This window comes from Ochotona curzoniae, unplaced genomic scaffold (assembly GCF_017591425.1).
Source record: "Ochotona curzoniae isolate NIBS_2020 unplaced genomic scaffold, NIBS_Ocur_1.0 contig_64, whole genome shotgun sequence".
Lineage (NCBI taxonomy): Eukaryota > Metazoa > Chordata > Mammalia > Lagomorpha > Ochotonidae > Ochotona > Ochotona curzoniae.
The window spans coordinates 42,305,990-42,449,514 of record NW_024466502.1 but is presented as its reverse complement, the minus strand read 5'-3'; the positions used below and the strand labels follow the sequence as shown (position 1 = coordinate 42,449,514).

At 44.5% G+C, this 143,525-nt stretch overlaps 2 protein-coding genes and 1 non-coding gene across 5 annotated transcripts; 2 read left to right on the top strand and 1 right to left on the bottom strand.

Annotated features, from left to right (window-relative positions):
* Nucleotides 1–29,906: 29,906 nt before the first annotated feature.
* GPALPP1 (GPALPP motifs containing 1) lies at nt 29,907–52,877 on the bottom strand. 3 transcript variants are annotated; one of them, XM_040991371.1, is made up of 9 exons: nt 52,718–52,877; nt 47,103–47,235; nt 45,718–45,816; nt 41,570–41,678; nt 34,874–35,005; nt 34,018–34,182; nt 32,437–32,538; nt 30,881–31,099; nt 29,907–30,264 (listed from the first exon to the last, which is right to left on the bottom strand). In XM_040991371.1, exons 1-8 carry the CDS (start codon nt 52,803–52,805, stop codon nt 30,881–30,883), a joined length of 1,047 nt encoding a protein of 348 aa, XP_040847305.1. In that variant the 5' UTR covers nt 52,806–52,877; the 3' UTR covers nt 29,907–30,264. The 3 variants fall into 3 exon arrangements, with proteins under 3 accessions (XP_040847305.1, XP_040847306.1, XP_040847307.1); XM_040991372.1 differs by having other exon boundaries at nt 29,907–31,099; nt 41,594–41,678; XM_040991373.1 differs by having other exon boundaries at nt 29,907–31,099; nt 41,594–41,678; nt 47,103–47,229.
* Nucleotides 52,878–53,008: 131 nt separating this feature from the next.
* Nucleotides 53,009–92,328, top strand: NUFIP1 (nuclear FMR1 interacting protein 1). The gene is made up of 10 exons (XM_040991370.1): nt 53,009–53,414; nt 57,397–57,479; nt 58,577–58,675; nt 59,508–59,570; nt 60,448–60,524; nt 69,465–69,557; nt 72,293–72,483; nt 79,472–79,588; nt 90,673–90,902; nt 92,027–92,328. The coding sequence occupies exons 1-10, from the start codon at nt 53,024–53,026 to the stop codon at nt 92,141–92,143; spliced, it is 1,461 nt and encodes a 486-aa protein (XP_040847304.1). The 5' UTR covers nt 53,009–53,023; the 3' UTR covers nt 92,144–92,328.
* A 19,519-nt stretch (nt 92,329–111,847) lies between these two features.
* TRNAE-UUC lies at nt 111,848–111,919 on the top strand. Its single transcript has one exon. It is a non-coding gene; the product is annotated as a tRNA-Glu (tRNA).
* Nucleotides 111,920–143,525: the final 31,606 nt, after the last annotated feature.

The window sequence follows — 143,525 nt, the reverse complement described above, 5'->3', positions numbered from 1 at the left end:
AGTGGGGTGAGAGAAACAGAAACGGAGACTTACGGGTGGGTGTTGTGGCACAGTCGATTAAGTTGCCGCTAGGAACATCTGCACACAGCATCAGAGTGCAGGTTCCAGTCCTGGCTTCTCAAATTTCAATCCAGTTTCTCTTTATGTATTCTGGGAGGGAAGAAACGATGCCCAAGTTCTTGTGCCCCTGGCATCCACGTGGAGGACCCAGTGGAGTTCATGGCCCAGATCTCACTATTGTTGGCATTTGGGGAGTGAACCACTGATTTTAGTTCTCTTCCTGTTTCGCTCTCCCTCCTTCTCTCTCTCTGCCTTTCAAATGGCAAAATAAGGAAATATTTTAAAAAGAAATAGTAGGGTTTCTTTCTTTCTTTCTTTCTTTCTCTTACATTGTTGATAAGTGGGTATGACCATTATTTCCACTCTAATATCATTTTTCCCCCTGTATCTGGGGTAAAGGGGAGAAACAAAGGGAGAAGCCCCGCTCAACCTCCCACCGTTCCCAGGTCCCCAATGTGGGGCATGCTCTGAGGGTCCTGCTCAAGTGGTTTTGATAGTTCAGCAGTTCTGAATTGCTGCCAATCTCGCCGTTCCAAGCACGATGAAATCTATTCAGAATCCACTGGCTGACATAGTCTCTTCATGGTTGCCAGCTAATGCTGCGGCACAGCCCAACCAACCCTCACCCACCCTAATTTTAGCTTGCACCAGTTGGAACAGTCAGCACAACCTGGCTTTTCTCTGAGCTAGCTCACGTGAGGTCCACAAGTGTTGTAGCCCTGCTTGGTCTGGTCGGCCCCCATCCCAACTCACTCTCTCCAGGGGGGTGGTTGTCCAACAGGGGAGCCCACATTCCCCCTGCTGATTTTGCGCCCTCCCTCCTGGTTCTCATGTGTGCCTTTTGGGCTCTGTGGCCACATCTGGTACAGCTCACCTCACCTTGGCATTCTGTAATGAGCACTGGTTTGTGTCGCAACCAAACCTGGCCTGACCCACACTATTCTGGTGCTCGGATTCGCCAGTGGGTGATGTGAATGGTATAGCCTGGTCTGCCCCCAACCTATGCCAAATATATGCCAGTGGGTATCATTCTCTGGCCTGGTCTGGGTTGCTCCCTATTGTGGTTCTTGCACTCACCTGCAGGGACTGTGTCCCAACAGAGGAGTTTCCCAAGCTCCTCCATCAAAACCTCTCCCTGTGCAAGAGCTTGGGCATACTGATGGGTCCATGGGCCAGCCCTCCTTGCTGGCCTTCAATCCATTCTGGTTCTTACTGTTGGATATTTCAGCCCAGCCAAGGCTTGTCCATACCCAGACACTGCTCACACATGGCTCAGTAGGGGCAGAGACCTAGTCTAGTCTGTCCTACATCTACCCAGGTCCTCCAGAGCACCAGATGGTGCTGGCATCTAGCCCGGCTAGGTGTACCCAGCCCCAGTTCACACTTGTGCCAGTGGAGATTGCAGCCATATCCAGACTAGAATACAGCACACCCTGCCCCCTTAGACCCCGCACTCTCCCGTGGGAACCCCAACCCAGCAAGGGTGTACTCTCTTACAGCTCCCCAGCCGAGTCTATTCCCAGCCCTAGAATGCGTGTGCGCCAGTGGTTGTTGCTCTGACCCAGTTGGATTAGCTCCTCACCTGTCTTAGCCTTTGCCTTTGATGCTGTGTATCCCTGGCTCATGCAGACCAGTGGGTGTAAGAGCCTAGTTCAGCAGCACCTGTGTTCCATCCTGATTTCTGTTTTTCCTTGTGAGTTGAGGTTTGCTTGGTCCTGTCTGGTCTGACCCCTTCCAGTTGCAGTTTGGCTCACCCCACATCCTATTTTAGGATGCACTTTTGGGTGTTGCTGCTTTGACCTGCCCAGACTTTTATCAGTTCCTTTACCCGTAAGTGATGGCAGGTTTCATGGTCACACCTAGCTCAGCCCATCACCACCCCAGCTCACAAGCTAACCAGCAGGACTTGTATTTCCACAGGGTTTGGCCCATACTTCCCCTGCAGAATCTACCCTGGACCTGGTTCTCTCTCATGCTAGTTAGTGTCTTGACCCTATCATGTGTGACCCATCCACTGTTCTACCACTCAGTCAGGTACTGGTACCTAGCCCTGTCAGGCTGCCATTCATAGCTTTCGTGTAGACTGGTGTGTGGCAGTAAGTGATGCTCTATGCTAACAGCCCATCTCAGGATTCCCATGTGGGCTAGTGAGTCAGTCTGGCCCAAATAGGTGTTATGGACTCTCCCCTCCAAACCACCAGGTCTCAGTCCCCATGCTTGCCAGAAAGTTCCGTGACCCCATTGCTGGGAATCACCCAGAATTCATCCCTCACCTACACTCACACTGGCCTTATCCATGGGCATCCCTAGGCAGCAATTACATATCCTAAAAACCCCAGAGCTCGCCGCTGGGAGGCCAGCAGGCAGCCCAAAGCCACAACTCAGTCACTGCCCTTCAGCAATGACTTTGGCCTGAGTCCCCAGCATTGGGTCCAGCCTGGCTGGGGCAACCCCCACCAAGTTATTGTTTCAATGAGTGTGGAGGTAGAGAGAGGGACTGGTTGTAATACAATGTAACTAAGCTATATGCCCCCTGAATTACGCACTTTAAATGATTATGATAACATATTGGTGTTATGCATATTTTATCACACTAAAAAAGTCATATCTAGTCAGTTGTTTAACATTTTTCTCTTCAGCTTCTCAATTAGGTGTGTGAGAGTGGAACTTTGTCATTCTAACTTGCTACTACACATCTACCACCTAGTGTATAATGACTGGCATCTGGTTGTTTCTCTGTAGATATTCGTCAAGTGAATGATTAGTCCTTGGAGTGGGAGCTGGGGGCAGAGCGCGCCCCAGGAAAGCAGTATCTCTTGTAATGAATTACCTAGGAAACATTGGCAGACGATTACAAATCTGCTGCTGAAGATGTCAGTTGCCATGGTGCTAGAGAGTTTGAGAACATATATCTTGATTAAACACAGACAGGAGAGAATAGGTGTCATGCTCCACACCCATAGTCACCTTCTGAATTTGGTCCCTTGCAGAAGGGGACTTCTTCTGGTTGTTTTACAACAATGTACATTCTTGCATTTATATGGATGAGCACAACTAAGACCAAATCTACCTATACAGGTTTATAACATAACATTTCGGCCTTTTAATTATGTAAAACAAAGTAGGGGAAAGAGGGAACAGGAGAGTGGGGGAAAAGAGAAGGATAGCAGGGAGCTAGGAGGAAAAGAAGGCATGGCTCTAGGGAAGCAACTGACAATCCATTTATTACAATGAAAATTTAATGAGTCTTTTGCCCCAGCAGGTGCAAGCCTGGGAGTGTATCCCACAGAGATAAAACCAATAGCATATAGACACACATATACGCATGCTAAGGCAGATTCACTCGTGGTGACAAGAAGTGAATGAATGAATCATTTATGATGTAGCAACATTGGGAGCTGTTATTCAGCCATTTAAAAGAATTAATTAAATCTAAGCCAACAGACTGGGAGAGATTTCTGCAAATCTGTACACATGATTTTTGTGAACCCAGAAAGAAACAAGGGTGAATGCGTATTTGACTGGTGGTCCGGGTGGTGTGCGCTAGTGAAGTAGTTAGTGGCTGGTGTCAAGTGTGGAGGAAGATGAGGAAGAAAGGGAGAGGGAGACGCATCAAAAATTAATTATCTTCAAGTAACAAAGTATTTGTGATATGCATAAAAGCATACTGTGACAGAAAAAAAATAAGTTTAAAAACATAAAAAATGTTAACTACTTGCAAGAGGGCTGGTTATTAGCTTTGACCCCATCACCTTTGAAACTCAGAATTTAATAATGGCAAAGGGATGGAACTATCTTAAGTAGCATTGATCTCCAAGAGAGATCAAGAGTGGGATCACGGTCAGCTTCCCTTTTAACTGGCTGTGACAGCGGGTAAGGGTTGGGTGGGGAGCTGCTGACTAGTGTGTCAGAAACCAAATGATTTATTTATAAAATCAGAAATCAATGTGGTCCTCGGGACCTTAAGAGATTCTTGGAGTTAAAAACATTCGTGAAAGCTGAGAAGGATAAAGTATGGGGAAACGTCCTTGGAGGATGGCATATTTTATTCTTGCTGGGGTATACATGTGCAGTCAGCCCCACCTCCACAGCAATGCGTCCAGCTGACTGTGACCTGGGATGTAGGGTCACATTGTGGTGCTTCAGGGCTTGGCATCTGGTGTCAAGCTGTTCCTGGTTCCATCTGGCATCACTGGATATAAGGTGTTTTTGCATAACAGACTCACTAGGGCAGCTTCAACAGGGAAGCAGTGTGACTCGATCTCAAACTAGCAATGTGGATAGCAGGTGGAGGGCTGGCCTCGCAGCCTGATGGTGGACACCCAGACTTCTTTTGTTCTGCTTCTTTGTACTTTTCTCGTTCTATCACTGCATCTGCCAGCAGGCAGAAAGATCAAAGGAGAAGGTGTGTTCCTTTCCCTCCAAGGACTATACACAAACTCGACATATGACCACACCAGGCTGCAGGGCAAGCTGGGAAGTGTCATACCCAGCTAACAGATCCATTGTTAGAGAAAACAAGGAGACAGACAGTACCCCCAGTCACAGGACTATGTCTTTGTCAAGCTATGAAAGAATGTCAGGATGAACTCTGAGAGCATACAGAGGAGAGGAGATCCTAGTCCAATCATGGGTGGGACGGGGCTGGAGGTTCAGAAACCTAGCTTTAAAGAAAAAAGGATTGGGGCCTGGCAGGGTGGCCTAGTGGCTAAAGTCCTCACCTTGAACATGCCAGGATGCCATATGCACACTGGTTCTAATCCTGTTTAAGATTTATTTATTTTATTGGAAAGTCAGATGTACAGAGAGGAGGAAAGACAGAGAGGAAGATTATCCGTCCTACAATTCACTCCCTAAGTGACCACAATGGCCGGTGCTGCGCTGATTTAAAGCCAGGATCCAGGAACTTCTTTCTGGGTCTCCCACACAGGTGTAGGGTCCCAATGCTTTGGGCCGTCCTTGACTGCTTTCCCAGGCCACAAGCAGGGAACTGGATGGGAAGTGGAGCTGCTGGGATGAGAACCGGTGCCCATATGGGATTCCAGCGCGTTCAAGGCAAGGACCTTAACTATTATGCTATCGCACCGGGCCCGAAATAAAAAAAAATCTTTAAAAAAAAGAAAGAAAGAAAAAAGGATTGATTTATTTGAAATGCAGAGTTACAGAGAGAGAGAGAGAGAGATTTTCCATCCACTGGTTTACTCTCCAAATGGCTGGGACAGCCAGAGCTGGACTAATCCAAATCCAGGAGCTTCTTCCAGGTCTCCCATGTGCATGCAGGGCCTCAAGCATGTGGGCCATCTTCTGTTGCATTCCCAAACACATTAGCAGGGAGCTGGCTCAGAAGTGGAACAGCTGGCACTCAAACTGGCACCATGTGGGATGGCAGTGCCACTGGTCTTTGGTTTTACCCACTTTACTACAGCTCTGGCCCTCGAAATTGGCTTTTTCTTGAAGAGGTGATTTTGAGCAGAGTTCTGAGGAGGTTAGCCAGATGAAGCAAGCAAGAGACTATTGAAAGAGCAACACACAGGTCCCAAAGTGGGAGGAACAAGATATGCTTGCAGGAATGCAGAAAGGTCTAGAATGAGGGCACTTCTAGCATTGGCTGTCTTCTAAGGACTTGAGGCTGGTTGCTGTAGGACAGTGTATCTCAACATGTGTGCAGGCTCCAAAAGCCACCATTCGGGGCTGGTGAGACAGATGAACTGCCTAATCCTCCATCTTCCAGTGTCAGTATCTCCTATGAGTGCCGGTTTGTGCCCTGGCTATTCCACGTCTGGCCTGGGAAAGCGGTCGAGGATGACCCAAGATCTTGGAACTCTGCATCTGTGTGGAAGATCTGGAAAAACCTCCTGGTTCCTGGCTTTGGATTGGGTCAGCTCTGGCCATTGTGGGGGAGTGAATCAGTGGATGGAATCTCTCTCTTTCTCTCTGTAAATCTGCCATTCCAATAAAAATAAATAAATCTTTTTTTTTTTAATTGGAAAGGCAAATATATACAGAGAGGAGGAGAGACAGAAAGATCTTCTGTTCGTTGATTCACTTCCCAAGCGGCTGCAAAGGTCAGAGCTGAACCAAGTCAAAGCCAGGAGCCAGGAGCCTCTTCTGGGTCTCCCACGCGGGTGCAGGGTCCCAAGGTTTTGGTCCATCCTCAACTGCTTTTCCTGGCTCCTGGCTTCGGATCGGCACAGCACCAGCCGTTGCAGTCACTTGGGGAGTGAATCATCGGACGGAAGATCTTCCACTCCGTCTCTCCTCTTCTATGTATGTCTGACTTTCCAATAAAAATAAATAAATCTTAAAAAAAAAAGAAAGAGTGCCATAATTTTGGCCCACAACACACTGAATTATGGTTGGTCGGTGGTTTGGAAAGAAGCTCATTTACTGTTTTGCATGAAAGGAACAGACCAGCAACTGTGTGACGGCTCCGCCCTAGCAAGTGGGAGGTGAGAGCACCAGGAGCTGTGACTCATCCCGACTCATTTCCATACGACACACATGAAAATTGTCTCATTATGTTGTAGTTTTGCTTCCCATGGAAGTTCTGCTATGTGTGAGTCATGGTGAACTTGAGATCCTAGAATTTGAGAAGGCCTAGTATATAAGAGTCATGCAATCTTTCAGTTATACATGCTCTATTTTTCCTTATTGCAACTGGCTAAGCTTTTTCTCATTTTTACATTTCAATGTGCTTCACTCCTTTGCTTGCCCAAGGACATAAACCTTTACCTTCGTTGGCTCTAGACATGCGTCAGACTGCAGGAAACGACAATTGGCTCTGGGAGAAAAGCAGAGGGAAGGGCTGGGGAGTTGTCAGTCTTTGGAATTCAAACTGGGATCTGACAGCCAGGCCGTTGTCCTGGGCATACAGATTTTGCGCTTGAACATCTTCAGTCCACCTTGGGACAAGTGTGGTGTAGTGTAGAAAATATACCCTTGCAGGGGTGGCAAGATAAGATTCCAGATGTGCAGTTGCATTTGGATTTTAGGTCAACAATGAATAACTTTTTAAATACAACTGTGCTTCAAACATTGCATAGACTAAACTTTGCTTAAAAAAATACATTTTCATCTGAAACTCAAATACAACTGGGCATCTTGTCTTTTTATATTTTTTAAATCTCGCAAACACACCTTTAAGGACTAGGATAGCTGGACACAGACATTTGTAGCTGCAAGTTCTGCTGATTTGAGCAAATGCAGACTGAAAATATTCTGGGAGTGGGCATTTGGCTTAGTGTTTAAGACATTGCCTGCATCTCACACCCAAGTGCCCGAGTTCAATTCCTGGCTCTACTCCTGAGTCTAGCTGTGTGTTGTTGTGCACTCTGGGAGGCAACAGACAATGGATTCCTGTGATTGGGTCCTTACAACCAATAGGAGAGGCGCTGAGTGAGTTTCTGACTCCCAACTTGGACCCAGCTCAGCCCCTGGCTCTTAGGGACACCTGGGAAATGAACCAATGGACGGGTTCTTATTCTCTGAAAATAATAATAATAATAATAATAAAGTGTGTTTGTATTGACCATGTACAGTTTTTCCCTTACTATCCATCCTTTAACAATAAGGCATAACAACTACCTATAAATAATGCAACAGTGATTTGAAGTATATGGAAGTATGTGAAGATGTTACATTCAAATGTTAGTCTTTTATTTCATGGGATTGAGCATTCTCAGGTTTTTGCGTCCCTGGGACACAACACTGGTCTGGAAACCAATCCCCTGCGGGTACAGGACAATTTTAGTAGGAAAATAAGCCAGGAGTGAAGCATGAAGCATGCTGGCCACCCTGACCACCCAGGCTTTGAACCTGCTTCCTTTACAGAATCAGAAACTCGGGTTCTTACCAGCCTCCCCAGAAGGCACAGGTTAGATGAATACATCCACCCCAGCACTGTCTAGAAGGTGGGTGTTGGGAAGAAGTAGGTGTCATATACAGCGCAATCCTGGTTTTGGGTGACAGTGGTGGCTGTGTTGATGGTAGAACCTATGGGGATCTGCCTTTGGCAATAGCAGCGCTTCTGAGGCCCGAATGGATCTTTTGGCCCTGACTACAGAGCCCCGGTACCCAGCTTTGCCCTATCACTATGTCCTGATATGGGTCCTATGTTCTGATATGGGTCCTGATATGGGTCCATGTCCTGATATCGGTCCTATGTTGTGATAGCCAGTTCCGTTTCTAGCACTTAAAGACTGTGCGTGATAAGTGAAAAATGAAAACTCAGATGGGAGGAACTGAAGAGAAAACAAGAGGATCAAAGAGAGGAGAGAGGGTGGTGAATGATAAGTCAGAGCTGGGATGAAGAGAAGGAGGCCCCTTCAGGGGAGGCATCTGTGCCACTTGCCAGTCTGTGCATCACACAGCCATTCTGGGAGGTTACAGCCAGTTCTGAGTGTGTGACTATGTTCACAAGGGCCCGTTTCCACTGCTTGTCTTCTCTCGGCTTTTGAGAATTTTGAAGTCACTCCAGGGTGTGACCATCTTGTCTTGATTGGGTAAGGGAAGTCTTTGAGCTTTCAATACCCAGAGTGTCCCTTGCACCCAGTATAGAGTAGATGAAAGCTAGGGTCTTGCCAAGGAGCTTGATTGACATGGTGGAGGAGTATGGGGAAGAGCATCCATCCATGCCAGGGTTGATGCTGAGTTGGCAGCCTTCACTGGTGCCAGGAGTGCAAGGAGGCCTCATTATCCAGGGAGTGCCACTGGGCTGGGAGAAACTGGCTGAGAGCAGGACACCATGTATGTTTCATCTCTGATGCTGGCCTGCCAGAGAACAGCCTCAAGGGAAAAAATACTGTTCTCAACCCTTCCTGGCTATCAGGAGGTGGTAAGAATCATAGTTCTGAGGCCCAGCACAGTAGCCTAGTAGCTAAATCCTCACCATATGTGTACTGGTTCATGTGCTCAGCAGTCCACTTCCTGTCCAGCTCCCTGCTTGTGGCCTGGGAAAGCAGTAGAGGATGGCCCAAAGCTTTGGGACCCTGCCCCTGTGTGGGAGACCTGAGGAATCCCCTGCCCCTTGGGTTCAGATAGGCTCAGCTCCAGCTGTTACAGCCATTTGGGGAGTGAACCAGTGGACAGATCTTTCTCCCTGTCTCTCCTTCTCTCTGTAAATCTGACTTTTCAATTAAAAAAAATTTTTTTTTAATGAGTCAGTTATCAACACCCCCTCAGGGGGAGAAGTAGAGGATAAGGTGAGCTACCTGTGAGATGCACATGGATACAGGATACCCACAAGGTTGTTCAGAACATCAGATATTCACCTACTTCTACTCTGGGTCAGATATAGGTTGAGGCAAAGAAAAAAGATTAAAGCATGATTTTTCTTTGCTACATCTCTCCACTTCTCCCTCTGCATTTGGTGATTTAGCCCACAAAAGCTGCCCATCCCTGCCCAGATGATACACATGATGGTACAGGTGCAGAGATTCTGCCTGTTGTGTACGGCGCTCCCTGAACCATAGCTCAGCTGCTGCTGTTTGAGACCTGGAGAAAAATCAATGGTTTCCAAGGTGCCACAGCTTCAAACGCAAAGTGCTTTTTGTTCATTCTGTTCCCTTGGCGAGGAACTCTCCTTTCTGCACTTGAAAATACCCGTTAGTCCCTCAAGAGCCAAACTGAATGGAATGTCATGGCCAGGAAAATCGTTGACACCTGTGCCATGGTTCCCCGCCAGGCAGAACTGATCACAGCGCTCTTCCCCTAGTCTTTGCTTGTCTGTCTGCCTCGCCTGGCTCCATGGCTCCCATCGTTACCCTCCAGCTCATAGCATGGGCCTTAACAAGTGTAACTGAATAGATGGAGCTGTCTCCTTTGGTACTTACCCACCCCGGTCTCATTATCTAGATGGTCTTCAACTTTATTCATCTTAGATCTAAAAAACTGGGGAGCATTCATTCCCATCCATTCATTATAGCACTAATGTAATCGTTGGCATGTCAGGCGCTCACACGGGTGGTTAGTTCGACTGGATGTCTGGGTTTAACGCCTCTGTTCACACAGAAGTCACCCAGTGTCTCGAGATGAAGGCTACTGTGACAAATAGTGCAATTTACTTGAAGCATAGACATGTCAGGATGCAGCAGAGCGTCCTGTGCAGCAAGGCAGTGAGTGTGTCTACTGAATGAGAGAATAATGACTCCTGAAGTGTGATGAGGGGGCAGGGAGCAAAAGCTGGGGGGAATCTTACAGACATAGCCTAACAGAGGAAGTCCAGGGACAAGGTGTGCTTCCTAACATGTTACAGTATGGGCAGGCGGTGGGTACTGTAGTACAAGTTAAGCAGCAACGTGAGGTGCTTGTACCCAGCACTGGAGGGTCTGGGTTCAAACCCCAGCTTCTATGTTTCTGATCAAGCTTCCAGTACATGCACACCCTCAGAGGCAGCAGATGATGGCTGGCTGAAGAGGTTGGGTCCCTGCCACCCATGTGATGTGACAAGCTTGGATCCTGTACTGGGTTCCTGTCTTTAGTGTGGCCCAGCTCCAGCTGTCATGGCCATTTGCAGAGTGAACTCTAGATGGAAGATCTCTCCCTCCTGTGTGAGTGTTTCAGCTTTTCAAATAAAATGAAAATAAATAAATAATAGAAGCACTGGCAGTGCTCAGAAATTACTTAAATGTCTGTAATGCACTCACCTAAACAATTGACATCTCTTGACTATCATCAACAGGGCTAAGCATCCTCCCAACAGCCCTAGCCTACCAGATTCTGGGTGCTAACAGCCCAGCTGGTTTAAATGGGTCTCCATGGTTACACTCATGCTCCGGTTTCCATGGCTACATTTCCTGGTTCCTCACAAGAGTGAGACACAAATTTGAAATTTAAAAGGATTTTTTTTCTTTATCGCCTGATTACACAGATATCTAGGGTTCAAAGGTCTGGGGTAAAAGTTCCAGTGACCTCTTGGGAAGGAGAAAGGGAAGGCGAGGTAATAATATTTGTGATGGTTGTAATCTGCCATGGAATGAAGCAAAAACAACTCAACGGAGACGTCTTGTGATGATGGAATGGTAGCCCGGCAGGATGAGCCCAAGGATTGTGCTCAGTTAGGAGAGGAGCAAGTCTGAGGGGCGGGAATAGCATGTCACTGTTTGGATAGATGGCTCCCGGAGACAGGTGGCTTGTCCAGACACCGAGAGGAACTGTCCATCAAGACAACACCAGAGATGCAGTCTCTTGGCATCACACAATCCTCATTCCAAACCTTGCCTTTTGGCTCACTCAGCTCAGTCAGACATCTGTCACAAGGTACCAATCCAGGTCAGGCCTCTTACTGGATCTGCTTATCTTGGCAAAGAGAATCCATGTGGAACGCTAGCGCCTCTTTGTGGTATTATCAATGTTTCCCACTTAAGCCCACCTTCTACAAAAGAACCTGCTTTTGCTGCTCGTATTTAGGGAGCAGAAATAATTGTTCGCCATTTGTTGATCCTTCCTTGCTTCTGTTTTGCTCTCCTTCCTTCATTTTCCCCACAGAGGTTACTGAAAGCCCTTAGTATCTGAACCGGGCCTTGGAAGCAACACTAATAAGAAGAAAGGATATTATCTTTACAGAGTTCGCAATTTCATTAAGGGTAAGATATAAAACAAGCAACATTTCTTGAGTCCCACCCAACAGTTAAGGGAGGCGTGACCATGCAGAAGATCCACTGTCTGGAGAAGCTGTGGGAACCATTGAACCGGGAGCATTTTTTTTTTTTTTTAAGATTTATTTATTGTATTAGAAAGGCAGATGTACAGAGAGGAGGAAAGACAGAGAGGAAGATCTTCCTTCTGATGATTCACTCCCCAAGTGACTGCAGCGGCTGGAGCTGTGCTGATCCGAAGCCAGGATCCAGGAACTTCTTCCGGGTCTCCCACACTGGTGTAGGGTCCCAATGCTTTGGGCCGTCCTTGACTGCTTTCCCAGGCCACAAGCAGGGAGCTGGATGGGAAGTAGAGCAACTGCGACATGAACCAGCACCCATATGCAAGCACATGCAAGGTGAGGACTTTAGCTACTAGGCTTCTGCACCGGGCCTGAGAATGTTTTCTATCCAATGGCTCACTCCTCAAATGCCTGCAACAATCAGGGCGAGGCCAAACCAATGCTGGAAGCCAGGAGCTTCATCTGGGTCTCCCACATGATTAACGGGAGACTTCCTTTAGGGCCCTGACTCATTGTAGTTTTAATTTCCTCTTATATTTTCCAAGTAAGGTTGAATTTCTTTTTACATATTTAAGATATCTCAGGCAGGGGTTGGCGGGGGAGGGAAGTGTCTGGTTTATTGGTTGAGATGCCACATGGGACACTGGCATCCCATATGGACTTCATTCCCACCTCTACTTCCAGTTCTAGCTTCCTGTTAAGCTGCAACCTGGGGTGGAACAGGTTATGGCTATTGCATCCCTACTGCTCTATGGGAGACTTGAACGGAATTCTTAAGTCCCAGTTTGGACTTGTCCCAGCTGTGGCTGTGGAAATCATTTGGGAAGATTTAATCTATCAAGAATTTAATCTGAGACAGAGATCCAATCTGTATTTTTTTCTGTGTGTCTATCCAACAGCCTCAACACCCTTCACTGAGTATTTTTCTTTCACTGGTTTGGAATGCCACCTGTGTACCTGTGTTTATTTCAGAATTCTCTATGCCAGATAAGCTTTAATTCCATACCAACCTTGTCCTTGAAGGAAGACTCATCGTTTTGTTTTCAAATATGGAGGAAACTGGAGCACATCTGAATGTCAAGGCAAAAGGGCAAGTGGCCCACAGGAGACTTGGAGGCAGCAGCGCAGGGACAGTTGGATTACAGCCATTAGTAACAGAACTGAGAGCTGACTGGTGTACTCACCTCAACAAGGTTTTTTTTTCCCTTGCATAATGTGAGGTAGCCTCTTCCATAGCCTATACAATGAGCCTTCAAAAAGTTCATGGATGCAGTTGGTGCAGTGGTGTGTCACATTAATCCTCCATAGGGGCAGCAGTTTGAGTCCCTGCTATTCCATTTCTGATCCAGCTCTCTGCTTGTGACCCGGGAAAGCAGCAGAGGATGGTCCAGGTGCTTGGGACCCTGCATCCACACGGGAGATCTGAAGGGAGCTCCTGGTTCCTGGTTTCAGAACAGCCTAGCTCTGAATGTTGCAGTCATTTGGGGAGTGAATTAGAAGATGTAAGAGATCTGTCTCTCCTTTCTCTGTAAGCCTGCCTTTCCATGAAAAGTAAACAAATCCTTTTATTTCTTTAAATTTTATTTTTGAGTATGTTTACATAATTGACCAGAGTAGGAAGGATGGAGGATCAGAGGAAAGTAGGCAAGACCATTGTTTCTTCTTTCTGTATCTGGAGGAGGGGGTATACTAAAGGAGAAACCACACCCAGCCTCCTAACTGCTTCGGCACACAGGGGTGGGGAACTGTCACCTGATGTCATCCCAGGGTCCTTGATGTTCTGAGGGTTCTGTTTAAGTGATTCTCAAGTTCTGAGATTCTGTTGATATTACTTCTCCAAGAATGAGGAAATCCTTCCAAGGTCAACTGGCAGATCTAGTATACCTTAGAGTCTCCATTTACCCAGAAATCTGCTGTCAAGCTTCACTGGGGTACTTGATCAATTCGTTCTACCTTCCTTCCTCTGCAAACCAATAAGTGCTGTGGCCCAGTCCAGCCCTGCCAACCACACACCCAGCCCTCACATGCACCAGGGGCACCTGCAGCCAAGTCAGAGCACCCCAATCACCCCCACTGGACCTGCCCCCCCAGCTCTGGTTCCTGTGCTTGCCAGCATGTGCAGTGGATTGGTCCTTCATCCCATTTATACACATCCTATTCATACATATCATTGGACATTGAAGCCTAACTCAACCCAACTGACTCTACCCTGCAGCCCACACTCATGCCAGCAGGTGTCCCCGCCTGTCCATCTAGATCTGCCCCAGTTCAGGTTCTATGCTCACCAGTGGGAGCCACAGTCCATCAGAAAAGTGCTCACAGTTTCCCTACTGGGCCCACTCTCAATTACAGATCTTGCACCTCCAAGTGGTTTTGCAGTCTAGCTTGACAGGGCTTTTCCCCATTCCCAGCACTTGCCAGCTGATACTACAGCAAAGCCAAACCAGCCTACACTTATTCAGGCTCATGCCTGAACTAGTGGATACAGTCAGTTAGCCCAGCCTGGCTCTCCCCCTAACCCAGTTCACAAGTAGGCCAGCAGGTGTTGTGCAGCCCTGCCTGGTCTGGTCTGTCTCCAGTCCAATTCTCACACTCACCAGCAGGAGCAATGGTCCAGCAGGTGGGCCCGTGCTGGCCCCTACCAGGTTTGAACTCCCTATCCCCTGATCTCACGTGTGCTGGTAGGTGCTGCAGCCCAGTCTGGCATGGCCTGCCTTACCTCGGTATTGGTTGACTCAGCCTAATTTGCACCCGGTTCCAGCTGATGCTGGTTGGTGCTCCAGCCTAGCCCAACCCAGACAGCACCCAGTTCTGGCCTTGATGTGAACTGGCTGGTGTTGTGGCCTGACTTGGCCCCTCCTGCATTCCATCCTGTTTCTCAGAGACGCCGATGGGTGTTATGAATTGGCACAGCCTGGCTGGCCCCAGACCTGAGCTACACATGTGCAGGCAGGTACTGTAACCTGGCTTGGGCTGCTGCTTGCCTTGGTTCTTGTGCTCACCTGCAGGGACTGTGCCCTGACAGAGGAGTTCCCCAAGCTCTTCTATCAGGTCTCCTCACAGTAGCAGATATCACGTATACCAGTAGATCCTTGGCCCAGACTGGCTTAGTTCTCCTGCCCTGGTGGGAACAGTGGCCTTGCCCAACCAGCCTACTCTGATTCTGGTGGTTATTGTTGGGTACTAAAGCTCAGCCATACCTTGGGTTTGGTGCTGTGGCCTAGAGGATAAAGTCTTCGCCTTGAATGCGCCAGGATCCCATATGGTTCTAATCCCGGCAGCCCTGCTTCCCATCCAGCTCCCTGCTTGCGGCCTGGGAAAGCAGTCGAGGACGGCCCAAAGCCTTGGGACCCTGCATCCATGTGGGAGACCTGGAAGAGCTCCTGGCTCCTGGCTCCTGATCAGCACAGCACTGGCCGTTGTGGTCACTTGGGGAGTGAATCATTAGACAGAAGATCTTCCTCTCTGTCTCGTCTTCTCTCTATATATATCTGATTTTGCAATAAAAATAAATAAATCTTAAAAAAGCTCAGCCACACCTGGTCTGTGCCCAGACCCAGCCCTTGTGTGGTTCTGCAGGTACTGAGACCTAGTCCAGCCCGTCCTACACCGGCCTTGGCTCTCATTAGTACCAGCAAGTGCTAGAGTCTAGCTCAGTCTGGCACACTCCAGAACCATGCCATACCCATGCAAAGGGACACTGCAGTCATGTCCAGCCCAGATTTTCATTCCCATTCTGCCTCTCACCCTAACCAGTAGGAACCATGATCCAGCCAGGTGTCCCCTTAGCTCCCCAACCAGGCCTGCTCCCAGCCACAGATCTTGCACAATGCAGTGGTTGTGCTGACATAGCTCAGCATAGCCCATCTCCTGTCTTGGTCTCTGCCATTGGATGCTGCAGCCTGGTTTGCCTCAGCCTGCCCCCAGCCCTGCTCACTCTGCCCCCAGTTGGCAGAGTACAAACTGATAGGTGTGATAGCGTAGTACAGCATGACCCACACTCCAGCCTGGCTCTTGCCCATGCCAGTGTGGTAAGGTTTGGCCCAGCTCTGCCTGGTCTGCCAACACCCCTGCCACTCCTCCCCACAACCAACCCACACATCTGCGATGGGTGGAGCTGCCTAGTCTGGCCTGACCAACATCCATGCCTGAATCACATGCTCAACAAGAAGAGCTATGACCCACCAACAGAGTTTCCTAAGTTCCCCCACCAGGCCCACTCCCAGACCCAGATCTCACATGGCCAGTGGGTGCTAGGCCCTTATCTGGTTTAGTCTGCCTCCTCTGTCTTGGACTTTGTATGAACTGGTGGATGTTTTGACCTGGCCTACCTCACACTTTTATTCTTGGGTGTGCCTGTAGGTGCTGCAGCACAGATCAGCCCAGCCTGTTCCAAACACCAGTACTCAGAGGGTTCCATGGTCATGCCTAACTTAGCACTTCAGTACCCTCAGCTCTTAAGCAATCCAGTGGAAATTGCAGTTCCACAGGTGTGAGCCCACCTATCCCCCACAGAATCTGCCTCCAGACCTGGTTCGTTTGCATACTTGTTAATGTCATAGCCCAGTCTAACATTATCCATCCCCTGTTCTGAACTCACCAGTGGGTACTGTGATCTAGCCCTGCCAGGCAGGCGCCAGTCCTAGGTTTATTATGTGAGTTAGTGTAGTCAGCAATGTTCCATGCTAACTAGCCCAGCTCAGGTTTCCCATGTGGGTGGGCCCTTCAATCCTACCCATAAAGGTCTCTAGCTTCCCTCCTCCAAACCACTTGGTCTCAGCCCCCTTGCTTACCTGCAAGTACAATGGTCTTATCAATGGAAGTCCCTCAGAAGTCATTCCTTACCTGCAACATACTCCTTCAGCAGTCTTACCTCCCACACATCCCCATACCCACTTTCTTGAGCAATCCACAGTACCTACAGCCAGGAGTACACGGGTTACCCAGCCCAGTCTTCCAAAGTCCAGTCTTTTGGTGGGGTATTGTCCTGGCCAGGAGCTCTGCCTGCCCACTAGGATCCCAAGCTCCTGGCATCTGTGCTGGCCTGGGACCTTACCCCTTCACCCACCCAAGATCCAAGCCCATTCAAAGTTCCCCAAGCCCGGTCACCCAGCACCCCAGACCAGCATGTTAACTTAGGGGTTTTCACTCCCCTCCCCGCAGTTACCACTCAGGACTAAGCATGTGGAGGAAATCCCCAAACTTGCTCTGCCTGCCTGGATGTGAGCCCCCAGGTTCCTGCATGCCCTCACCAGTGCCAACCTCCAGGGCTCTGGCAAGCCCATACCCTCAGGCTGCACTGGGAAAACAAGTTTTGTGTTGTTTCTAAGATTTGTTTATTGTATTTGAAGGCCAGAGTTGTAGAGAGAAAGAAAAGGAAAGACACACACAGAGAGATCCTCCATCTGCTGGTTCACTCCCCAAATGGCCATAATGGCTAGAGCTGGGCTGATCTGAAGTCAGGAGCCAGAAACTTCTTCTGGGTCTCCTTTGTGTGTGTAGGGTCCAAAGGCTTTGAGTCATCCTCAACTGCTTTCCCAGGCCATCAGCAGGGAGTTGAAATAGAAGTAGAGCAGCTGGGACTTGAGCTGGCACCCTTATGGGATGCTGGCACCATAGATGGAGGATTAGTTTCCTAGCCCCCCATTGCTCCTTTCTTTCAACCTGGTATCTCTCATTGCTAAGCATCCAAATAATAACAGAAACAACATCACTCCAAGTCCCTTTGTAGACCTCTTGCTTTTTTTGGTTTTAATCCCACCTTTGCTTTAGGTATCCCTGGTGCCTGACGTCTGTCATCTTGACGGTCCGTGCCTATCTCGGATTTGCTCTTGCTGCATCACACGGCTGCAGTTGGTGCCGTTTATCTGTCCCCTTCAGCAGACTGTGAAGTTGAGAAGCATTTCTCATTTCTTTCTGTATCCTCAGACCACAGTGTCTTGCACCTGGTGGGAGCATGATAAACATTTGTGGACAGGAACTAATCAATTTAGTTGTTCTTTTTTAGACCTTTTTTCCCCTTGAGTTGTAGATACTAGGACAGGAAAAAGTTTTGTAGGTAGACAACCCGTAGGTTTATCTAAGCATAGCATAATGTTCTCCCAATTTCCTTTATTTTATTATAAAACATTCTACTAGTTTTTTTTTCTTTTCTTGTTTTGACTATTATTATACACTGAGTTTTTCTAAATGACTCTTGAAAGTTTGTTCTGAATCCTAAGTGAGAACTCAAAATTGGTAGCCAAACAAGTGTATGTATTATTGATGTCTAAATTAATGTCATTACTGCCCACAGTGAAATTCAACTGCTCGCCAGGTAGTATAAACAAAGTCCATTTAGGAACAGGTACCTTGGTAAAAGAATAAAAAAATTCATCTTTTGTTGGTCTTTAGACTGATACATTTACAAATTATCTGTTATGTGTAGAACAGTGGGACTATGGGAACATACTTAATAGCTAACAATAAACAACTGTTTAGTAAGAACTACCATTACTTGACAATACTTAAAAATATAATCTATTTCCCACTCCTTCGTGTTGGGGTGTTTTTATTATTATTATTGATTGATTACAGGGTTTTCTCAGCTGCCCAGGATCTATTCTCTTCCATTTCCTTCAGAGCAGCAGAATGGTGTACAGAGGCTAGAAATCAGCCGAGGAACTCAGTGTCCTGCCAGTGTCCTGGCCGGGGATGTGGTCAGCTAGGAGCTGCTATGGTTAAGCCCCACCTGGGCTTGGAGTGAGGGTGAAGATACTTCCTGCTTTGGCTTTAGTCTCTCCAACGTCTCCCAGTCACTGGGCTTCTCCTTCCGGGAGACATGATTCAGGGTCAAAGTCAGGTGGGCTTCCTGGAGATTGATGATTACTTGGAGCTGGTGAGCCTTCATTCGAGTACATTGTGTTCCCTTTTATCGTCTCTTTCTATGTGTTGATAGAAAGACTAAACAAATCGTTTTGAATTGCACTGTTGATTTGTAAATGGCAGCAGAATGAGGTAAACAAATATGACAGCCTCCTTTCTCATCTACTTTGTACAAAACATCATTCTTGATGTCAGAGAATCTGATGGGAATATGTTGACTACGGAATATGCTGGTGATTAAGACATGGTACCTTCTCCCTGGGCAGAACCTGCCCTGCTCTGGCCATCCCTAATGCATGTTAGAATGCCCACGCTCCTCCAGGCCCCATCCTTCCAGGCCCCATCCACATGAGAGACATAACCATGAGAACCAAATGCCAACGTATAATGAAAAGGGGATTCAAAATAGCAGCAAGCGAACTGACATGGGGACTGGGGATTTGGTAAGCAGGTAAACGTTTTGGTAATCAAAATATTTTCCTTAGCAACTAAGTGGGAATCTAAGGTAAGATGGGCTATTGGATGTTTATGCCTTTATAGTCAGTGTGGGCTATCCTTGTCCCAGTGATTGCATTTCCTTTCTCTCAGCTAGCCTGCCTATTTCTCAGTCCATGGGGTTTAGACAAAGATGTCACCCACTCTTTGGCTCCCGTGTGGGGATATGGACCAACTGAGTTGTAAGTTGTGTTTCTTCTGACCACGTGATGGGTTCAGGGGTCAACAGGTCACCAAAGCTGATCCTTGAGGCCAGCTAGCATCAGTTCTTGGACTTTGGCTGGAGTTGTGGGAAACAGCAGCTTTCTTTCCCTTAGGTGGCTAGGCTGTGTTAACCACACCGGTGACCAGCTTGGGAGCCCACCATCACTGTGCCGACTAGATGATGCTGGGAGTGTCTGCTCTTTTTCTCCTCTCCTTTTGGAATCTTAATTCGATGTGGGTACTCAAGCTCATGTCCATAGCAGAAAAGTAAACTAAAGCATTTAGAGTTCTGATGACATAGTTTGGGCATCTAGATCCCACAGTACCTAAAGCCAGGACTAACCCATGGAGTTTCCATTATATGAGTGAATACATTCTCCTTTTTTTTTAAATTACGCATTTATTTATTGCAAAGTGAGATATACAGAAAGGAGGAGAGACAGAAAGATCGTCTGTCCGATGATTCACTCCCGAGCGGCTGCAATGGCCGGAGCTGAGCTGAGCCGAAGCCAGGAGCTTCTTCCTGGTCTCCCATGTGGATGCAAGGTCCCAAGGCTTTGGGCCATCCTCAGCTGCTTTTCAACAAGCAGGAAGCTGGATGAAAAGTGGGGCCACCGGGATTAGTACCAGCACCCATAAGGGATGCCAGCGTGTTCAAGGCGAGGACTTTAGCTGCTGGGCTTCCATGCCGGGCCCTACATTCTCCTTTTTTGATTAAGCTAGTTAGAGTTGGATTTCTACTGCTTACTGCTAAGAGGCTTGATACAAGAATTTTCTGAGGTCCTAAGAAATGAGTAAGCCTATGTATAAAAGTTGTCTGAGTGGACTTCGTAACTGAGGAACTACTCATAACTATCACTTATTGCTGGATCTTGAGCAGCTTAAATATGCCACATCATGTATTCCTAATAATACATGGGGAAATACTATTGAGTATTAGTAAGATATTATTAAGATAAAGAAGTCACAGTTGAGACAAGTTAGATAACTTAAATTTACACAGCTAGTTTAACTTCTCCCAAGTTTTTTGCTTTGGGTACAAGTAACTGCCCTACATTAGCCTCTTATTGTAGAGTTAGCATTTTCTGATGAGCTCAGGCAGGTCTGGCAGTTACAGAAGTAGGATCTGTTGTGAAGCTCAGGCCACCCCTTTTCAGCACTCTGATGTGTCACAGATTTCACACGCACAGTGGTGGGTGCCAGTGCTGCTTGGACCTGGGTGCCACAAGCACTTTATTGTTGGTTATCCAGACAACCCCACCACTACGCCTACTGGATGATTTTGGGAATGCCTGTTCTCTCTTCCCTTGGAATCTCCAGCCCACGTGGGTGCTTCTGATTGGTAGTATGTCTGTGCTCCATCAGCAGGGAAGTCTGGGAAAATGACTTGTGCCCCTTTGAGACATGAGGCTCTGTGGTTACAACCTGACAAAAACCTTATCTCTCTGATTCTAGGAACACTAATATATTTGGACAATAAAGCTTGGTCCTCACACTCTAGAGTGCATTAGGATTACCTGGGCACAATGCCAAAAAATACATGTCTGGGTCCAACCTCAAACCCATAGAAACAAAATCCCAAATCTCTGGTGCTAAGCTCTCAACAGCTCTCAAGAATTCCCAAGGGACTGAGGAGATATCAGCGGTCCAAAAACACTGATTTAAAGCTTTTTGTTCGCTTGTTTTTCAAGAATGCTGGCCTATAGTAATCTTGTTCAACTGTCATTTATTCTGGCAAATGCTGAATAAAGGTGTAGACTTACTGCGTATTCTATGTACTTGATATAAAGACAATAAACTTGACATTCATCTTCCCTCACCCCGCATGCAATTTTAAAGACTCTTATGACTTCCAGGTAGAATATTCTGAACCCATCTTTTCATATCATATCCTTTGAGGTAATATAGTATAATAGATTGATTCACATTTTATAAATTGATAGGTTCAGAATTTTAATCTTCTTTCTTGATAAATGTGATTTCACTGAAAACACATTAAACTCTAAGAACCCCAGTTTTCAAATATTACAATTTTATTAACTGTGACAGGCTACTGGGGGAAAAGGAGACCAATTTAGAAAACTATCAAGAACTCCGTTAAAATGAAGAATGGCTACACTGCTAGGTGTATTTGCTGCATAATATCATGCTAATTGCCAGAAGACTACACAGAGTTTGTAGGGAAATGGGATTAGAAGGTAAAAATTTAAATATATAAGCTTTATTTCTCAATTTCAACTACTAAGTGTAAGGTGCTTTCGTAAGTGATGACAGATTGCAGGCACTGGGCCTGTCTCTAAACAACTTGGGGCCCTAGGAGTTTAACCATGTCAATGCATTATAGCTAAAGAAAAATGGTACCATTTCCCTTTTTACTTTCAAAATTTACTTATTTTCATTTAAAAGGCAGATTTTTATAAAGAGAGAAAGAAAGACAGAGAGGTCTTCCGTCCTCTGGTTACTTCCCAGAGCTGAGGTGATCCAAAGCTGGGAGCCAGGATCTTCTCCTGGGATCCCTGAGCGGGTTCAGGGTCCAAAGCCTTGGGCCATCTGCTGCGTTCCCAGGACATAAACAGGGAGCTGGATGGAAAATGGTGCCGTCAGGTCACAAATAGGCCCCCATATGGAGTGTGTTGGCCCCAAATACTGCCCTTTAATTTGTTTTTTTTTAAAGATTCAGAAACAAAAGTAAATCAGAGGGCGATGCACTGAGGACCGTAAGGGAGAAACCTCATGATTTGCCACGGAAAATTTCATGAGACTGATGAGAAGAATGAACTGGAGCTTTGATGAAGCTTTCCCAGGCATTTTTCCCTGCTAAAGCTTTGGCTTTCCCTGTTCTCAAAATAAGCAGATGTCACCATTGTTTTTGTTTGTTTTTCCAGAAGTCAACAAGCAAAATGCATAGAACACTCCATTGCCGAGACCACTGGTCTGCTGACTTGGACCAGACCACCTCTGCCTCTTAGTAGCCATTACTTTGATTCTGCTTTGTCTTCAGGATCAAATATGGTAAATCTGTGTTAGAATTCTTCAAAGAAATGTGCTGGGATTTTTTTTCTTTTATTTTTGACAATAATATTTAATTGGGGCACAAAGGGTCAAGGGCTACAGGAAAGTGGGTAACACTATTGTTTCCACACTAATATCTTTTTTTTTTCTATATCTGGGATAAGGGAGGAGATAAAGGGAGAAGCACCACCCAGCCTTCCACCCATCCCAGAGTTCCCAATGTGGGGCATGCTCTGAGAGTCCTGCTCAAGCGGTTTTGATAGTTCAGCAGTTCTGAATTGCTGCCAATCTCGCCATTTCCAGCATGATGAAATCTCTCCAGAATCCACTGGTTCACACAGTCCACCTTAGAATCTCCATTTGCCTAGATTTTCACTGCTGACACATGGCTGGGGTAGTTGATTAATTTGTTCTGTCCTCTGTCCTCTGTTGTACCAGGTGACCTCTGCAGGTTCCGATGGACTGCCATATCCTCCATGTACACCTGGATATGCTGTCCACTGCTCCGTCTGATCCTCTGAGGAAGCTCAGCTTTGACACTTGTACTCCATGGTAGACCATGGAACCTGCACTTTTCTTCATGGTTGGGGTTCTGAGTTTGGTAGTTCATTTGGGGAGATCCCCAAAGAAATTTTGTCTGAGGTGATCCCAGATCAGATTTTTGTATATGCTTGCCAGTAGAGGACCCGGCACAATCCACCGCCCCAATCAGCTAGTGGTTGCAATTGTTGGCTTGGTTCTGTTTCCAGCTCTGTCTTCCACTGGAACCAATTACAGTTCAGCCCGATTCTGCCCAGCACATACTCGGTCCACACATAAACCAGTGAGCTGCAGCCTAGTCGGAGTGACCCACAATGACCCCCACCAGGCCCGCCCCCTGCCCTGGTTCCTGGGTTCCTGTGCTTGCCCGTATATACTGCAGACTTGTCCGGTCTGTTCCATATCCCATTCAGCTCTTTTACATGTCAATGGGCATTGAAGCCTGGTTCAACCCAACTGGGCCCACTATCCAGCCCATGTATATGCTGGTGGGTGCTGTTCTATCCAGCCAGTTCTGTCCCAGTCCTGGTTTTCATGCTCTCCAGTGGGAGTGATAACCCAAGAGGGAGGTGCCCACTATTTTCCTACTAGGTCACTCCCACTCCCTAGTTATGCCTTCTCCTGGTGATTCTGTAGTTTAACTTGACAGAATTAGTTGCCAGTGTCAATATCTGCCATCTGATGCTGAGGCAAAGCCTAACCAACCCTTACCCATTCTGATTTATGCTTGCACCAGCAGAGACAGTCAACCAAGCCTGGTTTTTCCCTGATTTGGCTCACATGAGGACCACAGGTATGTGCTAGGATTATTCTCACTCATTTAAAAGTTTCCATTGGAAGTTCTAAACAGCTGTGGGTACAGTAGATCTGGTACCCACTGTGCAGACATTTGGCATCACTTAACATTTTTTTTCTTCAAATTTACTCGAAAGGCAGAGTGAGACACAGAGATCCTTCATCTGCTGGTTTATTTCCCAGATGCTCACAGCAGCCTGGCTGAGCCAGCAGCCCACTGTGATCTCACACATGGATGCCAGGGGTCCTAATCCTTGAGCCAGTGTCTGAGCCTCTCAGGATGCATAAGCAGGAAGTCAGATGAGAAGTGGAGTGGGTGGGAGTTGAACTGGCACTCCCACGTGGGATGTAGGCTTAAGGTACTATGCCACAACACCTGCTTCCTAAGCAGCTTGTTCTCACTGCACCAACTGAGATATCTATGGTGTTGCCTACTGTTTCTGCTGTTAATTGTCAGAACTCTTCAACTAGGCATATACAAGATTAATTTTTCCTTTGAAAATTGATGTAGGCGATGTGCCGTTGTGGGCTTCACCTTTGGCATCTTTTTGTCCCTCTTTAAAGTGAGGTACCCTTTTGCAAACAGCCTGTTTCTTTGGGGGCACTGTTTCTATAAATGTTCTGTGAAGCATCAATGATGTTATTTTTCTTCCCTATAAGGTGCTTGCTCTTGTTTAAATTTGAGCAGAATTCATGCTGCTCTAGTAGGGGCTCTTTTCAATTTGATCTTACCCTTCCTAGTTCCTCCAACTAAATCCTTTGCAGACATGCTGCAGAAAGTTATTCTGAGTACATTTGGGTGTAGAAAAAACCTTGAGGGCCTGGCAATGCTAGCCTAGTGGCAAAAGTCCTTGCCTTACACACACTGGAATCCCATGTGGGTGCCAGTTTGTATCCCAGTTGCTCTACTTTCCATCCAGCTTTCTGCTTATAGCTTGAGAAAGCAGTCAAGGATGGCCCAAAGCCTTGGGACCCTGCACCTGTGTGGGAGACCCGGAGGGTGCTTCTGGCTCCTGATCAGTGCAACACCAACCATTGATGCTACTTGGGGAATGAACCAGTGGATGGAAAAATCTTTCTCTGTATTTCTCCTTCTCCCTGTAAAGCTGACTTTCCAATGAAATAAATAAATCTAAAAAAAAAATAAATAAAACTTTAAAAAACCCTTGAAAACCATGTGTTTTTTTTTCTCCATAATACATATTTTCCTTGAACCATTTCATGACCCTTCCTATAACTATGCCTGTTGTAAAAGCAAAAATCTTAAGGACCAGCACAGTCGCTTATGGGGCTAATTCTTAGTTTGCAGTGCTGTCAACCCATATGGGCAACTGGTTATGTCCCAGCTCCTGCACTTCAGACTCGGCTCCCTGCCCCTGGTCTGGGGAAGCAGTGGAGGATGGCCTCAAGCCTTGGGAGCCTGCGTCCATGTGGGAGACCTGGAAGCAGCTCCTGGGTTCAGATCAATTCAGCTCTGGCTGTTGCAGCTACCTAGGGAATGAAACAGTGATGGAAGATCTTTCTCTCTCCTTTCTCTGTAAATCTTCCTCTGAAATAAAAATAAATAAATCGTAAAAAAAAAAAAAAGTAGAAATTTTAGGCTAACAAGTTTCATAAAATACAGTATGAATTAGACATTTTCAACATTCACAACTCCACTTCCTTTTTGGTACTATGTAATAAAAGAGCCAGCTAATCCCCATCTCAGAACTCTGTAAAGATAAACTTTAGGAGTTAAGTACTTTGATGACCTGCTTGACCCATGTTATCCCATATTATATGGAAATCAAAAGGTTCTATTAAAGGATTGGAAGAATGTTAACTAGAGAATTTGAAAATGATCTTCAAAATGTTGCTTTTCAATGTTGTTTTGAAAAATTATGTATTCAGTTTTATTTCAAGGGCAGAGAGACAGATCTTCCATCTGCCAGTTCAGTCCACAAAAATGTTTGTGACAGTTGGCGCTGGCCAGCCAGGCTGCCGTCAGGAGGCAGTAGATGGTAGGGGAGTCAACCACATGAGCCATCACCCGCTCCATCCCAGAGTGCACATCTGCAGGACGCTGGAGCCGGAAGTCACGCCAAGTCTGGAATTCAGGCACTCTGATACAGTATGCAAACATCCCAAGCGGTGTCTTGATCGCTGTGCTAAAGGCCCACCCTTCTTCCCAGTTTTTGGGAACAGATCCTTAAACTATTTCCAGGCCTCAAAGCAACAATGTACCTTTGTTGCTTTTAATATTACTATTTGTTTTGGAGATCCCTCCAACTGAACTGCTCATCTCAGAACCCTAACCATGAAGAGACTATGTCAGCCAGTGTATTTTGAAGAGATTTCATCATGCTTGGAGTGACGAGATTGGCAGCAATTCAGAACTGTTGAACTATCAAAACGGCTTGAGCAGGACCCTCGGAGCATGCCCCACATTGGGAACTCTGGGATGGGTGGGAGGCTGGTTGGGGCTTCTCCCTTTGTTTCTCTCCTGACCTCAGATATAGAAAAAAAAATGATTTTATTGTGGAAACAATAGTCTTACCCTGCTTCCTGTAACCCTTGACCCTTTTTACCCTAATCAATTATGTAAGATTATCAAAATAATATTTGAAAAAATATTATTATTCAATCTACTGCTATCAGTTTTATCAGAAAAGCATAAACTGCTATTTAAAAGGATATTTGCTTGCTTTTGAAGTTCTTCAAAATACGGTACTACCTTGGCTGCCAAGATAAGACCTCCAGTACTTTATTTTTTTAAAAACATTAATTTATTTTTATTGGAAAGGCAGATATATAGAGAGGAAGATCTTCAGTCTGATGGTTCATTTCCCAAGTGGCCACAACGGTTGGAGCTGAGTTGACCTGAAGCCAAGAGTCCAGAGTGTCTTCCAGGTCTCCCAGGAGGGTGCAGGGTCCCAAGGTCTTGGTCCATCCTTAACTGCTTTCCCAGGCCACAAGCAGGGAGCTGAATGGGAAATGGGGCCTCCAGGACACAAACTGGCACCCATATGGGATCCCATCGTGTTCAAGACGAGGACTTCAGCTACTAGGCTATTGTGCTGGGCCCCCTCCAGAACTTTATTAACTGATTAATTACCCTAAGGAACAGCGTCAGAAAGCCAGGGATCACCCATCAGGCTTTAGCCTTACTCTATCATTTCTCCTGCTGCCAAGTTCATGCTCTGTACTTCCTCTGTCTTCAGTGATCTGAGAGGGCCCCACGTCAGCCAGGGGCCTTATAATCTGTTTCTCCTGGGAGTTATTCTATTTTAAAAGGAGTCTGAGAAAAGACAAAAGTTAATGAAACTGAATTAACGCAGACATAATCTTGGGCACTGCAGCAGCTAAATGGTGGATGTCTGATTAAGTGGAATAGCCAGGATTGGAACTGGAGCTCATAAGACTTTGCAGCTTAGTCAGCTGTGCCTTAATACTGGCCCCAAGAAAGGTAACTATTTACAGGAACATAGATAACCTGTAGCAATTCTCAAATCTGCTCCTACAAAGAATGACTGGAGCTAACTGCTGAAATGGAGATTCTGAGGCCGGTCACTGGCCCAGCGGTGAGGAAGCCACCTGGGGTGTTCCATGTCAGAGTTCCTGGTTTTGACTACTGACTCCACTTAGAACTCTGGCTTCCTGATAATGTGTTGCTTAGGAAGCAGCAGGTTGATGGTTCAAGTAGCTGGGCATCTGCCACCCCTGTGGGGGATTTGGGGTTTGTTCCGTTTCCTGGCTTTGGCCTGGTACAGTCCTGGCTGCTGTGGCTTTCTGGGCAATTAGCCAGCAACAGGAGATCTCTATCAGCCTTTCAGACAAAACAAGTAATAATAATACAAGTTTTTGAATGGAAATGCTGGACCCCAGGGGTAGGTTGGGAATAGGCATTTAAACAAGCTCCCAAGTAATTCTTTCTTTGGAAATTTTAAACTTTATTTTAAGGCAGAGGGAGCAAGAGTGAGAGAGGTGGTGTGTATACCCCACCTAGTGGTTTATTTGCTTCCTTCAGAAAAGCTAATACATTTAAAACAAAACAAAAATGAAGACCGCAGCTTCTCAGGTACAGAGGAAGTTTTATTTAGACACTTAAAAAAACCTATACCATTAGGATTCTTTCTAAAAACATTCTTTTACTTGCAAAGCTCAGTAGAAGACTGAAATGGGCAGTGAAGAACTTTGCAGTTCTGTACAGACCACGGTCACAGCTGAACAGTTTCTTAAGCTGTAAAAAAGAGACCTTTTCTAGAACAGTGAGAACTTTGTCCTGAAGACTTAAGTCTCTTGATGGCATCAAAAGCCAAGGAAAACAAATCAATATTCTGAAGCAGACTTTGTTGTGGATGTTACATGGGAGCTATTTCTACTCTTTCCTCTTATGTATAACTCAATAATTGATATTTTTTGTTATTACTATAAAAAAACTGTAAAGAGGAAGTGGTAAGAGCCCTTATGACTAATGTATAAACTCTCCCATGAGCCTGCATTTCAGAATAATACTATCTCCATGACACATGAAACAGAAAGTATCACAGTGTGTTTGGATCACATAGTTTATGTCAGAACTCAACGCACGCAGGAGCATGCAAGCTATAACACTGCACCTCTCAAGCTCGTTTCCACAAACATCATTCAGAGCATGATTAATGTAGATGTGCCGACCTGTCATTTAGCTGCTACACCCAAGCAAGTTAAAAACGACTTGGTTTTTTGTTTTTGCTTTTTTTTTTTTCCGAGCAGAGCTTATTCTGTTATGTATCATACAATGTAAAAATATAATTTATTTGTTGATGGTGGCATAGCCACCACCTAAAAACATCCCAAAATTGGTCTGGGATGACAATGTAGGGGGCTGGAGCTCTGAGGTGGGGCAGGAGAGAAATGAACAACAAATTTCCATTTTGGGCAAACAGCTACTTTGTTCTTTTATTGTCAAGCTTGTTGACAGTGGAATAGTGGCTCTGTGGGGCAAAAGACTTCTGTAAGAGGACTGATGCCTCGTTAAAAGTGCCCTCAGGCTGGCAGCAAGGGGCTCTGGCTTCAACTGCCAGAGGGGTGGGACCCTAGAAGTAACAGGCAGAGACAAGAGGCCTCACCCTTAAACGCCAGGGTGGTGGGCACTCAGGCCTAAGGAAAGAAGCCATGCACACACAACACAGAAATATCTGCCATCTACTTCAGACAAGAAAAATAAGGCAAAATGAAGTATCTAAAGATGATATTTTTACCTTAAAAATGATGAAATTTCACAAAAACATGTAGGAATTTACGTAAGTATAAAGTAGAAAATATTTTTGCTGAAGAGAAAGTAATATCCAAAATTAAGCGAACACACAAAAAAATTAAGTGAATGCAATGGATACTTATGCAAAATTTTGTGCTGAGATGTTACCAGCTAAAATGATATCTTTAATCAAAAGGCAGCTAGCTCTGTTTAATTCTGCTCAGAAAAGAAGCTTTTTTAATTTGCTTATGAGAAAAATTCATCTTGTTAGTAGCAATAGTTCATCTTAGGACACTGTTCACACTGGTAATAGGGGGAAATATAATTGTATTGCTATTTACCAAAGCAAATTTAAAGAGTTTACTCAGTTCTGGCAATCAGAATCTTTTCTTCAACTTCTTCTTCAAACTAAGAACTAGCAGAACAATCAAATGGCTTAATCTGCAAGAAAATGTGCCAGACAGAATTCATTTTCAGGTTTTATTTAACTCTTTACAAGTGTCTGTTTAAATATCTCAAGGGGCAGTGCTTAGCACATTACAAACTTAAGATACTCCCAGAAGGGTGTTCATGATACACATTTCCCATTTCTGTTTTTGTATTCATGGGGTAAGTCTTTCAAGAAAGGCTGCCCATGATTCACTCCAATAAATTAGCTACAAGCTATTGAATATATTGAATATATTGAACATTAGATCTTCCCAAAGCAAAGCTCCAAGATTCTGCGAGCTTTGGTTGAGATCATGCAGGCCACATCGCACAGATTTCATACTACAATACATACCAGAAATACTTAGGATTAATGTTGGAAAAGGCCCAGTGGGTTTCCCTTAGTACATGGAATAATTCAGTGATCCCACTGTCTCACTTAAACACAAACAAGCCGAAAAAAAAAAAAAGAAAAGAAAAGAAAAGAAAAACCACCAGACAACAAATAAAAATGCCCTGAGTGCCAAAGAATTAAACTAGTAACAAAGCAGAAAAAAGACCATTCATTCTATTTCTAGGTCAGTGCATACTCATGGGAAAGACCAGCCAATGCTAACTGTATGGGTTTACTGCTGCCAGGACGGGACACCCGTAACTCCAGGGCAGGCTAGATTCCGCAGGGAGGCCTGATGCAATGGCTGATGCTGACCAGCTCTTGTCAGACACCAGAAACTCAGGAAGGGACTCTTGAACTCTTACAAAGTGAAGCCTATCCTTCCTCAGACACCAATAGCACACAAAACATTCCACCCTACAGAAGAAACACCGGCATTATGTTTTCACCTTAAAGGACTCACAGAACAAGGTAAAGCTGGATTTTTTTTTAAAAAATTAATCTATAATCTTAAAAAGCCCAAAACAAAGGAATTAAGGTGGACAGACTGACAAAACAGATTTCTTCAACTTTTCTTCATTGCACAGGGAAATCCCCCTGAGGTGAGAATAAGAAAATTCAGTAAGTTGGAAGACACGTCTGACTTTAACCATGCTGTCCGCTAAAAGTCACATCTGAATGCTGACATAAGCTTCACACAATTAAAATCACAAAGGTTTTAAGAAGCAAGCTCAGCTCTTGCTCCTTCCTCAACATCAGCAGCCCTGGGCAGAGTGGGCTATGCTGTCTTAAAGGTTTCGAACATTAACTTATGGAAGGCCTTTCAAAGCAATGAACATTTTCTAACTGTGATCCTGTTTAACATAAAAACTACCCAGGAAAACTCCCTTTTTCCTTCTTTACTAAAACATGGACGTTTACTCAAGTTTCATGCTATGCTTTCCTTTGCTGAACTTTTTATTTTGAAAGCATTTTTGACAGCAATACTCTATTAGCTTATTAGAAGGACATGCCCATTTTCCAGTAAACCACATTGTTTCTAATCCATCAAGGCTGACCTTCAAAAATCAGTTCACTTATTAAAAATGGAGATTTGCAATCTACTTTATTTTAGATTATAGACCAGAATTATAGGCCAGAATTATAGACACTAGAGTACTTAGAAAGTTCAAATGGGTCACTATGAAAATACAGTTCACTGAAATGTACTTACTTATAAAAACATACTGCCTTTGCCATGTGAAAATCTGCTGTTTAGTTCTCTAGATTTCTTTATTAGGGCTTTTTTCTGGGCTTCATCAAACCGATTAACCTTGAGATCCTTATCACGGTCAAATGGTGTTCTCTCTTGGGACCTGTTTTTATCTTCAGCAGCCTTATTCTTTAATTTTTTATGATGAATGTCCATAAGAGATTCTGATCTTTTTGATTCCTAGATAGAGCAGAAGAGCAAAAATGAGAACCATGGCTTATACAGACTAACAACACAATCATGAGACAATCACCAGTAGCCAAAATGTAAGAGGGTTATTTACAAAGCCAGCAGCTTTCCCCAAATCTAAGACAGCCTCTGTGAAGTGAATCTGTATCAGAGGCAAATTGAAATCACTAGACTATCATAAATTTATGATGGTAAAAGAAAGGAACTTCAATATCGATTGTTTCAGGTGGACTACTGTCGGTCTGGTTCCATACAGCTTGTATATTGTGATGTACAAGATCATTTTGGTACTGAGTTATTTAAAAATTACAAAAACACCTTGAAGTAACCAATTCATTGAAAATCCTAAACTGAAAGTCAATTCTCGTAGCGAGGAATCTGCTAAATGATCAAGTTGCTGATTTGCCACATTTTCCCATGGACAGCAGGCGCCTCAGTGACTGCGCCAGCTTTTCCTGCCTTCCCAGGAATATGGCCGGAAGCTGTATCAGAATCGCAGCAGCACCTGATTTCAACCTGGCACTCTAACACAGGATACTGACATCCTTAAGTAGCAGCTTGACTTGCTGTGCCACATTGCTGGTCCCTGCCATGTTTACTTATAATTTCTTATACTTGTAAACTAGACTGAGGGATTAGGGGACGTGGAGAGGAAGAGGAGTAGAGGAAGAGAGAGTGAGAAAAACAGATCTTCCCCCTGCTGTTTTACCCCGCAGGTGGCTGCAACAGCTGGAGCTAGGCCAGACCCAAACCAGGAACTAGGAATTATTTTATTTTTAAAGAGATGGGCTCCTAACAGTTCTTCAAAACACATGTTCTTTAGTTGATTGCTTTTTATTTTCTTTTCATGGTAGTATGCTAAGACAGTGTTGAATTTATTAAAAGCTGACAATTTGCCAAAGACTGAACTGTTCATAAATTTAGAGTGAACCATATTTTTAAATCTTTTCATATTTAAATCTTTTCATCAAGTATTCCAAATCTATTTGTAATTTAAAAACTTACGAGCTGAGGATCTATCTCTATGAGTTATTATGGCTCTTATTTTTGATCAAATGCTACCTATATTTAGTAACTGGATTTCTGATATCTGGCTTAAGTAAAATACATGCCTGAAATACTACACGAGATGCACAGAAGGGTATTATATAAATAAACAACAAAGCTGAATATTTTTCAGGTCTGATATATACAAAATACCTGGGGTAGAAAGGCAGATATATGAAAGAAAGAAAAACAAGAAACAGAAAAAAAAATGATTACTCAAACTGTAGAAAAAATACACAGTAGTTACATCTATAAAGTTTTGATTTTATTTCTTTACTCACATTGTATGAGGACACCTGCTCAGCCAATCTCTTATCCCTTCCTGACAACTCAGGTTCTTCATCGTCCTTCTTGCTGAATGACTTCCTTGCTTCCTGTGTCTCCTGAAGAGTAATTACAGGTAACAAATTAATGGACCACATAAATAAGATAAAAAAGAAATGCTGCCATTTTTACTTAAGTGAAGTCATGAAAAAATACATGAAGCCAGCGTTGTTGAATTCCTTCTGGTTAGAAATGCTAACATTCTCGATAAGGGATCAGTTAACACTGAAGTCAAGGAGTTTCCTAAACATAAGAAAACAAAGGGCGCCCTCTGTGTCACGGTGGTTTCAGCTGCTGCTTGCCTGCTTTCCCATCACAGCGCAGGTTCAAGCCCCAGTTCTGCTTCTGACCCAGTTGCCTGCCAGCGTGTTCTGGGAAGCACTGGATGATGGCCCGAGCACCCACCACCCGTATGTGAGGCCCAGGTGGATTTCCTTTAGCCATTTTGGGAGTAAACCAGTAGATGGAATAACTCTTGTCTCTATAACTCTCTCTCTTACTCTGCTGCTCAATCTACCTTCCAAATGAATAAATAAATACATCTAAAAAAAGGTGAGGGGGTGACACCTGACCTTATCAACTAACCAGAAGAAATCATTTATTTAATGGAGAATGAGTTCCAACAGTGTATGTAAATGTAGTAATGAAATATTTTTCAAAGATGCATTTATTTATTTGAAAGACAGAAGTGCTACCCATGTAAGGAGACTTGGATAAAGCTCCCGGTTCCTGGCTTTGACCTGTTTCAGCTCTAGCTAGTGTGGCCATTTGGGGAGTCAACCGGTGGATGGACACTCTCTTTCTGCCTTTCTTTCTAACAATGCTTTTCAAATAAAAATAAATAAATCTTAAAACAAAACAGAACAACAAAAAACATAAACCTTCTCCAAAAGTTTATAGTTAATGCATCCAGGAAGCAGCAGACGATGGCTCAAGTCAAGGTGCATTAGCAGGGATGCTGGTACAGGAAGTGGCACCTTACCCCGCAGAGTCACAACATGGAACTCACTTTAAGCCTATCCTGACAGGAACATGCAACTGAGACACGGTTATTTTAAGAAACAGTCTCCACATATCATTTCATTTGTTAGGTTGTCCAGAGGCTTCCCTCCCCACCAAGATATTTTTAAAAGATAAACTCTTACGAATACAGTGATGTTGTATGGAGTTTATAGAATTTGTTTTAGAAAGGTCTAGCATGGGATTCTTGTTGACTACTTACCAGTACTGTCACCTTAGTGAGAAATTAACTTCCTCCACTCAAGAACAGGGTCAATAAACCTAAGTTTACTTCATGTGTCAGAATTTTCTGAGGTTAAATGTAGCAATTCACTGGGAAACAGCAGGCAAGCAGTGCCACCTGCCTTCTCTATACCTTCCTTCAGGAGAAAATCTATTCATTTTTCCCTTCAGAATTATCATTTCAAAAAGTAGCACATCCTTTAAATAGCTCTTTTTTTTTTCTTTTCTGGTTATTTTTCAAAAAACTTGAGCCAACCAACCAACCAACCAACCAAATAGCCAATGTAACATCTCACCCTTGCTTTCCTTTCTCGATCAGCTGGAGTGTCCGTCCACACTGATCGGTCCCCTGATTTGTCCTCAGCTCTCCTCTTGAAAGTCCGAGGCCCAAGGCCAAAGTCTTTCATTTCTGCAGGAAGCTCAGTCATCCACGACTCTCTCGTAATTGGTTTAGATGAATCCTTTAGGAGAAATGAAAGGGGGGGGAAAGGTAGCATGAAAACATTATATACACAGAAACATGTGTATATTATACTTTGTATGTATATAGAAAACATGTGAATTATATACTATGTACATATATAAAATATTATGTAAATGCTGTCTTTATCAATTGAGGTTTTAGTTGCTTAACAGGGGCCAGTGAGGCTTAGCAAGGTAATCGTCCCATTGCATGCCAGCATTCTGCAAAGGTGATAGCTTTGGTCCTGGCTACTTCTCTTCTCCAGCTCCCTGCTAGCGGACCAACAAAGCAGCAAGCGATGACCTTTTAATGGTTTAATAAAAATAAAATAAATCTTAAAAAAAAAAAAAACCTTACATCATCGGCACAGCCCAGTAGCCTAGCATCTAGCCCAGCCTTGCACGTGCCGGGATCTCGTATGGATATCAGTTCTAATCCCGGCCACCCCACTTTCCATCCAGCTCCCTGCCTGTGGCCTAGGAAGGCAGTTGAGGAGACATAAGGCCTTCAGACCCTGCACCATGTGGGAAACCCAAAGGAAGCTCTGGGTTACTGGCTTCAGACTGGTGCAGCTCCAGCTGTTGCGGCCACTTGGCGAGTGAATCAGCGGAAGGAAGACCTTCCTCTCTGTACAGCTGAATTTGCAATAAAATAAAATAAATCTGAAAAAAAGAAAAAAAAAGACTTACATCATCTCCTCTGGTCAGTTTTTCTTTCATTCTCTGGGCTCTTTTTTCAAACTCTGTTGATACATTGTAGTTAACTGGTCCTTTTGCAGGCATTGGTCCAATAATGTCCTCATTGTCACTGCTATCTGTTTCCTTTTAAAATAATAAGACATTTTGTTAAACCAAGAGTAATGGTATAGGTGATAGAAAACAACTGTAAATTCCTTATATTTAACTGCAATTGTTTACCCATGGACAACAAAAAGAAATCAAAACCAACACAGCCCATCACTGAAAAAACTCGGACCCTGTCTTTGCCTTCCTCAAGTGCACAGTACACAAATCCCAGCTGCACAGCAAGTGGACTCTGCCAGGTACCCTTTTAGGTCCATCACAGATTTCACCAAATCAGTTCCCTTCCTGATGGACATAGATGTGGCTCCAGAGTTCTTATCAGCATAGAACTGCAGGGCTTCAGTATCAGTCAGTGACCATACAGTGCAAATCATTTTCATTCCTAAGACACATTAAGCCCTTTAGAATATAGACGTGTTATATACATTCTTGGAAGCTCTACTGGCTTTCAGGATTCAGTTGAGGCCACTGGAACAAAAATGCTGTATAAAAATGATAAAACAAACAAACAAAACCAAAATACTGGCCTGAAAGTAAGTTCCACAGCTTGCCTGAGGTTCTAAAATCAGTATCTAAGAATCAATTGTTCTAAGGTCAAGACCAGTAATTTTTCTACTTACCTGATAGAAGTCCTCTCTGTTTTTAATTTTCGCCTGTTAGTGATTTAAGTGTTTAGAACTTATTTCTATATTAATAAGCTCTTTGAATCTGTAATTCCCAACACAAACATCTGCTGACATAAAGTAACAGATACAGAAGACATACTGAACCTTTTTACTTTCATCTAATAAGAAAAAGTTTTATGAAAGATAGAATTTCAGTCTTGATAGGATGATATCTGAAACTTCAAAATCAAGATCACTCAAGATGTCAGGACACAAACTAAATGGGACAATGGAAAGGCATACTAACTCAAAACTAGAAAGAAATCAAAATCCTATGCCAAAATTCATTCATAATATTAAACAACGATGGTGTTCTAAGTGAGTTCTTCTTTCCTAATAAGCCTCCTCTTGTCTTTGGAATGGCGAATACGACTCCTGCCAATTGCTACTCTCATGCCATGAGATCCCTGCATTTTGTTCATCTTGGAGTCACTTCCTTTTTAGGAAACTGGAAGCTTCTCTGATTCCTGGGGAAAGTGTTGACAATGTTAAGCCCACACTGGTTTCATTCTTCTTGCTCAACCAGCTGCTTACGTATGAGCCTGGTTTTTGGTCAAGCAAACACGAAGGGAAGTCTACAGGAAACCTTCTGGGAAGATTCCCCTTGTTGTGGGGTGCGAGCGAGATCACACCAGACATGTCTAAGGTTTATTAAGGAGTCTTTATTAACCAAGCCTGGTGGTAATAGAGCACAATAGCAAATCACAAGTCCATATGGCAATCCAACCAATTATAATCCAACCAAACATAATCTCCAAAGGAACAAGTGGTCATTATCCGTAAGTCCACCCATCAAGCTGAAGACCTATGTCCCAGCTTCCCCAACAATGTAAGTTATTCTAAGAGACATGCAACAAATAACATGGACACACTTACAAAGTTGCAGGCATTCATCTTTCCCTGGCTTCTCTGCCCACATTACACCACTGCTAGGCCTCACCTCTCCTGGAACTCCTGACAGCACACAAACCAGAAACATTATTATATCCATTGCCCCATCTAAGCAGTACACAGGGACCATGCTCAGGGGATTACCTGTCCTGGGTCAGCCAAAAGTGGAGTTGTCAGAGTAATGGAAGTACCTGGCCAGAAAGAGAGCGAGAGTCCCTGCTTCTTGGGCCTTTTAAAGGGGCTTGTGAGGGGTATGGTTATACAACAATGCAATACCGTCCCCTCTCAGTTGATCGGTGAGTCACAGGTGGGCAGGAGCAAATACCTAAGTGTTGTGGGCTAAGGAGTTAATTAGTTCTTATTGGGATCTGCAGGAACAGGAACTGGGTTTGTAGCTAAGAACACCTAAACTAATTGCATCCAATATCCTGGCTAAATTAGGACGTGGGAGGCGTGGTTGAGGATGGAATTATATAGAGAGTAGGGGACACAGCCAAATTTCATTTGCCCACTGTCTATCACTGGCTGCACCCCATAACAGCCTCTTGCCCCTGCCTTTTTTTTCCCCAAGAATTACTTTTTAAAAGATTTATTTTATTTTTATTTAAAAGACATGTTTACAGAGAAGAGGCAGACAGAGACAGAGACAGAGAGAGAGAGAGACCTTCCATCTGCTGATTCATTCCCCACATTGCCTTAATAGCTGGAAATGAGCCAATCTGAAGCCAGGAGCCGGAGTCTCCTCTGGGTCTCCCATATGGGTACAGGGACCCATGGATTTGGGCCAGTCTCTGTTGCTTTCCCAGGTCCTAAGCATGGATCTGAAGTGGAGCAGCTGGGGCACGAACTGGTGCCCATAGGGATGCTTAGCACCACAGGTGGAGGCGTAGCCCATGATGCCAGCCCCAGCCCTTCCTCTTTCTAAAAGCGGGACCTGGAAAAGCAACATGGCTCTTTATGTGTCCGGACAATACCATCTGTTTGTGAATCTTAGATTTCTGGTATGCTTCTAGGTATGATGAAGGCAGTCAGTCTGAGTAATCCACATACCACAGAGAGTAGAGCAGAAAGATGAAAAAAGCTTAAGTCCTTGATGGTATCATTAGATTGTTGAATTAGCCAACTCCAGAATGACCTTACTTCCCAACAGGTGCAACACAGTTTCTGAGTGTGAGACTATAGGAGTTACACCACCAGGGAACTTACACCAACAACTCATGTATCCAGCTAAATAGATTAAGACAGAGTTTGCAGTTTCTGATATTTTTAGTTGAGAACATTACACCCGATCCACTACTTCTCAGGACTGCTGCTTGGATTTGTTTAAATTTATGTTGGTGCTACGCACTGCAGTGCCTGTCCTGTGGTGAACACTCAAGAGGTGTTAGTGGTCAGTAGAAGCGTGTATGTCTTAATTTGGAAGTAAGTGTTGTGAATAAGAGACTAATAGAAGCCCCTCTTTGAGAAACAGAATCTGAAAACCGAATGTCTTTAACACTGCGGTGCAATTCCTCTCCTACAGACACCTCATGCGTTAAGGGAAGCTGATGGGTACGTACACAGAATGTGTACCATCTAGGCGACCATATACACCACCCACTTGCTGAGCAGGTAGCTTAGGACAAAACTCCAAGCACGGAGAAAGCTGAATTACAGCAAATCTTAGAAAAAAAAAAAATTCTCCTAACCTTTTATTTTGAAAATTTTAAAATTCAGAACAGTGTCATATGCTGAACAGCCATCCAGCTACACATTTACCCTTTCGTTCTCTGTCGGCCCTACTCCCCCATGAGACAGTCAGACACACTTCTTTTTCCAAGCCTTTGAAGGCAGGTTACAGACAGCGTGACAAGGCCCTAGATGGAAGCAAGCCCTCCTCCCTGTTTCCTGGCAGTGGCTTACAGTTCTCCAGTAAGTCCTCTTTTTTTTCACAGATAGCAGGGCTTTGCGGCTGTGGCTTATGTAAAAGAGAGGCTCAATTTATTCTCTTTTGCCTGAGTGAGCCAGGAGCCAGGTGAAAAATCCCTTAGAGCTTATCACAGGTCCCCTACCGTGTAAGCTTGAGCTCTGGCTCTGAATTCTCTCAATGTTTCCTCCTTCGGGCTCGTTCTAACTATGGCCATTCTGCGGCCCTCCCCCGCTACTCCTGCTAGCAAGCTTATGCGTTTGTGACTGGAACAGCCTCACCTGATGATGTCAGCTCAGCCTGTGTTCTTGTATTTAACATCTTTGTTGGACTTCACCAGATTTTTTAACCCCTACCTTTCTTCCTCTCCATATTCTTTTACCTATAAACAGGCTACATACAACACACCCTCTGGAACAATCAGCCACTCCTTCTTCCTGAATTGTCTCCAACTCATCAATCATAGCTCAGAGGTTCTTTAAGAGAAAAAAAAATCTCTTCTCGTTTCTTCAGATTCGTTTTGGTTCTCCTGCCAGGTTTCTAGTCATACTTCTCATCCTTTGGAATGCTCATACTGTTGGATTTACTGCAGAGGTAAGGAACCTGCTGTCTGCCAAAGGTCATCTGGATAGTCACAGCATCATTCAAAACTACCCACTTAAAAATTAGCCTGCTAGGGGCTGGTGTGGCAGCCCGTGGCACCAGCATCCCATACAGGCACTAGTTTGTGTCCTGGCTGCTCCATTTTTGATCCAGTTTTCTGTTAATGGCCTGGGAACGCAGCAGAGACAGGCCAAGTCCTTAGGCCCCTGCACCCATGTGGGAGTCCCAGACCAGCTAGCTCTTAGTTCTTGACTTCAGGCCAGTCCAGGTCCAGCTGTTTGGGGAGTGAACCAGCAGATGGAAGGTCTGTCTCTTTGTTTCTGAAACTCTGACTTCCAAGTAAAAGTAAATAAATCTGTAAAAGATCAGCCTGCTTTCATATATTGAATTTCTAGGCCTACCTGTGATTGCCAGGGCTAGATACTCCCAGCCTGGCTGTATGGGCATCAGGCACTATTGGCAAAAGGCTGAGTTCCAGTGCCCCCTGCAGACACCAGATGGTGAGTGCTCAATTCCCTCAAACAAAATGGCCTGGGATTTGCATATCACTCAGGCACATCCTCCAGCCGTTTCACACCATCTCTAGATTACTTACTTATACTACTGGCTACAACATAAATTCTGTGTAAATAGTTACTGTATTGTTTAGGGGATAAAGCAGAATAAAAAGCTGAACAGGTTCAGTCCAGACACGATTTTGCTGTATTTTCAGTCTGTAATGGGTAGAATCCAAGGATGCAGAACCAGGGGACTGGAGGGTGAGCAATCTGTATTCCCTACTCTGCAGTAACTGCTGTAGCGACTATTTCTGAATATTTGCTATGTGTCAGGCACTGGGCTCTGGGACACATGTTCCAGTGGAAAGGGAACAATAGAATCAAGCAGTAGTAAAATTAATGTGTTCCTTGGTGGTGGTAAATATTATAGAAAAAGTAGAATTAAAGGAGAAAAAGAAGTAAGAGTAAAGGGAGGAGGATTTAGAAAAATGTAAACAAGGAGCCCAGAGATGACCTTAAGGGGAAGATGATATGTCAGCAAAAATTCTGAAGGTCTGGGTCTGGCGCAGTGGCCAAGCTGCTAAAGTCCTCGCCAAGCATGTGCCGGGATCCCATATGGTCACCGGTTCTAATCCTGGCAGCCCCACTTCCCATCCAGCTCCCTGCTTGTGGCCTGGGAAAGCAGTCAAGGACAGCCCAAAGCCTTGGGACTCTGAACCTGTGTGGAAGACCAGCAAGAAGTTCCTGGCTCTTGGCTTCAGGGTCAGCTCAGCTCCGGCCATTGCAGCCACTAGGGGAGTGAATCATCAGATAGAAGATCTTCCTGTCTGCCTCTCCTCTCTGTATATATGCCATTCCAATAAAAATAAATAAATATTAAAAATATTCTGAAGGTCTAAGAGATACTTAGACACATGGATACTGAGGGCAAGGCCATTTGGAATCGAACTGGGCGGCAGATAGAAACTTTCAAGGGGCAGGCCTCAGGGTCTGACTCCTCTGAGGAGGAACAGCAAAGAGTTCAGTGTGGTCGTGTCAGAGCAAAGCAGAAACTCGCGTGCCAAGGAGGTCAGATGGCAGTGACCTCCGTAAGGACCTCCGTAAGGATCCTAGGCAGGATCTTAAGGATCCTCCTAAGGTTTCTAGACAGACACAAGAGCGGCGATTTGGTGGTTCTGAAGGTTAGTAACAGGACTTCATGTCACTTAGACCACTGTAGCTGCTGTGCTAGGAGGAAGAACGGGGAAAGGACTGCCAGAAACAAGAAGAACCAATCAAAGAGGTGAAATACGGTTACTTGGGCCAAGTCTGAAGTTCGTGATCTTAACTACTGTATTGTACTTCCTTTCAGCAACTTCAATGTAAATGCTGAATTTGCAGTGGAGAGCAGCACTGGTCCCCTGATTTAGATGAATTCACATGCAGGAAGCCACTGAAGGATGAGCAGACAATTAGTTATAAAAACTGGGTCTCCACCAAGGCTTTGCTGAGTGAACATTACCCAGTCCTGGGTAAGTCACCTGACTTTGGTGTTTTGCATCTCTAAGATGCAGATAGCTTGTATTTTATGGGGCTGCAAAGAAGATAAAAATAGATGGGAAAATACGCGAAAAATGATAAAGTTTGGTACAAGTCTTAGCAGCAAAGGAGAAGAGCTTTCACACTTTATCCCCAAATCATTTCATCTTTTCACCAAGTCACTTATCCATCCAGTGCACTTGTTACAATGCAGGTACAGAGCTGGGTACCAGGGCAGAAACCACAGCCTTCTCTCTAGGCTGAAATCCTTAAGCTGTTCATCTTGTTTGGTTTTTCTGACACTTTAAGGCATCCCTTCAAAGATAAATGGCCTTTACAGGTAACACCTACTCAATCTTGTTATTTTTTCTAAAAGATTCCCAGGTGCTTGAACAACTTTTGATCTCATCTGCTTACGTCACCATGGCAAGTTAATCTGTCAAATGATCATCTTTACAAAGTTCTGAGCTTGTTATACTTGATTCTTTAAAACTTTCCAAACCTCAGAATCCAGATGTGACGATACTGGTTTTCTTGGACCATCTCTGCCTCTGTCGCTTTTCTGGGTAGATTTAATGAAGCCAGGTGGTAATGCAGGACCTATGATGGGCCTGAAAAGTAAAATGTATCTTTATCATTCACCCTAGCACAAAAAAGTCATCTCCAGAGTCAAAAAGTGCACGAGATTATAAAGTCAGAAAATAAGAAATGTTGAAAGTGGGAGCTTATTTTTGCTAGTATCACCTATTTTTTTTTTCATGTTAAAGTTGGATCTATTTATTTGAAAGGCAGAGTTACAAAGAGAGAGAGAGAGAAAGAGAGACAGAGATAGGTGCTTCCTCTGCTGGTTTCCTCTCCAGTGGCTCTAACAGCCAGGGCTGGGCCAGGCAGAAGTCAGCAGCCCAGAACCCCGTCTGGGTCTCCCACATAGCTGGAAGAGGCCCAAGTAGTTGGACCATCCTCTGCTGCCTTCCCAGGCACATTAGCAGGGAAGCTCAATATACTGAGCCACAACTCCGGTTCCTGCCTAGTATTTTTCAAAAAAGTCTAATTTTTACATTCTGTCTTTATACTTGTTAATTATTAGATAAGAAACTAAGAATTCTCAATCTATGTGACACGGATGCATGCCCACTTCCAAAAAAAAAAACAAAACTATTTGTATTAGTAAAAATAATCATTAAAGTCCCTATCACATACTAAAATCTGTGAAAGTCTTTTTTTTAATGTGTGCTTTGATGTTCCTTCAGCTTTATATTCACCACCCACTAACAAAACATCTCTTGAGGGTATTATAATTACAGTCACAACTACTAAAGAAGGAAATGAGCTCTTCTAAGGATATGCCTGTAGCATACACCTATAACGGATGCCAGCAATCTATTTACAGCATGGTGATACAAAACGCTGGTGTCTACACTCTAATCCAGCAATGCTGCAGACGTATGCAGGGAGTCACTGAGACCCACGGAAAGAGGAGAAGGTGCTGTGCTAAGCACATTTCTACCCACGTACCTTTCTGTTTCTTTAAAATCACCCCGTGTAACTCATCCCACTTTCAGGTTAGCAAAATAATGCCAAAGGTCAACACAAACAGAAAGTTCCTGAGCTAGAGTTTGAACCCAAGGCACCGATGTTCATGTGAGATGCTCTACTCTGCCACATCCTGAGGGAATTGACACCAGCGCAGAAGAGAGAATTTCCTGAATTCTGAGTCTTGAAAAGGAACAGCCTTACTTTATGTTGGGGTGAGGGGTAAGGAGTGAGGGGCAGGGGAAGCAGAGGAAGAAGAGAAAAGATGCTTTCTTGTCTCTCATTAAGTTTTTTACTTTTTTTTTTTTTTAAGATTTATCTATTTTTTTCATTGGAAAGTCAGATATACAGAGAAGAGGAAAGACAAAGGAAGATCTTCCATCCACTGATTCACGCTCCAAGTGGCTGCAATGATTGGAGCTGAGCCGATCCAAAGCTAGGAGCCAGGAGCCTCATCCAGGTCTCCCATGCGGGTGTAGGGTCCCAAGGCTTTGGGCCATCCTACACTGCTTTCCCACAAACAGGGAGCTAGAAGGCAAATAGAGCAGCCAAGATATGAACTGGCACCCATATGGGATCCCAGCATGTACAAGGCGAGGACTTTAGCCACTAAGCTACTGCGTGGGACCCCACCTTTGTTTTTGTAACAGTTTTTTCCTTGGCCGACACTGTGCCCATGCAGGTGGCACTGAAGTCCTGGGCTGACATTTCTAGGATGCACTGTTGGAGCACTCTATTAGAGCCTGAGAGGCAGCCTTCCTCACAGAGGAGAGGCAGAAGGCCCGGTTTCTTCTTGACTGTTGAATCATCTCATCTCAGCTTCTGAAACCTCGTTCAGCAGAACAATGTTGTTAATGAGAGATGGGGAAGTTTGGCATTGTTAGAAAGATTCAATTACCTATCATCTATGATTTCCAAGAGAGTACCACATTTTTTTTTTTTCTGAGTATAATTTTTAGCAGATCTACAAATGCTCAACTTTCTGGATTCCAGGGATTTCCAAAAATAAAACTACTGGATACTTGGAAACTTAAAACACAGCAAAGGAATACAACCATGGCATGCTGTGGTTGTAGAAAAGGTTTCTAGATCCAATATGCAGCATCAGCTATTTATTTTGTATATATTCATTTTTTTAACTGAAACACAATTCTCAAAAATTCTCAAAAAAAAAAATTTCAACATATCCCTGGGGGTAGTATTGTGGTACAGTGGGTTGAGCTGTTGGCTGCAAAGCCAGCATCCCAAATGGATACTGTTTCATGTCTCAGCTGCTCCACTTTTAATCCAGCGCCTTGCTAAAGTGCCCAGGAAGACAGTGGAAGATGGTTGAAGTACTTGTGTCTACACCCACATGCGAGACCCAAGTGAAGCTTCTGGCTTCAACCTGGCCCAGCCCTGGCTTTGTGGGCATGTGGGGAGTGAGCCAACAGATGGAAGATCATTTTTCTCTGTAACTCAGCCTTTCAAATTAATAAATACAGCTTTAAAAAATATGTTCCTATACATCTAAGCACAGGTACGTATACCTCATCCGGAATCTTTGGAACCATAAGTGCTTCAGATTTTGGGCTATCTGCACACACTATGAGATACTTTGGAGATGATACCAACTTCAAACATGGAATATACATACATATATATATATATTTTGTTGTTGTTTCACATGTATCTTATACACATAGCCTGAGGATCATTTCCTACAACACGTTTAAATAATTTGTGCAGGAAACAGTTTGTGTACATATGAACTGTCGGACGTGCTGCTCTCAAAGCTTCAGGGGGGCAGGTGTTCCGCCCAGCAGTGAAAATACCTGCATCTCCTACTGGAGTACCCATGTTCAACTCCTACCTCATTCCTAACTCCAGCTTCCTGTTAAAATAGACCCTGGATAGCAGCAGTAATTGTTCAAGTGGATGAATTCCTGCTAACTGTGTGGGGACTTGGACTGAGTTCTGCTACTGGGGGAGGCATATGAATCAGTGAGTTCTGTGTGTATATATCTCAAATAAAATGTTCAGTTTATCTATCTTTTTTTTAAAGATTTATTTTCACTGGAAAGTCAGATATACAGAGAGGAGGAGAGACAGAGAGGAAGATCCTCCATCCACTGGTTCACTCCCCAAGTGGCCGCAACAGCCGGAGCTGAACCCGTCTGAAGCCAGGAGCCAGGAGCTTCTTCTGGGTCTCCCATGCAGGTTCAGAATCCCAAGGCTTTGGGCTATCCTCTACTGCCTTCCCAGGGCACAAGCAGGGCACTCGATCAGAAGCGGGGTGGCTGGGACATGAACTGGCACACATATGGGATCCCAGTGCATGCAAGGTGAGAACTTAAGCAGCTAGGTTACTGAGCTGGGCCCGAGCTTATCTATCTTTATTATTTTTTAAAATTCTGGGGTATTTTGAATTTTGGATTAGAAAACTCAATACATAAAATATTTCTAAAAAATTTTTAGAATTCATTTTACTTATTTGAAACAAAGAGAGAGAAAAGGAAATATGTTCCCATCCACTGGTTTACTCCCCTAATGCCAGCGAAGAGCCTGGGCATAGGCCAAAACCAGGAGCTGAGCTAGGAGTGCACTGCGGGCCTTTCCCACAGATGGTGTGCTTGTGAGCCATGAAAAGTGTCATAAACATGAAAATAATTATTTGTATTATAGGGAATAAGTACTTTTCCCTATGAATGTCCCATTGCAGATAATTTAACAAACCAATTTCAGGGCCCGGTGTGGTAGCCTAGAGGCTAAAGTCCTTGCCTTGCATGCTCTGGGATCCCATACAGGTGCTGGTTCTAATCCTGGCAGCCCCGCTTCCCATCCAGCTCTCTGCTTGTGGCCTGGGAAAGCAGTGGAGGACGGCCCAAAGCCTTGGGACCCTGCACCTGTGTGAGAGACCTGGAAGAGGCTCCTGGTTCCTGGCTTCAGATCAGCTCAGTTCTGGTCATTGCGGCTGCTTGGGGAGAGGACAGAAGATCTTCCTCTCTGTCTCTCCTCTCTGTATATCTGACTTTCCAATAAAAATAAAATAAATCTTAAAAAAATTTTTCAGACAACTCTTCATGAAGGGAAAACATTGGAAATATATGAAAACAGCTGGCCTGGAATGTATGTTACCTTGGAGGAGAATCATCCTGCTTTTTAAATCCAGGAGGAAGGGCTGGTCCAAAAAATCCATCATCGTCATCATCATCATCTTCGTATCTCCCCTGTTTTCTAAAAAGATCATAGTACAAAGTTGATCAGTATAGATGCCGAATTATTTTTCCATTTTCTAAAAAGATTTTTTTATTTTTATTACAAACCAGATATACAGATAGAAGAGACAGAGAGGAAGATCTTCCATCCACTGATTCACTCCCCACGTGGCCCCAATGGCTGGAGCCGAGCCGGTCCGAAGTCAGGATCCAGGAGCTTCCTCCAGGTCTCCTGCATGGGTACAAGGTCCCAAGGCTTTGGGCCATCCTCAACTGGTTTCCCAGGCCACAAGCAGGGAGCTGGATGGGAAGTGGAGCTGCTGGGACACGAACTAGCACCCACAGGGGATCACGGAGCATGCATTGTGAAGACTTTAGATACTAGGCTACCGTGCTAGGCCCACCAAATTATTTTTTCATAAAGACAAAATTTAATTCTGAAAGCAGTAGTATTAGTTGTGGAAATCTGGAATTTTATTTTATCCCAAACTGTTAGAGGTTAGTTATTCTTTACAGTAGTAACGTTTTACTCTTCTCTGTCTTCTGCAGTATTAATGTTCAACTCACTGAAGTGCGCATTGTCTGTCAGATGCTTCTCAGGGGAAGTTCCTGACTTTGACTCATAGTCTCCTTTGAGGAAGGGCTTTAAGTTGCTATTTTTCTTAATCTATGAAATGTGTCAGAAAACCCTACCATCTAACTAAAATTCATTTGCCTATTTACATGGCCCTATGCAGGGTAACACTAGTTTACAAGGAAGGTATTATTAACAAGACACATACTGCATATATTATTTTAAAATGAAATTTGATGGTTTATGTAGAATTGATTTCAGTAACAACAGAAAAATAAAGGCACTTTATATAAAAATTTACGGAGGGGCTGGCACAATAGCTAAACTGACCAATCCTCTACTTCTAAGCGTGGCATCTGGGCACTGGTTCCTTTCTGGCTGCTCCACTTCCCATCCAGCTTCTGTTTATACCTTTGAAAGCAGTGGAGATTGACGCAAGTCCTTCATACCCTGTACCTGCCTGGGAGACCTGGAAGAAGCTCCTGGCTCCTGGATTCGGATCAGCTCAGCTCTGGCTATAGTGGCCATTTGGAGAGTGAACCAGCACATGCAAGATCTTTGTCTCTGCTTCTCTCTGTAAGTTTGTCTTTCCAATGCAAATAAATAGATATGCCATATTACATGATTTCTTGCTTTGCTGTACAAATGCAGATGTGACAGCCTCTTACTAGCTCTCCGTTCCAGTCAACTTCACGGGGTCTGAAGCTTGGTTTGTCATTGAAGTGACTGACCTTGCAGTAGGACCAGAGTCTTCATCCTCGGATTCTTGATTTCCTTCTTCAGACAAAGAGCTGCTGTCCTCGTCGCTGTCTGACGAATCTGAACTACTGCTTTTGTAATTTGGGGGCAGAGCTGGTCCTGCAACTAGAGATGGGTGGGTATGTCACGAGTGGCCACCATTGTTTCAGCAAGTCCTCCTGGCTGACATCGTCCATTTTCTTCCCTAACATTCACAGCCCTCCATGTCTATCATTTATTACACACTTCACTCTCATTGCTCCTGTGTTGTAGATGGTGGTTTTGTCTCCAAAGCCAAGAAGGCAGCCCTCATGCCTTTGACATCTAAGAGCACCACAGTATTTTTTGTCAAAACTTAAATTTGCAACAATAGTATTTAAGTTCCCTGATAGCACATTATTTTCCATGTCGGTTAGTATACCTGCTAAAACAGGTTTATGTTTTTTCCTTATACATAGCACTTTGGAGAAAACATTCATATCATGCAACCAACCAAATTTGCAGCTACATACTCTAGTATACTGAAAATCACAATGACCCTTTCTAGTTTCTTAAGATCTATCACTTAGGCTCTGGCATAGTGGGTAAAACTGCTGCCCCTGTGGCTGGCATCCCATATGGGCATTGGTCTTGTTCTACCTGCTCCACTTCCAATCCAGCTCCCTGTTAATGTCCCTGGAAACCACTGGCAGATGACTCAAGTACTCGGGCCTCTGTACCCAGTGAGAGACAATGAAGAAGCTTCTAGCTTCAGACCAGCTCAGCTCTGGTTATTATGGCCATTTGGTGAGTGAAATCAGTGGATGGAAAACTTCTTTCTGTAACTATGCCTTTCAAGTAAAGAAATAAATCGTAAAAGCAGAGCAAAGCAGGCAGGAAGGAAAAAGGAAAGGCAGGAAGGAAATTGGCTGGCGCTGTGATGGAGCAGGTTAAGCCGCTGCCTTTGATGCTGGTTCTAGTTTCAGCTGCTCTGCTTTCCATCCAGCTCTTGTAATGTGCTTGGAAAGCAGCAGATGATGCTCAAGCATGCAGGTCCCTGTGATCCACGTGGTAGATCTGGACAGAGTTCCTGGCTCTTGGCTTTGGCCTGGCCTTGGCATTGGGGGTTTGGGGAGTGAACCCAAATATCTTCCTCTGTCTTCCAAATAAATATATCTCATGAAAAAAAGTATTTGAATTGCAAACCATTAGTTAGCAAAGAGAGCTTATTGATGGCTTGGATATGAAAAGGGCAGATATAAGGAAACAAGGAGGTCTTAGGTTGCTCACTCTAGATTTCTGGTCTTCCTAGTCTTCATTTTAAATTTAAAATGGCCCTTAAAAATTTCAGTAGTGCTGTCAGTGATATTTGGCTATACCAGTCTAAAATTAAAGGAAGAAATAAGGGCCCATTTTTGGAGTGTTCCACTATTTCCTGTATCTTTTGGTGTATTAATATAGAACAAAAGCCCAATACATAAAGATCGACTTCAAAATTTAAAATTCTTTGTTTCAAAAATTTGATTGGGGGCTGGTGTTGTGGTATAGCAGGTAACAGTACTGTCTGTGATAGTCTATGGCACTGGTTTCCCATAAGGACAACAGTTTGAGTCCCAGATGCTCCACTTCCAATCCAACTCCCTGATTATATGACTGGGAAAGCAGCAGATGATCCAACTCCGTGGACCCCTACACCCATGCGGAAACCCAGAAGAAGCTCCAGATTACTGGTTTCAAGACGGCCCAGCCTGTCATTGTGGTGATTCTGGAAGTAAACCAGTAGGTGGAATCTCTGTGTGACTCTGTATTTCAAGCAAATAAATAAATCTTCAAAACTAAAACAAAACAAAAAATAACAAAGTTGATAGGCAGAGGTATTTGGTTAAGCAGTTAAGATGTCACGTGCCTGGGTTTGAGTGCTGGCTGCACTTCAATCAGTTTCCTGCTAATGTGCACCCTGGGTGGGAGAAGTGAAGGCAAGTGTTTCAGTTCTTGCCAACCATGTGGGATCTCTGATGGAATTCTAGCTTTCTGGCTTTGGTCTGGCTCAGTTTGGGTTGTTGCTGGCATTTGGGGAGTGAGCCAGTGGATGCAGGATGTCTGCTAATCTCTGCCTTTCAAACTATACATTTTTATATGCATTTTCTCAAAATTTTTAAAGATTTATTTATTTTCATTGAAAAGGCAGGTTTATAGAGAAGAGAGACAGAAAGAAAGATCTTGCATCTGTTGGTTCACTCTCTAAATCACAGCAATGTCCAGAGCTGTGCTGATCTGAAGTAAAGGAGCCAGGAGCTTCCTCTAGGTTTCCCATGTTGGTACAGGGTCCAAGGCTTCTGGCGGTCCTTGACTGGTTTCCCAGGCCATAAGCAGGGAGCTGGATGGGAAGTGGAGCAGCTGGGACATGAAGAGCCCATATGGGTTGCTGGCACTTGGAGATGGAGGATGAGCCAGTTGAGCCAATGTGCTGGCCCCTTGAATAAAGGACTGTAGATTTAAAAAAAATTGCCAAACTTAGAAAGAAGCAGGTGGCTAGATGGTGGTGGAAAGCAGTATGGTTTGTGTGAACAGCAGTGTGTATATGTGGAACGGGGAATTCCGACCTAACCAGCTGCAGGTCCAACAGGATGCTGTCATCATAGCCTCTCAAATTGCTGCAGAACCCCAAAAGTGCAAGCCTTATTACGTGCCTGAGATGAATGTCACAAAATAATGTGATGCTAAATATGAAGACAATTCCAGAAGAGTTCATAATGTATTTTCCCAGTTACACAAAACAAAAAAGTATGTCAAATTAACGGAGAGGCTGCAAGTCAGGGCAGTGATAGCCCCCTGGTTTGTGGATGGGAAGGTCAGCTAGGAAGACGGTCCATGGGGAGCTTCTCTCATGTGCTATGGGGATTTTGAACACTGTTCGTGCTAATAAGTTTGATAGAGGCCCAGACAAAGAAATAAGGAGACTTTTAAAAAGATGCTATCTGAAAAAAATGTTAGCAATTGTCTTAGGACCAACCATGAAGGGAATGAAATTATAGTGGGATGGGGTGGGCTGGTAACGGGCGTAAGATGACATGGTACTGTGCTTGATGACGAGATGGAGGCATGCCATAAATTACGTATGAAGGCTCTTTCGCTGTCGGCAGGTTGGCATCAAACTCGCTCAATGTAAAACCTGACAGACATACCACACACAGTGTTATGTGCTGGGAGTTTGAGAAACAGAGGGCATACAAAGAAAGAAGCACTTGATGTAAGTGCTTATAGAATGGCAGGAACCAATCACATTGAAACACCCTTCTAGGAAAGCACTTGATCTGTAAATGTTGCCTGAGTTTAAGATCTGAGACTGGGCTCAGCGTGATGGCTCAATTGCCTAATCATTTCCTTACAAGCAGCGGGATCCCATATGGGTGCTAGCTCATGTCCTGCCTGCTCCACTTTCCATCCAGCTCCCTGTTTATAGTCTGGGAAAGCAACAGAGGTAGATTTAAGGCTCTGGGATCCTGCACCCATGCGGGAGACCCAAAGAAGCTCCTGGCTTCTAGCTTCAGATCAACCAGGCTCTGGCCATTGTGGTCATTTGGGGAATAAATCAGCAGATGGAAGATCTTTCTGTCTCTCCTTCTTTCTGTAAATCTACCTTTCTAATGAAAAGAAATGAATTTTTAAAAATAAATAAAATCAGAGACTATGATGAATTGGCACTTGCAAGGGGAGGATATAGTCACTGAGCTATTGCACTGGGACCAAGCCTGGTTTTTTAGTGGTTATAACAAAACTGAGATCTAGAATGGAATTTCTGGCAGCAACAAGGACTCTGGGTACCAAAGAAGGAAAATTAAATTCATAAGTTGGGGCGGGGGGCGAGGGGGAGGTGGTGCAGCTTGTTCTTCCAGCTTTTCTCTATCTATAGGACTTCTGTCAGTCTGTAAATCAGACCATTAAATGAGACAGTTAGGCACAAACGCATCTGAGAAACATGTCCTCGCTGTATGTGAAAAGTCTGTTATGTGTATAGAAGAACACACAGGGACAGATACGCCAGTACGTGATTCACATGTATGATGTGTTAAACATGCAATGTGCGGCGGGCTGCTAGCCTAGTCGTTACGATGTCTTTGTTCTCGCTAACACTCAGGCACAGCACATTAAGCCTCCACTTGTGTCACAGACATCCTTAACAGGCAGCAGTTCCAATCCTGGCTGCTCCACAACCCATCCAATCACCTGCTAATGCCAGGGGAAGTCCTTGGGCGCCTGCAACCTCACGGGAGATCCAGCTGCAGTTCCTGCCTCTTCGCTTCAGCCTGGCTCAGCCCTGCTACTATGGAAGCATCAACCAGTAGGTGGAAAATCTTCCACAGTTACTCTGCTTTTAATAAGGAAATATTTTTTTTTAAACGTCTTTTAACCACACTGTTGTCCTTGCATTCAACAGTTGGCTCTAGATTCCTGTTTCTTCTCATGCATAGCTTAAGCAGATGATGGTTCAAATAGTAGGGTCCCTCGTACCCACAGGCCTGGTCCCGACTGAGTTCCTAGGTCTGACTTCGAGTACAGCCCAATACCACCTGTTCTGGGCATCTGGGAAGTGAATGAGCATACAAGAGACTGCTCCCTCGTTTTCTATATCTTTCCTTCCTCCTTATCCCTCCTTCTTAGATTTATTTTTATTGGAAAGGCAGATTTACAGAAAGGAGAGACAAGGATCTGCCATCCACTGATTGACTCCCTAAATGTCCACAAGGGCTAGAGCTGAGCTGATCTAAAGCTTGGATCCAAGAGTGTCTTCCCATCCTCCCAAGTGGTGCTGTGACCCAAGGCTTTGGGTCATCCTCTATTGTTTTCCCAGGCTTTAAGCAGGAAGCTGGATGGAATGTGGAGCAGCTGGTACAGGAATTGGTGCCCACATGGAATCCCGGCACTTGCAAGGCAAGGATTAACCAATTGAACCATTGCTCCAGATCCTCTCTGTATTTCAAGTAAATACATAGAGAAAAAACAACAGCACTTAAAACATGGATAATCTAACTAAATAGAGGGAAAACAACTCGAAGGTAAAGAGGAGGAGTGACCCACGCCTGGGAGAGTATGGGAAGGTTTCTCTGAGCTGTCATTTAACTCGGGCCTTTAAGGACGAGGAGATCGCCAGGTTTGTACGGAAGTGCAACCAGAGGGATGCCAGAAGCTGGGTGTGTTGAGGAGCTGCGTGAGCACCGGACCCGTGAGTCAGATGCAGTAACACAAGGAAAGTTTAGGAAGGCAGAGCCAAGGCCAGAATCCTGTGCACTGGAAAGTTCAAAGGGCACACGCCTCATTCTAGCTTCACACTGCGATCTGGGCCCCTGTCCGGGCTTGGGGCTCCCGTTTGTAAACTGGGGATAATGATATTTTCCATATACAGCGGTTGGGAAGAGAACATGGCCAAACGCGCCTATCAATGAGCACAGCGCCCCCGGCTCTCGGGCCTGGGTCGTCCTCAGCAGGGTGAGCCACCCAAAGCTCTGACTCTGAGGAGCCGCCCAAGAACCCTGGGAGCTGGGATCGGGACGCGCTCACTCGCCACTCCCTCAACCCTCCAGAAAGGGTCGGTGCGGCCTGGGGGGCACGAGAACGTCGCACCGCTTACCCGGGCTCGGGTCCCGCTCCTCGCCCTCCGCCAGTCCGCTGGCCTTGAAGCCAGGTGGCAGCGCCGGCCCGATCAGGTCCCTGGCCATCCGCGGTCACCGGCGCTCGTCACGCACACCTGTCCAAGCACTTTCAATCAATTCCCAAAAGGCGGTCCCCGACCCGCCGCAAACGTTGCAAGTTTTTCCGTCTCCGATTGATGACGCAGCAGCCTGTGGTTGGTGGAGCCGTGACGTTTGCGGTGAAGGAAGTGACGCCTAAAGCTTGTTGCACAGGCGCATGCTGGAGTTCCCTGGCTGAAAGTGGCATGGCTGAGCTCGCCAGCGGCTGGCCTCCAGCTCCCGGCGGGACTCGCAGGTCGGGACCCCTGAGCGACACGGCCCCGCCGCGGGACGGCAGGACGCCGTGGTCGGTGCTGACACCGCCGCCCCTGCCTTCGTCGTCGCCTCTCGCGCCCGGGTCAGAGGCTCCCTCCGAAGCGCAGCCCATGGTGACCCCATCTCTGTCCGGGGCGCCACCCCCCTTCGACGCGCAGATTCTTCCAGGAGCGCAACCACCCTTCGATGCCCAGTCCCCCTGTGATTCTCAGCCTCAGTTCAACGGCGTGTCACCCTGGAGTTTCCAGGCTGCGACCTCATGGTGTTGGGGACAATCTCCGGAGGGTTTTCCTCGGCACCAAAACCTCCATAACCCTCTGGGTAAGCAGCCGTTCCGCGCGGGGCCACCCTTTACGTATCTTCTCCCTGCTCCTCCTTCCTCCTTCTCCCTCCACTCTGCCCTGCGCTTTTGGAGTCTCATCATTAATGTCTTAAGATGTGTCCGGCCGCAGCGACTCTGGTAGCTTCTAAGTATGCGGCTAGGAGTTGGGAACACAGCAGGGAACAAAATAGCGAACAAACTGATGGAGCCTAGCGTCCCTCCCTTGTGAGTAGGAAGACATAGAAACCAAACGTTATTCGTTGGAGGCTATATGAATGTGGAGCAAGAGAAAGCAAAGGGAAATGGTAGGTAGTCCATTAAATGCCACTGTGAGTTGTAAGGAAAATGACATTTAAGAAAGACTTCAGGGAAGTGAGGGACCATGGTTACAAGTTGTCCAAAGAAGAGAGAGTTGGCGCTTGAATCCGGGTGAGGCTCAGGATGATGAGAGGCGCTTGGATTCTGGATAAATGTTAAAAGGTAGGACAAATAGGATTTGTTGCCATGTGGGATGTGAGATAAAGAGGAGACAGTAGCAGCTTAAAATTTTCTGCCAAACAGCTGGAAGGAGAAAAGCGCTGTTCATTGAAATACGGTATACATTGAATACGAATGGAGATTTGGATGGAAGACCAGGAGTTGCATTGGGACCAGAACTTTTGAATAGACCGTTAACTGTTCATCTACCTTTTGGGGAACTGTGTGGCTGTTGTAATTTTGGATGTCATCTAAGTGTTGTTCATATTTAAAGCATGGGATTGTTGAGTTAAAACCCTAATCAAGTGTGAGTAGATAATATTTATGTTAAATTTAATTCACTCTGTATGGGATTTAGGTTAAATTGAATCCAGACAATGTTTATTGTGTGCCAGATGCTGGGAATATGAGTTTGACCAAGTCAGAGGAGAGGGGTTTTTAAGGATAAATCCTGAAACTGTGATCGGTGAGGGAAGTATACTAAAGGTGATTTCAGAGTGCAAAGTGGGGAAAAGCTTTGGACAAGATGTCTTTCGGGAGAGGTGTGGGATGTGAGAACAGAGAGAGCCAAGGTGCCAGCCCAAGGCAGGTCTTGTGGTGTTGTGGTGTGATTGATATGGAGTCTGTAGAAGGTCCGGGAGTGGGAAAGGGCAGGAAAAGAAACTGGAATCACATCAAAGAACTTTGGGAACTGTTTTCAGTTTTTTAAAAATTGAGTTGACCTGACTGAAGAATGCAGGTCTGTTGGAAGTGAAAGTTTAGGAATGGGAAAACCAAGTGGGAAGCCAGCACAGTAACCCTGTGTGAAAGATGTGATTTTGAGTTGGGTCAGCAGTAAGAATGGAAAGGTTCACTGGGTTTGGAGAGGAGAGGTGTGTCCTAGGTTCTGTTTGCCTGTTGTGAAACTGATGTTCCGAAGAACTGTGTTAGAGACTTTTCTTGTTAACATTTCTGGTATGGGAAATATTTGACAAAATTCCATCAGGTTAGATTGTATATTCCTGCTTAAAGCATGTACGGACGTATGAGCTCATGAGTATGGTTTCATTTAAGAAGTGCCATTTAGGCCCAGTGTGATGATTTCACGCCTAAACCCTTACCCTGCAAGCACCAGGATCCCATATGGACACTGGTTCATGCCCTGGCTGCTCCACTTCCAATTCAGCTCCCTACTTATGACCTGGGAAAGCAGAGGAGGATGACCCAAAGCTCCTGGCTTTTGGCTTCAGATTGTCTCAGCTCCAGCTGTTGTGGCCATTTGTGGGAGTAAACCAGCAGATGGAGATTTTCTATCTCTTCTTCTTTCTGTAAATCTGATCTGCCTTTCCAATGGATATTGTTTCCCAATTCTTTATCTAGATTAGGGAAATTCTCCCTTATTATTACACTAAATACATTTTTAAAACCAGCTTCTCTTTCTGCACCTTCTGGGATTCCCATAACTCTTATATTTGGCCTTTTAATAGTGTCTTGCAATTCTTGAGTACTTTTTTAGCTTGACCCAGCTCTGCTCCCAGCTTTCTGATTGTTTCCCTCTGGTGACAGGAAATATCTTCCAATTCTGAGATTCTTTCTTCTCAGCCTTCTTCATTTTATTTTGGAGACTCACCACTCTACTCTTAATTTGCTCCACTGTATTCTTCATTTCTGATAGATCAGCTTTCATTCGATTCATTTCCAGGGTGACATATTCCTTAAATTTTTGAACTCCTGTATTATGTGCTTCTCATTGTTAAGAAGCTTTAAAACAATTGTTTTGTATTCTGTATCCCGCATTTTCTCTATGTCTTCCTCAGTGAGCTCTGAGGTTGGCAAAAACGTTTGCTGCTTTGCAGGACAGTCTTCAGTGATGTTCATTGTGCCTTTGTCTCATCTTTTGCTCTTGGTCATTGTACTTCTGGTTATCAGATTCTTCTCCTTGCAGCAGGTTTCTAAGCTGTGTCATCCACAGGTCTACAGTTTGATTTGACTTATTGCAGTTGGCACGTGGCTCTTTGTTTGCTCTCTCTTGTGCCATACTCTCTTCAGTGAGTTCCAGGTCTGGGTTCTTAGGTTAGACTTCCACCATTGATTATCTCCATAGCCCCAGCTCCTTGCTCACCAGTCTCCACCTCCTGTGATACCATGCTGAGGCTGCACCATTGCCTGTACAAGCTTTCTCCCACTTCCTGTTAGAGCAGTTCCCAGGATTAGGGAGACACCAGATGTCCTATAGTAGCTAGATTGTTGATGGTGCTGATGTTGCCAGAACCTGTTGGCTGTTAGGTCTGAGAGCCAGATGGACCTATTTTGACTTGTATGATGCCAAAGTTGGTATTATTTTCCTTGTGGGACCAGTGCAATGCATTGATGTTAGTGCGCTTGCTCCCAGGTCAGTGCATGCACAGATCACTGTTGACCCCGCAGTCTTTTTTTTGTTTTTTTAAGATTTATTTTTTGTTATAATTTAAAAGTCAGATATACCGTGATGGGGAAAGACAGAGAGAAAGATCTGCCGTCTGATAATTCTCTTCTCAAGCTGCTGCAACGGCCAGTGCTGTGCCAGTCTGAAGCCAGGAGCCTGAAGCCACTTCCGTGTCTCCTACATGGATGCAGGGTCCCAAGTCTTTGGGTCATCCTTGCCTGCTTTCCCAGGCCACAAAAAAAGAACTGCATGGGAAGCAGGGCTGCTGGGATTAGAACTGGCGCTCATATGGAATCCTGGCGCATGCAAGGCGAGGACTTTAGCGGCTACGCTACCACACCAGGCCTTGTCCCTGCAGTCTTAATGCCTTTGCTGCACTGTACTAAATGGCACCTGGTGTGCCACTACCTGAGTTCTTGATCTGCTGGCTGTCAGGTCTGAGGGCTACCCGGACCTATCTTGGGTGGAACTTGTAGGATGCCTCGTTTTTGCAGTTCACTGAACCAGAAATAAGTTCAATCCCAGCTGAATGCATGCACATTCCTGTGTGTAGTCCTTGCCTCCCTACACAAAATGGCACCGGATTCAGGTCTAGGGGGCAGACTGGGCTGAGAAATCCATCCTGTTCCCACACGGTCCATCTGGGGTCTGCCACTCTGTCTCTGCTCCTGGTCAGATTAAACAGACCAGCAGGACGGGCAGTTATTTGTCTGGGTTCACCTCATGAGCTCCCCATCAGCATCCCTTCCCGCCTTGTTGCTGGTGGAGTTCTGAGTGCCGGTGCAATTCATATTGCCACTTGCTGAGTGCTGCTTGGGTATCAGTCACACCACACCTTTGTGTCTGCTGCTTTCCTGTGTCTGTCAATCTCCAGGTACCCCTCTGCTGTTGTTCTGTCCTCTAATTTCCTGAAATGTGCCCTCTCTGCTTCACACTGGACTAATGTTTCTCCATAGATCTAACGTGTCTTTACCCTATTCCGCCATCTTGGTTCTCCAAAAAATACTTATTGATAGACTAGTTCTTTTTTTTTGTTTATTTGTCTAAATTTCTTCTTGTTTATAGTTGTAAACATGAGTGGATTTTTTGTTTTTTTTTAGGTAAACATTCATATTTTCCACATAAACATGACTCAGAGTTCACTGACTTCAACATGCCTCCCAACAGAAAACAAAAGAAAAAGGTATTTTCATGATTGTCTTGCTTATGATATTCCAGTGCCTGTATCATGATTGTGAATCCTTTGTTTATCTGATAACTGTTTCACTGTGATTATATAGCAGCTATTTATCTATGAAATGCAGTAAAATGAGGCATGCTTGTGTTGCATACATGTGTTGCTCTACTTACATTAAGAAGTTTTTCTTAGGGTCAGCATCATGAGATAGCAAGCTGTTCCACCATCTTGTAGTGTCATCATTCCATGTGGGAGTCGTTTCGTGTCGTGAGTGCCCCACTTCTGATCCAGGTCCCTGCTAATGGCTTGTGAAGACTGTAGAGGTTGGCCCAAGTCCTTGGACACTTGTCCTCATGTTGGAGACCCAGAAGAAGCTCCTGGCTCCCAGCCTCAGAACAGCCCAGCTCTGACCATGATGGCCATTTGGGGAGTGAATTAGTGAATCAGTGACTGGAAGAGCTCTTTGTCTCCTTTTCTCGTTGTAATTCTGCACTTGATCTTAGCCAAAAGGCCAAGAAGCGATCTCTCCTTGTAATTCTGACTTTCAAATGAAAATGGTTTTATTTTGACTTTTTTGAAAAGCAGTTACACAGGAGAGATAAAGAGAAAGATGTTCCATTTGCTGGTTCACTCCTCAAATGGCCACAGTGTTGGGAGCTGAGTCGGTCTAAAGCTAGAAACCACAGGCCTTCTCAGGTCTCCCACATGGGTGCATCCTCTGCTGTTTTTCCCAGGCCACAAGCAGGGAGCTGGATCAGAAACAGAGCAGCCAGGATTTGAATTGGTGCCCCAGGGAGAGGATTAGCCTATTGTGTCACTGTGTTTACTAAAAGGAAGAAAGAAAAGAACAGAATTATCTTTTCGTTATGAATATATCTGTAATAAGTACATCCACATAAGCAGCTCACAAAAGTCAGAGAAAACTTACGTTATCTCTTCTATTGTTCATGAACTTTTTTGAAGTCCCTGTTATATAAGGTTTATGGGAAAAATCAAAGTATATATTACTAGAAGGATAGTTATATATTTTATTACTAATGAAAAATTTTGAAGAAAGAAGTTTTATTTGCCAAATACTTAATAGTACCTGTTTTTCTTTGCAGAAAAGGAAGGAGCCAGTTTTTCACTTTTTTTGTGATACCTGTGATCGTGGTTTTAAAAATCAAGAGAAGTATGACACGCACATGTCTGAACACACAAAAGTAGGTTTTCTTTGTTGTCCTGAATTTTGGGTAACAAAACAGCCTCCTAACTGATAGAAATGCCAAGCTTTTCCTTAAGAGTTCAGTTTTCACATACATATTATTTAATGACGAACCTGGATGGAGTTCAGTTACCTCGCTTCCAGCTGACCCAGAGCTGGGCTGCTGAGGACATCTGGAGAATGATCTAGTGTAGGGAAGATTTCTGTGTCTCCATCTCTCTGCCTTAGATAAACTTAGTGAGTAAAAAGGAAGTTGCCCAGGACCAGTTAACCACTCTGTGTAATTTATTGTGATTCTTAACAACTTCTGAGAATGTCCCAAACTATAAAAAATTTTTTGGTTGGGAAAGAGTTCTCTTATAGGGGGATGGGAAGTATCAGGCCCTTGGGGCGTATAAGGTCTCCAGAATCGTGTGGTCCGGCCCTGCCAAAGCAACTCCAGGTGGGATTCAAAATGCAGTCAATCTATATAGCAGACGGATTTTTAGGTTGATGACTTTGTATGGTCTCTAGACACTATTATAAACATCCAGATGGCCCTTGGCAGAGAAAAAAATTCACCATCCTTGGTTTGGAGGAATACCATTCAACCTCAGGACTTAGGAGCATTTTATTATAGTACTCATGTCGTGCTTTCACTCCAGTGGAGACGTGAATGAGATTTTATTACTGTATGTGTGTTGCAGTCACACTTTGCTGTTGACCGGAGTGTGCAGCAGCAACACCACGTAGATGGGTAGCCAGCTAATCTGAGCGCAGTATGTCTGTGTATGTGTAACTTGGGTGAATTCAACATGGATGTGTGAGTCTTTTGTTTTCAACTTTTGTAGTGTCCAGAAGCGGATTGTTCTTTCAGTGCGCATGAGAAGATTGTCCAGTTCCACTGGAAAAATGTAAGTTTTTAAGTTTGTTTAATACGTGCTTTTTCTTTGCTTGATCACAGTGCTTTGATGTAGCCTAATAAGTAGTAAGTTACATTCCTGAAGTACTTTGTACTTTATCAGAGATCTTAGCATCTTTTATTCAGTTTTGTCCTCCTAAACAGCTGTTTGAAAAAAGTAAATATTGGCCCATTTAATATATGAAAAACATTTAAAAATTTGGCCAAAGCATACAAACAGGTTTTTGCGCTTGAATTTCTTGACTTTGAGTTCTGTGCTGTTTTTATGACATGCTGTTCCAGATTGTGTTGTCTGTTCATTTGTTTAACTCTGCCCTCAATTTGGGTGAAGTTGTTTGTTTAGGTATTTAATGTCAGTGGAGAAAATGGATGACATATCTTCTTTTATCTAAAATTGTGTCATTCCTTTTTTTTTTCTTGGTCCATTTTGTGCTGCTGGAACAAAGTAACTGAGACTGAACAACTTATAAATTACTAGGTTTCTTTCTTACTGTTTTGAAGGCTGGAAGTTTCAGGATGGATGGGGGACTTGTTTTCTGTGTTCCTGTGGTGTAAGGTGGCGGGGGGATGTCTGAACAGGTGAGATGGGCTGGAAGACGGGTCATTATTTTCATCAGGACGCTACTTCCCTGACATGGATTCCAGATGGCCCCACCTCAGCACTGTGCAGTGGGGGAAAGAGGACATATTGACACCATAGCATGAGGAATTGGCTTTCTTTCTTTAAAGAAAGTCCTAAAAGGACGGATGAGATCTGTTTAGTTTTAGAATGGTTTCTCGGAGTGAATTTCCTGTTGGTGACCCGAGTCTCTGGGTTGGTCAGAAGTACGTGGTGTGCCTCTCTGTGTGCAGCAGGTTTTCCCTTGCAGATGCATGCTCCTGGGATGAAGAAGATCAAGCTGGACACCCCTGAGGAGATTGCAAGGTGGAGGGAGGAGAGAAGAAGGTGAGTGGAGGGGTCAGCTAGTGACATGGTTTTGTATTGCCATGTCAGCGCTGTTACAGTCCTGCCTTTCTAACCCTAATGAGTACTTAGAAGAAGCTCAGTCTTGTATTCCTGCAGATACTCAGCTGCAAACTGCCAGTCCTGATTTTGTTGTCCTTCAGAATTGGTAACAATGATTTTGTTGATGTTTGTACTTGATGGCTTAAAGATACAGAATTAACTTTATTTAAGATATTTTTTAAAAGTTTATAAAGATACGGTATTTATTGAGACAATTAAATTCATTGCATTTCCTTATGGTATTGTTACCTGGGAGTAGGACTGGAAGCCTTAATATATGACTATTATTGAAGATAGTTTGGGGAGGTATGTAATAGGAACTCTTCATTAAGGTAACAGATGTCTCCGTGGGACTGTATGCTATTCTGATGGGATTTACTATATGCTGTCTGTTAGATGTTTGGTGGCTGAGATAGCATGCGTGAATCTTCTTACATGAAAAAAACATATGTCGGGGCTGTGGAGTGATGGGTAAAGCCCCTAGCTGCAGTGTTGACATCCCATATGGGCCCCAGTTTAAGTGCTGGCAGCTCCACTTCTGATCCAACTCCCTACTAGTGTACCTGAGAAAGCAATAGAGGATGGCCCAAGTGCTTAGGCCCTTGTACTGATATGGGAAACCAGAGGATGCTTTTGGCTCCTGGCTCTGGCGGATGGGAGATCTGTCTCTGATCCTCCTCCTCCTCTATAAATCTGTTTATCAGCAGAATCCCAGATGATTGCTACGCACTGGATGGGAGTGCAGCACAGAGCAAGATGGACATGGCTTGCTTGTCTTTTATAGCACAAAGATCAGAAATGCCTTCTCTAAAAAATATATTAATAACTATTTTAAGTATAGTCTATTTAAATATATTAATAAACATGTTCTTGAATGGCAGAGTTAGAGGGAGAGGAATGGAGAGACACAGAAAGAGGTCTTCTATCTGCTAGCTTACTCCCTAAATGGCTGCAGCAGTGGAGCGGGGCCAGACTGAAGCTAAGAGCTAGGAGCTTCTTTCTGGTCTCCCGCATGGATGTTATGGTCCAAGGACTTGGGCTGTCCTCTGCTGCTTTCCCAGGCACTTTAGCAGGGCACTGAGTCGGAAGTGGAGCAGCCAGAATATGAACCTGTTCCCAAATGGGATGCCAGTGTTGCACGTTAGTGGCTTTATCCACTGTACCACAATACCAGCCCCAGGCAGAACTATTAAAATGATCAGATGCACTTTGAAAGTCAAGTGGAGTTTTCTTGTCTTTAAAAAGAAAAGCGGGGTAGATCCCTGGGATGGGAAAAAGAAGTAGTATCTTTGTAGGTCAAGGAGAATACTTAAAACTCCTGACCAGCAGGTTGTATCTTTTCGTTGTTCAATGTAAAGTTTCTGTTTTAAATTCACTCACTCAGGCAGTACAGTGCAGATGTTGTACTGTTTTGTGAGAAAAGTAAATTTCTGCCCTTTAAGGCTTCAGAGGTGCTTCTCAGAGAACCAACAGAACCACGAGGGTTCAGGACAAATAGAGTGTTGTGACAGTGTTATACAAATCTCTGGGCTTAATCCTGGGTGCAGAGGGAAGAACTGAATGAAGGTGAAGGAACAATAAAGGAATTTCACTTTTAAACAAATAAGGTCCATTCTGCCTGTATGAACAGGTGCCTATGGTAAAATTTCAAGAGCATCTTCAGCTAACAGATGAAGGAATCTAGGCCAATAGGATGCTCTAGAATGCGTTGGAATATAGCGTGTCATGGATGCGTTTCAAGGAAGATGTGGTTAGCAGGAAAGATTGCAATGGAATGATCAAGTAAAACAAGAACAAAAAGTGACAGATTTTGGGACATATGTAGGGCCTCCTTGAAGGGGGATTCCAGATGCTTAATCCTTGACCCTGCTCCTGTCAGCTTCTGGCCATCTGTCTGTACAGCTGTCTTTAATCCTAACTAACCCTTCCCAGTGATTCTTAAAAGAGGGCTTGCTTTTGCCAACTGCCCTTAGCACACTTAGTTCTGTAGTTCAGGCTTGTATGTGCTAAGTTCATCCAGTACCTTGTAATCCTCAGACTTGGAATATCCTTCATTTCCGTGCAGCTTCAGCTGCTTTCATAGCCACACTGGATTAAAGTTGGGCATCTGTTTGAGCATCTCTTTGTATCCATGCCATTACAGGCACCTCCAACTGGGCTTGGGCTAGTTGAGGCTTCCTAGCCCCTAACTCTTACCTTCTTTTTCTCTCATTCCTTTTGTGCTTTCCCCACTTCACCCCAGCTACTGCTATTGTCAGTGCCTCAGTTCCTTCCCCTCGTTGTCCCTCATGGCTCTCGCTTGGGAGACTCTTGTTCAAGGAAACCACACACTAGAGGGTACTCAGCAGTGCTCTCTGACTTAGGGAACTGACTTGACTACTGAGAATATTAAGGCAGTCTCTTAGTTATTTGTTCTTTTGTGGCATAAACTTAGGTGTTTCTTACGAATATGTTATTAGGTGACTGTGTAGTGTGAAATTTAAGAATTTGTTACACAGCTAAAATGCCCAGTAAAAGCAAAGTTAGATAGAGTTGGTGAGCAGGATTCTCTACAGTGGATTTATCTTTTGTGGTTATTTCCACCTTATTTGCCTGTAAGGAACTTTTGGCCTCAGCTAGACTTGTTATTTATCATATTTCCTGTACATTTTTTCACCTTTTGGTTTTGACTGTGTTCCTGCTTCTAGAAAATCAATCCCTTCCTTCCTTTCGTCCATCTATCCATCCTTCTTGTTTTCTTTCCTTTCCTTCCTTTCAAGATTAATTTATTTTACTTTTATGACTCTTTGACAATAGTTTAGCTTGACATTTTGAGGTAAACATTCTATATCTGCAAGGGGAGAGATGTTGCTATAAAGGGCTAAGGTCATTGACAACAGATAGGAGTAGAGCCTGGTCTTGAAGACTCACTGTCATGCGAGAAATAAGATACATGTACATGAGATGGCTGTAAGACTGTAGGCCACAGAAGCTTTGCTTTTGGCCATGTAGGGATAAATTCTGTCTGCTCAAGGTTTCCTTGCAGTCATTAAAAGACAGGTCCTCGGTTTGTTTTGTAGGGCTTCCTATAAGATATGAAGAAGATAGTCCCTTATTTAAAGTACATTGTGTATATGTGGGGGGGGGGGTACATACATATATATATTCCCTTTTAGGGGATGGTTCTGAAAAATGTATACAGTTGTATAAACATAACCATAACCAAGGGCTCTATTGTCCTGAACCCCCCTGACATGCCCCTTGCATTCATTTGCTCTCCACCCCCAGTAGCCACTGATCTGGTTCTGTTCTGTAGTCATGCCTGTTCCATATTGCTGCCTGTAGACCTGGTCTGTCTTGGGTGCTGAGCGGTAGTCTGCTCCATAGCATAGCATGCATGCGCCAGTTCTGCTTAGCTGCTTTACAATTATGGGTTGCTTCCCATCTTTGGCCTTTACAAAGCCTTCACAAGCATTCGTGTATAGGCTTTTGTTTCGAATATAGGTGTTATTTGAGTTGGGTAAGCACTTGAGATTGGAATTGGTTGGTCGTATGGTAAGCATATGTTCTGAAACTCCCAAACCTTTTAGGAGAAGAGTTTTTAAATCAAGCTATGCCAGTTTGAACAGGGTTCGCATTCAGATGAAAGGGAATGCCGAGGGTGCAGTGGTGCGTGCATGAGTTAGGACCATGCTCCAGTACATGGAGCAGGGCCTTCCTGCTGTGGCTGGGTACAGAGGGATCCCTGTTTCCCAAGGCAAGGAAGCCCACGGCTGCTGTTGCTGCATACCATACGCCATCAGGCACAGACTCTCACTGCTCGTTAGCAGGTAGTTTTCATCTTCACTGCCAGAAGGTTCCTGTAAATCCAATAATAAGCCCGCATTCTCGGCACGAAGAAGAAAAAAAAGTTACAGACACATATGGCCTAGTTTCCCTCTTTTCTTTTGGGAAAACAATAACTTTGTTTTTACTGCAGCTAGGGATTTCCACTGATTAGAAGTAGGTTGTTTGGCCAGCTTCGGTGGCAGTGGAGTTGGTCACAGAAAAGCCCCGTATCTTTTAGAAGAGGAGATTGAGCTGTCTTGGCACTCGGTGGCACATTTTGCCAAATATCAGAACTGTAACGGGGAGTTCTGTATCCTGAGAGCAGAATTGGCCGGAGCAAGCACTTCATATGCTTGGTGGTGCTTCCTTTCACGGGGCAGATGGCGCAGAGAGCCGTGGTTTCCCGGATGCAGGCCCAAGGTGTGCTCTCATAGTGCTCCCAAGTCCCTTAGCCATGGATTGGCTGGCTGAATCTGTTGTTGAGCAAATAAGTGAGGGTGTTTAAAAGAATGAGGAAATTAAACAAAGGTGATAATTAAGATTCTTTGTACCTGAGATGTTGCCTTGTTGATAAGGACTATGAAATTGTCCTTTTTATTTTTTTAAGATCTATTTATTTTATTGGAAAGGCAGATGTACAGAGAGGAGGAGAGACAGAAAGGAAGATCTTCTGTGTAATGATTCATTCCCCAAGTGGATGCAATGGCCATTGCTGTGCTGATCCGAAGCCAGGAGCCAGGAGCCTCTTCTAGGTCTCCCACATGGATGCAGGGTCCCAAGGCTTTGGGCCGTCCTCGACTGCTTTCCCAGGCCACAAGCAGGGAGCTGCATGGGAAGTGGAGTTGGTAGAATTAGAACCAGCGCCCATATGGGATCCTGGTGTGTTCAAGGTGAGGACCTTAACTGCTAGGCCATCGCGCTGGGCCCAAAAAAATAAATCTTTTAAATAATAGTCATTAAGTATTATATTAGAAATCTTTTTAAATGTTTCACAGAGTGAAAATTTTAAAACTGGAATAAAATTGCTCCTTTGTCTTTAAGGAAAGTGCTGCCTTTTTTCAGGTTGGCCACTCACAGATGGTTATTGTGTTCAGTTGAAAACTTTAGGATTTTTCCCTAAAACGTTGGAAAAATCCAAAAAAAATCTGCACACTCCCCATTCAAAAAAAAAAAGGAAATCCTTTCTTTTTTTAGTTCAATGCCTGTGAGGTACAAATGCTGTATGGTTTGGTAAATGATAATTAATTTTTTTTTTGAATTTTTTAATTAATATTTGTTTCCAAAACTGTAGGGACAGTGAGCTTGACAGCACCCTGGGAGTCCACTAGGTGGAGTGCTTCTGTAATATTTTGATGCTTGACTGGCTGTGAGGAATCCCTTTGGCCATTCAGAATTCCCGTGTAGTGTGTTGTCTACGGCCATACCACCCTGAACGCGCCTGATCTCAGAATTCCCGTGTAGGGGTCTGCTCCTCAAGAAAGTTGCATGTGTCTGAAGAACAGAGGCTTTGGGATAAAATTAGAGACATGCAGCTGGCAGTGAAGCACAAGGTGGTCCCTGAGAGTGTAAGGGGGTGCCTTCCAGGCAGTAAGACTCAGCAAATGGGTGGTAACTTGAGAAGAAAGAAAAAGATAGTAATGTGACCAAAATGATTAAATGCTAAGGTGCTGGTTCACACAAGTTTGGCTCTTTTGTTAGTTCTGTGGTGATTAAGGGATATCACTGTGGTTTATGGTATAGACAAAGGAGAGAACAAAAAAGGAGGTAAGATATTAACAGAGGACTGGTGTTGTAGTATTAAGCTGCCACCCGTGACACCAGCACGCCATACCATACAGGCACTGGTTCAAGTCTTGCCTGCTTCACTTCTGACCCAGTTCCCTGCCATTGTGCCTTGGAAGGTGACAGAGGATGGACCAAGTACCGTGTGCTAAGGTGGAAAACCCTCGTGGAAAATCCAGATGAAGTCCCTGGCTCCTGACTTTGACCAGGCCTAGTCGTGGCCATTGAAGTGAACCAGTGAATCAAAGATCCCTCTCTCTGTTCTTTTAACTTCCAAATAAGTAAATTAATTTTAAAAAGTGAAGGAAGGAGTGGCAGAAGAGCGTGTCCCTTGTGGCAGTCTGTAACTTGGTCTCACTGTGCTGCCAGAATCCAGCTCCAGCCGAGTTCGGAGCTTGGGAAAGGTGTGTGGAGTCGGCGATAAAGAAAGACATGGAAAATGTCACTTGGTGTGCCCTCTCGCAACAGCTCAAGAAGCTGTCCTTTTTTATTTACTCAGACACATCAGCAAGCTTCTACACAAACAACTAATTGTTCTATTTTTACCTCAAGACTAAGGGGCATGCACAGACATTTGGTCATTCTGTCTGTACTTCAGGGCTAAGCAGGTGCCCCCAAAGATAATTCCACAAAATACTGTATTCATATTCTTCAAAGCAAGCCATTCTTCATTCTTCAGTAGTAGCTGTGGAGCGACAGCCAGAACTCCAAGGCCACGGCACATGCGATTATCTGCTAATCAGTAATACATTCCTACCACATTTCTATTTCTACGATTTACCCATTTTATTTAATGGGAAAAAATAGGTTAGAAGGAGAAAAAAACGTAAAAATCCAAGACAAAAGTTTCAAATGTTAAATTGAAAGATAGAACTCTGTAACTTAGGAAGGGATGTTGAAAGATCGCTTACCTGTAAGAACCTGATATATTGGGCTCGGCTTGGTAGCCTAAGAGAGGCTAAAGTCCTCGTCTTGCATGCGCCAGGATCCCATATGGGCATCAGTTGTGTCCCGGTTGCTCCACTTTGCATCAAGCCCTCCGCTTGTAGCCTAGGAAAACAGTAGAGGATGACCCTAAGCCCTGGGACCCTGCACCCACATGGGAGACCCAGAAGAAGATCCTGGCTCTTGGCTTCACATCAACTCAGCTCTGGCTGTTGTGGGCACTTGAGGAGTGAACCATCGGATGAAAGATCTTTCTCTCTGTCTCTCCTTTTCTCTGTAAATCTGACTTTCCAATAAAAAAAAATTAATTAATTAAAAGAAAAAAAAGAACCTGATGTATTATTCTTCCAGGAAGGAAAAGTTAGGCTTCCACCAAAGGTGTCTGCACACATGTTAGATGTCTAGTTTAGGGAATTTTTATGCTTTACTTAAATATACCTATGTAACAAATATTTTTTACTCTTAACACTGGAAAGCACTTACTTAGCATTCATTTTCATTTATATGCTGTACATTAAAGTATCAAATCTTGTTTTTTCACGTATGGTCCACCAGGGTGAGGGTCTGCACTACTTAGAACAAACATAGTGAAGAAGCACAGTGTAACAGGAGTATGTGAGCCTGAGCGCCGGGCAGCGAGCGGAGTAGCTGCACTCCTCACTGCTGTTCCTGGACTCCGTGGAGCTGTGAAAGTCATCACTGTTCTGCCCGTCGGTGCCGCCGCTGCTGCCTGTTCCAGCTTAAGTTCTCAGGACAGCTGGCCACCACGCAGTCCTCCCTGAAAGATTATTTTGTTGCCACCTTCATCCTATTTTAGACGCTGCAAATAGTTCCTTTCATTCTTCTGCAGAGGTTTTATTTTTCATCCTATTAATCATGTGAGTCTGAGTCCCTTCCAAATTGTATTTTTTTTCCCCGTGTTTCTTTTCCAGTTAGAAGTACAAAACTGATAGTGCCTCAGAGTAGTGCCCTAACCCTGAGTGTCACGGGAGGATGGTTTCACACTCGTGCTGAGTGTCAGAGTCCGCTAGATCGAACCTTAGTGTGTGTGTTTTCCAAAAGTGTAGTCCTTTGTTGTTCACTGGCTGTCAGATTCTTATCTCCTATGACCTTGATCTTTTCCTCTTACGTTTATTTATAGCTTGTGTGTTCATCATCTTTTATTTATGCAGTTTATTTTTCTTGGCTGGGTGTATTGCTTTGCACTGTCCTCATTGAAATTCATTGCCTTTTTTTCTGATTACTTCATCGCTTACTCTGTGATTTCCATTCCTGTCTTCTAATATAGTCAACCATAGATTTCATATTGACCGTGCCATCCAAGTCAGTAATTCAAATGTTAAAAAACAAGAGGTGTCCTTTAAACAATGACAGATAATAATATGTTGATGTTTCTCAGAATTGATTCCGTTGAAATGACTGTGAAGGTGGAGAGCTGTTGGTGTCCTCACCTTCAGTGTTTTTTCCACTGTCTAGTGTCTGTCCTCCCCATCGGAGTCGGAGCCTGCGTCTCCTCACTGCTGTGCCAAGAAACAAAGCAATCCATCTTGCCTGCTGCCGTCAGATTTAAGCACTGTCTTGTATCTATCTCTCTGTTGGTGACTGTGGCTCCCCTTCACCTGCTGAATTCAGTATAAGCTTTCTGGTCTGGAATTCCATACACATTTAGGCCTGTACCTCCCTTCCAGTCCGCATGACTGTGTTAGGTTCCATGCAGTTACCCCTGGATCCCTCACACTTCGGAAGCTAGAGTTCTTTGATTTTGTGTTTGCCCTACCTCAAGCACTGAAACATTTCCATCTGAATTCACACCACTTAAGGACAATTTCTTTCTGGATTCCTCCAGTTTGGTAAATCACTATCTCTCCGGTTTGTATACGGTTGTGGTATTTGTTTTATTCTGTGGTAGAGCCATTTGTACGGTTTTGGGATCTTTCCTCATGGGCTGCAATTTTAGCTCTTCCGTCTCTTGATAGCTTTGAGTATATCTAATGTGTATTTCCATAACCGGTTGTCTCAACTTGAATATTTTCCTAAAGAATATATGGACACATGCCAAAATATGAATTACATCAGTGTGAGTGCATGGTATGATCTACTTAAATTAGAGTGTAAGTTCCATATTTAGTTGTGGAGTGGTAGCACATTTGTCGACCGGCAGCTGACCTACACTTCAAGTGGCACTGTTACAGTCTGCTTGTTTCCCCTCTTAAAAACGTTTTAGAGCAATTAAAATGTATAATGATTTGCAAGATTGCAAATCGAAATTGCAGAATTGCTAAATGCAGTAGTAGCTTGGTTGCTTGCTTCAAGATATCCTCTCAAAGCTCTTTTACTATTTTTCAGAAACTACCCAACTTTAGCCAATATTGAAAGGAAAAAAAAGCTGAAACTTGAAAAGGAAAAGAGAGGAGCAGTATTGACAACAACACAGTATGGGTAAGTTCCCTCAAATTGCTTTCATTCTCAATGCTAACTCGGTATCATCGTCTTTTGCTAAGACTTTCAAAATGGTGTTAGGTGCAAGTCCTTTCAGTCTGGGTCTGGTCTCCCAGTGGACGAGCATCCTCACCATAAGCAGCCTATGTATAGCACACAGATGATGGGATCAGTTTATTTTCTGATACTGCCCTGAATCTTGCTTTATTTATGTATTGAAAGTTTAATTTTATATGAAAGTTGAGAAGACAGATGCAGAGAGATCTCCCATCCACTAGATCCCACTAGATCCTAATACCCCAGCGAGCCAGGGCTGGACCAGGCTGAAGCAAGGAGCCGAGAACTCAGTCTGAGTCTTCAACATGCATTACAAGAGACCCAGTGCTTGAACCTATGTGTGCCTCCTTTTGGGGAGTCCATAGCAGGAAGCTGGTTATGGAGGCAGAGTGGCCAGAACTTGAAACGGGCATTGTGATAAGGGGCACAGGCTCTGCTGTACCTCCTACATGTCCACCTGCGAACCTTGCTTTGTTATCCAAATGATAGGCTTCAGGGTTGTCTCGTTATAGGTCTATAACAAGCCTCATTCTTCAAGGATTTGTAGGTAACTGAAAACTATCCTATTTATTTTTTTAAAAACCAGTTTCCTGTGGAACCCAGTGTGGTGGCCCAGTGGCTGAATCCTCAACTTGATTGCGCTGCCATATGGGCACTGGTTTGCATCCTAGCTGCTCCACTTCCCATCCTGTCCCTGCTTGTGGTTTGAGAAAGTAGTGGAAAATGGCCCAAAGCCTTGGGACCCTACACCCATGTGGGAGACTTGAAAGAAGCCCTAATCGGCTCAGCTCTGGCTGTTGCAGCCACTTGGGGAGGGACCAGTGGATGGGTGATCTTTCTTTCTGTCTCTCCTTCTCTTTGTAAATCTGACTTTCCAATAAAAATTAGTAAGTTTTTTTTAAAAAAGTCAGTTTTCTGTGGTCGTTCAAGTTCCTAGCAATTTTTATTAAAGATTAATTGTATTATATTGGAAAGGCAGACTTAATAGAGGAGAGGCAGAGACCAAGATCTTCCATCTACTAGTGCACTTCCCAAGTGGCTGCAGAAGCCAGAGCTGAGCCAGTCCGAAGCCAGGAGCAAAAAGCTTCTTCGAAATCCTCCATGTGTATGCAGGGGCCCAAGCAGGGAGACAGTGAGAGTTCTTCCACTGCCCAGTTTTGTGCTCTCTACCCATATCCCCCCAACCACCAGGGCTGTGCCAGACTAAAGACAGGAGCTCAGGATTCAATCCAAGTCTCATATCGGTGGTAGCATCCAGATGCTTAGGTCAGCTTCGTCCCCCATTACAGGACGCTGCATTGGAAGCAGAGAAGCTAGGACTTACACCATACACTCTGAAATGGAATGTGGGTGTCACATGCAGTGATTTAAGTGCTGCACCAAATGCTTGCCCTGCATCTTCCTTTCTGAAAGATACCTTTGATGGATAGGGAACTTTTAAATTGTTTTTAAAAATTGTAGTAATTTAAAGATGGTGCTTCGTTGTGGCTTGCATTGTTTCCAGAAAGCATCTGCTGTCATCAATATCTTCTCATATATAAAACACGTTTTTTCCCTCTGGCCTCTTTTATCACTGGTTTTTAGCAGTTCGGTTAATGTGTCTTGGCTTACTTTTCCTCATATTTGCTTTACTTGGGGTTCACTGAGCTTATTGGATTATGAGTTTATAATTTTTATCAGATTTGGAAAAATTGTGACCATTGTCTCTTCAAATGTTTTATTTGTCTCCTCCCTGGTATTTTATTTTGCTATCATTACTATCAATTCAGGTTCTTTATTTTGGCTACAAGCAGACCTTTCTGGGAGTACCTTTTAATAAATAAAAGTTCTTAACTTTTGTGAGGTCTAAAATACCAAACTTTTAGTTTTATTTCTTAATGTAGACTTTATAAAACTTAATGCTAGTGTATTTGTGGGGCTTAGTGTGATATTGTAAAATAGATATGCATTGTGTAATGAGAAAATCAGGTAATTAGCATTTCTTGTACCTTAAACATTTCTCATTTCTTTGTGTTGGGAATCTTCTAATTCCTACCATTTTGTTTCCTTGTAAAATATAAATTGTAAATTCTAGTCACCCTGCTCTGCTGTTAAAACTTACCCTTCCTGGGGTCAGCATGGTGGCTTGACGGGATAGTCTTCTTTCTTGCAGTGCTAACATCCAATATGAACACCGGTTCTAGTCCCAGGTGCTCCACTTTCTTTCCAGTTCCCTGTTTGTGGCCCTGGAAGTCCGCAGAGGATGGCTCAGGTCCTTGGGTCTGTGTACCCACATGGGAGACTCAGAGGAGGCCCTGGGCTCCTGGTTTGGATTGTCTTTCCTAAGGCCATTGTGTCCAGTTGGGGAGTGAACCAGAGGATGCAAGAGCTTCTTTCTCTGTCTCCTGTTCTCTCTGTAAATCTGCCTTTCAAATTAAAAAAAAAAAGAACTTTTCCTTTGTAAGTGCTTAGTAGCAGATGTCTTGCCCCTTATTCCTATCCTCTGGTAGTTGCATTCTATTCTCTGCTTCTGCTAAGTCAGCTTCTTTAGTTTCCATGTAAGAGTGAGAATATTTGTTGTTTGTCATTTAATTAAGCATTATTTATTTGGCATTCATTTGCCCTGTGCAGAGTTGTTTGTTAGTTTTTTGATTAAATCAGTGCCTGTTTTACTGGGTGCTGCATTTTTCTTACTCCAGCAAGATGAAGGGGATGGCAAGACATTCACAGATGTCAAAGATCAGAAGTCCTGGCAGACATCACAGGTGGAAGAGTGACAATGCCCAGCAGCCAGTGACTGCAGCAGGCGGCCATGCGTGCGACTCGAAGCCTAAAGACCCACTCGAGACAAATATAGATCCTCTTGGTGTCTTGGCCAACAGTGATTCTGGTAAGTGCCACAAGAAGGAAAAGTGATGCTGAAATTGATTATTATTCATAACCTTGTGTCTGGAGAGCTTAATGGCAAATCGTTCAGTTTTATAGTTTTTTAGTAGGAGAATCTTGTCAAAAGCTTGTTTCAGAACATTTTTTTCTGAATGTAATGGGAGTCTGAGGGTGAGCAGGCAGACTGTGGAAGAAGGATTATATTTGTTGGACCATTTCCATAGTCTGATGCAGTCTTGGGAATGTTGATTGTTTTTGAATGTGTTGGTGCTGTAGATTTACAGTTGTCCAGTTATGTGCATGCACTTTCCCACACTATAATGCAAGGATGCTAGGAAGCCAGTATAACATATGGTACTGACATGTTTTCTTGTGTGTGATTCATCGTTTTTGTCTAATTGTTTTTCCTCACAACCTAGAATATATTTATGTACATTTACAGTTTGCAATGTACCCTTGAATTCCCTCTAAAATGTATTGGACAAGTTGGCTCTTACTAATAAGCTAAAACACTAAAGCGTCAACACGTTGCTGTCACATGCAGGTGTCACTGGGTCTAAGGTCCCCTTTCCTCCAACAGCACAGTGAAGCATTAGCGGATTGCTTGTGCCTCCTGTCTCACAAGGGTGCCTGAGCATGGCGAGTGAGTAGACTAAGGTTGTCCTGGGGATTTTACAGGTTTCTTCATCCTGGGTGACAGTAGTGTCCATGATCACGTGACAAGCAGTTAAACATATAGATGTCAAGAAATGGGGGTAACTAATTTGTTAATTGGATCTTAGATATGAGCTAAGTATTAAAATTTAGTAGGAATCATATTACGTTAATAGCATTTGTCATGTAATATACTTACTGTTCTTCCCATGCTTCATATACATTTCTTTTCCTCACAACAGTCTTTTCTGTGTTATTGCACTCTCTCTGTATTATTGTTCTCCTATTTTAGAAAAGAGGAACAAAGAGACTAAGCAATTTGCCTTAGCTTTATTGCTATTAGTGGTAGTTAGAATTTGAAATCAGGGGTCTCACTTCATTAGTACTACAGGTCCTCTAAATGTGAAGTCTGAATTTATTCAGCAAAATATTTTATTGAGAATAGGATAGTTTTGATATGAGGAAGAGTTTTAAAAATGCATCCTACCTTTACAGAGGGCAAGGCAAAGGTAGGTGATGTTTTGAACTAATGTGGAATTGACATGGGCCTTGATTTTTTTTTTTCTTTTTAAAAAAAATTTTAGAGTGGTTCAGCTGCTGGTGAAGACATCCAATCCCGTATTGGAATGCCTAGAAGAATTGTTGGCCCCACACCCGATTCTAGCACCCTCCTGAGGCTGGGAGAAAGCAGCCAATGGCTGCCACTTACATGGGGACCTGGGTTGAGTTTCCAGCTCCTGACTTCAGGTTGACCCACTGCTATTGCAGGAATCTGGGGGTGTGAACCAGTGAAACGGTACTTTGTCACTAGATTTCTTTACTGATGATATGCATTTTTTTATTTTCTCTTATTTCTGTTCTGCAGAACAACCAGATTTTTTACCCCTGTATCTACCTGTTTTCATTCGTCTTATGCTAATTAACCTTTCTGAACTTATCTTATTCTTTTTTTAAAAAAAGAAGAATCTATTTATTTTTATTGGAAAGGTATATTTACAGAGAGAGAGAGATATCTTCCATCTGCTGGTCCATTCCCCAAACGGAAACAATGCCCTAAACTGATCCAAAGCCAGGAGCCAGGAGATTCTTCCAAATCTCCCATGTGGGTGCAGGGTCCCAAGGCCTTGGGCCGTGTTTCACTGCTTTCCTAGCTCATAAGCAGGGTGCTGGATGAGAAGTGGAGCAGCTGGAACATGAACTGGTGCTTGCAGGTGGAGGATGTTTTCATGATGTCGGCCCCTTATTCTTTTTTTTTTTTTTTTTTTTAAGATTTATTTATTTTATTTATTTATTTATTTTTAAGATTTATTTATTTGACAAGGTCAAATATACAGAGAAGAGGAGAGACAGAAAGGAAGATCTTCCATCCAATGATTGACTCCCGAAGTGACCACAACAGCCAGTGCTGCACCAATCCGAAGCTAGGAGCCTGGAACTTCCTCCAGGTCTCCCACGGGGTGCAGGGTCCCAAGGCTTTGGGATATTTTGGCTGCTTTCCCAGGCCACAAGTAGGGAGCTAGATGGGAAGTGGAGCTGCTGGGATTAGAACTGGTGCCCATATGGGATCCTTGCACTTTCAAGGTGAGGACTTTAGCTGGTAGGCCATGCTGCCAGCCCCGCCCCCCCCCGCTTGTCTTATTCTTAAAAACAGTTTTTTTTGAATGTTTGTTGAGCATCCATGTACTGTTACAATCTCTAAGAATACAATATTAGATAGAGGAAAAAGTCTTTCTGTCCTATAGTTTCCATTCTAATTGGGAAGAATAGCAGCAGGCAAATACGCAATATGTTAGGTTGATATAGGTTTCATAAAGATGAATGTAGCTTAGTAAAAAGATAGAGGACTTAGGAGGGGTGTGAACTGTGTCAGTGAGATGTTTTTGATGTGCTGACATGAAGATATCAGAGTAAAGTGAGAGACTAATATCTTGGCAAAGAACAGCAAATGCATGCAGTTAAGGAACAGCCGGATTGGTGTGGAGCCACCCAGTAAAAAAGTAGTTAGGGACCAGTGTTGTGGTATAGCAAGTAAAGATGCTGCCTGTGTCACCAGTATCCTTTATGGATGCTATTTTGTGTCTTGGCTGCTTCACTTCCCTCTTAATGGCCTAGCAGAAGCAGCATAAGATTGCTCCAGATGAAACTCTTGGCTCATGACCTTGACCTGGCCCAGACCAGATCATTGTGGTCATCCGGGGAGTAAACCAGCGCCTGGAAGATCTCTGTCTCTCCTTTCTTACTGTCTAACTCTGACTTTCAAACAAATAACTAAATCTTTAGAAAGTGGTCAGATTTGATATAGACAGAGGACCAGATCGCGTTGACATTGTATCCTGGAGAAGGTTTGGGGGTTTTAATTAACGGTGAACAGAGTGATACCCTGTGATTTCTGTGTTTAGGTGAAGAATGGACCATAAGGAGGGGTAACCAGGGTTGTATCAGGGATGTCTTGTAAAAGCTTTTAGAATTGTCCAGGCAAAAAATGTTCTCTTGTGTTAGGGTTGTAGTAGAAGTACTGAGGAGTATGATTCTGGATCCATTTTCCAAATAGAGCTGACAGCATTTGTGGTTGATTGGATGTGGTATGTAAGTCATGTGCAACTGCTGTGTTTTTGGCCTAACCTTTAAGAGAGAAATGGCATTTTTCAGGATGGAGGGAGTACATATTCCATGTAGAAATCAAGTGTTTGTTTTTGGACATGCTATGTTTGAGATACCCACTTAACATTAAATAAGATGCTGACTGAGTTGTTAAGATTATTTTGGCATTTAGGGTAAATTGAAGATGGGAAATGGAATTTTGTGACTCACCAGTATGTAGTTAGTATTTTTTTGAGATTTGAGATAACATGACATCTTGGGAATGAGAGGCCTAAAGTAAAAGAGGTCTCAGACTATAATCTGAGAGGGATGAACCACTGCTTGCATGGTTCAAATCATAGCCGTTTTGTTTCCAATCTAGTGCTCTCATAATTTGCCTGGGAAGCAGCAGATTATGGCTAAATATTTAAATGCCTGACCCCCATGTGGGAGACCCAAGTGGTATCCCTAGCTTTAACATGACTCAGCTATTGCTGATGCAGGAGTGAACTTGGGAGAGTGAATCAGTTTGGAAAGTCTCTTCCTGCTCATCTTCGCCTCTGCCTCTTTTTCCCTTTCTCTTTCTGTCTCTGTCATTCTTATGGATGGATGGATGGATGGATGGATGGATTATGGATAGCTAGATATATTAAAAACACAAGAGCAACAACCTTGGGGGCACTCTGATTTTGGAACATGGTCAGAGAAGAGTTCAGTTGGGAGACTAGGGAAAGAGAGCCCAGGAAAATCTTCTGGAAGCCAGATGAAGAAGGTGCTTTGCAAAGAAGATAATTCTGTACTGTCAAGTACTGCTGCTGAGTTAAATAAGCAAGAAATTACTTCTAAGTTTAGAAGTACAATAGGTTAACTTGAAAGAAAAAATTTCACTGGCATTGGGCCAAAAGAACTGATAGGAATAGATTCTGGAGTGGGTCAGACAGCTGTAGAAAATTTGAGACCAAGATTAACTCCCCCCATGAATTATATTACCATCTAAGTGGTTGAGGTTTTGAGGGCCGGGTGCAATGGGTCAGTGGCTAATTCCTTGCATTGCGTGCACTAGGATCCCATTTGGGCCCCAGTTCGTATCCCAGATGCTCAGCTTCCCATCGCTCCCTGCTTGTGACCTGGGAAAGCAGCCAAAATATCCCAAAGCCTTGGGACCCTGCACCCCATGGGAGACCTGGAGGAAGCTCCTGGCTCCTGGCTTCAGATTGGCTCAGCTCTGGCCATTGTGGCCACTTGGGGAGTGAGCCAGTGGACAGAAGATCTTCCTCTCTGTCTCTCCTTCTCTGTGTAAACCTCACTTTCCAATAAAAATAAAATAACATTTTTTGAAAAGAGAATAAAAAATGGAACTGCAAGTGGGAGAAGACATTAATGGCATGGATATTCATTGTGAATACATTTTAGGGGTGGGCATTTAGCCTCTCAGTTAAGATGCTGGTTAAGCGGGCCAGTGCCTTGGTATAGGAGGCTGCGCCTCTGCCTGGTATCCTGAATGGGCTCTGGTTCATGTTCCAGCTGCTCCATTTTCCATCCAGCTTCTTGATTATGGCCTGGGAAAGCAGAGGAGGATGGCCCAAAGCTTTGGGATCCTGCACCCAAGTGGGAGACCCAGAAGAAGCTCTGGCTCCTGGCTTCAGATCGGGTTAGCTCTAGCCATTGTGGCCATTTGGGGAGTGAATCAACAAATGGAAGATCTTTCTCTCTTTGCTCCTCTCTCTCTGTCTCTCTTTATGTCTCTAACTCTTGCAAATAAAAAGGAATGAATGCTGAATCTGCCATTGTCCTTGCCTACAATATCAGGATACACTTAAATAGCAGAATGATGGACTTAATCGACTGAAGGACTGTACTATTGTAAAGATTTATTTTTTTTTTTTATTATTTTTTATTGGAAAGGCGGATATACAGAGAGGAGAGACAGAGAGGAAGATCTTCCATCCGATGATTCACTCCCCAAGTGAGCCGCAACGGGCCGATACTATGCCGATCCGAAGCCAGGAGCCTCTTCCGGGTCTCCCACGCGGGTGCAGGGTCCCAAAGCTTTGGGCCGTCCTCAACTGCTTTCCCAGGCCACAGGCAGGGAGCTGGAAGGGAAGCGGGGCTGCCGGGATTAGAACCGGCGCCCATATGGGATCCCGGGCGTGCAAGGCGAGGACTTAACCACTTGCGCCACCGCGCCGGGCCCGGACTGTACTATTGTAATGAATGGGGGAAATCAGGGGTGGTATTTGAAGAGCAGGGAAAGGGAAATTCCAGAGCGTATGGAACTATATCATGAAATAAATAAAATTAATTAATAATTTTAAAATGAATAAATCTTTTTAAAAATTTACAGTGCTGGTTAAGACATCTGTGTTCCAAATGAGAATGCCTGGATTTTATGCATGCCCCTGGCTTCTGGCTCTAGCTTCTTGTCCAGGTAGACCCTGGGAAGGAACAGAGGTGGGTCAAGTCATTGGTGCCTGACTCCTCAGCCTGGCCCAATCCCAGCTGTTGTAGACACTGCGTATCTGTAGGAAGCATTCTGGCTCATCATTTCAGGTTAATTTGATCCAATTTGGCCATGCTTTTAAAGAGCATAACATTCAACAGTTGATTTTTCTGTTTTGTCGCTTTGTTTGTGTGGGTCTTGGAATGAGATGCTATGATTTGGTCTTTGGCCATTCAAACACTGAGTGAGCAGTCTCCACACTGAAATTATGGCAGATTTCTGCTTCCTCCATTGTAAAATGCATATTTTTAATTCCCTCTTTTAATCCAGAAGAAACACTAACCATTTAGCCTAAAATTGAGAAGGAGTGATTTGAGAGGAGAGAGGCCCTAGGTAGTGTGGGCTGGTGGAGGAGGGTTTGACTTCATCGAGCAGAAGGTGCTAATTCAACCTTTGCATAGGCAGGTGCTCCCATTTCCTGTTGGCAGATTCTGGTTTCCCCTAGACTTGGTGAATGTTAACTATTCAGACTTGAAACTTTTCCTACTAGTTGTGGGTTGGTTGAGTTGGTTCACTGAATAGACAAGTTGCTTACTGTCTTCCACCAGGCTTTCTCTTTATTGGTTGTCCAGAATGAAGTTAATACGTGTTCAGAGCTGCCAAAAATAAGTCCAACAGGAGGTGTCCTGGGGCTACAACCAGGCTGGCTACGTTCTAATCAAACACTTTATCCCTGGCAGGCACTTCAGAACTTGTTAAATTCTAATGGTTAGCTTGTTTACTTACATTCTTAAAAGTTCTAAGTAATAAAAATAAGGTGGATTCATTTCAGCATTACCTTTTTGATTAAGCCTATACACTGATTTAAATATGTATGGGTCCTGAAAAGTAGACCCCCAAACAACAAAAGGGGTGCATATTTCTATATTTCATTTATTCCTAGATCTAATTTTTAAATTTAATGATCCTGAGCCAGTAAAGTTACATAAGTGTTTAACCTTCTCACTGCCTGTAATTTAATAACAAAGCTTGTGTAATCAAGTAGTTTAGAGATGGCACAGACTCCACAACCTGTGAAGCAAGGTAAGCATCTGTGTGAGTTACCTGGCTGTCTCCTGTGGATCATGTCTCCTGCTCATGAGGATCTAAATCAAGGGGAAAGTTTTCAGGTCCTCTGGAATTAGTTATTTGAAAAGGTAAAGGGTTGATCAGAAATTAGTTTCTTTTCAATAACAGATGAGCTTTGTCTGCGTTCTTTTCTCTGGTGGTAGATCCTTTAGGATACACTGTTTGAAAGTTCTTTCCCCTTCTCTCTCAGAGTCTGAAAAGGAGGAGAAACCACAGCAAACCGTCATACCCAAGGAAGTCACCCCAGCCTTATGCTCTCTCATGAGCAGCTATGGCAATCTGTCTGGATCGGAAAGTGAGCCAGAAGGTGAGTCCTGCTTTTGGCTGCTGCAGGGGGATATGCTTTGTTCTGTTGCTTTTTGTCTCTGGCATGTGTTATATGTTAATAGCATCCAGTATGCACTTTATTTCATCTCCAGATTGCTTTTTTGTTTGATGCAAAAGTAAACATGACAAAAGAAAGCTGGGGAAAGTGTTGCTACTCTGGGAGGAAAAGGTAGAAATAATTCAACGTAATGAAAGAATTTGAAGAACAGAAAATATATACAGAATTGTAGAAAATTCTAAAGGAAAGAGCACCATAAAAGTTAATTTCTTCTCTGCTTTCAGAAAGCCTTGTCATAACATTTTTTTAAAGATTTTTATTGGAAAGGTAGAATTACAGAAAGAAAAGACAAAGAGAAACATCTATCCTCTGACTCACCCCATAGGTGACTATAGTGGCCAGAACTGAGCCGATCTGAAACCAGGAGCCAGGAGCCTTCAGGTCGGCCACAGGGATACAGGATCCCAAGACTGCTTTCCCAGGCCACTAGCAGGGCGCTAGATGGGAAGTGGAGCAGCTGAGACACAAATTGGCACCCATGTAGGATTTTGGCACATGCAAAGAGAGGATTAACCAATTGAGGTGTTGTGCCAGGCCCATAACATGTTTTTCTAGTGTCTTTGGTAGGTGTAGAAGATCTACTTTATGATAAAGATGTTAAAATACTTAAATGTTTATAGGTCATTGCTCCTTATAAATCCCACCTACTTAGATTTCTCATTGGGAAAACACAGTGGCCCTGTTCTTGTGGTTATGGTGGCCTGCATGCTTCAAGGTGGAAGCATTGAAGTCTTTGCAGTCTTTCTAAGCAGTTAGTGATCCAGACTTTTAGCTTTATTTATTTGTTTATAAAATTATACTTCTTTTATTATTATTATTATCATTTTATGATTCAGTTCCATAGGCCCTGGGATTTCCCTTACTCCCTCCCCAAGTCCCTTACTGTCTCTCCAAGTCCCCTCACACTTCCTCCACTGCATTCCCCTATATCATTACTATAGTATAGTTCCTCATACACAGTCATATGTCCATCATTGTGGGTATGGACAATGGCAGAGAGTCCAGCATCCTATTGTCAAGATATAGTAAACAGTTGCATTGGGAGTCCATCTTTGATCTGGAAGTGGAGAAGCATACTGCATTGTATTTTCGCATCTGGATATGATAGTCTCCATTACAGTTACTATACATCCCCTCAAATGAAAAGTCACAAAGCAAAATAAACAACAGGTAGGAAAAATGAATTTAAAATGCCATGAAGTTAAATAACCTGCTACTGAATGACTAATGTGTCTCTGAAGAAATGAAAAAGAAATCAAGAACCTTCTTGAAGAAAATGATGCTCCTGTATGATCTATGAGTCAGTGAAGAATTTAATCAGAAGAAAGTGTTTTGAAGATATGAAACTAAAAAGAAAAATCAAAATCCATGAGATACAGTTTCTTTTGATCTTTGCTAGTGAAATAGATCTCCTGGAGGCAACAGTTAGATGGGTTTTGTTTTTTAATCCAGTCTAGTAATCTATGACATTGATTGATGAGTTTAAGCCTTTTACATTCAGGGTTAATATGAATGGGTGGTAATTTGGTCCTGTCATTTTAGCAATGGGTTGTTCATTGATTTAGTCTTCTAATGTTATTTTACTGAGATGTTCTTCACATTTGCCTTTGGTTTTGGTGGGTGCTAATCCTCTTTGTCAAGAAAACATCTTTATATTTGCAGGGCAGGTTTGGAAGAGGCATATTACTTTAACTTTACTGTGGAAGAATTTTATTTCATTTTCAAAAACAAAGGAAAGTTTTGCTGGATACATTATCCTGGACTGACAGTTTTTTCTTTTAGAATCTGGAATATATTGCTCCATTCTCTTCAGGCCTGGAGAGTTTCCTATGAGAGGTCTCATGTGAATTTAATTGGCATTCTTTTATATGTCAATTGATGTTTTTTCACGTACACATTTAAGGATCTTTTCCTTATGTTCAATTGAGGAGAGCTTGATGATCATGTGAGGTGGTAAAGATCACTTTTGTTCGACCCAGTTGGGAGTTCTGTGTCCCTTCTGGATATTGTTTCCCAATTCTTTATCTAGATTAGGGAAATTCTCCCTTATTATTACACTAAATACATTTTTAAAACCAGCTTCTCTTTCTGCACCTTCTGGGATTCCCATAACTCTTATATTTGGCCTTTTAATAGTGTCTTGCAATTCTTGAGTACTTTTTTTTAGCTTGACCCAGCTCTGCTTCCAGCTTTCTGATTGTTTCCCTCTGGTGACAGGAAATATCTTCCAATTCTGAGATTCTTTCTTTTCAGCCTTCTTCATTTTATTTTGGAGACTCACCACTCTACTCTTAATTTGCTCCACTGTATTCTTCATTTCTGATAGATCAGCTTTCATTCGATTCATTTCCAGGGTGTTTTCAGCCCCAACTTCCACTGGAACCAATGGGTGTTGCAGTACAACCTGATTCTGCCCAGCACATACTCGGCCCACACATAAACAAGTGGGAGCTGCAGCCTAATTGGAGCGACCCACAGTAATCCCCAACAAGCAAGCCCCTTACCCTGGTTTGCCAGTATGTGTAGCAGTAGTCCAGTCTGTCCCACACCGCATTCGGCTCTCATACATGTCCATGGGTATGAAAGCTTTGTTTCCTCTAACCAGTTCCACTATGCAGCCCACACAGATGCTGTTGGGTGTCTGTCTGGCCAACCCAGCCCCTGTCCTAGTTTTCGTGTCCTCCCGTGGAAGTAGTAACCCAAGAGGGGGGAACCCACTATTTCCCTCCCAGGCCTCTCCCACTCCCAGATTATGCATTCTCTAGGTGGTTCTGTGATCTGACTTGACAGAATTAGACCCCAGTGCCAGTTTCTGCCAGCTGATGCTGTGGCTAAGCCCAAACTACCCTCACCCACTCTAATTTTGTTTAAAATTCCAGTTGGAATAATCAGTCTAGCCTGGCTTTTCCCTGATCTAGTCCACATAAGGCGCACAGGTGTTGTAGCCCTGCTTAGTCTGGTCTGCCCCCATCCCAGATCACACTCTTCAGTGGGAGTAGCTGTCCAGCAAGGGGACCCCCTATATTCCTCCTGCTGGCTCTGCCTCCTTCCTTCCTGGTTCTCACGCATGCTGGTTGGGCACTGCGGTCACATCCAGAACAGGCAACCTCACCTTGGCATTCCGTATTGTGCACTAGTTTTTGTTACGACTGAACCCGACTCAACCCACACTATTCTGGTGCTTGGATTTGCCAGTGGATGACGTAAACCGATTCAGCCTGGTCTTCCCCGGACCCATGCCTAATGTATGCCAGTGGGTAACTTTCCATGGCCTATTCTGGGCTGTTTCCTATTATGTTTCTTGCGCTTACCTGCGGGTCTGTGTCCTGCCAGAGGAGTTGCCCAGGCTCCTCCATCAGATGCTTTTTGTGCATACCAGTGGGTCCATGAGCCAGCCCTACTCAGTTCACCTCCTGTCCTAGCAGGAACAGTGGCTTTTCCCAACTGGCCTTCAACCCAAACTGGTCCTTGCTGTTGGATATTTCAGCCCAGCAATGGCTCATCCATACCCACATATGGCTCACACATGGCTCAGTAGGAGTTGAGACCTTTAGTCCCTCCCACATCTACCCTGGTCCTCCAGGACACCAGAGGGTGTTTGAGTCTGGCTCATTGCATCCAATCCCAGTCTACACTTGTGGCAAAGGAGACTACAACTGTTTCCTGATCATCATGCAGCCCTCATTCCAGCCCATGCGCCCCTTGGTGGGAGCCTCAACCCAGCTAGGGTTGTCCCCTTAGCTCCCCAACTGGGCCTGTTCCCAGCCATAGATCACATGCATGCCAATGGTTGCTCTGACTCAACTTGGCTCAGCCCCTCACCTGTCCCGACCTCTGCCTTAGACACTGTGGGTTAGTGTTCTGCCTCACGCAGACCAGTAGGTCCAAGAGCCTAGCTCGGCATGACCTGTGTTCCATCCTGGTCTCTAGTTTCGCTTGTGGGCTAAGGTTTACTCAATCCTTCCCGGTCCACCCTGTTCCATTACCAACTGACACATTAGCCAGCTGTTGGAGCTACTTTGCCTAGTTTGTCCAACCCTCAGGTCTGGACCACATGTTCACCAGGGGGAGCTATGACTTGCCAAGAGAGTTTCCCAAGTTCCTCCACTTAATCCACTTCCAAACCCAGTTCTCATACATTGAGATTTATTTATTTATTTGAAATAGTAGAGTGGGAGAGAGACCCAAGATCTTCTATGCTGGTTCATCCCCCAGATGGCCACTATGCCTGGTCCTGGGTCAGGCAATGCCAGAACCTAGAGCTTCATATGGTTCTCTCACATGAGTTATAGGACCACAACCACTTAGGTCATATTCTGCATTTTTCAGACTGTTAATCCAGGGAGGTGGACCACAAGTGGAGCAGACAGTGGCTTAACCATGAGAGAATTCCTGTGCATCTCTCTTGGGAAATGCATCAAAGTGTCCTTGTATCTAAAAGCATATAAAATGAGGTTCCAGCACAGCGTCTAGTGGCCAGAGTCCTTGCTTTGCATATGCCGGAATCCCATAAGGGCGCCAGTTCTAATCCTGGTCTTACTCCCCACATCCAGCTCCATGCTTGTGCCTGGGAAAGCAGTCAAGGAAGGCACAAAGCCTTGGGACCCTGCACCCATATGGGAGATCCAGAATAGGCTCTGGGCTCCTGACTTTGGTTGGCACAGCTCCAGCTGTTGTGGCTGCTTGGGGAATGAATCATCAGACAGAAGATCTTTCTGTCTCTCCCTCTTCGCTGTATATCTGACTTTACAATAAAAATTAAATAAATTTTTTTTTAATATATAAAATGAAGAGGCAGTGTGAGTTTGATTGGATGAAGGTGGTGGCACTCCTGCTCATGACTGCAGTAGGAAGATGTAAAGAAGAGTGTGGCTTAATGGGAAAGATGATGTTTTTAACATGGGAGTTTTTGCTCTGGTCGCTCATTAGAAGTTACTGGCATTTTGAAATCTAGACTTTTTGGACTTTATCAAAGTACCACTTAACCACAAATCGTCTCATTTTTTTCTTTTTTTTAATTTTAAGAAAAACAGTATTTATTTCTTACTCATGTTTCTAGTGCCTTGATATAAAGATGAAGTTATTCTTTAAACACAGATTATGTTTCTCGCTTACTGGTTTGTTTACGATAATTGATAACAAAACTAGTAACAGATTACTGAATTCCATAAAAACAAGGTAGACTAATGCTTTCTTCTCCCTTTCTGAAGATAAAATATTTAATTCTTTGATCTTCATGTCTTCATTTTGAGACTGTCACCGTTTCCAATGGCAAGGAAGAAAGGAAACTTGGCAAGGAACTTTGAGACCTTAAACCTGTATTTCAAAGAACTTTGAGGTAGAGAAAATAACTTTACCAGGCTAGAAATGACAGAGCTGATGGCAAATATGTGATGGGAATTCAAGGGGAAAAGAAGCAGCTCTGATGACTTTCACATCATGGTCTTCCTTGGTGTGGCATTAGCTCTCTCCCTAGGCAGTAAGGCGTAACCTTTCCCTTTAAAGGCAACACAAGAGAAACTTGTTTGATAAAATATGTGTTCAGTTTTATACATATGTTTAAAATGCCCTGCAGTGGGCAAGATTGAGAATAAGATAAAGAAAATTGAGGCAGTGATTTGATCTAGTGGTTAAGCCTCATTAGAACACCCACACACTACACTGAATTAACAGGGTTCAACTTCTGGCTCTGGAATTTATAACATTTCCTTTTATTAATGTAATTAAATTCAAATGAAATTTAAGCAAATAGGTCTTCACAATTCAGTTCCATTTCAAGAAGTAATGTAGAAGTATATAGAGGATCATGAAACATAAATTCTGTTTTTCTGGAAAGAGTTTTAACCTAGGAAAGAGTCCCTCAAGCAAAACTGAAGCAAAGGAAGAGAATATTCTCAGATCTGGGGTTGTCAGAATCACATTAAATAGAGATAAGAGAAAAATTTAGGGCGCCATTTGGTGCCAGGCTTTGCTTGCTGGCCACCCGGCAGGGGAGCTCTGGGATTTTGGTGGTTTGAATTGCTGCTTATGTGGCTCCACGTTGAACCCGATGTGTTTCTGTGAGGTGAATACATCCTACAGTTTCCTAATGACAGTTCCTCTTCCTTTAAAGAATGCGTTACCACTTAGCAATGCTGACCACCAAATACCAGTTCCTGCTAAAGCTTTGGCACGGGTCTTGTCCAGTAGACACACTAACTGGATTAAGGCTACTGCTAAGGAGCACGTGGGCTGCAATGGGGGCTGCGTTCTGATCAGGTAACAGTGAAATGTCCACACTTGGCACAAGTGTGGACAGGGACTGGACGCACCAGGCTGGACCAGACCCCAGCACTGTCTGTTGCTCCTGGAGGACCAGGATAGAAGTGGGATGGATTAGGCTAGGTCGCAACCCCTACTGAACCATGTGTAAGCCGTATGTGGGAATGGACTAGACGAGCCATGGCTGGGCTGAAATATCCAACAACAAGAACCAGCTTGGGTCAAAAACTAGCCAGGAACTGGGCTAGGGCTGGCTCATGGACCCACTGGCATGCGCAAAATCCGGCACTGGGAGAGGTTCTGATGGAGGAGCCTGGGCAACTCCTCTGGCAGGACACAGACCCCACTGGTAAGCGCAAGAAGCATGAATGGAAACAGCCCAGAGCAGGCCACAAGAAGTTTCCCACCGGCATACATTAGGCATGGATTGGGGGCAGACCAGGCTAATCAGTTATCATCTTCACTAGCAAATCCGAGCACCGGAACAGAGTAAGGGTCAAGCCAGGTTTGGTTGCGATAAAAACCAGTCCACACTACAGAATGCCAGGGTGAGGTTGACTGTGCCGGATGTGACTGCAGTGCCCATCCAGCACACGTGAGAAACAGGAAGGGAGGAGGCAGAGCCAGCAGGGGAATAAGGGGTGGTTCCCCTGCTGGACAGCTACTCCCACTGGAGAGCATGAACTGGGATGGGGGCAGACCAGACTAAGCAGGGCTACAACACCTGTGCGCCTCATGTGGACTAGACCAGGGCAAAGCCAGGATGGGTTGATTGTTCCTATGGGTGCAACCTACAATTAGAATGGAAGAGGGCTGTTTGGGCATAGCCGTAGCATCAGCTGGCAGAAACTGGCACTGGGGTCTAATCCTGTCAAGTTAAACTGCAGAACCACCTGGAAAGTGTACAATCCGGGAGTGAGAGACCTGGGAGGGAAATAGTGGGTTCCCCCCTCTTGGGTTACCACTGCCACGAGGGCACGAGAACTAGGACGAGGGCTGGGGTAGCTAGACAGAGAGGCACTCAACCACACCCGTGAAGGCTTGACTGTTGAGCTGGTTAGATGGATCCAAGCTTCAATGCCATTTGCCATGTACGAGAACCAGGGGGGATGTGGGTCAAATTGGACTGGTCTGCCACACATATTGGCAAACCAGGGTAGGGGGTTGGCCTGGTGGGGGTTATTGTGGGCCACTCTCATCAGGATGCAGCTCCCACTGGTTTAGGTGAAGACCAAGTATGTGCTGTGCAGAACCAGGCTGGACTGCAACACCCATTGGTTCCAGTAGAAGGTGGGGCTGAAAACGGAACCAACCCAGCAATTGAAACTACCAGCTGACCGGGTGATGGACTGTGCTGGGCCCTGTGCTTGCTGGTGCATACAAGTATTTGGCCTGGGAACACCTCAGACGAAGTTTCTTTGGTGATCTCCCCAATTGAAATGCCAGACTCAGAACCCTAACCATGAAGGGACAGAAGATGGAACAAGTTATTCAACCACCTCAGCAACAAAATACTGGGCAAATAGAGACGCTATGATGGACAATGTCAATTAATGGATTTTTTAAAAACCTCATCGTGTTTGGAGAGGCAAGATTGGCAGCAATTTCAAAACTGGTGACCTATTGAAACCACTTGAACGAGTATCTCGGAGTATGCCCCACATGCGGGACTTGGGGTGGGTGGGAAACCAGGTGGGGCTTCTCCCTCAATATCCCCCTCTACCTCAGATTTATGAAGGAAACAATATGGAAACAATAATCTAACCCACTTTCCTGTAGCCCTTGACCCTTTGCCCAAATTAACCATGCAACGATTGTTAAAATAAAAAAAAATATATATATATATATGGACTTTTCAGATGTCAAATTAACCTGTATTCCTGGGGTAAAATCTGCTTGATCATGATCTCTTATCTTTCTAAAAACATTTTAAAATTTGATTGAAAAGGACCCAATGTGATAGCCTAGTGGCTAACATACTTGCCTTGCATCCGCTGGAATCCCATATGTTCACCAGTTCATGTTGGGTCTGTTCCACCTCCCATCCAGCTTCCTGCACCCTTGTGGGAGACCTGGAGGAGGTTCCTGGCTCCTGGCTTTGAATTAGCTTATCTCTGGCTGTTGCAGCAACTTGTGGAGTGGACCAGCAGATGGATGATCTTTCTGTATCTCCTTCTCTCTGTATAGAGCTGCCTTTCCAATAAAAAGAAATAAATCTTTTTTAAAAAATGTTAACTGAAAGACAAAATGACAGGTTTGGGGCAGAGAAGAAGTGGAAGAAAGGGACAGTGCCAAAACCAGGAACCAGAAGCTACATCTGAGTCTTCCAGTGTGGGTGACAGGTAGTTGAGCCATCACTCACTACCTCAGTGTGTTAGCAGAAGCTGGATGGGAAGCAGAGCTCCACCCCAGGCCCTCCAGCGTGGTGTGCAAGAGTCCCAAGTGATGATGCAGTTGCTGTGCCACAACCCCAGACTATTAACACATTAGTACACTGACTGACTTGATTTGGCAGTGTTTTATTAAGGATATTTGCATCCATATTTTTGAAGGATGCTGGTTGTATTGCAAAACATTACCTCTGCACAAGCAATGTAGATTTGAAAAAAAAAAAAAGGATTTATTTCTTTTTATTGGAAAGTTAGACATATACAGATAGGAGGAGAGACAGAGAGGAAAATCTTCCGTCCAGTGATTCACTCCTCAAGTGGCCTCAATGGTCGGAGCTGAGCCAATCCAAAGCCGCAACGGCTGAGCCTATCCAGAGCCAGGAGCCTCTTCTGGGTCTCCCACACGGGTGCAGGGTCCCAAGGCTTTGGGCCGTCCTTGATTGCTTTCCCAGGAGACAAGCAGGGAGCTGGATGGGAAGCGGGGCTGCTGGGATTAGGACTGGCGCCCATATGGGATCCCAGTGTGCAAAGTGAGGACCTGAGCTGCTAGACTACCACACCTTCATTTTCTAACTATCCTTCAGTTACCAAGAGTAGAGTATTCAAGTCTCCAACTACAGTGAGAAATTTGTCCATTCCCCTTCTAGACCCATCGATTTTGGCTGCTTATATGTTGAAAATTTGTTATTGAATCTTACTGTTTTTGTGTTCTTGATGAATTGACTTCTTTAGCATTAGTACCCTTAGGTCAGCTTTTTTCTAAAGGTTTAGTACTTTTTATATATTTGAAAGGCAGAAAAACAAATAGAAAAGACAGTGAATCTTTTATCTGCTAGTTCACTCCGCAAAGACCACAGTGGCTGGGGCCAGGCTGAAGGCAGGAGCTTTTTCTGGAGTTATTTTCTCTTCCTTCCTTCCTTCCTTCCTTCCTTCCTTCCTTCCTTCCTTCCTTCCTTCCTTCCTTCCTTCCTTCCTTCCTTCCTTCCTTCCTTCCTTCCTTCACTTCTTTTTCTTTCTTTCCTTTTCTTTTTTTCTTTTCTTTCTTTATTTCTCTTTCTTTCTCTTTTTCTTTCTCTTTCTTTCCCTTCCCTTCCCCTTCTTCTCTTCTCTTCTCTTCTCTTCTCTTCTCTTCTCTTCTCTTCTCTTCTCTTCTCTTCTCTTCTCTTCTCTTCTCTTCTCTTCTCTTCTCTTCTCTTCTCTTCTCTTCTCCTGTGAGTGAGGGGCCCCCCCACACAGGCCCTCTTGTACCTCACATTAGCAGGGAGCTGGGTTGGAAGTGGGGCAGTAAAAATTCGAGTTGTGGCCCGTATAAGATGCCAACGTTTCAGGCAGACTTCACCTGTTGCAGCACAATGCTGGGCTGTGTCAGCACTGCTGCACTGGACCTGTGTTCCTTTTTACCCCTGGTTGATGCTCCGAATGCTGAAGCCTTTTCTGTCTGTTAGTGATGTAACCGTTCCAGTTAGCTTATGATGGGTGTGTGCACAATATTCTTTTGTTGGTCAGCCCATAACTTTACACAGGTGATTTCTTTGCACATTTCCTTGGTAACAGGTTTACTCTCAGTCCAACCCTTGTAAAGACTACTTGCCTGTAGACATTATGGAGTTGGGTCTTGTTCTTTTTCCAGTCTTGTCACCTCTACCTTTAAAGTGTGATATTAAGAACACTTGCACATATTGTACTGATTGTTGTGGCTTATTTCATCTGCCTTAGCTGTTCTTGCTCTGTTTTTCTTTTCCTACCTTCTTTTAGATTAACTTTGTTTAGGAGGCAGTGCAAATATTGATTTATTAGCTATAAATCCCCCTTTTTGCTTTCATGAGTTTGTCTAAAGGAATGCAACGTTTAACTTACCACAGTGTGCTTTCAAATGATAACACTTTATAGGTAAATTAAAAATTGTAAGGCAGTATGCTTCCTCCTTCCTTTCTTCCTTTATGTGGTTTTAGATTTATCTCCTGAGGCGCTAACGTACATACACTTATTATTGCTTTAAATAGTCAGCTGTCTTAAATTCATATGAGTAAAAAAGTGTGTGGTGTTTGTCCACGCATTTACTACTTCCGGCATCCGTCATTCCTTTGTGTAGGTCCAAGTTTCCATCTGGTGTTATTTCCTTCACAGGGAGCTCTTTGTGGTAGTCTCCTCCACTCTTGGCATGTGTGGCTCCCTATTTGAAAAATATTGCAATACACTGTAAATGCCTTGCAAAATATCTCATGGTTTTAAGCAATTAAGTGGACAATATTTTAGCTTGTGGGAGATTATTATGGCTGTTTTGATCACTTTCAAAATTTCTACCTTTTTTTTTTTCAATTTGTTTTTTATTTATGTGTTTTTCATCACACTTAGAAACTCCCATCAAGACCGAAACAGACATGCTGGCAGAAAACCAGGTTCTTCCTAGCAGTACTCCTCAGAGTCCAAGGCAAGATGCTAAAGCAACTGTCAGAAGTCCCTCAGCAGCCAAGTGGGAGAACCAAAAGAAAAGTTTTACAAAGACGAATTCTAACAGGAAAAAAAATTATAATTTTCACTCATTATTTGAACCAAGAACACACCATCCATATCTCCTGGAAATGGTAGGTGACTTTTCTTTACACTGCAGTCCTTGTGTCTCATAAAAATAGAGCCACTTCGCCTTTCTTGATCAGCATGTGTTTTCTGATTACTGGAAACATATGGTCCTAGAAGACTTGTCTATTTATCTTAATTCCAAAGCTACATTTGGCATATAGCTGGTGTTTAGTAAATGTGGAATAATTTCCATTTTAAAAACTGCTTAAAATAAAATGAATTCAGGCTTAAATGGTTATCAAGGAATTATGTATTGATTTACTGTAGTTTTAGCATTGTCAGTGATAGCATTCAGTGGTAGGCTACGAGAGAGAAAGGGTTTTTTTTTTTTATGTAGGTATCTACTGAAAGTGATAAGGTACCAGAAGCAAAAAAAAAACCCCAAGGTTTCTTGACAATCCCTACTTCCTGTCTTTATTGATTGTCTCCATTTTTTCTCTTTTTGTATCTTTATTTTTCTTTTGAGTATTTCTGGGTTTATTCTCAGCATTATGTGCCTAAGAATGTAATGTATTTCTTCAGATTGTAAGGAGGAAGCAGTGCATATTTTGATTCTAGGAAATGGACATGAAGCTGTTCAAAGAACAAAGACTTTCACATCTAGCAGTAATAGAAACATCCTGTATACTTCACATATTTCAGAATTACCAAACTATTGGCAGTCTGTAGAAAGTATTTACATTGATTTTTGGCAGATAGCGTACCACTGCTTAGTTATGTATTTACTCTGAATACCAGGAAATTTTAGTTAGTTTTTTTTTTTAAGTTAGAATAAGCACAAAAATGAAATCATATAAAAATCAGAATTTTGGAGTTTTTACTGCAGTTTCATTGTTACTTTTAAAAGCTCTGCTTACCAGTTTCCGGACTGTTTATTGATTTGAGCTTGGGAGAGGAGATCTTCTTTGACATAATTTTCAGATTAAGGAATCACCTCAGAATGAACATTTTTTTCTGTTTAACAAGCTAGTCTTTGTGTGAGAAAATGGTCTTGGAAAGTAATTGCTAAATGTGTTTTTCTGTTTCTTGCTGTACCATGTTCTTTATGGGAAGACACACTTAATCTTTACACTGTTTCCTGTATGTTTTGATTGTGCCAGCTAATCTTTTTTTTTTTTTTTTTTTTAAGCTTCTTGCTCCAGACATTCGACATGAAAGAAATGTGATCTTGCAGTGTGTTCGGTATATCATCAAAAACAACTTCTTTGGACTTGATAATAATTCTGATAAAACTCAAGATGTGTGATGTTTCCACACAGATAAATGAAGCGTGTAAAATGGCATCAACCTTAAGTTAGTGGGAACAAACCAAAAACCCCTTCTTCCCCAAAACTGGATTAGGAATTAAATTGTAAACCCAGAAGACATTATGTTGGATTTTCAGGTATTTCCTTTGTGTCTATGCAAATAAATGTACAGCTGATTTTTTAACTATTGTGTCAGTACTGTCGAGATTGTACATATAAGATTTAGTGAGTGAATTTTTGATACTGCTCTAAGGTAGAGAAAATTGCTGATGGGCCAGTTTAAAAACTTTTTTTCAAAGGTTTATTTTTTTGTTTGAAAGGCAGAGCAGAGGAGACTGAGATGTTTCATCTTGTGTTTACTCCCCAAATGGCTGCGACAGCCTGAAGCCAGGAGCCAGTAGCCTCATCTGGGTCCCCCATGTGGGTACAGAAACCCAAGCATTTGGTCCATCATCTGATGCTTTTCTAGATACATTAGCAGGGAGCTCGATGGGAAGTAGAGTCGCCAGTACTTATAGGATGCTGGTATGTCAGCCTTGCCAGTTAAGAATTGAACTTACTGGCTTACTGTTACCTCTTATAAAATGTTCAGTATAGCTAAGTAAACTGAGGTGGAGAGTACAGCTTTTTTTCTTTTTTTTAAAGTTGTGTTTATTCTTATTTCTTTAAAAGGAAAAGACACACACACGTTCAGGGATCTTTGATCCATTGGTTCACTCCCTACAGCAACCAGGGCTGGGCCAGGGTAACTGCAGAAGCCCAGCACTCCACCCAGATAACCCACACAGCATCACAAGAGAAGGCAGAACTCACCCAGGCCTGCCTGTACGGGGTGCCAGCTTCTTAGGGGGCATCTCAAACCCTGCCCAACAGCTCCTGTCCTAGCCTTTTTATTTGTAGGACAGAAGAGGAAGTGTTTTTGACTGTAGTAAAGGAAAATACGTTCAAAATAAACCAGGTCAAATGTTCCTGTTTCTTTGGACAGATGCACTGAAACTCACCTATTAGTAGCACTCACATAACTTGCTGAGTGTTTGAAATACTAATATAAATATGATGTTCGTGTCTAGATTTAGTTTGGTGTGGCTTCTGTCTATGTAGACTTAATTGAGGTGCTTCTTTTTGATACGGTTCAGAATGGGGCCTTTTCCCCATGAGAAGTATGTCAGGGTAGTACTTGATGAGATTCAACTCATTTCTTAAAACACTCAGTGGTTTCTGAGGTAATCAGAATGAATTAATCTGTTTTAAGCCAATTGATTCTATGAAAGTAGTAATAGAACCTTTAAAAATTTAGATCATCAAAGTTACTGGAAATTTTGTCTCCTATAAATGTAGATTTTTATTTCATGTCCTGGTCTGTCAGCTAGTTATAGGTATTGCTCTGTCCTTTTGACACAGAGATAATGGACTAGGTTTAAAAGTAGTCTGATGGGGCTAGCATGGTGGTATAAACGGCTAACCCTGTGCCTGCAAGCACTGGCATTCCGTGTGGATGCCAGTTCATGTCCTAATTACTCCACTTCCAATCCAGCTTTCTGCTTATGGCATGGGAAGGCAACATAGGATGGCCCAAGGCCTTTGGGCCCTGCACTCATGTGGAAGGGCCAGAAGAAGCTCCTAGCTCCCAGCTTCAGATCTGCTCAGCTCTGGCCATTGCAGCCATATGGGGAGTAAAACAGCAGGTGGAAGATTTCTCTCTGTCTCTCCTTTTGTCTCTGTAAAAATCAAATAAAAATAAGTGAATCTTTAAAAATAAAGATATAAAAATCAGTGTCTTGTATAGTTGAAAAATGGATTTCGTTTCACATGTGGTTGTTGAAGTCCATAAATCTCATTGATAAGAAAAAAGGTGAGTGAGAAAGACTGCTCACTGCTCTGTGATGCTGGAAAGCCCCGCTCCAGGGTCCTGGAAGGACTGGCAGATGATTACACGGAGATGTCTCAGACAGGAGGTAAGGTTCACACCTTGTCCTTGCTTTCTCAGCCTTGTCACCATCATATCTTTATTCTATTTACCCTACTCCACTATTCAGTTAGAAATTTACGCCACTGTGAGTAGCTTACTTGAGCCTGTATTGTAGGTGTAAAAATGGAAAAGGTCTTGCCTGGCTACAAGAAGCTTTTTTTTTCTTCCCACCCTGCCCTGCACCAGAAGAAGCTTTTAATTTTTACTTTTTCAATACTATGATTCCTAGCCCAATTCATCTCTCATCAAGATAAAGTAAGTGTGTTTGAAGTTTACAGGTGGTAAACTATAGCTGTAGGGCATGCATAGTCAGGATTTGTAAATGAGTTTTAGGGGGTGGATTTAGCTGTTGATTGCTCAAGCCTTCTACATTCCTGTCTTCTTGTCTATTTAATCATCTGATTTCTGAGATTGACAGCACTGTAATGGCATCGTGCTTTATATGCTAACTGTGAAATACCCTCCTTTGTCTTCAGGTTCTTCAGAACTTCTACTTTTCACAACTAAAAGCTTTTTGACCATTCAATTTGAATCTCTGGGAATCTGTTTATATTAATTGCCATTATTGAAATGTTTGGGTCTAGCCACCTTATTTTGTGTTTTCTATGTATCATGTTTTTGTGTTTTTTATGTCAATAATATATGTGTTTCAATGACTTTTTTGTCTTTGTTTTACTTCTTAGTGATTTGGAGATTATTAAATACACTGCTGCTTCTTTATGGTTACCCTTTCTTTAGGATTAGAGTTCATCAGTTGTATTGTCTTCCATCCATCTCCCAATTAAGTCAGTAACCTTAACGTTCTTTCACATTTTCACCTCAGCCTGTTCTTGTAGTGTGATTGTGTGTGACTTTAGTCTTGAATGAATCTCCCTAACCTTGGGAGTAGGTGTGTTTTAACATTTAATTTAGTTTTTAGACAAGTAGGAATTTACTGCTTCCTTGTCTTTGCTGCTTTGTGCATTCCAGAGCTAGTGTTTTGGTTTATTGAAACATAATTTGAAGTCACTAAATGTCAAGAACGTAATTTTAAAAATAACTTACAGTTTTAGATTCAAAATCATTGCATTTTGAAGCTATAACGATGTTTGCTAGCATTGGATATTGCTGATTAAAATCAAAATCCAATCAGTTTCTCTCTCTTTTTTTAAATGCTTATTCTATTTATTCGAAAGCAGAGTCGCAGAAGAGAGACAGAGGGATATTCCATCCACTGATTTACCCCCTAAATGACCACAGTCCCTGGGGCTGGGTGTGGCCAAAGCCAAGAGCTAGAAGCTTCATCCAGATCTCCCCAAGGGTGGCAGGGACCCAAGCAATTGGGCCATCCTCCACTGCTTTTCCCAGCTGTTAGCAGGGAGCTTGATTAAAACACTCTGGACTGGAACCAGTGCATAGGCTGTTGGCTTTCTCTGCTATGCTGTAATGCTCGCCCCCGGAATGTGTTTTGACTTAGATGGTGGCAAGTACTGAAGAGTTCACTTACTACACCTGGGTGCCCGGCAGGCTCTGGGTGGGAGAGGGAAACCCAGCTGGTACAACAAGGAAGGGCAGTTTTTCTAGGGATGGTCTTTGGCCCTTCACTGTCCCTCCTCTGTAAGCCCTTGTTCTGATACAAGGTGAAAGTGGAAGAAGGGTCATTCTGCCCGAGAAGCCACTGGTATTGGCAAGCGAATGCTTCAAAGGGCAAAGTTGCTCCAGAATGATCTTTTTCTTCGTCATCTTCCTCCTGCTCTTCTTCCTCTTCTTTTCTTTTCCTTCTTTCCAAAGATTTTTTTTTTTAATTGGAAAGGCAGATTTACACAGAGAGAGAGAGGGAGAAAGATGCTGGTTCACTCCCAAATGGCCACAATGGCCAGAGCTGAGCCAATGTGAAGCCAGGACCAGTCTCCCTTGCAAGTGCAGGGTTCCAAGAATTTTTGCCATCCTCCTCTGCTTTCCCAGGCCACCAGCAGGGAGCTGGATGGGAAATGGAGCAGCTGGGACATGAACCAGTTCCCATATGGAATGCTGGTGCTTGGAGGCAGTGGATTAGCCAACAGCGCCAATGCGTCAGCACCCAGAGAAGTGTTCATTAGCAGAATAGGAGACCTTGTCGCAGAGTTGAAGTGGGAGCAGGTGATTATTCCTTATAACAGAGAGGAGAAAATAGGTTAAAGTGGATAAACTGCATGAACAAAAGAGAATGCAAGTGTACAAAGAGCCCCTGGGGAAAAGCCTCACATTGAAATTCTGTTAAAAGCTGTTGCCATAGGTTACACTGCAGGTAGCGCATCCTGTGAAGTGGCAGTTGTGGCTCATGTGTGGAATGCTTTCTGGGTCTTCTGGTGACCTGGTAAATCAGTCTTTATATACACACCTCCCTATATGCAAAAAAAAAAAAAAGTCTTTTGCAAGTTGTGTGAAAGTTTCCATATTCCAGTTTCTAGTAATTCTGTCTCTGGCTATTAGCAAGAACCATTTCCTTGACTGTAACATACAAGGGTACCTCAGGAAGTTTATGAAAAATGGCAATTGAAAGATAAGGCACAGTATTTTCTTTTTAGGTTACAGTCTTTTTATTTATTGAATAACCTCTGACTGCTATAAATTAAAATGTGGTATCTCAGAAAGTAAATATTTTTTAAAGAGACATTTTCCATGAACTTTATGAAGCCCCCATGTATTTATGTTTAGTGTCTGTCTCAAGTTTTTCTGAATTTTAAAAAATAAATTTTAAAGTCAAAGTATAGGCTTTCTTTGGATTTATTCGGCTTTCTCTTAATGCCATTTTTGATGATTTAGACTGTGATACTACATTGCATTTAGTCAACATCTCTTGTTAACTTGCTTTTAGTCTGTCTTTGTTTATTAATGGCAAGAACAAATCCAGTAGCGTATAAGATAATAGCTGAAGTTTGTTCTGTCCTACTTCCCATGTATTCCCCAGAAATGCCATTATGAAAAAGCTAGGTGTATATTTCCTGACTTTTAAAATATACGTTTTTGTAAGTAAGCACACAAATTTTGTTATTATATGGGGATATTATCATAGATGCTGCTTCATAATTATTTCACAATATCCTGAGTATTTGTGTGTATATGAGTGTACAGCCATATCTCAAAAAAAGACATGGGAAGTAGAATTATAGCTTTTTGTTCCAAAAATCATTGAAATCCATTATCTCCATGATATACAAAAAATTCTTGTGTATATGTATCTAATTTTTCTTTGCACCAAAATGGACTCTGCATTTATTCTATTTTTCTGTGGACTTTTCTGAAGGACCCCAATGTTTAAAAACACCAGGTCTTTGAGATAAGGAAAATCAGGTGCTACATGGCATTTCAGTGTCTTGTTGAAACAGCTGTTGTCAAAATGTGATCTGGAGTCTATAAAATGAAAACTAATTTTGTGATTTTGAGACATGATTTGCCTATTTCATGTTCATTCTGTTATGTGTACACAGTGAAGTTTTCCAAAAGCTGCATGATATATGATGTTGACCTCACTCTTAACAGCCAACGAAACATACTTTTGACTAATCTTGCATTTTCTTGAGTTTTCTAAGGTGGTAGACTAAGAATATACTTAGAATTTTTCAGGGATTAACTGGATACTTTTCCTGCACTCTGTCATTGCTAAACTTGGTATATGCTCCATCAATTCTGTTTTGATTGCCATCAATAAATTATTTTGAGATACCAGTGATTTGCAAAACTAAAATGATGCCACTAGTTTTGAACTTGGAAAATAGAATTTTCTTTAAAAAGGTTATTTAATCTGTAAATGGACTTAAGATTTTAAGTGGATATGTATGTTCAAGCTTTCTATTTTAATTTCTGCTGCACTAAATGTTAGTAGATAACCAACACAAACCGAAGCTCCTGGATATCTTCAGTGATTCTTAAGAGCGGGAGGGAGTCCTGGGACCAAAGTGTTGGATGAGCCATGTGCTGGGGTAGTGTCCTACACACCCACTAAATGGCTAGTGATGCTTTCTGATGGTCATTTCCTGTCCATGAAGGCCCAGACCCTATAGAGGCCAATATTGCCTACTCCAATAGATTAACTGGTAGAGAGGTATTATATTTCTTTCTGGTAGACAAGAGGGTACCACTTTTTAAAACATTATAGGACACTATTACTTATTTTTCTGTTAGAGTAATTGCCAAAGCTCAATCCCTGAGATTGAGGGGCAAGCAGCCAGCCTCTGCTGGACTTTAGTTCCTCATGATGATGGCTTTGGCAGCGCTGAAAGGTGTGGGAGGCAGAGCCAGAGAGTGATGAAACTTCAGGCTGCTGCTTTTCTCTCTCTTCTTTAAAAACAGTTGTTTATTTTTATTAAAAAGGTAGACTTACAGAGAGAAGGGGAGACAGAAAGATCTTCAATTTGCTAATTCACTCCTCAAATGGCCAAAACGACCAGAGCTGAGCTGATGGGAAGCCACAAGCTCCTTCCAGGTCTGCCATGCAGATGCAGGGTCCCAAGGCTTTGTGCCATCCTCTACTTTCCTAGGCCAGAAGCAGGGCCTGGATGGGAAGTGGAGCAGCCAGGACACAAAACAGTGCCCATATGGGATCCCAGCTCTTGAAGGGGGAGCATTAGCCAACTGAGTGAGCCATTGTGCCAGACTGTTGCAGCTTTTCTAACAACTTGCTCTCAGGAGAACTCACTGCAGACCAGTGCCCCTCTCAGAGAAGTCGTCCCCTGCCTGCCATAACCCAGGCCCCTTCTGCTGGGGCTCGCCCCTTGAAGGATGAGTCAGCTCCCACATCGCCATGCTAGAGACTGAGCTCCCAACAAAGGAACCTTTGGGGGACACTCAGACCCAGACACAGCACAACTACATAAGCATCTAATTTGTAATCTTACCCTGACATTCTTTTGTGGTATGTTTTTTGTGTCCTCTGACGTCATTGAAACTAATAAGTTAAATAAATCTTTTGAGCTGTTTACTGTTTTTTTTCTTTTATTGTTACTTTTGGAAAATTATCCTTTGAAAAGTACATGAGAATTTCTTTCTACTTCTGCTTTTTGTGTCACTTCAAATGTTTCTTTTTCTGGTTTTGCTGATGCATGTGACATACCAGTGTATAAGACATATTCTGATTTTCTAAACAATATGTCCTTAGTTCAGTTGACTTAGTATTCAGTGCTTGAGGATGATGTGAGTGGAGGAAGAATCAGGTTGTCCTCAAGCTTCCCTTGTCACACTTGGCAGGGCATTGCCGAGGGCTACTATGCCTTTCCCTGATGGAATTTCCCATCCTGGGAGGTTGGTGCACTCAGCCAGCCCCAGTTCCAAGTTGCAGTACAGGCTTCCCAAGGATGGACCATTCACATGTGACACAAGGAACATGCGGATGACCCTGTTGATGAGAACATCCTACAACAGATACGGTAATGCTGTGCTGTCAAGTGAGAGAGTGGCAGTGTTTTGTCTCCCTGTCCATCAGGAACTCACTTTTACTTCTTACCATTATGAGCCATTGTGATCCGAATTGCCTGTTCTCATTTTATCTTTTCCTATTGGGTTGCCTTTTTTTTTTTTTTTTAAGTTTTTACATTTTGTTGTAGGCTTTGGGCTTTAGTTAAATATTTCACTTGTTCTCTTTTTTTTTAACTTTTGGGGATGTGACATCTATTATGGTTTCATTAATGACTTTGGGGCTTTGTGTTATCCTCAAATGCACATATTTTTCCTCCAAACACTTTTGCAATGTTTCAGCTTTTATTATTCTGCTTATTTGTTGACTTACTTAAAATTCTGTCTTCTGTAGAACCATAGAAGGGGACTGCAGGCATTCCTGCAGTCTCATTTCTACAGGTATAATGGTTAACTCTGACACTCCCTTCTAGGTTTTGTGCTGTAAAGATTTCGGCTTTAATTTATTTGAAAAGCAAGAGACAGAGGTCCTCCATCTGCTGGTTTAACCCCCAAATGTCTGTAACAGTGGGGACTGGGCCAGGCTGAAGCCAGGAGACTGGGATTCAGTCCAAGTCCCCGTTGCAAGGTAGGGCCTCACGTACTTGGACCATCACCAGTGCATCCTGGAGAGCAGAGTTAGAACCTGGACCCAGACACTCAAGAGGGGAATGCTCTCTCTGCCCTTTCTTTTCTCTTTTTAAGTGCAATTGATTGATTTGAAAGGCAGAGTTACAAGGAGAGACAAAGAGATCCTCCATCTGCTGGTTCATTCCCCAAATGGCTGCATTGGGCCAGAGAGCCTGATTCTGAGTCCCCTACACAGGTGGGTTGGGGAGGGGAGGCTCAAGTGGAAGACTTAACCAGGTACATTTTTAGGGAGCTGCATTAGAGTGTAAAAATATTTTACATTACTTTCATTTTACTTGAAAGAAAAAAACATCTTGCATCCTTTGGTTCACTCTCCCCAAATCTCTGCTTTTTTTGTTCGCTCTTGAGGATGATGAAACCAGGATATGAGAAACAACCCATTACGATTCAGCAATTTTCCAGTTAGCAATTTATTTTTGACATCTTCAAAGGGACAGTAATTTCACCATGGCTACCTTTGCTTCCCACACATGTACTTCTGTTTTCTTCAGACTGAAACTGCTTTCTAGTTTTACTGGAGTGGAAGCAATAGCCACTTCACAAAGTCAGAGTTTACTTCATCCGAGGTTGTTGGGCCTAGCCACTAGACAGATATCCTAACCAATAATTGTGCTTTTTTAGATGTGGAAGTGACCACTTAACCCTTTCTGTAAAATACCTGGAAGAGACTAGTCAGTTTACCTGCAAATAAGCTGTATAATTCCCAGGGAAAGAAAAAAAAATGGGAAAGTTTATTGAAAATATTATTACTTGAAAAGGAATCTAGAATACAGTCTGTTCTTTTAGCTCTTGAAAATGTTTTATGCTTTTGAAAATAATATTGCTTTACTACTTTCATTGATTTTTATGTTTAAAACTACTGTGTTACAGTGATAGAAAATTATTTTTTTGTTGTTCACTAAATTGTCTTAAAGGTTTATTTTTATTAAAAAGGCAGATGTACAGAGAGACAAGGATCTCCCTTCTGCTGATTCACTCCCCAGATGGCCGCAATGGTTGGGGTTAAGCCAATTCAAAGCCATGAGCCAGGAGTTTCTTCTAGGTCTCCCACACAGGTGCAGGTGCAGGGTCCTAAGGCTTTTGGCCATCCTTTACTGCTTTCCCAGGCTATAAGCAGGGAGTTGGATGGGAAGTGGAATAGCCAGGACATGAACCGGTGCCCATATGGGATACCAGGACTTGCAGGCAGATTAGCCAATTGTATTAACATTTAAGAAAACCTACTTCCTTGGAGAAGCAGGAAACAGAAAAGTTCTGAATTGAGCATACGTTTGTATTACAAGATTGCACAACTTTCTCTTTTATATTTTGAAACTTGAGGTTTACAGGCCTGGATTTTTAAACTGCAGCACTAAGACCACAGCTTGAATTTGTTCAGCTTGCATTAATAAATTTCATTCAGTTTGTGGTGGCTCTGATGATCTGGGACAGTGACACAAGAGGAGACATCAATAAATGTGAAAATGGAAGTCTCTGAATGATATTGTTTTAGAACCAAACAGCTAAGAAATATCAACCAAACTGCACCCTGAGTCTGGCATGTAGTGCTGCGGCACTTAGCTACTCTGAGTTTCCTGGCAGTGACACATAACATTCAGAAAGAAACTGCTCACCATGTTAGACGCTGTGTGACTGATGTAGACCTGTGGTTGCCAGTCCAGGCTCACCATCAGATCCTAGTTTCCTAATTCCTTCCCTGAGATTGTGAGCTTTGTCCCTACTAGCATGAGCTGAGGACTAGATTAAAACATGTCTCAGGTGAAGAGCTTAACCAGCTTTCGGAGCCACTGGTATACTCGTTTGTGTACGTATTAGAAGCTCCTGCAGGGCCCAGCTGCTCAAACTTTTGAAGCTCAGGGTGTGAAGAAGCCTGAGAATTTGCATTTTTTTTTCCCTCTTTCTTAAGAATCTTGATTTTTAAAGATTAATTTTATTTGAAAAGGCATGTTTTGTGGAGAGGAGAGAGAGATCTTCAACCTGCTTGTTTTGAACTGATCCGAAGCCAGGAGCTAGAAGCTTCTTTTGGGTCTCCCACACAGGAGCAGGGTCCCTAGGCTTTGGGCTGTCCTCAACTACTTTCCCATACCACAAGCAGGGAGCTGCAAGGGAAGTGGATGAGTGGGGAACAGAAATGGTACCCATATGGGATGCTGATCCTAGCAGGTGGAGTATTAGCATGCTATACCACTACACCTGCCCGCTGCATTTCTAATACATTCACAGGGGATGCTGGTGCCTTGCCCAGGGGTCACATTTTGAGAACCTCTAACAGATCAATCCCCCCTAGGTCACACTCATCAAAGAAACAACAAATTGGGAGCAGGTGTTTGATTTCACAGTTCAGATACCTGCATCCCAGGCAGTGTTGTGGCTCATAAGTTAAGCCACTGCTTGCAGCACCAGCACCCTGTATAAAACAGATCCAGCTTTCTGCTAATACACCTGGGAAAGCAGCAGAAGATGACCCCAGCTTGGAAGCCTGTACCATGTGGGAGACTTGGAAGGAGTTCCAGGCTCCTGGCTTTAGCCTGGATCAACCCTGGCTGTGGCAGCCATTTAGGGGAGTGGATGGAAGATATCTGGCTATCTCACTCTGCCACACTGTCTGCTTCCTAAGTTAGAGTTTCAGAGTTTGTTTGCTTGTTCTGCTCTGGATTTCAACTTCCTGTTAGTGCAGATCATGGGGGGGTAGGGGGAATGGCTCATGTGTTGGATCCCTGCCAGCCACATGAGAGACCTGGATTCAATGATTTCATTTCCAGCTCTCAACTTTGGGCAACCCATTCCAAGCTGTTGTTGGCATTTGGAGAGTGGATTAGTTGGCAAAAGGGAGTTCACTCCATCTCTGTGTGTGTGTGTTTGCATGTGTATCTAAAATAATAAGAAAATCAAGCTTAAAAAAAAAAAACAATTCCATAGAAACATATTCTGTTTCTGTGCCTCAAGTCTCTGCGTGTTTTTTTTTTCCACATCCCCCTTTGTGCTTCTTTATCTCCCTCACTGGAATGGTGTATCTCTGTCCAGACCAAGGTTTTGAGTGGAGAGAAAAGCATGATGGCTGATGAGTGAGGTTGGCAGCATGATGAAGAGAACCTAGGAGTTGCAGAGACTTGGATGAAAAGCCCTGTTCTTTGATGCTGGTTTCACAACCTGGAGCAAGTGTCCTAATCTTCTGAGCACCAACCCCGGCTCCTTGCCATACTCCCTTTGGCCAGGAGTACACAGCTCTTTACGCCTGGGAAACTCTTCCTTCCCACTGTGGTCTTGTTGCTTGCTGAAGTTTGTCCCTGCTCACTCATCACTTCCTTCACAGGGGCCTTTCTTAACCTCCCAAAGCATGGCAGGTCCTCCTGAGATACGGACTGGGCACCAGGTTCCTGTCCTCAGCAGGCACTGATGTAGGTAGGAGAAAGCCAGTTTAGATTAGGCTTTGGCAAGCCTCTGCTTTGGCCTCTGGTTACTAAGCAACACGAGGGCATGCACTTCAGAGATACGCATTGCAAAAACCAACCAGGGAATTTAAAAAGCAAAAGCTTAGAGACTGTGGTCGTAACCTAACAAGCCCAAGGCCATGAACAACAAGATAGGAGGGGACTGGCTCAGGATCGCACATTTACCAACCAAAGAAAACCATCGATAACACAGCTGAGGCCAGAGACTGACCAAATGGGAGGAAAGGGAGAAAAGAAGGCCAGATGAACTCACAGCAAAATGGGCAAGTTTTTGAAAGACCTTGTGTCCTTGTGTAAACTTTCCCTTCACACAAAGAACATAAGCCACACACTGCTTTCTTTCAATGGCCTGTTTCAAAAGGTCCCTCTCATTGTCGTCTGAAATAAATCTTTGCTTCACTCTTCCCTCAGTCCTTTGGGTGTGTGTCTTCATTCTTTGTGGAACATGAGACAAGGAACCCAAGTGGCCAGGAATAACAATTCAGGCTTGCTTCACCATTATAGTTGTAGTTTTTACTTGTGTAATATTTTTTCTTTTCAAAAAGAAAATGATAAGGAGAGAGAGAGACAGGCAGAAAGAGCTCCCATTTGCTGGTTCACTTAGATGCCATCAACAAATTTGAAGCTGGGAACTCAATACAGATCTTACACAGCAGGAGCCAGGAACCCAATTACTTGAGCCTTGGTTGCCTCCTCCCAGGGTCTGCCCTGGCAGAAAATGAGTCAGGAGGTAAGGCTAGAAATAGAACCCAGGCAGCGTGATGTGGGATGCAGGCATTTTAACTGCTCGGTTAAATGCCTACTTCACTTGTAGATAACTCATCTCTCTCCACTAGAGTGTAAACCCTGCACTTCAAAGTGTTAACGTTTTTATCTCTGTCTTTGCCATTGTGTTTTGGCCTCAATCTGTGCCTGGTACATAGTAGTTAAATGAGTAAAAATGAATCAGATTACACTGTACAAAGTGCAGCAAGAACAGGGTAGATAGTCCCCAGTTGGCTGCACTCCTGCCTGTACATTTCTAGAAGACACTCTAGATACTCTTGTTGTTTTTAATAGTAAAATCTCTGTATGCACAACTATGCTCAAATTAATCTCTGTGATTTGCCAGAGCCATGACAGTCTCACCACTATTTATTGAGTACTTACTATACATCAGGCATCAGATAGAATTTCACATTTAACATTGATTTAGGAAATCAAGAATCTAGGCAATACTTTACCCTAAGATCCTAAAAACCACTGTGGGGGCTTTAAATATAGAAGTGATTTCTTCAGCCCCAGGGGTGGGGGATCCGGTGGGGCTCAGGTTGTCTGGTTCAGGTCCTTGAACTTCTCTGCAAGAATACGCCTTCCTTAGTGAAACACAGACCCTGATGCACATGGAGAATATGGTAGCCTGTTTTGTACCAAAGCAGAAGAAGGAGAACAGAGAAAAACGGACAAGCACAAACGATGATAGCAAGAATCTGGATGAAGGGATACTTGAGGTTGACCATGTCAGCTAGTGGATATTGGGAGGGCTGTGTCATCCTTGCGTCAGTGAAATAGACAGCATTTCAGAACTATCTAAGCCACTTAGGCAGAACCCTTGGAACATGCACATACCTGGCCCCTGGGTGGATATCGGGTAGCTGTTCCCCATCCCTGGGTACTGGGACATTTGGGAAGCTGGGTGTGGCTTTCCTCTTTATCTCTTCCCTTCCCCCAGAAACAAAATGAAGAAATTACAAATTTTGAAATAATGATTTTACCCATTTATCCCTAATCCTCGATCCTTTCCATCCTGATCAACTATGTAATTATTATGAAAAATTTTTTAAATTGAAAAATAAAAATAAAATTAAAAAGCATTTAAAAAAGAAGTGACTTCTTCAACCTGCAGTGTTTAGAAAAGGCTGTGGGGGCTGAGAAGTGGTAGATAGACGCAGGAATTAGACTACTTCTGTAATCCAGGTGAGAGATGATGATGACTTGGTCATAAGAATGGGAAGATTTGATCAAATTCTAGATATATTTTCATAACAGTGTTAATATGATTTTCTGAAGGTCTGCTGTAGAGTGCGAGAGAATGGATTCAAGGCTGACTGATTCTAGCAATTATGGCTGGACCAACTGCCAGAGCGGGCTGTCCACTAACCAGGATGGAGAAGGTGGCAGAAGACACTCTCCTGAGAGAGAGAGGGCAGGCCTTCCAGAGTTCAGCTTTAAGTATGTAAATCTTGAGATGCTCATTAGTCACCTATGTGCAGGCGTCAAGTAAACTGTCACTTGGGAACGACAGAAATCTTAGGCCTCATGGATGCTCAGGCCTGGCTTATTGACAGCATCAAACAATCAACCAATGAGCAATAACAAAATTTTGAGAATAAAGAGAGGTTAGGGAAGAAATCATTTCTGTATCTACACAGAATTAAGAGTGGGAACTACTAATTTATTTTGGGGCAATCATGAATGAGGTGGTAGTTTTATAAATAGATGATGAGGAAGAAGGACCAGGGCAGGCACTGTGTTGGCATTAATACCTATGGGGTATTTGAATTCTGAAATACTTATTTTTGTTGGCTTAAGAGCCCAAAACAATCTTCCTCACTCCCCTGAATATGTCATCAACTTCAGAATGTGTGCTATCATTATTGCTGAAGGAATTAACACTTTCAGCAATGCTGTCCTATTTCATGTAATATGCTCATAACAGTTCAGACCGATTTATGAACATATGTGAAGACAAATTAAGAGTTCAGATTCCAGAGGCAAAATGCTTGCATAAACTGTCAGATTTGGAACAAATTAACTTATATGTATTTCAGTTTCCTAAGCTACAAATAGGAATATTAGTTCCTATCTCATTGAATCATTGATAATTAAATCATTGATACTTTAATGTGCCTAGAATTGCTTAGCATAAAGTGAACCCTATACTTAAAAACTATTATATTTATATGAAGCACAGTACATACATATGCACATGTGCACACACACACACAAACACACACATATATATAGGATACCATGATGAGCAATGAACTTGACAGTATTTCTGGCTATGGATCTACTGATGATAGTTGAGACAGATTATGTCACAAGGAAAGAAGAAAATGAGTTTAGAAAGCTCGCTCAACTCAGAACTATTGGTGGGAGCTCCAGAAATGAATAAAAAATAGTGTAACCTCCTATGTAACAGCCAATTTCATTTTCACTTAGCATCCAATGATTCACTTAGCATCCAAGATTTCACTTAGAATCCAAGGTTGCAGAAGGCCATGATTTCAATCTTTAAGCAACTACATTTAAGGAACAAAAAGACCACAGTGTTGGGCAGGAATTCAAGATGCCAGGCCTTGGAGCACCTCGCCCCACCATTCTTTCGTGTGACCTCAGACAAAAAAAAAAAAAAAAGAATGCATCTAATCCCAGGGGGGAGACCTGAAATAATCTGATGGGAGAGCGTCATGATGGCCTGGCCAAGCCCTACTTGTCTTGTGCTGTCAGGTCAGATGAAGGCAAGAACTTGGGGCAGGGATGGGGAAAGACTACAGGAGGCATATTAGGAGACAGTGATATAGTTCTCTTGTTCCACATTGCAGCTTCTCAAATACTAAAGTCAACACTCTGAGACTCTCCATTGCCACTTCAGTGACAACCAGCCTCTTCCCATGAGATTGATCAATTGATCAATTCATTACTGAACAAATCAACTGATCGCTCACACTTAGTGTGTGCGTACTGACAACTGGGAAGAAAGCAATGTTGCGGAGGTATTTTTATTCAGCTTAGAAATTGTTCTCACTTGCTGTTTGCTGATTCAAGAAAAAAAGTAACTCCCAGAAAGGACCCTTAAAGATGGAAACATATTTTAAGGGATTGATTCATGTATAGAACAATTGTGCGTGCCAAGTACTGTGTGCTAAAAGCTAGGCATACAACAGAATAACATTCAGAGTCTGCCATCACAGAGTTTGCAGTTTAGCAGGAAGAGAGGAGAAGGATAACTTCAGCCAAGGATCAGTGGGATGGACCCACAGAGCAAGCCCCAGGCCAGCCCTGGAAGTTCAAGGATGTCTGCCCTGAGTCATAGGACAAAGTGGGTGTGTGCTAGATTTGGGCTAGAGGTGAGAGTCAGAGTTATATGATCTAGACAAGCCTTGAGGAAGCTGTCATCCCAGTGAACTCTTGAAAGCAAACTTAATTTTAGAAGCTGAGCCTACTGTTAGGCCATGAAAATTAACTCACCCTGCCTGGTTAGCAGGGGCAGGTGCTGTTACCCAAAAGAGCTATGAGGTTAACTTGGTACCCTAGGCTGGGTTGGTGTTGCCCAGGGCTCTGCTTGGGAGAGTGCAACTAAATTGGCCATTGCTTTAATGTCCTTTTAAAAGAGATGATTCCCGGGGCCACTGAAATAGAAGCTGTCTTAACTGTTAACTGACTGGCACATACAGTCCTGAATCACACCAGCCTTACGTCGGCTCATGTAGAGGCCTGGCAAGTACAGTCTGTTTGGGGCTTTTTTCCAGTATCAAATGGAGGACGAAGTGGGAGAGCTGCCCAACGAGAATCAGGTTTAGATGCATGGGAACAGGAATAACTGTTCCTTGTGTCAACAAGAAGACTTCTGTGAGTATATGCCGAACTAAAGAAATGCAGCTCACTTACTGGTCTGGCTACACTTCAAAACTTCATGTTGCTTTTTTTTTTTTTCCTCCTAGGAACATTTTGTTCATACTGGTGGTTAAAAGGTGGCAGCTTTCACATAGAAGTACAGCAGGAAGTGTTTAAGTTAGATAAAAGGAAGGACTACTTGGCAGAAAGATTGAGTGTGGAATTGAGTTCCCAGGGGGATTATGGAATCTGATTTTTTATTCATGAACTTTCCTATTAAATAAGTTAAATAATGAGGGTGTTAAGGCATAATCCTACATCACTATTTTGTTTTAGGGGTCCACGCTTTGAGATTCAGAGGAAACAGAAATGCCTCATAGCCAGGAGGAGCTGCGAGCAGCCTCACGCGGCTGCACTGGCGTTGGAGTTGGGTCAGCTGTGGAAAGCAGAAAGAGGTGGAATAACAGAGTGGGGACCCTGGCATCTCTGCAGAGGGGCCTGGGCAGGGAGGGAGGGTGGGATTAGCAAGTGGCTAGCATTGGAGGAGGAAGGCTTACACAGGGAAATCTACTCAACTGACACCCAGATGCCATTTTTTTCCAGGCTTTTGAGCCAGGAAGGGAAAGGACAGAAGGGGTACTTTAGGGATCAGATTGAATGGAATTGATGTAATGGGTATTCAAACACAAATGCCATCAGAATCATTCCAGGGATGAGCAGCAAATGTTTTTTAGAATTCATATTCCCAGGGACCAGTGCCATAGCTCAAACAGCTCCACCTTCAAACACTAGCATTCCATATGGACACCAGTTGACGTTCGAGTAGCCGTTCAACTTCCGGTCCAGCTCCCTGCTCAATGTGTTTTGGAAAGCAGCAGAGGATGGCCTAATGCCTTGAGACTCTGCACACATGTGAGAAACCCAAAAGAGGCTCCTGGCTCTTAGCTTTGGATTGGCTCAACCCCAGCTGTTATGGTCATCTGGGGAGTGAACCAGTGGATGGAAGAACTTCCTTTATCTCTTTTCTGTAGATCTGCCTTTCAAATAAAAATAAATAAATCTTAAGAAAAAAATTAAAAAGCAAAAAATAAAACCCCCGTTATGAAGGTGTCATTTGGACAAACCATGGATGTGGCTAGGAAGCTGCAGTTAAGGAGGGCTACCCATCTGAGTCCTAGGCAAGTGTCGCTGGCCTCCCTGTCCAAGCGAGCCCAGCAGGGCAACTGAGAGTCAGCCCTACAACAAAGGCAGTGCCGGAAGCTGGAGGCCAGGTCTGGTCATTACCTGTTTAGTAGGAACTTCGGTCCCCTCTTCCCTTTCCCCTCCCAGTACTTTAATCTTGGAAGGCCCTGGAGCCTCTAAGGCAAGATGGCCTAAGAAAGGTATAAGTAGGTCGTGCAGATAAGAAATATTTATCCTGAGCCTGTGTGATGGCTTAGTGGCTAAATCTTCACCTTGCAAGTGCCAGTATCTCGGAGGAGTGTTACAATGTCTCCGCTGTTTCACTTCCCATTCAGCTCCCTGCTTGTGGCCTGAGAAAGCAGAAAATGTTCCCAAAGCCTTGGGATGTTGCACCCGTGTGGGAGACCTGGAAGAAGCTCCTGGCTCGTAGCACTGGATGGCATCAGTTCCAGCTGTTGTGGTCATTTGGGGAGTGAACCGGTGGATGGAAGAAGTATCTTTCTGTCTCTCCTCAGATTCTCTTTTCCAATAAAAATAAATAAATATTTAAAAAAGAAAGAAAAGAAATATATCTAATCAGTGTACCACTCACCAGTGGGGTGATGAGGGGGAAATCCTGCCTAGCATTTGTCTATTTCCATGGTGTAAGTGTTCCAGCGTGGCCGTCTCAAGCTGTGGCTACAATGTCCATGAACAACGCCAAGAGAAGCCAAGCCCACAGTCAGCTCCGGCAAACTAGTAGGAACCTGATCCAGCAAACCTCTGCTCTTAGCTTGAAATCCTGCCCAAGCTCTGGTGTGGGAAGAAGTGCCATGGAGAAGACTGGGCTGTTGAATACGCTATTGTCTTGGACTGTGCTTCGTGACTTCCAGTGAGTGACCTTAGGGTTTCTGTTACTGCTCAATGTTCCATTGGGTGGCCAGCGAAAAATGGAACAAATTTCACTTTGGAGAGAGTGACAGACCAAGTCAGGCTGTGGATGGCTTCTGTCTGAGGTGAGAGTTACTCTTAGGAATTTTATCTTTTAAACCACCAAGATAGTTTACATCCGTTATCATCACACGGGAGCAGAAAACGTAGGCATAAGATCTCTGAGCCCCAGATGGAGCAGCGTAGAGGAAAGGGCTTGTGTGGCTGATGAGTTTTGTTCTGTGACGTTCTACAGCATGCACTCCACAGGAAAACATCCATCTCATCACTTAAAATACCGAGGTGACACGCAGCTTGCAGCACCTGCAATCCCACCTCAGGTTTCCAGGTTGGAGTCATGCCCCGGGTTTTCCCTTTCCAAGTCCAGCTTCCTGCTAAGGCGTCCCGTGGCAGGCCCAGGACGGCCCACTAGTCTGGGTGCCTGTCGCCCCGGTGGGAGACCTGGAAATGAGCTTTCAGCTCCTGGCTTCCTTCCTCCTGGCCCCTCCGCGGATGCCAGTTATCTGCAGCGTGAACCCGCGGCTGCAAGATCTCTGTGTCTTTAACAAGCAAAACCCTGTTGAAACACAGTAGGGGAAGAGCCGGCGCTACAAGGTGGATTAGATCTTCCTCATGGGGACGCTGAACGGCTCCAACAAACCCAGGACGCCAGCCAACTCTGCGCCATTTTCATCACATCGGGGATTAGGTTCGCCCCCTGTCCGGGGCCTCCCGCCAGCGCGAGGCCGAGCGGCGCCTACGGTGGCCTCTCCTCGCCCTCTCGGGGAGGAGTCCGCGCGGCGGAGGAAGCCCTTTCCCAGGCCCTGGCCTCACAGCCCGCGGGCCGCTCCCCACGGGCGCTGCTTCCCGTGCAGAACGGGTGGGGACCACTCGGCCCGAGGAGGGGCCCTCTCCGGGTCAGAAGGGGCCCTCCCCGGGTCAGAAGGGGCCCTCCCGGGTCAGAAGGGGCCCTCCCCGGGTCAGAAGGGGCCCTCCCCGGGTCAGAAGGGGCCCTCCCCGGGTCAGAAGGGGCCCTCTCCGGGTCAGACCCGGCCCTCTCCGGGTCAGACCCTCTCCTGGCCGGCTTGGTGCCTGGAGCCCGGACGCGGGGCAGGGACAGTGGGGCTCGGCGGGGTCCGCCCGCCGCCCCGAGGGCCCTCCGCCCTGGCCGTGTTAAGGCTCCCCGTGGTCCCTGCTGGTTTACGTGGCTCGAACACTCCATAGCCATTCTTTCCGTGTTTTTGTAAGTTCTTGTAAGGAATCAAGAACGCTGACTCATCCAATGTAAACGCGACAGGGCTCGGACCAGGAAACTCACGAGACCACAAAAAGCGCGAGTGCAGACGAAAGAGAAATGTCCAGGGCTCTGTGGAAGCAAAGAGGAAAACGCAGCTTGCAGCGGGTTAAGCAAGCGCCAGATTAAGCGCAAGCGCAGAAACAAGTTTGACGCCAACAAACCTGTGAGATAGCGCGGGCGGAAGGCAGCGATAGAAAGACTCAATTTGCCTCGCCCTGCAGCAGCGTTTGTCATCTCCCACATGGTCTAGCGGTTAGGATTCCTGGTTTTCACCCAGGCGGCCCGGGTTCGACTCCCGGTGTGGGAATGCCTTGTTTTTACGAATAAATCTAGTGTAAGGATTTTAAATTAAAAGCTGCAAATATATGGGCAAAGAGGAATGGCCCGGCCTGAAGGGCACCAGATCTCAAACACGAAGCAGAAACTCAGCGTCGCAAATCTCTTTTTTGAATAAGCAACTAGGGCTGAGGCAGAGAGTAGTGGCCACATGGCAAGGGCCCTTGCAGTTTCTCCTTGCGTGATGAATATGGAGAAACTGGCCCCAAAGCGCTTGTCCTTGAGCAGAAAGAAAGGCCCAATTTTTATGGGGCTTTTAAGTTGCTTGCCCCATTCCACTGAAGCTAGTAAGGTTTCCATCAAGGGCATACAGGCTAGAGCATTTGAATGCCCAGTTTGTGGAGTCTGAAGATCAAAGGGCTCACAAACTCCCTTATTTAGAGGGAGAAGAAAGGGAGAAAGAAAATCAGGTTATCATTCCTGCTCGTGGCCTGGGAAAGCCGTGAGAGATGGCCCAAAGCTTTGGGACCCTGCACCCACAAGGGGGACCCAGAAGAAGCTCCTGGCTCCTGGCTTGGGATAGGCTCAGCTCCGGCCATTGTGGCTACTTGGGGAATAAACCAGTAGATAGAAGATCTTTCATATTTCCTTCTCTCTGTGATTCTGCCTTTCCACTAGCAATAAATAAATATTCAATGGCAGCAGTCTTTTTCTCACTACTTAACCTCCATATTTGACTAATCCTAGTTTTTGGTTTTTTTTTTTTTACTTTAAGCAAGCTTTCATGATATGTTCCACCAAAGTTAGACATCTCTGTCTTGCGACCAGTTTCCAGCTGTTACTGGACAGAGCCTCCACTGATGGCGGGCACCCTTGTTTTCCACTTGGGAGTCACATTCTTCTTGCCCATTCTGTCTTTCTCACTGCCCTGCACACAGAGAGGGCTGTGAATGCGATGCAGCATCCAGATGCTTGGAGGGGTCCTCTCTTTTCAACGATCCTTTGGAATTTAAGGGGCACGAAACCAAATGCCCTTCATAAACATGCCAAGCTAAATAGATGCTGAGTCAGAATTCCTGATAAAGAGGAGGCCATCTGTGTTTATTGAGCCAGGTAGGGCAGAACTGACAGGGAGAATCAAAACCCCAGATGACAACAGCAACAGGTTGTTTCGTTGAGCACTTAAACCACGGACCAGGCTCAAGGATCTACACCTCTTTTGAAGTTCAGTTCTTTCCTAGGAGGCATCAGGTCGTCAGCTTGGCCTGGGGAAAAGTGATGGCTCACTCCGAGTGATGTTTAATAAAGGGAAAACTCAGAAGAAGTCTTCAGAGTTTGGGGAAGCAGCAGGGAATCGTGTGGTGCACAGATGTGCCAAGCTAACAAGGCTCCAGCAGGGAGTACAGCCCAGGACAAGGAGTTGTGGGCTGTTCTGGTTGTCTGAAAACTTCCTTTCAGATGGCAGGTGAGCTCCATTTGCATGAAATCTGTCAAATCTAGTCATCTTATTAATCACCTATTTCCATAAAATGGCTGTGTTTCCTGCTAACCATTTATGTCCAAAAATAGACTTCTGGCTTTACAGTATGACAGGCGCTTTCTTCTCTAATATTTAGTGGGTTCAGAGCATAGTAGCCACCCATCCCCTTTTTGAGCAGGGGAGGGAGGCAGCTTTACAGAGAAGGAGAAACACAGAGAGAAAGATCTTCCAACCACTGGTTCACTCCCCAAATGGCTGCAACAGCTGGAGCTGAGCTGATCCCAAGCCAAGGGCCAGCTTTCCCAGATCATAAACAGGGAGCTGGATGGGAGGTGGAGCAGCTGGGAGACAAACTGGCAACCTATGTCTGCTGGTGCTTGCAGGCAGAGGATTATCCAATTAGGCCTTCATACCAGCCTCATGGTAGACATGTCTAAAAACTTGATAGAATGATTGGAGCCAGGGCTGTGGCTTATCATGCTAAGCCTCTACCTATGGCCCTGGTATCTTACATGGGACCCAGTTTGAATCCTGGCAGCTCCACTTCTAATACAGCTCCCTGCTAATGGCCTGGAACTGCAGCATAGGATGACCCAATTCCTTGGACCCGTGCACCCATGTGGGAGACCCAGAAGAAGCTCCTGGTTTTGGATCAGCTCAACTCCAGCTGTTGCAGCCATTTGGGGAGTGAGCTAGCAGATGGAAGATCTCTGTCTCTGTCTGTTTCTCCTTCTCTCTTTGTCACTCTGCTTTTCCAATAAAAATAAATATTTTTTTTTAAAAAAACTTAATAAAATGAAAGGTTTGAAACATCAAGGCATGTGATGATTTTATCTATATGTGGCACCCTCCTGGCCTTACCTGTTGGCAAGACATTTTGCAGAATCGTTGACTGTCCTCATTCCATCACAGGCTGTTTGACCTGCAAAGAACCTTAGCAGCTGGCGAGTTGGGCCCTTCATTTTCCCCAGGACACATCCCTTGTGGGATTTGATTCCTGGGCTTGCCTAGTATTGCACTTCAGGTGGTGTACTCACTTTTGCTTTTCCTTCCAATAGTGGATACTGATGGTGGCTGAGAGCGGAAAGTCATTTGGCTCATGGATTTGGAGGCTGGGCGTCCAATAGGGGGTGACCCCAAGATCATGGATTTGGTCTTGATAACAGCTCTGTGGGCGTGGTTGCAGGCAGAGTTCACTGCATTACCATGCAGGACTTCGTGTGGCCACAGCAGAAGCGTGTGCCTGTGTGCCTGGGTGTGTCCCCTGGTCTCTCTCCTTGTCAAGCCCCAGTGTTCAGTTTTAGAGTCGGGGCTGCACCCTGGTAATCCAGGCTAATCTAATCAACTCCCGGAAACAACACCACAGCCATATTGACTTTCCATCCTTGTCATACCTCACAGTAGGGATTGTATTTCAACACAAGAACCTCTGAGTGACCCTAATATCCTCAAACTTCCTTCACATGCTGGCTTCAGGGAAGGAAAGAAAACTTATAAAAATCCCTATTTGGTATTTAGCTTTTATTCATTGCTCACAATATGACATGAACACAGAAGAATTGTTTATAAGCATGTCTGGAACGTGTGGGACATGACTGAGGATCAGTACCTTTCCATGTTTTGCACACAGTCAGAAAGGCTGAGGGATTCTGCATAAAGCCTGCTTCATGTCCCAGCCCAAATGTGTCCATTGTCCTATAGCCCTCTGGGGGTGTTTCCTGAATAACCCCACTGCTGCAGGCAAGACTCTCTCAAAGGACTGCCACAGTAAACATTCATGTGAATGCTGGCAAGGGAAGGAAGGCCCAGAAGAATTTTAACTGAGCCACATGGTAATGCTGAGTGACTCGGACAAACACTGACTACATGGAAAATCACTGGGACAAATCATCATCATCATCAACAACAAAAATCAATTTGCAAACACCCAGAAGACCACAGGGTATCCCACATCTTTGTGTGAAAAAGCAAAGCTCATCAGGCAAATCTCATTTCCTTCCATCACAAAGTGACAGCGAAGATGGAGGAGGGAGCAGTCAGGATAATCTATCCTGACCTAAGAGAGCTTGGGACTTCACACCTTGTGGTGTACTCATTAGGAACAGGTAAGAAAGATGATTCCTGGTTGGCAGGGACACATTCAGACTGCAGCTGGGAGCTCAGTACCAGACAATCAGGCAAAGTACAGCCAGTGCCTGCAAAAGAGGTCCTCTTCCTAGGTCTTCTCTACCCCATGCCTTCTTTGTTTGTTTTGTTTTGTCTTGTTTTTCATTGTTATCTAGATTCTCTTGGTGCAAGAAGCTCTAAAATGGGGCAGGGCGGGGGTGGGGAAGAGGAGGCTTCTTTTAGGCTATCAAGAAAATATCATGAGATAATGCCCATAGATTGCTCTGCTACAGCCAAGGAATGTTGGTTTCAGCCATCACCACTGCCATCATCATCATCAGTTTCTCTTTTTCCTCCACACCTGCCCTATCCAACTGCAACACTGACCATTGCCTCCTCTTGGGTGGTGCTTCTCTGTGTTCTTACTTGCTTCCTGGCCACTATGCTGGTTTGGATTGTCTTGTTCCCTGGGTGATGGTCTGGTTGCCCTAATCAGGGACCATCCATCCTTTCTATCCATGTTGCAACACCTGATACAATAGCTGTGAGTACTATTTCCCCACTGTACACCTTCTGGGCTCTGGGCTCCCAATTTTGTGCTCCTGCCTCTTTCTTTCACATGCCCTGGACTCTGGTTGTTTTTTCACTGTTTGCTGCTTCTGATCTTTGTTTAAATCTTCTTGTTAACTGAAATACTTGCACACCTGATCTCAGTGTAGCTGCCCATTGCCCATCCTTTAAGGCTCGACTCAGACTTGGTTTTCTCCATGGAGCTTAACATCTGTAGCTGATGGTGGTCCCTTCTGAGTGCCCTGATTGTCTTGGGCCCCTCTCATCCCACATTTAACTCTTTGCTAAAGTCAGATCTTAGTTGAGATGGGATTTCCTACAGAAGTATCCTACCCCCTGACAGTGGGGAGCAGCTCTGCTTGGCAACTTGCCCTCTCATGGCATTGACTGTGCTTGGGGTGGCTCTGCTGGATTGTGTGTCCCAAGACTAGTGCCCTTCATGTGGTACATGCTGACTACATGCATGCTGAAAGAGTGTGTGGGCAGAATAGGGACGCAGGTTCCAAATCATAGAAAGACTAGTTTGGAACTAGTTTGGGCTTGGGAGAATCATTGGTTTAGGTAACCAGTCTGCAGGAAGTACAGTGGGGTGGCTAGTCTTGGGAACCACAAGAACAGTGTCCTTCTCCAGATTTATTTTCACCTTTGGTGGACTGGGGGCTCCCCCACAGCAAGGCATCTGGGTGTAGTCAGCTTTGTTCTCACCCGCTTTGGCCTCCTCATATGTTGGGAAGGCTGAAGAGGAGGTGGCCTCCCTGGGGCCCTGGACTTGCCACGTGGGTGATGCATGAAGGTCTTTAGGCTTCCAATCTCACTCCCAAATCATCAACTTCATTTCTGCCACACAGGAGACAAAAAAGAGGGACATGGATTGAAGTTAAGTTGGAAGAAATAAGAATGCTGATTTAATGTAAAGAGTAGTGATTTAGTAGGTTCATAGCATTGGGCTAAAAATGTTCCAAATGGAGAAGACTGAATTTCATGGTATGTAAATTCTATTTTAATTTTCACAGTTAAAAAAAACTAAACCATAGATAAAATCATGCTGGAAAACTATGCATTTTACTATCCTTTCTATTTTTTCATTTATTTGGCAAATATTTACATGTGTCTCTTATGTGGTGACACTGACTTCCCACTCTTCACTCCCCGTGTATTGAAAGTCAGAGAGACACAGTGAGATCTTCCAGCCACCGGTTCACTCCTCAAATGCCTACAAGAGTCAGAGGAGCTGGGCCAGGCGGAAGCTAGGAACCAGGAGCCCCATGTGGTTCTCTTGCATGCAGAACCATCACCTGCTGCCTTCTAAGATGCACAGTAGCTGGAAGCTGGGTCAGAATTAGAATAGATGGGGTTCAACCCAGGTATGCCTTTATGGAATGTGGGTGTCCCAATGTACCTGGGCCTCTCCCTGGACCATGCATGTCCATCTTGAGATGGACTTTCACTTTCAGAACTTGGCAACTTTGTCATAAAAGAACATTTCCTGTGGACTACGCTAAGTCACATTATATTCCACCCTAAGCCCATTTGATCAGAGTTAGAATTTGCAGGCTTAGTCCCAAGACCTTCTTCACATCTGACACCGAGTGACATTCAGAGGGCAGGGTGGGAGACTCTAAAAGCACGTTCAGGTTTGATGATGTGGCTGGCAGGACTCGGGCTTCCTGCAAAGCTGTAATCTAGCAATGGTGGGGATGATGGCAGAGATTACGGGGAAAGAGCACCAACCTGAAACCAACAAGAGGACTCTCCACTGGCCACTGGCCACTGGCCACAGTGGCTTGTTGGCGATGGGTCTGACACTGGCGATGGCGCCTCATCTGAGCTGCAGGTCAGTGTGAGGGATGACACTTGCATTAGGATTTACACTGGCAGCTCAAAAGCAAAGATGGGGGATTGGAATGCTGCCACCTGCACCAGACAAGAACCTGTTGGGATTTTGTCCAGTTTATAGAGCATTTGACTGAAGAAACTCGGCTTTTTGTCCTCAGAGAATCTCCTCCGCAGGTCTTGACTGTATTGATCCATCATGTGCAGCCAATCTGGTCTCATCCCCTTCTGCTTGACTCTGCCCGAACTCAGTGAGCTTGTCCAGCAATTTATTTCTTGCTTTCAATCCCTCTCGATTCAGTGCTGTGCTTCAGTCTAAGCACTAATACAGGGCAATTTTGGGTTGGGGAGGATTGCGTGGAGAGCAAGATAGGAAATTTTTGGAAGACTCCAATGTGAATACGACAGTACCAGAAGCTGGAGTAATTTTCCATACCCTGTGCTCATTAATGTCCTGATCGAGGTTAATGGATTCAAGGGAGGTGGAGGAGAGAGAGAATTGAAGGAAGAATAATCAGAATTTGGCAACAGCTCAGTGGTGGGGTGCGAAGGGAAGAGATGATTTGTTGACAAGCCTCAGGGTGATCAGCTTTCCCCAAAGAGACGGAGAAGTGGGGCAGAGAGGACAAGATTTGGCTCCTGTGACCAACTTGAGGCACCGCTGGGTTATCTAAATGGAGCAGCCTTACAGGACAGGAAACGCAGCCTGGCACACCTGTGAAAGCAGCCAATTGTAATTTGCAGACCAACAGGAGGCTCAGGGATTTTCTATCCCAACAAGTGTCTGGCTGTTGTAAGCAGCCGGAGGTGGAGGGGGAGCAGGAGGCCTGAGCAGGTGCCCCAGCACAGGTGGCAGGGAACAGGTTTTATTTTTTATTTAGACTGTGGTGACAGAGGCACCCTTTGGTATAGAAACCTCTAGAGCTACAGGGGCGGACACTCTGGGACAATGTGACAGGCTTCCATTGCCCAGTGCAGGCCTAATGGACTTGACATAGGTTCTGAGCATTTCAAGCACTTTCTGGAAAGTTGTACTAAAGTATCTCGAGGAAGATGCAAGGGTTTCAAGTTTGCACAATGCTGCTGGATGAGCCAACATGAGCTCTGGGGTTCTGGCAAGGCTGTTCTATGTTAAGTGTTTGTCAGTGGAGCCTGCACATTTGTTTATCCCTTCAGAGCTTGCTAATTTATGTCAGGAGTCGCTAAAGACCCAGGAAGAATTCCGTAAGCCAGGTACTCTCATAAGGGTTCACAATTGTTCCCCAACTCTTTTTTTTTTTTTTTTTTTGAAGGGCAGATTTATGAAGAAAAGGAGAGACAGAGAAACATCTTACATCTATTGTAAGGTTCATTCCACAAGTGGCCGCAACAGTCAGAGCTGAGACAATCTGAAGCCAGGGACCAGACGCTTCTTCCAGGACTCCCATATGGGTGCAGGATCCCTCGGCTTTATGCCACCCTCTGCTGCTTTCACACGTCAGACAGGGAGTTAGATAGGAAGTGGAGCAGCTGGGATATGAACCAGTGCCCATATGGGATCCTGGCACTTGCTGGGGGAGGATTAGCGAATTTAGCCATTTCACCAGTCCTTTCTCACATCCTTTGTGTGTGACTGAGGGACACCCCAGGAAGGTGAATTGATTCAAATTTCATGAAAAACTGTTTAACATCTAAAATATCAAGAGCCAGAGGCATGTCTTTTGCTTTTCCTTGGTGGTTCTCCCTCTTGGGCTCTGCTTCTTGGCTGCATCAAGGTCAGAGCTAGGCAAAAATTAACAGATAGATGAACACGGATTGTTTATTTTCCTAAAACATCTCTGATCTTTCAAAATATTTGGAACAAAGAGAAAGCATCTGTAAAGTAGAATAAATGAACAAATGGTACCTGCAGCATACACTGCACTGCTGTCCAGCTGGTATTGTTTATAAGCAAGATCATTCAATGACCTGGAAAAAAAAAAAACAAACAGATGCTGGTTGCACACTGTGTGTCTAGTTTGAACCAAATTTTGTATTTCCCATGAATATTTTTATATAAGTAAATACAGTGGCAAAATCTGGGAGGAGAAACACCAATATGTTCACCGTGGCCATTTTTAGTTCATAGAGCTGCAAGTAACACAGGTTCCTACTCCCCCTTATTGTATCAGCACATGATTGCCCTTATTATCATGCTTTAATATCAATATTTAGGGGGCAAATTAGTCTTCCACTTGGATGCACCTGAGAGACAGGCTTGGGAAAAGCCCTTGAATGGCTGACCCCATCATTTCAATGAAAAGTGAGTGTGATAGAGAGTACACCAGCATGCCAAGAACTCCGGGGCAAAGGGCTTTTATTTAAACCCAAAACACACCAGTGCTCCCCTTGGTAGGGTGTCAGCTGCTTTCAGGAGATTTCTGGGAGGTGGGGACTATGGGAGGGGATGAAGCAGGCCAGTTTTCACAGAGCGTGTGAGTCTCCCAGGGTTGCACAGTGAGAAAGGGCAGCCTTGTGGAACTGCAACTGCAGAACCCCCTTCCCCACCTGCCCACATACACACCTGGATTTGTTTCTCTCTGAAACTAGCAGCTGTTTCTGTATCATTGTAATTGACACACAGAGGTAACTAATCTAAAGGAAGGTGACCAGGGCTGGAACAGCTTTGCCAATAAAACGGAACCATTTGGCCTCTGCTAATGTCCCAGCTGGCTCCAAGTTGAAGCGATTTCTGTGACTCAATCGTCCGTGCCAGATTTACTTTAAATTCTCCTCAGCGCTGCAGGCTGAATCAATGGGACTCTGTTTCTTGTCGTCTGTGTCCGAGGTACTCTTTGTTTGGGGGAGATGTTTAGACTGCTCCGTGTTTTTGCCATTCCAAGGGACAGAATTTCGTAGAATTGCTAGGAGATGGAGCCAGCTCTCTATGCACAGGAAATTTTCCACAGCGTCCTTGCCAGGAAGAGAGCTAGAGCTCAGGTTGCAAGGCCAAGTGTAAAGGATTTGTAAAGGGCTCCATTCAGCGCTGAGCGCCGGGCAACCACTTCCCAGGAGAAATCAGCTTTTGTGCTCCAGAAGGGTGAGTGCGAGATGCCAGGCTTCTCTGAGCAGACCCGCTGCCTGTTGACACATTTCAGCTGCTTGGGAATCTCGCCGGGAGAAGGTCGAGTGGAGCAGGAGCGCCCGGGGGCGGGCAGAACCAGGGCAGGAACAATGCCCCGCGTGCCCTGCCTTCTGTTGAGCATCTGATCGTGGGCTCGGATGACTTGTCAGTGGCTTATGGCCCAAGCAGAGTTGGAGAAAGAATCCAAGACACGAACTTAGAATCTCATGTTGGCTGTACACAACACCCCCAAGGTTACTGACCTCATTTCACCTGCCTTAGCCTTTGGAGAAACAAGCAAGCAATCTATGATAAGGAAAGGGCTAGAGGGAATGCGGGAGTCTGCACTGGGATGCAATGCCAGGCCAGGAACAGATGTCTACTCCTGTGCGTGTAACACTCGCCCTCCAAGGAAGTATGCAGGCACTTCAACAAGTTCATATGAAAGTGGAATTAAAAGAGAAATTTGATGTCAAAGGACTTTGAAATTAACATATTATTTTTTCATAACTCACACTTTTTGTGAACTTTTTGAGGCTTCCTTGTATGCATGGATTTTGACATTTTTTGTGACCAGAAAAAACTTATCTTCTATTTTCAAATAACTTTAAAAAATTTTTTTTGTTTATGGGAGAGGGAAAGGAAAAGGGAAAGAGGGAGAAGGAGAGGGAGAGAAAAAGGAGGAGATGGAGTGATTTCAATCCACTGGTTCACTTCCCAGCTGCTTGCAACAATCAGGGCTGGGCCAGGCTGAAGCCAGGCTCGCAGAACTCCAGCACCCAGGCCTACAAGGTGAGTGGCAGGGACTCAAAGTGTGACCTGCTACCTCCCATGGCAAGCCTTAGTAGGAAGCAAGAATTGGGAGCAGAGCTAGAATTTGAACTTGGATTGAAATACAACCATCCCAAGCAGTGTCTTAGTGGCTGTGCCAAATGCAAAGACCATACATTTAATTTCATTTCCACCAACTTTTTGAAGTCTCTAAGAACAGCTGTGGCTTCTTCTGTCTCCTGATAGAGCCGTGAGTCCATAGGTTTCTTCTCCTAGGACCTCCATATCTCTCTAGCTCGCACCAGTGACACTCCTTCCCAAGTGTCTGTCTTTACCTTTGTGTCATGGACAAATGCTGTGATCTGTATCTTGAATCTACACAGTCCATAAGCTCCTTGTGTTCGTTGATCCCAGTTAATATTTTTGACTTTCTATCTTGAAATACTTACCGACTCACAAGAAATTGTGAAACATTTAAAATTCAATAATAATTTATGAGAGAGAAAGGAAATGGCACCCATGTGGTTGAGACTTTACTACATGCACCACAGCGCCAGCCCCAGAAGATAATATTTAAAAAGTAGAGAACTGCTTCCAAATGTTAAAGCTTCTCATTTGCTTATTAATTATTACTATTGTTATTATTGCTTATTTGGAAGGTAGAGTGACACAGATTAAATTAGTGACATGAGAGAAACAGAGATGAATACCTTCCCACAACAGTCAGGTTAGGCTAGGCTGAAGCGAGGAGCCAGGTACTGCATTCTGACCTCTCACGTGGGTGGTGGGGGCCCAAGTACCTCGGTCACCATCTGTTGCCTTCCTAAGTGCATTGACTGGAAGCTGGATCAGAAGTGGGGCAGCTGAGACTCGAAGTAGCACTCTGATACGGAATGCTGATGTCTGAAGCAGTAGCTCTAACCTGCAATGCCAGCTGCTATGTTTTTATTATTGATGAGCCTAATATAGAATTAATTTCATTTTCCATTTTTATTCTTTTATTTTTAGTATCTAACGTTGGCCTCTCTTCAGTTTATAAAAGTATCTGCTGTTTTGGCTAACCCTTAGATAAGAACTTGAATTATTACTATTCTCAACATAGAAATTCATTTTTTTAAATCTCCCCCATTCCTTCTACATCTGATAAAGAAATGGCCATTCCAAGCTTCATCCTTCAAGAATTTTTTTTTCAAATCACTTTGATTCTTATCTGTAAAAGAATAATCAGGAGGGCCTGGCGCGGTGGTGCAGTGGTTAAGGTCCTCGCCTTGCACGCCCGGCGATCCCATATGGGCACCGGTTCTATCCCGGCAGCCCCGCTTCCCATCCAGCTCCCTGCCTCTGGCCCAGGAAAACAGGCCCAAAGCTTTGGGACCCTGCACCCGTGTGGGAGACCTGGAAGAGGCTCCTGGCTTCGGATCGGCATAGTATCGGCCATTGCGCTCACTTGGGGAGTGACTCATCAGACGGAAGATCTTCCTCTCTGTCTCTCCTCTCTGTATATCGGCCTTTCCAATTAAAAAAAATAATAAAAATAAATCTTTAAAAAAAAAAGAATAATCAGGAAAGGCAAAACTGACAAGAGGAAATAGAGCTGGATGAAGAAGACCTAATGAGATCTAGTTTGTGTGCTTTAAAAGTCTTCATTTTTGTTTTTAAACTTTATTTGAAAAGAAGAGTTGCAGTGCAGAGTAGATGGTAACACACACATGCATACATACAGAGAGAGAGAGAGAGAGAGAGAGAGAGAGAGAATCTTTCATCTGTTGTTCACTCCCCAAATGGTTGCAAAGGGCTAGGCCAGGCCAAAGTCAGAAGCCAGGAACTCCAGCTGGCTCTCCCAAGTGGGTGGTGAGGGCCCAAGCACTTTGGTCACCTTCTGCTGCTTTTCCAGGCATTAGCAGGGAGTTGGATTGCTAGTAAAGCAGCTAGGACTTGAACCAGCACTCTGATATGGGATGCTGGTGTTACAGCTATGGCTTAGCCCACTGTGCCACAACACTGGTCCTTCCAAAGTCTTCAAACGCTAAAGAAGGGTGGTTTGTGAATGGTTGACAGATGGCTTTAGTTTACTAATAGAATGTCACCCATGGCTAAAGTGGTATTCACTAAACGAGGCCCAGCACACTGTGGCTATTTTAGGATCTTCACTGGGAGAGGGGAGGAAGTGGCCTAACTCAGGGGCCTGCATGTTCCTCTACTGCAGGCCTCGCTCACATCTGAAGGTGGGAGCAATAAATGAAGGCCAGTGCAAGGTGGACCTCTCTGAAATGTCCTTGTGGGTGTGGGTAGCTGAAGGACCATTACAGCAGGAGAAAAGAGTTGAATCAGTACAACAATTTGTCTCTCAGATGCATTGAATCTATCTGTACTAAAACATCCTAAACCTCACAAGTCAAAATGTCATAATCTTTTAAAATTTTTTAGTAATTATTTTTATTTTTGATGATTATTACATGATTGATTATGGTGATAAGGGTCAAGGGCTACAGGAAGGTAAGATGATTATTTCCACATTATTTTTTTCCTTCCTGTGTCTGGAGGAAGGGGAGATACAATGGCAGAAGCCATGCCCGGTCTTCCAAACACCTCTGCATCCTGAGATGCAGGACAGTCACCTGATAACACTCCAGAGTCCCTGATGTGGGGCATGTTCTGAGGGTGGTGTTCAAGTGGTTTTGATAATTCAACAGTTCTGAATGACTGCCAATCTTGCAACTCCAAGCACGATGAAATCTCTCCAGAATCTACTGGTTGGCATAGTCCACCTTAGAGTCTCTTTTTGCCTGGATATTCACTGCTAAAACTTGGCTGGGGTAGTTAATCAATTTGTTCTGTCTTCTGTCTTCTGTTGTGGTACCAGGTGACCTCTGCAAACTCCAGTGGACTGCCATATCCTTCATGTGCACCTGGCTATGCTGTCCTCTGCTCTGTCTAAGCCACTGAGGAGGCCCAGCTCTGACACTTGCCATCCCCCAGTCCCAACCCAGTGGGTGCTGGAACCTGGTTCTGCTCAGTCTGCTCCTATTCCTGGCTCATGCAAACCAGTAGATATGACAGCCTAGCCTGGTATGGCCTGCGTTCCAGCCTGGTTTCTGTGCTTTCTGGTGAGCTAAGATTTGCTTGGTCTGCCTAATCTACCCCCTTCCAAAACCAACCTACACATTAGCCAACAGTTGGAGCTGCCTTGCTCAGCTTGCCCGACTCCCAGGCCTGGACCATGTACTCACCAATAGAAGCTCTTACCCACTATGGAGTTTCCCAAGTTTCCCCACTTGGCTCTACTCCCAGACCCAGATCTCATGCATTCCTTGGGGTGCTAGGCTGTTGCCTGGCATGGCCTGCCCATCCATCTTGCCTTGTATGAGCTGGTGAATGTTGTGGCCTGGCCTGCCCCTTAGCCTGTTTTAGGATGCACATGTGGGTGCTGCAGCCTGGACCTCCCCAGACTATTCTTGGTCCCTATAACCAAGAATGTTGACAGGTCCCATGATCACACCTAGCTCTGCCCATCACCACCCCAACTCTTGAGCTAACCAGCGGGACTTACATTTCCACAGAGTTGGACCCACTTATCCCCCACAGAATCTACCCATGGTCCTGGATCTCTTGTGTGCCAGTTAGTTTCATGGCCCTGCCTAATTTAACTCATTCTCTGTTCTGATATTCAGTCAGGTACTAGGATCTAGCCCTGCTAGACAGACCCCCAGCCCTAGCTTTCTCATGGACTGGCATGTAGTGGTCAGCAACATTCCATGCTAACAAGCCCAACTCAGGACTTCCCTGTGGGCTGGTTCAGGAGTCTGACCCATACAGATCTTCCAGTCTCTTCCCTCCAAACCACCAGGTCTCCATCCCCTCGTTTACCTGAAAGCACAGTGGCATAGCCTCCTCTGGGTCTCCCAAATGAGTGCAGGGGCCCAACGGCTTGGGGATGTCCTCAACTGCTTTCCTAGGCCACAAACAAGGAGACAGATGGGAAATAGGGCTGCCGGGATTAGAACCGGTGCTCACATGGGATCCTGGTTCCCTCAAAGCAAAGACCTCATCCGCAAGGCTATCGTGCCAGGTCCAACATCATATTCTTTATCGGAGAAATTGTTCTGGCATGTTCCGTGAAAGGGAAATGGAAGCATGAGTTCTACATCAGTCATGTACATTGACTCATCTTCATATGCGCCTGGTACTCTGTGATGAGCTGTTCTAGGAGAGTGAGTGAATTCTTGCTTTGTGCCCCTGGCGGCGAACTACAAAGTACTCTCAGGCACAGCCCTCTCGTGGGCTGTGCAGGCTTGTCAAGATTTTCACCGGTGCATGATGGAGTGAAGCGTGTTGATGAGAAGGGGGACAGGGTACATCAGAGAACCTTTGGTTGTGAGATAGAGGCTAGGACCTACTCCTGCGGTGGAGCCTCTTGGCACTTAAGAACCTTTCTCTGGAGCTGGCTGGGCACAAGGCAATCCCTGCCAGGGTTACTGAGAGGTGGCTGTCCTCAGCTGGTGCCAGGCAGGGACACCCCTAGGTCCATGAGAGCTCCCACAGTCCTCTGTGGGACCTAGGCTCGTCCAGCTTCTGGTCAGCATCATGCTGAGCCTCGGTCACACCACTTTGCTTACGCCCAGGGCGGTGTGGTCCACGGCTGGGAAAAGCACTTTCTGATATCCAGTGGCTCTGATTATTAGCTCTGTGCCTTGCAGATAAAGGCTGTCTGGTCTCCTAGCCCAAGCTGTGTGTCGGAATGTACAGGAAAAGCTTGCAAGATTGCAGGCGAGAGTCAACAGAGCTATTGTGCTCTGTGTGGATGTGTCCGCTCTTTGGCTGGGCAGTGTGTGGTTGCCATGGATATGGTTTTGTCTTCAGAATCCCAGGACCAAGGACGACTTAAATAAATCCTGATGGGTCAATATGTCCATGAAACACCCTCCTTGTTATCCCCTCAAGGGTACACTCTCTTAGATAGCTTCAGGAAATTTTTATTTATTTACTTTTGGAAAGATTTATTTTATTTTATTGGAAGTCAGAGCTACAGAGGAAGGGAGAGGGGGAGATAGATCTTTCTCTGCTGATTCACTTCTCAGTGGTCTGGCTGAGGCCAGACCAGACTGAAGCCGGACGCCAGGAGCCTCATCCAGTCTCCAGCTGGGACATGAACTGGTGCCCATATGGGATACTGGCACTTGGAGGTAGAGATTTGCCAATTGAGTAATGGGCTGCACCCTTCTTAGTAAGATGCTCGATGGATGTGACCCAGGGCAGAAGCTGTGGGTTCCAGGATGAGATCCTTTGCCCTCAATGGCCCTGGAGTTTTGTCATTCATCCCACTAGCTTTTCTGTCCATTGTTGCTGGTAGCCAGGTACAGCCAATGAGACAGTCACTTCTGGAACTGCAATTACTCATCAACCTCTTTAAGGGAGGAGGAGAAAGACTGATTTTAGTTCCATCTCGGTGCATTGCAGTTTCCACCTGTCTGTAGTGGAGAGGAGAAGGGGGAAATTCTGATGCTCCTCTCTCTCCAAGTACTCCAGTGAGAAGCCCTCTGTGAGAGTTGAGAACACGAAGGACAGTCATGTTGCCTGCCAGTTGACCATGAGGGTCAGTGTTGTGCTGCCTGGAGGAGGAGGAGAAGCTCCTGTTGAAGCTGCCTCTGCTGGGTCCTGGAAGAATGACCTGAAGTGAAGCGGCTCTGAGCTGGCCCCATCCTGCTTCATGCAAAACTCCCAGGAGGTCAAGGGTGTTTTCTGAAGTCGGGGGGGGGGGGGACACAGTAACCAGAGATGGACATGGTGGCCGGCAATCTGGAGCCAAGCACAGCTCCTTGGGTGGACTATGCTTGTATCAGGGAACATCTGTGGGAACAAAGCAAACTTTGAAGATGATTTTCTAGACATATAGCCTGCTGAACTTCCCCATCACCCTGTCAAGTTCCTCAGAGGGAATTATGACTCCCCTGGCTTCCGTATGGTTCCTCTAGGGTCCACCACCAACGGAATAGATTTCATGAAAAAGATGAGGGTCTTGATGCTGGTGTGTGAGAGATGATGTTGATCTGGATTGAAAGGCACTTTCTGACTATCCAGGTTAGTAAAATGGAATTGTATGTGTGTGTGTCTGAGATTTGGTTTGAGGATGCTCTTGAAAGGACCCTGGAAGGTTTTGAAGCATTCATGACATCCTATCTGTAGCAGTACAGAAAATCTCAAGGGAGAAAGAGAGATACAGCTAAAGGAATCAGTGTGGCAGCGAGGGAAGGCTGTTAGAGCCAATCTTTTTCATGAACACAAAGGATGGAAGGAGGGGCATATATTGAAGGATGTCACAAGAGAATAGTTGGAATCTGTGTGTTCATGTCAAGAAGAACCGGAGTCCAGAATATGCTAAGACTTGTGAAATAGCAGCTGACATGAGGATAATGCACCACAGTTCTGAGAGTATTCTCATGTAAATGATCGCCAAGATCCTCACAAAAACCCTGGGAGTGAGGATGGGAGTTATTATCCTCAGTGTGTGTGTGTGTGTGTGTGTATGTGTGTGTATGTGTGTTAGGGAGGGGAGTGTTTCTCAGAGGCAACACTGGGATTGGAGCCCAGATCATCTTAGGCCAAACTCTGGGCTCTTCCCACATCCCATATCATCTTCCATGGTCCACTGCTCAAAAGTCTGTTTGACTGTTGGCAATAAGAAAGGGTAGGGCCACTGCTTAGGGAGTCAGTGGAAGGCAGGCAGGTGTTGAAAAACAAACATAATTGCTCCAAGTTTTTCTTTAATGTTTATCAGAAAGCCAAATAATCTTTAAGGGTTAGAAAATAAATGTTTCAAAATGAATGAGACCTTAAAGAAAACTGAGTTCTCTAGCCCCAGGTGTAGACATGACCACTGGCTGTTTCCCAAGGGATCTTCTCCACAGCACTGGAGACATTCCTTGTCCTGTATTCATCTTTTCCATTTGACTGGGACCTCTTGAAGGTAAGGCCTCATCACCTGTCCATCAACGCATCCTCATCAATAGCGTGGGCAATGAACTGCCCACAGACCTGTCAGAAGTGATGTCTGTGAAATTAATCAGAATGGGAACCATGCCATGGAGACAGGCAGCAATGATCATGGCTATAAGAGAACAGGTGTATTCTAGGCACTCCACGCTGATGACCTGACATTGGTCTTTGAGACATGTCCTTTCATTCTCATCACTATCTAAAATTACTTCACATTTCTTCTTCCTGTTGTCTTCTCTCCTTCCTCTGTGCTTCCTTCTCTTCTGCTTTGTTGCAACCCTCCCCTCTAAAAATAAGCTGGGACTTGGAACTTGATGGGAAGTAGAACAGCTTGGATATGAACTGGCATCCACATGGGATCCTGGTGTATAGAAGGCAAGAATTTTAGTCACTGGGCTACCATGCCAGGCCCTAGAAGGCAACCTGTAAACAACCCATGGTGACAAGCCCAGGACATAAGGCTGGTGGAGGGGACTTCAGTGCTCGTACAGAAACTTCAGGGAAAGCTGAGCAAAAAGAATGGGGAATGTTCCAATTGGGAAGATGCAAAGCATTGCTGGGCAAGGGAGCAAGGCTGTTCAGGGTCTCTTAGACTGTATCCATGACTCAGGTCCTGTTGTACAGCTTGTGGGCAAGCTTAAAGTCACAACTGAGAGCAGACAAAGGACAGGTGAATGAAGAGAGGTGAGGGTACCAGAGGAGCCAGGGGCCACACATCTCAGGAGACACCAGCTCGAGGTCTTGAACATCTGTTGATGTTATTGAGCAGTGTGGGCACGCCCTTTCTTTATGTTGCTTTGGCAAAATGGAGATGGTGCTGCTGCTTTTCTGGGTGAGGAAGGTAGGAAGGCATGAGACACAAAGATAATCTCTTTGAACAAACCCCCAAATAATAGTCCTTTCAGCATGATTGAAAGAGAATTCTCTCAAGCAGCCTTTAGACCTGTCTTCAGGGCTCCATGGTGATCCAGTTCGCCTTCCTCATTGTTCCACTTCTCTGTTCTACTGTTACCCTCATCAGCATGGGGGAAACTTGTACATCCACATTTGAGCCATAAGAGGGAAAACAGAGAGAAAAGGCATGTATCTTTCAAGCGTATCATCCAGGAAGTGCACACAAACTTCTGTTTGCATCCTTCTGGCCATAGTGTTGCTACATGGTCGTGAAGGAGCCTGAGAAGTGTGGTCTTTGTCTGGGTTTAAATTCTATACTCTGAAAGAAGAGGAAAAGCAAGTGTGGAGACAGCCACTCCGCTGCAGGTGTCTGCAGGAAATTGCGGCAAACTGCCTTCTAAGCCCAGCAACAGTTCTGTTTCTCAACTGCCCCAAGGGAAGACAATCCAATGGCAGGGGAGGGCTGTCTGCCAAGTCTTTTCAGAGCAAGGAACTGGATAGATTTTGATAAACAGACCAATGGAAAAGTATTCCTAGAAAGAGTTCAAAGACTTGGTGGTCCTAAGGGAAACATATTAACACCAAAGAGGAAAGTAAGGCAAGGTAGAAATTTTTGTCAGAATGTAGTCACCTACCAAATGTTTTACCTAATCAGTCTGCTTCTATCATCAACCATTTAGAATCGTAAAACAGGTTGCAGTGAGTTTTAAGTCTAGAAGTATTAGAATGGAAGCTTTGTAGAAATTAAATTTATAGCCTAGCGCAATGGGTCAGTGGTTAAATCCTTGCCTCACACATGCTAGGATCCCACAAGGGAACTGATTTGTGTCCTAGCTGCTCTATTTCCTAACCAGCTCCCTACTTGTGACCTGAGAAAGAATAGAGGATGGCCCAAAGCCTTGGGACTATGCACCTATGTGGGAGAGCCAGAAGAGGCTCCTGGTCCCTGGTTTCGGATTGGCTCAGCTCTGGCTGTTGTGGCCACTTCAGGAGTGAGCCAGCAGATGGAGGATTTTTCTCTGTATTGCCTCCCCCCCACCGTGGTTCTGCTTTTCTGATAAAGATAAATAGATCTAAAAGAAAAAAAAAGAAATTAAATTTGTGGTAGGCACTCACTCATTGGAGGTATAATTACTAGATTCCTGCCAAGTGCAGAGCCCTGTTCTAGAGGGCTGAGCAGCTCTGTGTGTGTGAATAAGATACACCCCAAGAGTTCCACAACAAAATGCCTGTGTGTGAGACTGGGGCACTCACCCCTTCAGTCACTGATTGGAGATATACACATTACCACGGGTCAACACATATAGTCTCATGAAGGAGCTGGGCTCTATTGAAGAGCAGGCTGAACAGGGTTATGGCTATTCCACTGTGAGAAAAAGATATTCCATGTGAAGACGTTAAGTTGCCCACAGGAATAGACAGGATAGTCTATGGTGAGGAGTGTTTTTGGACAAATCAGAGTGATGACAGAGAGTGCGGGGAGGGAGCAAGAGGCCAGGAGGGTCTTGTTGAGCTGATGACATTGAGGCTGAAACCAAAAGGACAAAGGGCAGCTGGTTGGTCACACAAGAAGCCAGGAGAAAAGAGGTAGAGAAGAATCAGACGTGCTTTTAATGGGACAGTAAGAGCATCTTTGTGGTTCCAGAGAGGTGGGGGAGGGCTGCGAGGAGAGCCTGCCTGTGATAGACCTGGCCCTAGAGAGTTTCTGGAAGGAAGGGAGTTGAAGGGCAGGGAAGGTGGTGAGAGGAGTCTGGAATCAAGCATTCTGAAGCTGGCAGCAGCTGTGAAGGCCCAGAGTGGTGGGTGGGAAGGGCTAATATTAGGAGTAGCACCAGGGAAGGCGGGATAGGAAATCAGGGGGGAAAGTTCTGGAAGGTCTAAGAAAGACAAGGAGCTTGAATCTCAAAGGTAGGATGTAGGCATTTGAGCAAGACAGAAACACCATCAAAAAGTGTCAAAGATGTTTTCTGGGTCTGGTACTATAGCAAGGCAAGTTAAGCCTCTGCTGTGGTGCCAGCATCTGATATGGGTGCCAGTTTGGGTTCTGGCTGTTTCACTTCCTATCTACCTTCCTATAATAGGAAAGAAACCCCAGTTCTAGTCACTAACATCTAGTGACTGTAGCTGAGATAAATGAGGTTTTTGTTGTTGCTGTTTAATGAGCTTTAACTTACTCTCAGTGAAAGGCCCAAGGGGCTTTCCTCCACTTATCAGTGCCTTGACATTTGGCTGCCCTTCTAGCACAGCATCATCTCCTTGGGGTGAGGGTGTGGCTCAAGGAAACCAGGCCAGGTAGCCCCTGGATTTGGGAGGAGGAGGCATAGAAGGAACATGTCCTATTCAGGAAGAGATTCTCACATTGGGTTGAAAAAACAAGTAATGTAGGATTGATTTTTTTGAGGTCCCTAATTTAAATTAGCTTTGTGGAAATTCTTTGGGATTCAACCAACAGCAACACCAACAGCAACAAACCCCTAAAGAAATTAAATTTGTCCTTTCGTTGCTTCCTTTTCTCCCTAGATATTTGAAAGCCAGGCCAGAGAATACAAAAGAATCCAGGGAAAATGTTTAGGAAAATCTATTTCTTGTTCTAGGTCTATTAAACTGCATATGAATTGAATAGTGTCTATTCATCAAGTTCACAGACACTTGGAACCTTAGCTGTGGAAATGGAATCCTTGCAGATGTAATGAGTTAGGATGAGGTAATACTAGATTAAGGGGGCCCTCAATCCCATGACAGGAGACACACTAAGGTGGGCCAGAGGAGGGGCTGAGGTGACAGCCGCTAACCAGCATCTGCTTTGCAGGGGCTGGCAGAGCTGGGAGCAAGGGAGGGAGGTTTTTCAGGGAGCAGGCACCTGGACTTGGGATTTCTAGCCTGCCTAACAGAAGTAATTTCTGCTGCTTTTGAGTCCCCTGGTTTAGGGGTAATTTTGTAGTAATTGTAGCCTTAAGAAGAGAGCGCTAATGGGAATGCTCTGACGGCGTTTAGCCTTTTGATTACAAGGAGGTCCCGTGGAGACTCCCTGCTTTATAGAACTGGCTTCCACTTCCAGCAGGTTAGCCTCCTCCACCACCGATGGACTCCAGCTCAGTTCCCCCAGCAGGATTTAGGGGCCATAAGCAGGTTTCCTATGGCATTCCAAAGCCAGGCTGAGGAAAAACCGAGCGGCTTCAGGAATCACAGCTGCCCAGGTTCCTTGGAGCCACAGCAGAGAAGAGGAGGCAGCCAACATGTGGAAAGAGCGAGGGTGGGGGTGTGTGGTTAGATCCCAGAGAAAAATATTGGGAGTCTAGCACATGAGTGATGGATGTGGGAAGAGAAGCGGGAAGGGATGGAGGAGTCAGGGGAGGGGAAGTAGGGGGTGGGTGTGTTCGGTGGTGTAAGGAAGGATGGGAAGATGAAGAGAAGCAGGACAGCTGGGTCCTTTCAAAGGGGATGGGAGCCGGTTTTCGTTTGCCAGAGGCAACACCCAGAAAGCAAGATTATGCAACATTTTTAATGACAGTGTTTCTGTTACTCATCTTGATAATAGTAATTATGTCTATTATGGCAGATATGGTGGTAGAGGCTCTGTCCTGGGTGAGGGGATTCTGAGGGGAGGCAGCCCAGGATAGAGCCAGGGAGGTCTGCAAGTTCTCTTTTCTAATCCTGTAAATCCACACTCTCTTGTAAAATAAGCTCCTCAAATGAACTACAAGAGGCAGCTTTTTTTTTTCTTCTGCTTCAAGCTATGTCCTTACTATGTATCCCCTACAATTATTTATTTCATTTATTATTACTATTATCATTATTATTATTATTATTTTGCTGTTGCCAGGAGCCTTGCCATTTGCTTGGCTTGATCTTTGGCCAGAACAAATCATTGGCACACATGTTTTAGGAGGAGAAAGAAGTGAATGTATCACTTGTTGAGAGAACAACTCAGAAATTCATCTGAAGTTTAGGTGAGGGATGAGGGAGTGGAGTGGGAAGTGTTGGGTTGGAGCAGACGATTTCCAGGGCAGCCAGAAAGCAAACATTGCCTGCTGTTGGCATTGAAGGCTTTGGCCTCCATCAAAAGCTTTTTATTCAGGACCCGCTGTATGTAAGCCCTGGGCAGAGGCTCTCAATATGGAAATGGTTTTTTTTAAAGGCTCTACTGTTGAGGAGGAAGATGGATGATCACACTGTTGTTCATTCATTCATCCCATAGTTACTGCGTCTCTTCCCTGAGCCAGAGATTGTTCTTGAGGCTTAGTGCCTTAGTCTGTTCTGCATTGCTGTAGGGAAATACCTGAAACTGGGTGATTGGTCCAGAAAGGAGATTTATTCAGTCTGCAGTCTTGGAGGGTCAAACCTCTGAGTGATGCCAGCCTTGGCTCGGCTCTAGAAGGGCCACATCCCAGGGTGGCGATGGCATTGTGGTGGGAGAGTTCACATGGCAAGATCGGAACTGACAGAGACTCAGGGCCAGGTTCACACTTTCTGTAACAGCCTGTTCTTGTGGGAACTAACTGGCTCCTGGGTGCACTGTGATAATCCCTTCTGAAGGCAGCAACCGCAATGACTTAAGGACCTCTCACTGGAGGCCCTGCCTCTGGAAGGCCTGTCACCTCAAGACCACCATCCTGGGAATGACAAAATTTCCAGCACATGAGTCCTTGGGGACACACCTGAAGCATAACTAAATGGGAGCATTTAAGAAAAAAAAAGATTTATTTATTAATTGTTAAAATCAGAGCTACAAAGAGAGATAAAGGGAGAGACAGAGAAAGATCTTCCATCTTTCATTCACTCCTGAAATGGTTACAACAGTCAGAGCTGGGCTGATCTAAAACCAGGTGCCAGGAGCTTCCAGATCCTCCATGTAAGTGCAGAGTCCAAGGAATTGAGCCATCCTCCACTGCTTTCCTAAACCATCTGCAGGGAGCTGGGTCAGAAATAGAGCAGCAGGGACTCAGACTGGTGTTATATGGGATGCTAGGGCCACAGGTGGTAGCTTTATATGCTAAGCCACAGTTCTGGTCCTCCAAAATTTTTATAAGATTGTTTGAATGACCAAGTGACATAGAGAGGAAGAGCTTGAGAAAAAGCTAGAAATGATAGAGATCTTTGATCTGGTGGTTCACATCTCAAATAGTTTTGACAGTCAGGGTTGGGCTGGGCCAACGCAGGATCCAGGGACTCCATCTGGGATGCCCACATGGGTGCAGGGACCCAAGCACTTGAGTCATCTTGTCCTGCTTTCTCAGGCACATTAGCAGACAGCTGGATTAGCTGCAGAGCAGCTGGGATTTGATCTGGTGCTGACCTACTGTGTCACAGTGCCAGCTCCAGGAAAATCCTTCTACAGGAGTTGAGCAGGTATGGACAAAGTGAATACCCACACTGCAAACTCTTTCCTGTCCTTTGAAGCCACTGGCTTGTCCTGTCATAGGGACAGGCTACTCTGTCATCTGTGCAGGGTCCCCTTCCTGCTAGGGAGTTCTCACTTCATCACTGTGGGGTTTCCTGCCAGGGCCAGCAGGCTCTAAGGCAGAACTTGGTGCCTTGGCTTGCTGTGTGTTCTGGCACATGCAAGCCACTGTGTCTGTGTCCATATCACCAGCTAAATGATGTGTGTTCACCTAACACTGGGTGGCGAGCTCCTTCTGCACCAAACACCCAACACCAGGGGATGAGGACTTCTGAGCTGGACTTGGCTTACAGTGTTCCATAATGGGCTGTCACTGTGTGCCCACTGCGCCTCACTGCTACCCGCCTACCGATCTCTGTCAACCCTGCAACGGAGATGTCCAAGGGCCATCACTAATTTACCAGGTGTCCTCCATCAGCCTGGGCATGCATTTTTCATCAACGTTGCCATCGAGACTCGGGTGACACAGCCCTTCCCCCTTCTCTACCCTCACAGAACATGGTTTGAAGGTAGTTACGACCTGTTATTCCACACAGCAGGCCCCTCCCTGGGAGGAAGCTCTGACTACTTATTTGACACCCATTCTAAATATTTTAAGGCCATTTTCTAAGTGGCCATGGAACTAATTCTAAACTTAGGACCTTCATCAGATTGCTTGAAGAGTCCCTCATAGATGGGTAAGTGCTGGCTCCCAGGTTTATGATGAAAAGTAAAAGGGGGAGCAGGGAGTCCTAGTGAGGGGGGCCATTAGGCCCTTCCTCCAAGATCACACAGCAAGTCAGGGGCAGGGCCAAGATGAAGATCCTAGGAGTTTGAGTTCCAGGCCTAGGCCACTTCATCGAACGATCCTGCCTCGGGATAGTAAATTGAAATCCCACCCTTCTAAATCAGTGTGTGAAATAGTCCTCCCCTCCCCAACTCCCAAGTCATCAGAGCGCTAGGAGTATTGGTGAAGTTCAAGTGACTGCTGCCGTGATGGTTACTAGCTTCCTTTGCTAGGACTGGAGAGATGAGCAGTCTTTTTCTTCTTCTTTAAAAAAGGCAGATTTGGGGCCCAGCGGCGTGGCCTAGCGGCTAAAGTCCTCACCTTGAACGCCCCGGGATCCTATTTGGGCACAGGTTCTAATCCCGGCAGCTCCACTTCCCATCCAGCTTCCTGCTTATGGCCTGGGAAAGCACTTGAGGACGGCCCAATGCTTTGGGACCCTGCACTCACTTGGGGAGTGAATCATCAGACAGAAGATCTTCCTCTCTGTCTCTCCTCCTCTCTGTATATCTGGCTTTGTAATAAAAATAAATAAATCTTTAAAAAAAAAGGCAGATTTATAGCATGATAGAGAGACAGACAGATTGTCTGTCTGCAGGATCACCATCTGCATAGCGGCAATGGCTGGAGCTAAGCTGATCCAAAGCCGGGATCGAGGCGCTTCTTCCAGGTCTCCCACACAGGTTCAAGGACTCAAGATTTTGGTCCATCCTCTGCTGCTTTCCTAGGTCATACGTGAGGAGCTGGATGGGAAGTGGAGCAACTGGGACACGAACTGAAGCCAACATGGGATCCTGACGCTTGTAGGGGAAGGATTAGCCAATTAAGCCATTGCACTGGGCCTAAGAGAACATGTTAAACAGGATCTTAGAGGTGGGAGAGCCTGGGATGGTAGTCCTATGTCCTATGCCCTCCAGCAGAAGTGGGAAAAATGGTGAGGCTACTATAGGCGTTGGAGTGGGCAGGGGACCCTGGGTACCAATCAACACAGGTCGAAAGCCTGGTTCTGGTGTGTGATTTGGGGAGGTAGTTACTTCCTTTTCAGAGGACCAGTCTCTTCCTCTGTAAGATGCAAGTAATATCTATATCATAGTGTTGACATGATGGTTCAGTGAGAAGGAGCAATATGCAAGAAGTGGGTACTGGTAAGACTTGTGATTGCATACCCTGCAGTAAGAGGGATGTCCCTGGCACTGCTGAGGCCACGACTCGGGACAGCAAAGAAGCCAGTTTGGTCAGGCAACCTGGCATTTCCCTTCTTGTTAGCATTGAAAACCTCTCTTTTCTCTTTTTATTCTTCATTATGGAGGTTTTCAACTAGGCAGGATGTGAGGGTCAAGTGATATTTCCCTCCAAGGGACATCTGGCAATGGGTGTAGAGATTTTTGGTTTCACAACTGGGGTTGGAGTTGGTGGTCTAGTTTGCATTGAATAGGTGGAGAATTCTACCCTCGGTGCAAGCAGTGGATGGAAGATCATTCTGTCTCTATTTCTCTCTGTGAATCTGCCTTCTCAATAGAAATAAATAGCTCTTCATACATACATATGTATGTATGTATGTGTGTTTGTGTGTATGTGTTGTATATGTCATTTATGGTTTCTTTAAGAGCCTATGAGGATATGGAATTTTCCCATCTCTTCTTTCATATTTTAAACATTTTATTTGATCCTATGATTCATCATCAATCTTGGTCCTGCCGCTTGCTAGCTAAAAGAACTCTGGGCAGTTTCTTAACTTGTTTAAAATCTTTCTATTTTGTTAAAATTTGAATTGTTTTTTCTTTGAAGGGCTATTAAACATTTATCAGGATCACACATCTGAAAAAATACTCAGGAAAAGTATTTGGCTCTTAGAAAGAGACTTGATATCTGTTCTTAGATGTGAGAATAAAGCAGATTTTCTATTTTACTTTCCCTAAAAGTGAATTTTTCAAAAACAATGACATGGAAATAAGATCTTTCCTCTCCTCCTACTGTTTATTGTTGGGCTGGAACTATAATCCTTTGTTTGTGATATCACAATTAGTTGCTACTGGAGAGGATTATGTCACAAAAGGACCAGAACTCAGGTGAGCTGTAAACAGGAGCGCACAACCGCTCTAGAGGTGCTGTTGTAGCTGTTGCTTTGACATTTGTTAACGATAATCTCTGTGTTTTCATTCTAAATTGACAGCCACTTTAAGAAAAACAGTGGTAAGGGGGTTCTTAAAGAAAGAAGATTCATGTAAGGTTTCTAGTCTCAGGTTTTCACAAATAATAGCCCATCGTGAATGCTGATTAGAAACATTAGTGTGCACTGTAAGCTGTGGAAACAGCAGGTGCAATACCAGCGAGGTGCTCCACAATCATTTATTCATCCCCTTGTGGCCAAATCTGAGAACCGGGTGACTTGTAGTACTCAACAGCATTATGTAAATCATATGCTAAAAGTGAACTTGCTCAGAGCCAAATACTGTAGAAGAGAAAGTAGGATTGCAGGGTGCTGCTGGGATCAAAGGCCTGGGAGTTGGGTATTTGGTTCTACTCCCAGTCCTGCCCCCGCCCCCCAGCTCCACTAACCACTTGTGTCTTTGGCCAGTTTTGGAGGTTTTTGGGACATTTGTGTCTGCCTTATAGAATGAGGTGTCTAGATGAGACTCATGCCATTGCTAGATGATTCTACAGGGTCCCTATTTGTTCTGAATTCTGTGCTATCATATCTGTCTTTTCAAATTTCACCAGAACCAGCTTGTTTGGGGCTTGGTTATGTTAAGTGCTTTGCTTGTTAATCTTGGAAGCCTTGATTTCAGCTCTGGAATAAAAACAGTCCTGTAAGAACACATTGTGCAAAGGAACCACAGGGATTAGAAAGAAAAAAACAGATCATTTCCCCTCAGGCAGGGCATTCATGCTTAGGACTGGGCTCAAGGGCTCAGCTTCTGGAACTGGGAAGAAAATTCAGTTGAACATGCCAAGATACTAGTAGATCTGACGATGAAGAGCTCTAGCCACTGTCCTTGGGGGTCTCCTCAGTCCTTTTTGGGGGGGGGCAGCGGTGGGAAGACTGTACATGGAACCCCCCACATACACATTTGCACAATATTGTATCACACACAGTCCACCTTCTCTCCATCTGAGTGGTGTTAAGAACGTTCCTTTCCAGTTTCATCTAATTTCCCTGGCCCTTCCTGCTCTGTCTCCTTTGGTGGGATCCTGGCCTCAGTTTGCCTTTTAACTGTAGGGTGTCTGTGGCTTGCCCCAGGCCACATTCCAGCCTGACCTCATGCATGGGCTTTGCCTCAGCTGTGGCTTAGCTGCCCCTGCCGCCTGCTGGGACAGCAGCTCCGTGAGATCAGAAGGCCTGCCTATTGTGTGGGCCTGCTTCTCTCCAGTACTGAGCACAGTCTTGCCCATATTAGGTACTGGACAAATCAACATCGCCGAGCAAGTCTATGTTTTCAATGAAAGGCTTCTTTTCATTCCTGATCTTAGAAAACCACTTGCTCCTTTGCATCCCTATTTGTCTGCCCATGGCGCCTCATATTCTAAACTTCTTGCCTCCAAATGATGCCCCCAAAGTCGTTCTTCTTGCTGAGGTTCCTGTCTCAATGTTTCATGCTTCTTCCTGCCCCAGTGTGGTACACTGGCTGCTTGGAGCCCTTTCAGCCTGCTCCCATAACCTATTTTTTCCCTTGGTCTTCACATTTAGCTCATCCGTTGATCTCCTGCAGCCCACTCACTGTCTTCCTCCTCACCTTCTCCTGGATTGTTTCAGCAGTTTCTTAGCCGTGCCCTCTCTTCTTCATTAAGTGTTCAAGATCTCCCAACATGAACCAGGTATAATAGCCCCACTCTTGGTTTGAGTTTTCATATTTTCATTGGTGGCTCTCTGTAGGTTCTAATCTTTTCAAGTTTTGAAATACATGTTTACAATCTTACTGCACAGTATGTGTATTTTTTTTATAAGTGGCCTGAAATGCTACTTAATGCGGTGGCAAATAATATATTATTATTATATTATTATAAGACTATTCTTAAATCTTTGGATAAGGAGGGAAAGAAAATTCAAGCAGGTTTAAATTAATGGGAGGGTAGTAATAGTTCATTCAGTTCAGCAGTGCAAGAATGACTTTGGCTTTGGATACAGCCACATAGAGCGATCAGCTCTGCCAGGGCTTCTTTGTTGTTCATTATCCTTCGATTCCAAGTTGCTCTGTCGAGCCAGGCATCCTACCTTTACCAGTAATCTTCACCCGTGGTTTAGTAAACCCTAAGGAACCCAGTGCCGTAGGCCAAGCAGCACAAGGCAGACTGTGCTCCCCCATGCGGTCACCACAAGGCCTCCCAGCCCTTGTGCTTCTTTTATCATGGGAGGTGGGGTCCACCTGCCCTTGCACTGCCGCTGAGTGGTTATCAGAGTACAAGAGAAGTGCTACTGTGTGACTTCCACATCTAGGCCGTAAAAGGTGCTACAGCTTCTTCCTGCTCCTCTTGGAAACCACCCACCTCCCTGGGAGGAAGCCGAGCAAGTCCTGGAGAGGCCACATGGACAGGAAGTCCATCCTCTACACAGACTGAGCTCTCAGATGGCGTTGAACTCCCCGCAGGTGAATGAATGCATTTTCAGGGGATTGAGCCCAGCCACCGAGTCACTTCCGGCGTCTGAGTTCTCCCCATGGAGTCTCCAGACCCTATGCAGCAAGAACAACCTGACCCTATTGTGCACTGTCTGAATTCCTCACTGAATTCTCACTGAACGTGAGAAAGAATAAGCCAGTGTTGTTTGAACTATGAAATCTTGAGGAATTTGTGGCACAGCAGCAGATAACTAAGTACAGAGAGTGCTGTGGACTTCTCTTGTGGCTCTTTGGTTCCTTTGTTCCCACATAGGACACGCTTTCTGGCCCTGTGTGATGAGAGGAGGTCTTAGTGAGCACAATGTTTCTGTCCTGAGACATTGTCATTACGTAGCAAGATTGCTGTTGAGTGTATGTGATAGCAGGCTCAGTGAAAAGGGAATTATGCCTTCTATATCTATAGATTCTAGACGTATTTGCCAGCAGCAACCTTAATCAAAGCTATTCTGCTGAAAGCAGTTCATGGTTTAGAATTTTTTCCTCTTAAAGTGTTGTCAACTATTTATCAGGTCAGTTATTGCCACATTTAAAAAGAAATTAGATAGAATCCTTTGTTTTCTTTCCCTCTCCCCGGGAAATCTCCCTAGTGCCTCCAGAGGAGTGCATGAGAGATCAGCTGTTGAGACCCGTTCTGTCTTATTCATTCTGCCTCCAGCAGTTTCTCTCTGGGAAGATGTCTACCACGAGCCACATTTCCCCATGATCTATTCTTCCTTTAATCTATCCAGGAAAGAGAAGGTCTTTCAGGAAGTCCCAGCACAGCTCTCATTAGTTCTGACCACCGTGTTCATTTTTAAGCTCACCACTGAATGAATTTCACTCTACCACATGGATCAAGGAGAGCTAGGGCCAGGGTTGTGGTATATTAACACAGTGGCAGATTAAGCTGTTGTTTGTGATGTTGGCGTCTTATCACTATAGTGATGAAATAGTTAAGACAGTCTACTTATGGAGAAAGGAGGTTTTGTTTGGCTCTTGGCTTTGGAGGTTCACAGAGTGAGACTGGGTGGGTCGCATTGATTGGGCCATTTTGTGAGGTCAGAGGATGGCAGTGGCAGGTCACACACAGAGCCAGGATGTAGAGACAGAGAGTGCACACAATCTCATAAAATCCCAAAGATCGCGTCAGGGGCCCCACCTTAGCAGCCTGATCCAATTTTATTACTTACCATAGGACCCACCTTCAGATCCATAACTGGATTATGTCCACTATTAAGCCAATAGCCTCCGGTATTAACCAGTTAAACATTAATGTAAAACTTTGGGGACCACAACTTTAATACACGGAGATCTTTAACACATGAGATCTTATATCTAAAGCATAGGAGTATGACGCATGAGAAAGTATATAACAAGCATCAAATGCAATCCTTCATCTGGGAAAGGAGACTGCAGAGGTGGGGTGTTAGTGATGTGAGGGGAGAAAACGTGGGTGGAACAGGTTGTCCAAGTGTCCCAGCTGAGTAGCTTTTCTGATGTCCTCTTCCCTTCTGCCACATGGCAAAGCCCCCTGTCCCAGGCAAAGTGATGGTAAGGAGAAGGGTCTTACTTTCAGAATTCACTGGGAGAGCGTGGGATTGAAGAGTAATCCTTTGAACCCTTGTAGGGCAAGAAAGGTAAGGAGAGGCTCATGTCAACACTCTGGAGTTTTCCGTTATCCCAAGGGTGCAGGCGTGAATGTGCTTTTGATGGAAACTCTTCTAGAGGGAAGTCCATTTGAATGTGCAATTGGCCTGTGAAGTTGTAGGTGTGAGCTGTTCCCTTTTTTTTTTTAAGATTTTATTTTGAGCCTGGTGCAATGGCCTAGCAGCTAAAGTCCTCATCTTGAACACACTGGGATCCCATATGGGCATCGGTTCTATTCCCAACAACCCCATTTCCTGTCCAGCAGCTCCCTGAATGTGGCCTGGGAAAGCAGTGAGGATGGCCCAAAGCCTTGGGACCCTGCACCCACGTGGGAGATCTGGAAGAGCTCCTGGCTCCTGGCTTCGGATTGGCTCAGCTCCAGCCATTGCAGCCGCTTGGGGAGTGAACCATCAGATGAAAGATCTTCCTCTCTCTCTCTCCTCCTCTCTGTATATCTGCCTTTCCAATTAAAAATAAATAAATAAATAAATCTTAAAAATTATTATTTTTGATTAAAAAGAATGAGTATTTTCTTTACCTTTTTTCCTTTTCTTTTCTTAAGATTTGTTTTTATTGGAAAGACAGATTTACAGAGAAAAGGAGATACAGAGAGAAAGATCTTTCATTTGCTGATTCACTCTGCAGTTGGTCACAATGGCTGAAGCTGAGCTGAATCAATCTGAAGCCAGGAGCCAGGAACATCTTCTGGTATCCCGTGCCAGTACAGAGTCCCTCAACTTCTTTCCCAGGCCTAAGCAGGGAGCTGGATGGGAAGTGGAGTAGCCGGGATATGAATTACCCAAATGGAATCCCAGCAGATGCAAGGGGAAAATTTGACCACTAGGTTATTGGTTCCAGCTTTGACTCTTGAAAAGCAGAGGAGCAGTGGGTCTGCTGATGCCAGGCGACATGGTAAGCTACTCCCCCACCATGGTGAGGTTATTCCCATGCCTCTTTCCTGAGGGTGACACAGGAGTCTGATGGAATGTGGATTCTCTTTCAGGGTGGAATCCTTCTTCTTCTGCCAGGACGGACTTGCTGCTTGATGGGGGCACTTGGGCTCTGAGAGCCAATGGAGGAACATGATGCTAATTTTACTTCCTGATTTTATTTCTGTTCCAGGTCACTTTGTTGTCACCAAGGTTTCTATTTACTCACAAGGGTGTTAAAACAGAATCCGTTGACATAGTTAAGGCTTCAGAACCCTTTCAGAGTGTCTTATCCCAATTTTCCCCAAGGAAACACAAAGTATCCTAGAGGCACACAACATTGATGCAAACAGTTGTTTTCCTTAGATTATTAATTTTTGAGAGGCAGTTACAGAGAGAGAGGAGAGAGAGAGAGACAAAGAGAGAGAAAGAGAGATATTCTGTATTCTGGTTCATTCCCTACGTGCTCACAATGTCTGGATCTGGATCCCCAAAATCCAGGAGCCTGGAATTTCTGGGTTTTCCATGTGGATACAGGGGCCCAAGGAGTTGGGTCATCTTCTGCTGCCT

Bases quoted from the DNA above. Each gene is read 5' to 3' on its own strand.
- GPALPP1 (XM_040991371.1), bottom strand. From the start codon at position 52,805: ATGGCCAGGGACCTGATCGGGCCGGCGCTGCCACCTGGCTTCAAGGCC. The intron at 45,817-47,102 runs GTCAGTCACTTC...TGATCTTTTTAG, and splicing joins GACTCTGGTCCTACTGCAAG to AAAACAGGGGAGATACGAAG. The intron at 35,006-41,569 runs GTTTGGAAAGTT...TTATTTTAAAAG, and splicing joins CGTCACATCTGGATTCTGAG to GAAACAGATAGCAGTGACAA.
- NUFIP1 (XM_040991370.1), top strand. From the start codon at position 53,024: ATGGCTGAGCTCGCCAGCGGCTGGCCTCCAGCTCCCGGCGGGACTCGC. The intron at 59,571-60,447 runs GTAAGTTTTTAA...TTTCCCTTGCAG, and splicing joins TCCAGTTCCACTGGAAAAAT to ATGCATGCTCCTGGGATGAA. The intron at 72,484-79,471 runs GTAAGTGCCACA...CTTCTCTCTCAG, and splicing joins CTTGGCCAACAGTGATTCTG to AGTCTGAAAAGGAGGAGAAA.